At 38.1% G+C, this 128,101-nt stretch overlaps 7 protein-coding genes across 11 annotated transcripts; 4 read left to right on the forward strand and 3 right to left on the reverse strand.

Annotated features, from left to right (window-relative positions):
- The first annotated feature begins 12,294 nt into the window (after positions 1-12,294).
- Positions 12,295-39,445, forward strand: LOC149003022 (DEK domain-containing chromatin associated protein). Its single transcript, XM_089136462.1, has 13 exons — positions 12,295-12,521; positions 12,880-14,041; positions 14,135-14,168; positions 33,615-33,694; positions 34,453-34,512; positions 34,727-34,837; positions 35,399-35,479; positions 35,582-35,662; positions 36,479-36,926; positions 37,436-37,548; positions 38,040-38,070; positions 38,172-38,361; positions 38,461-39,445. Exons 2-12 carry the CDS (start codon positions 12,959-12,961, stop codon positions 38,336-38,338), a joined length of 2,289 nt encoding a protein of 762 aa, XP_088992588.1. The 5' UTR covers positions 12,295-12,521; positions 12,880-12,958; the 3' UTR covers positions 38,339-38,361; positions 38,461-39,445.
- Positions 39,446-44,987: 5,542 nt separating this feature from the next.
- Positions 44,988-47,033, forward strand: NF-YB3 (nuclear factor Y, subunit B3). The gene has a single exon (XM_089138463.1). It carries the CDS (start codon positions 45,463-45,465, stop codon positions 46,129-46,131), a length of 669 nt encoding a protein of 222 aa, XP_088994589.1. The 5' UTR covers positions 44,988-45,462; the 3' UTR covers positions 46,132-47,033.
- Positions 47,034-48,070: 1,037 nt separating this feature from the next.
- On the reverse strand, positions 48,071-61,650 carry LOC149003024 (RNA-binding (RRM/RBD/RNP motifs) family protein). Its single transcript, XM_089137830.1, has 4 exons — positions 61,327-61,650; positions 60,580-61,225; positions 58,904-60,549; positions 48,071-48,768 (listed from the first exon to the last, which is right to left on the reverse strand). The coding sequence occupies exons 2-3, from the start codon at positions 61,208-61,210 to the stop codon at positions 59,102-59,104; spliced, it is 2,079 nt and encodes a 692-aa protein (XP_088993956.1). The 5' UTR covers positions 61,211-61,225; positions 61,327-61,650; the 3' UTR covers positions 48,071-48,768; positions 58,904-59,101.
- Positions 61,651-73,463: 11,813 nt separating this feature from the next.
- BAM4 (beta-amylase 4) lies at positions 73,464-103,413 on the forward strand. Its single transcript, XM_089138066.1, has 10 exons — positions 73,464-73,878; positions 82,040-82,168; positions 84,815-85,064; positions 92,366-92,586; positions 92,686-92,763; positions 92,849-93,008; positions 97,268-97,521; positions 98,426-98,495; positions 101,872-101,940; positions 102,735-103,413. The coding sequence occupies exons 1-10, from the start codon at positions 73,652-73,654 to the stop codon at positions 102,885-102,887; spliced, it is 1,611 nt and encodes a 536-aa protein (XP_088994192.1). The 5' UTR covers positions 73,464-73,651; the 3' UTR covers positions 102,888-103,413.
- Positions 103,414-103,798: 385 nt separating this feature from the next.
- On the reverse strand, positions 103,799-106,478 carry LOC149003026 (Pectin lyase-like superfamily protein). Of its 2 annotated transcripts, none has more exons than XM_089138069.1 (4): positions 106,335-106,478; positions 105,322-106,065; positions 104,217-104,355; positions 103,799-104,022 (listed from the first exon to the last, which is right to left on the reverse strand). In XM_089138069.1, exons 1-4 carry the CDS (start codon positions 106,460-106,462, stop codon positions 103,801-103,803), a joined length of 1,233 nt encoding a protein of 410 aa, XP_088994195.1. In that variant the 5' UTR covers positions 106,463-106,478; the 3' UTR covers positions 103,799-103,800. The 2 variants fall into 2 exon arrangements, with proteins under 2 accessions (XP_088994195.1, XP_088994194.1); XM_089138068.1 differs by having other exon boundaries at positions 105,322-106,071.
- A 1,050-nt stretch (positions 106,479-107,528) lies between these two features.
- Positions 107,529-108,729, forward strand: TIC20-V (TIC 20-v-like protein). Its single transcript, XM_089138070.1, has one exon. It carries the CDS (start codon positions 107,770-107,772, stop codon positions 108,418-108,420), a length of 651 nt encoding a protein of 216 aa, XP_088994196.1. The 5' UTR covers positions 107,529-107,769; the 3' UTR covers positions 108,421-108,729.
- Positions 108,730-112,760: 4,031 nt separating this feature from the next.
- LOC149003028 (nudix hydrolase 2-like) lies at positions 112,761-123,473 on the reverse strand. 4 transcript variants are annotated; one of them, XM_089136740.1, is made up of 11 exons: positions 123,283-123,473; positions 122,955-123,148; positions 122,712-122,876; positions 119,799-120,028; positions 117,103-117,168; positions 116,668-116,805; positions 116,052-116,129; positions 115,616-115,666; positions 115,469-115,503; positions 113,917-114,025; positions 112,761-113,184 (listed from the first exon to the last, which is right to left on the reverse strand). In XM_089136740.1, exons 3-11 carry the CDS (start codon positions 122,869-122,871, stop codon positions 112,984-112,986), a joined length of 1,068 nt encoding a protein of 355 aa, XP_088992866.1. In that variant the 5' UTR covers positions 122,872-122,876; positions 122,955-123,148; positions 123,283-123,473; the 3' UTR covers positions 112,761-112,983. The 4 variants fall into 4 exon arrangements, with proteins under 4 accessions (XP_088992866.1, XP_088992867.1, XP_088992865.1 ...); XM_089136741.1 differs by having other exon boundaries at positions 122,712-122,843; positions 122,955-123,473; XM_089136739.1 differs by having other exon boundaries at positions 122,955-123,473.
- Positions 123,474-128,101: the final 4,628 nt, after the last annotated feature.

The following is a 128,101-nucleotide window of genomic DNA, read 5'->3' on the forward strand; positions in this document are numbered from 1 at the left end:
TATGTATTTTGAATGGGATCATCTCTGACTCAGAGTCTGAATCACCTTCCCATCATCAGGATAGAATTACCTGGCGGTTTAACCACACAATAAAACGTGGGACCCACCTGTAAATATTTAGAAAAAAACCCTCGGTGCGTCTCATGTGAGCCCCATCCCCTTACAGTGTGGTTCAAAACCATCATGAAAGCATCTTGTTCTCCCGTGGTGAGGAATTGATCAGGACTCCTTTGGCTCATCTTGTTAGTATTCGAACGTGAATCCCCATTTTAAATTTGTGATAAAGAAATGTAAAGAATTTCAATTCAATTACCATGTACATGCTTTGAATCAATTTTCAGGCATGAAGCTTTCGTATAACTAATTCAAATCTTGTTATCTTTAATTAAATTCTTTAGTTTTAAATATAATCAACTACTTTTATCCAATTAAGGATATGTTATACTTATCTAATTATATGCAAAGTACATGCAAATAGATTGAGAACTTCTTATTGGTTGATTAGAATGAGTTTAGTGCTTGTGTGCACATTTGAATCTCAATAAACTAAATAAAAAATATTAGTTTTGTGATAGGTTTCTTAATTGCATTAATATTATATAAAATCATTTGTATTTTAATGAGACTGTATGATTGTTTATTTGGATTTTTATGACATGGACAGATTAAAGCGTTTGGATATCAAGTCCGAAAAAAAGAAAGGTTTAAAACTACAGTGCCACATTTTCAAATTAAATCAAAGAACTAGGCCCAAGTTAAAATGGAGGATTTGATTAAAATGTTTCAATTTAACAAACAAATATTTCGTTCCCTCTTGCGATGGAACATCTAAGGAATAAGCTGAATTAAAAAGTAACTAAATTGTAAACCATTGGATTGGCAATAAGGATAATGGAAACAATCAAATAAACAATGAGGAATAATGAAAATCATTGAATAAGCAAAGAAGAATAAATGAAACAACTGAATTGAAAAGAATTGCATTACAAAAGAGAATAATAGAAATGACAAAATTGGAAATGATGTAAAATTAACAAGAAACATATGTATGAAATAAAGCATTTTCAAAGATCAGACATCACACACCACAACAAGAGTAAGTCATAGTTCTAAGGAAGAAGGCACGATATTTTCTTTTTTCATTTCTTTATTCTTCTTTCTCATTTGATTTTCGACAATTGTGACTTCGAGTAATTAATTTTCTTTAATTCTTGGGTATTTATACATTTTTCATGTTTATTATATTATTGGATAATACTTAGATAATAGGCTTATTGTTTGATGATCAATTCAATAGTTAATCAATTTAAATAATTATTTATTAATTATTTTAATATAAATGATAAATGTCATCATTGAATGGATAATCAATGCCCTAAAGAGTTTACTATGAAGATGTATGTTATAGTTTAAATAAACAAGGTTTCTCGGGTTTATTGGCTAGGGATTGGGTATTTAGTACTTTTTTTTTTTTTTGTAAGTGGGTATTTAGTACTTGATGCAATTAATAGGTATAACTCAAAGTACAGATCCGAAGATTATATTTATTGATTAGGGAAATAACTCAAAAGATGCATCTAAAAATTATCAAGAAATTATGAAAAGATTGATTGTTAAATGATTAATTCTCAATGACCATAATCAATCTATTGAAATTAAAATCTTTGTTTTTGAATCATTGATCAATTGAGATAGGGGTGTCAATTTATACCTAAACCGTTAAAACCGATATGCACCGGCCCGAAAGCAAACCTTAATAGGCCGTAAATGGGTTGAGGGTTGTGGAGCCCGCACCAACCCGAAACCGAACCGCAACCCGTTATAACCCGTTTGTAATTTTACATTAAATAGTATTTGAATAATTATATTACCATTAGGTAGTTGGTATATATAATTAAAAGAGTAAGCATGAATTCAAAGATCAAATAGTCATTTTACTACTTAATATCTAGGTTCTTGATTTCTATAGAATGTGTGGGTTTTTTTTAATGAAAATAGACCAATAGCAACTTTGCTTTCCATATAATTTTCGCTTTTGTTGTAGGATGCTCGATTGTTTATTCTTGTTTTTTTTCTTACACACTATAAACCATTAGTCAATCAGAATATAAACCGTTAGCCCAAACCCAAACTCAAACCGGCTCGAAACCGTTATTTTGTTAATGGACTAGGTGTTTTTAAGCCCGAAACCGCACCATTGACACCCCTAAATTGAGATAATCAATATTGAAACTAAATCTTAATTAAAAGTTTTTGTTATTCTGATTTTTTTTTTTGTTAATTATTGCATCTTTGTTTGTTTTACTTATTCTTTAATTTCTTGATTCAAGACCTCCTTATTTTTATCAAAGAATAAATCTTTTTCAATCTCTATGGTTTCAATCTTACTCACTGGTCACTGCTATTACAGATTCAGTTGAGAGAATGAATAATTTTGATAGATTCGACACCCATCACTAATTACAAAGAAATTGTTATCTTCTTAATGGTTGATTAGAATGAGTTTAGTGCATTAAATCCCTATAAACTAATCATAATTAATCCAAAAACAAATACTAGTGCTAGTTACAATTTTCAGGGAAAATTCAAAAATGGTTTTTATTAATTGACACTACAATAGTTTCAAATTTTTTTGCTACATTGGAATTTAAGCCATTGCATCGATGAACGTAAATTATGAGATTACCATATAATTACCATGGCTATATTTAAAGTCCAATTTTTTGTAAATTCGTAAATCGATTTCAGATTGATTTTATGAAATAGTTACAAAAATGCGTATGAAAAATTCTCTATAGATTAAACACGAAAATCACTTGTGCATAAAATTAACCATATGCTTATAAAAGGGCAGGAGTAAAATCGAAAAACAGAAAATTCGAAATAGTTGTTTAATTATATCAAAAGCTAAGACAAGTTGCAAAATCAAACCAAAACAATTTCCAAAATAGAAAGCACATTATAAAACTAAAATAGGAATCTAGCAAATCAAGCCTATAGTTGGAAAACCAGGGGTTCTTGCTTGACTTGGTTTTCCAAAGAAAAATCTTTAGTCACTTGGTCTTGTCATACTTGGTCAAAGTAAGCCTAAAATAACTTATTTTTTTATTTTAATAATTAAATATAAATTAATATAAAAATTAAATAAAAATTCATGTTACCAACTCATTGTATGCCCAACTTCTAGGTAAGTTAAGGAATCCCTTCACCTATCTTCGATCTTACACCTTGCTGGAAATCCCACCACCGCCTGTGATCACCACCACCATTTCCCCTACCGGCAACCACCACCCCACCACCCTCTCATCCTAGTTCTTCCTTTACACACACAAAAGGGGTGTTTAAACTCTACAATTGCTATGGTACATTTGTTGATCATCGGCCTCTTCCATATCTTCAATTGTGATCTCCATTGGCTTCTTCATTGCTTGAAACCTGATAATATCTAATTCAAACCCTTTTAATGTCCCAGCTTCAAAACCTGGGTATTCTTCAAATCTGAAGAGACTTGACTTATTCTTCAAAACGAGAGAATGAACACGAGCAGTTTACTTTGACAATAGTCCCCAACAAGGGTCTCCCAAGGCACTAATTTCAAAGTAAACTGCTAGTGTCCATTCTCTCGTTTTCTCTCCATTAGCGTGTTCTTTGTTCCTCTCTGGTTGTGTTGATTGTCATTAAGTGACTAGTTTTTTGGTGTTAGTGAAAGTTTGACAACTTGAGTTCACAACAGGTCTGTTGTGTGTGGCTAAAATAAATGCAACGTTTTGTTTCATGTCTCTTCTATTTAGTCCTTTTATCTAATTTCTACTTGGGGTCTTGTTGACCCTGTAATGATCTTTCTTTCCTTTTCAACTCTCTTTTCATTATTTATTCTTGCTGACTTGTTTCATGGACTTTCATTATTCTTTCTTTTTATCTTCGCTATTTGCATTTTCTTTTCTTTTCTCCTGTGATTAGTTGTTGTCTCTTGTTGGCTTACTATTTATCTCTTTCGTTTCTCTATTGTTTTCTTTTCGGCCTTGTTGGTCTTCTTTTGGTGTTTTTTCTTCTCTGTTTTTGTTAGTCATGCATGGTTGCTATGCTGCATCCTCTTTTTGTGGGCCCTAGACACTGAAGAATGGTTTTGGTTTTAGAAATCTAGGTCTACATACATCATGGAAGGATATCGTAATACAAGGTACTACCACCTTACTACTAAGATTCACTATCACTTTAGTAGAATTTATTCCATAGTGATGAATGGGGTCTCTTTAGGCTTTTCATCATATACACAAAATCTTTTTGTCTCTTCAGGCCCTTTAGATCTATCCTTCATTGAACCTTTTTTTCCCTCTTGAAAATGGTTATATTTTAGATGGTATCTCTACAACACCTAAGGGTGGTGTTTTCTTTTGACCCTTATAAGGCGCCAGGTATGGATGGTTTTCATGTGGTTTACTTTCAAAAACACTTGCAGTTGATTCATAGGGATCTAGTGGACTTTGTGGTCTATTTCTTTAGGGATATGTTTTTGCCATAGGGGGTTAACCATACCCCTCTATGTTTTATCCCTAAAAAGGATAATGCAATATATGTGACTAATTTTAGATCACTAAGTCTTTGCAATGTGATTTATAAAGTTTTGGCCAAGATCTTTGCTTGTCGGCTTAAACCCATTTTGGGAGAATTCATCTCTTCTATCTAGGGAGCGTTTGTACCTTAAAGACAAATTACTGAAAATATATTTATTACCTACGAAATTTTTCTTTTTATGAAGACGGCTAGAAGGAAGCAAGTTTTGTTGCTCTAAAGCTGGATATGTCCAAAGACGGTAGAAGGTCATTTCAAGCATATTTTATTTTTTGGGTTTTGATTAACATTTGTGTAACTTGGTGTTTAAGCTTATTAGCTCTGCCACATTTTCAATAAAAATGAATGATTGCCCTTTAGAATGGTTCTCGACATCACAAGAGCTTCAACAAGGCTACATTTTGAGCCCATACCTATTTCTTCTAATAATGGAGGTTTTATCCAAACTTCTCAGGGAATAAAAATTTGAACCTTTTATGGTTTTTCTTCCTTTTGAAGGGGAAGGCTAGTGGTTGTTAGCGGTGGTGGGATTTCCGACAAGGTGTAGGAAGACGATGGTAGGGTTGGGTATACAGTGAGTGAGAGGGGCATTCTGGTCACTCACATGGGTGAGGGGTATTCTTGTCCATCAACAATTAAGATGATGAGGGTATTTATGTCTTAACACATTTCAAAATTTGAAAACTTAACAATAAATGGTCAAAAAGTAATGTTGGTTTTTTATAACAAGTTCATTAGTGTGGGCAACACGTAATATTGGCCACATAAGTGGGCAACCCAGAGTTTGGATCCAACTTAAATCAACAACATGAAGAAAAAAAAAAGGTGAATGAATCACAAATTTATTTGAATATATTATATCATTAAAAAAAAACAATTGAATAATATTTCATAAGTCTTAAATTACTCTTAAATGTCTTGTGACTTTCTAGTGTCGCCTTAGTAAAACATAATTCAGAATTTAATTTGTTTTTTTTTTTCCCCTTCCTCCGTGAGTTTATTCTTTTTTTGTCCAATTGTCATTTTGTATTACAAGATAATAAGATATAGAGTATATAACTAAGGATATATATATTTTGTGCTTTATTTTGTTGTGTCCCAATATTCAATTATGACGTATTAAAAAAAAAGAGAAGTAGACTTTCTTGATACACAATTGGTTTGCTTATAACATATATATTAAAGTTCACTCATACCTGTTTTGACTAAAATATCCCAATCCCGGTTCAGGCCGGTTCATTTCGATCTAATCACAATTCGGTTGGTTTTGATTAATCAAGTAAAGCAATCTATGGTTGCCCATCCAATCTTATGTTATAATCCGACGGTCACAGTTAAAGGCAAGACAGGATATATAAAAGGGATGATGAACTCGTCAAGGGTAAGTCTCTTGGATCAACCTAAACACCAGTACTTTTATGATTCTACGCCATTAGAACACTTCAGGAGCTCTTTCGAGCTCTGAAGCTTTATCTTCATTTCGACTGGGAGCGGGGGAGGGGGACGCCGATCAAGATGATCCGCTCTGTTTCTCGTTGGTGTTTTATTTTTCAGAAACGAGAGATTAATTCACTGTTGAGCAAACCAAATTAATCCAGATCTGAGTGGCTTGGTGTGAAGATTACGGTTCAAAGCCTCCGACAATTTTAGCACCAACAATACCAAAAGGGGTTAGCCCAATTGGTAAAGACTGAAGCATCATAGTATGATATCAATAGACAATAAATTCAAATCTCCTTAGGGCTAGAAGCGAAGCCTTGCACATCTAATAATTGTCCCCCTCTCCCATATAAAAGCTAGTAATTCACTCAATTTTACCAAACAAATGAATTTTTGGTATTTGTTCTGCCTCTCCCTTCGGAGTTGTGGGTGATCCTACAAGTAAATTTATCCAATGTTTTTTGTGTGTGATTTTTCTTTTTCTTTGGCCTATGATTCCCATGTTCTTCTATATTTGACTATTATATCTCTATTTGACTTGCACTAAGGAAAAAGGGGCACTTTGATTTTAAAAACGTAAAATGAGAAACCAAATGTTATCAATATAATAAATAAATATTTAGAAAAGTTATTATCGTATTTTAAAATTTTATTTATTATTATTATTATTTTTTAACGTTTTCTTGGGAGAGGGGACCGAGGTTCTCTTAGGCCAGTTTCATTTGACTACTGCTAAGAGTAGTTGTTATATACTTATATGTAAATTAAATATAAGGTATGACTTCACTACTAACCTCAAGAAAATTCAAACTCTAATCTTCTACATGGAGGCGTTAATCATTTGTCAACTGAGTAACCCCTAAAGATTTTTACTCTTTATTTTTTGGGTAATTTTCCTCTGGACCCCCTAAGGTTTGGTTATTGTCACTTTTAGTCCAAAAAACAGTTTCCTTGGGCATATGGCTCCCCTTAGGTTTCTAGAAACAACTAATTAAGGACAAATCATATTTTGAAGACCAAATAACCATGTGCAATGGCAAGATTAACCAGTATACCATTTGATCTAATGGTTATATTCAAAACACAAAAATTATGATTGCAATTTAATATTTTTATTTAATATTCAAGGTCTTAAGATTAAATTTACAAATATATTCTTAATTTACACAAGACAACCCCAAGCAGCCGAATTTACAAACCAAACCCAAAAGCCTAGAATACTAAGAAACGAAAACTCGACCGAAAAACCCTAGCAACCCCGTATGTGAGTCAACGATCCGGAAAGAGGGTCAATAAGATGGATGTAGAGCTGGTGGGAAGTGGGAGCATAGGGGAATCTATGCTAACCCTGGAGTCTTCAAGGCAACAACCAATGCTCACAAGGTCGGAGATAAATGTCCATATACAAACCGGATGGTTTGTTGATGAGGAATGATTGAAGGTGGTGATAATCTCAATGTGTTGGACAAAGCGGAGAGTGACAGTGAATTTGATAGTCTGTCCTTGATGGTGCAGGTCTGTTAAAACAAACAATGGAATGTGGGTGCCGGAGGTGGGCTCACCGTAGAAAAAAGGCGGGAGCAACGAGATGCACAAAAACGAAAAACGAGGCCCGAGCAACGGGCACGCGGAAACAAAAACCAATATTGAAAATGGGATGGGCGACCCACAGGTAACCCCAAACGAAGAAACCACCCGGACCCAAAGAAGCGCCTGGAAGAAGTAAGGCGAAGAGCAACAAGCCCGCAAATCTACCAAGACTCAAGAACGAATAGGGAGAGAAGCAAACCCCCAAGAGAAACAATACTACCACAAAGAAACCAGAGATGCGACCCCCCTCACAGAGCAGAATCAAGCAACGGGACGGAACCACCCGGCCCGATAAGCGTCTACGCCCCTCAAGAAGGGTAAAGTTTAAATTAAACCAACACCTTAATATAAAATAAAAATAAAATTACATTATAATTTGTCTTTTAAAAAACCGAACGATGTATACATGGTAATCACTACACCAAGGGTATTTTACATCAAAATATGTTTGTTAATTATCTTCTAAAACCACGGGGAGCCATATGCAAAGGGATTTTTCAGCTAAAGTGACATGGACCAAACCTTAGGGGGTCCAAGATTTTTACCCTTTATTTTTTTTATTTTTTTAATAATCTACACTTAATCTTTTGTCTTTTGTGATTTTTCGTACAACTAAAGTCTTATAAAGTATGCATGAACTCTAATGACAACTCGGAACACACAGCATTACCTCCTATGAACTTAAGGAAGCTCAGGCTTTTCATTTTTTAATCAATTATAGATAGTGAACCTTGGGTTTTTATTGTCAAAACCAATGAAGAACTTTTGAGAACTAGATAAAAACCTTGCCTCATTTAGTAGTTTCAACTTTGTTGGATCTAGCTCATATAATATATTAGTCTATTAACCAACCAACCACTTGTCTTACTTTAAAATGTTGTTTTAAGAACCTTAGCTCATATGGTTGATGGATGGAAAGAGCTTCATGATCTGATGTTAAGAGTTTGAATAATTTAATTTTTCTTAAAAACTCTCTCTCTCTCTCTTTCTCACTCACACACATACACACATTTTCCAACATTAGAATAAATTTACCTTTCTCCTTTCTCCTTTCTCCTTTCCCTCTCAACTGGTGTACCTCTCTTGAGTTTAGATCCTCCATTCACATGGATTTCCAATCCACACATTTGACTATGTGATGTGTTCAAATTGAAACATAGTCTTTATTTTCTTTGGTAATTAGTCTAAAACAGAGCCAACACAGGATTGTTCGATTAGTAAAATCACCACCTTTCAGTGAGGGTTGCTCTTGCTTCATGGAATATCTTGATCAACTTGCTGGAGGAAATTCTTGAGATGAGGAATCACTTTGTATAATGTACCTTTTTATCATGGGGTAAGGGAGATTAATTAAATGCTGCATGTATTATTTGATTAGGTTGCCAACTACGACTTCAAAGATTTTGCTTGATCCTCAAGCCCTACTGGACCAACTAGCAAAATCTCATTAGAGAGGAGCGATGTGGTTGTTAGCATTACAGATTATAACCTTGTAATATTATTTGTATTCTGTTAATATAAGTATCCTCTAAAAATAAAAAATTAAAAAAAAAATCTCAAAATTTGAAAAATTAAATGTTTTCTCTAAATTTTCATCATTTTTTTTTTTTTATCCCTAATGTCTAAACTCTTCCAATTCAACATTTCACTTAAGAAATAAAGGATTTAGATCTTAAGATCAACTGTAGGACTATAAGAACGAAGTCCTCACTCCTCCCTAGCTCCATTGTAAGTTATACAAGTACACGCCAGAGAGTGTGCAAGTGAGTCTTAGTTTACCGTTTTATCTTCATGATAAATTTATGACTAGACTCAATGGAGATATTTTAGGATTATATCAAATTTAGGAAACTGGCTTTAATTATATTAAATTTAGGAAATTAATGTAAAAAATAAATAAGAGTGAATGATGAAACTGCTAATTTTATGCAGTGTTTGTAGGAAAAGATAGAAAGAGTTTTTGTGGAGCAATTGACCCCACCGTTGGTCGGTTGGATAAAACTAATGTAGATGCATCATACGCAGATGGAGGGGCCTGTTGTGGCACTTGGGTGTATGTCTTATGGGTTGTTTCAGTTTGGTGATTGTGGGGGAAAACTCTGGCATTACGTAGGGCTATGCTTCATGCAATTTAGGAGGATATGCATTGTGTCATCTTCGAAACTGATGATTTGGAGCTCTTTCAATGTTGTTTGAAGATGACCTCTCCACCTCCCAAATGTATTGAGGTCATAGTTTGAAATGTTTTTCATTTATCTTTGGCTTTTGATGATTGTAAGTTTTCTTTTGTTACTAGGACACGCAATTCTATAGCGGATGCCCTAGTGAGGAAGGCTCGGTTGGTGGAGATTTATATTGTTTGATCACTTTCCACTCTTTGGCTCAGTGACCTCAGTTTCTCTTCAAATAAATTATTTTCTACAAAAAAATATCTCTCAAATTTAGAAAAATGAGTTGCTCTATTTCATTTTTCATTGTTTTTGTGAGCCCAAACATATGAACCCTTCAAATTCAACACTTCACTTACGAAATAGAAGATTTAGATCTTAAGATCAACTGTAGAACTATAAGAAGAGAGTCCTCACTCTTATCTACTTCATTGTAAGTTTTACAGTAGACGCCATGAGAGCGTGCAAGTGAGTCTCAGTTTACTATTTTATATTCATGATAAAGTTATGACCAGACTTAATGGAGAGATTTAGGATTATATCAGATTTATGAAATTCACTTTAATTATATTAAATTTAGAAAAGTTAATTTTAAAACTAAATAAGAGTGAATGTTGAATTTAAACTACTCTTTTTTTTGTTGGTAACATGAATTAAAACAAGATAGTATCGTAATTATAGACTATCGAGGATAAAATGGAGGATTATAAACCATGAGGATATAAGAAACCGAGGTTCGCAACAAAAAAAAAGAAGTTATAAAGCCATCTTGAAGATGTAGTTTAAGTATACAGTATACGTAAATTGAAAAATTAAATGCTCTCTCTCATTTTTTTCATTGTTTTTGTGATCCGTGATATCTGAACTCTTCCAATTCAACACTTCACTTAAGAAATACTGATGACTTTGATTTTAACGTCAACCATAGGATATAAGAAAAGAATTCACACTCTTCTCTCTCTAGCTCTCCTGGAACTTCTACAAGGTTTACTATTTTCCCCATGGTAAATTTATGACCAGATTTAATGGATAGATTTTAGGATTATATCAAATTTAGGAAATTGATTTTAATTATATTAAATTTAGGAAATTAATTTATAAATTAAATAGAAAATAATATTGAAATTAAATTAGTCTTTTTTGGTAACTTGAATTTAAACAAGTCACGCAAATCTCAATTCAATATCCCTACCTATATATATTTTGTTGTGTGAGTAATAAATTGGATTATCCAATTTTGATCATTGAATTATTATTGACTATAATAAATGAAAAAAAAAAAAAAAGACAAGATGTTACATCCCAAGAAATCTGCAACATGTAATTCTTGAACTTTATCCCAACAAAAATCACATCAACCCAATTTATTCTAATGTTCCTTTCATCACACATTCAGGATAAAAACTATCTCTCAACACTAATAAAAGTAAATTCCATTTAAATATAAGGTGACAAAATTAAGATAGTCTTCTGATAGAAAAACGGACTCCTGGTTGACATTATTATTTGGATTTACTAAATTTGTTATTAGACAGAAAGACCATGAAAAAACATCATCTGCCATGCACAATAGTGCACTTATATGACAAACAAGTGGTTGAGAAAAACTAAAAATTAAAAAATATTTATGATTTTTTTAATTCAAAATTAAACCTTTAATCATGACTTTTTGTTTGGAATATAAGTGCACTGTTGTGTACAATGGAAGATTTTTTTTTTTAAAGACCGTAACATCTGGAGTTGGGACCCTTTACTTGCGAGGGTACAAAATTTTGCTTCCCTCACACTCCCCCATATCACTAGGAGGAGGCCCCACTTTTAGACCACCTTGTCAATGCTTAGAAATAAGTTATTGTTTTAAGTATGAGGTAGAGGAATACAAAGAGAGTAGAGTCCTTTACTTCTGGGATAAATGATCCAAATTATGACATCTATGAGTGGAGGATCAGTGAATGTAACAAGAGCACAGTCCTATACTCCTGTGGATAATGGATCCAAAAAATCTGGTGGAAGATGTGAGGTCGTGCTTCAGTGTTGCGTAATTAATGCACAATACTGAGCTGCTACTGTTGAGATTTAAAGTGATGCTTGAGATCAACTTTTTTTTTTGGATTTCAGTGCTGTAGTTCAAAAAGCATAAAAAAAAAAGAAAGCCAAAACGGATGGTCGGGATTCACCAATATTGATCTTCACCATTCGCAGCTTAGTGCTGTGTATCAATTACACAACACTGAAGCCAAACGCAAGGATGAGTACCCATAAATCATATTTTTGGTGGTAACCTCAAGAAAAAAAATTTCAACTAGTAGAAAAAGTTTTTCTGCTACTGTAAAAAAAATTTGACTGGGGATTACCACAAAAAAAAGAAAAAAGATTGGGATTCTGGAATCGACATGAGAATAGCATTTAATATAAACTCTTCTAAGTTCTAACAACGCTACAGAATGCCAAATGGACACTCAACTCGATTCTAGTTTCCTGAGCGTTGCCCTTTTTTTTCGTCTCAACTATCCTACGTGGCTATTTAATTGCTTTTTAAATCCGGATTTCAAATCCGTAAAATTAGCCCGAACAAAACCTCTTCCTCAGGTCGGAGGAGGGAAAAGAAATTAAAAAACACAAAAACCCTTCTTTTCGAGACAGACAGGAGACCAGTAGTAGTAGTCGAGCAAATCGCTGAAGAAGAACAATTCAGTAGAATTTCCTCCAGAATCAGCTTCTCTTGAATCATTCCGCGCTCTTTAATCCTTCGTAAGTCTCTTTTTCTCAATCCATGTTTCTTAATCACTGACTTTTTTAAGTTCATGTTATCAATTGATGCTCTCGCAGCAGAATTTTTTAACCTTAGGGTTACGTGATTCATCACTGATTTTCGAGTTTTAGTTATGTTTTGTTATGTAATTCGTTACTTCTTCATGCTAGTTTCTCATCACAAATCTCTCCACCCTAAAGGAATAGCAGAAAGCAAGTTTTCTTTTATTGAGATGAATTTTTCTTTCTTTCGGCGTCAAAAACCGATTTTGAGGTGGCACTTACTCGTAGAACATACTTTAACTGCTTTAGTCTCTTCTCTTCTCGATTTTAACAAGGAGACCATTTATAATTTCAGTTGTGGATCATCTAGGCTTTCAAATTAAACAAACACTACTACTAGTTCTGGAGTTTTAGCTTTACATTGCGGGTTAGGCATGGCAGAGGCAGAGGCAGAGACGGAGACCAAAGTTGGTGAGGGTGCTGCTAACGGGACTTGTCCACCTAAGGGTGTTGACCCTCCTGAGGATACTCATGAAGCGGAAACTCTAAAGGGGGAGGAAGATGTAACTCTGAAGAAAGAGGACATCAATGGAGTTAAGGAGATGGAAGAAGATAATAAAGAAAATGTGAAGAATGAGGCTGTGGAAATGGATGAAGACGATCAGTTGAAGGAAGAAGAGACCAAGCATGAAATAGGAAGTGAAGAAAAAGAACCCGAAAATGTGAAGATGGAGGAAAAAGCTGAAACAAAGGAAGTGGAAGAGGGGAAGGAAATTGCCGGGAATGCTCAACAGAAGGGAGAAGACAGCAAGGAAAATGTTGAGACTGCTGAAGAGGAGAAGAGCAAGGAAAATGTTGAGACTGCTGAAGAGGAAAAGAGCAAGGAAAATATTGAGACTGCCGAAGACAAGGCGAGCAAGGAAAATATTGAGACTGCTGAAGACGAGGCGAGCAAGGAAAATATTGAGACTGCTGAAGAAGAGGAGAACAAGGAAAATATTGAGACTGCTGAAGAAGAGGACAAGGAAAATATTGAGACTGCTAAAGAGGAGGAGAGCAAGGAAATTATTGAGAAGACTGAAGAGGAGGAAGTCAAGGAAAATATTGAGGCTGCCGAAGAGGAGGGAAGCAAGGAAATTGTTGAGAATGCTGAAGAGAAGGGAGAGGAGGAGAGCAAGGAAAACATTGAGACTGGTGAAGAGGACGAGGAAGAGAATGAGAGCAAAGAAAACATTGAGAATGCGGAAGAGGAAGAGGAAGAGGAAGCAGAGGAGGAGGAGGAAACAGTAAAAGCAAAGGAGAGTAAAAGAGGGAAGGGATCAAAGAAGCGTACCAAGAGGCAGAAGATTGAGAGCAAGGACGTGGCTAAGCCAAAAAAGGTAGTTGGAAAAAATGCAAAAGAAACTAATACTCCCCTAGCCTTATCCATTGATCGACCTGTGCGTGAGAGGAAGTCTGTTGAGAGGTTGGTAGCTTCTATTGAGAAAGAACCAGCAAAGGGGTTTCACATTGAAAAGGTGTGGTTTTATTTATTTTTGTTTTCTGCTATTTTTTAACTTCTGCATGCCTGATAACCAGTGCCTTGTCTTGTTTGACCTTATAAATTACAGGGATGTGGTACTCCACTCAAGGAAATTCCAAATGGTATGGTAAATTTTATCATACCTTTTTTTTTCCCTCTCATTTTCTTTTTCTGTTGCAGTTGTCTTGATAATGATTCATTGATTCCTGAAGTAACCATTTATCTTAGTTCCTCTCGCTTTTTTCTTTTTTCCCCCTCCATTTTACAATTTAGGCTCCATTTGACAACAGTTCTAGTGTTTCTGCTTTAGAAAACTGCAAAAACACTCTTTTCATGTTTCTGCTGCATGAAAATAAAACCTGTTTTTGGAAACTCTAAAATGTTATTAGAATTATGAAATTCCCATGCGAGGGCTTTTAACCATTAAATCAAATCAAATATGTTTATCTGATCCGACCCTGATTCCTATTTATCTCCTACTCATAACGCAGTCACTCATAGGCATGAGCTGAAGCCTTTCTAGAGAGGCTAAATTTCTATCGAAGTTCCGATTGTCAATGTCCATCATTGAGTCAATCACTAAATAGTTTAAATGGCTAATATTACCCCTAGGATCACCCACAGTACCTATGTTGATCTGCTTTACATTATGATGGCATTATTTGTCTTTACTCTTTACCTACCTTGATATGTTTTACATTGTGACGGTATTATTTATTTTCTATTTCTTTAACCAGCATAAGAAGTATTAAAAATATGGAAATGGAAATAGCTACATGAATTTCAAGAATTTTTGGTTGAAATGCTAACTTTTTCTATTACAGTACAAGTGCATGGAACTAATTGTTCCCTGTTATGGAAGTGATCATAATGGTTCTTTCTGTCTTCCTCCACGTGTTGTGATTTGTTTGGTTGGACTTGATGGCTAAAGCTTGAAACTTGTTTTTGGCCCTGTATGTGTGCATGACTACATTCCAAATTTTATGCTTTTGATATCCCGACTGTTTTCTGATGTAGTTGGCATGCCAATGCACTTTTTGTTTTCCTAATGATTGGTATCTTAGGCTTCTTTGCTGCCTGTTATTGATATTTGAATATGCCCTCTTCGATCCCTTTGTTCAGTGCTCTGGTATTTAGTTTTGAAGATAAATTTACTTTAGAAGGCTGATTGATTAACATGCCATTGGGGCAATGAACATCAGGGATGGAGGTTATCCTTTTATTGTTCTATTTTTTTTTTTGGGAAGGGGGGGGGCGTGGGGTGGTATCCAAAGCGGCATTTAAATCATTGACATGGATGCCGTAAAAACTGCTCTGATGGACTGTAGTGCTGATTGCTAATAGATGAGTTTCTTAATACTGCCTCAGGATTTTTCAGCTTCAGCAAACATTTTATGGCATTTTGGATTTGACTTTTACTTGCCGAGTCCCTGAAGCCCTCTGGTTTTCTTGGGACTGAATTGAATGAGACACCTGCTGGGTGATAACAAGAGATTGACTCTATATTTATCATCTTTCAGGACCACTGTTTGCAAATGGAAAATGATGGCTATATATTCAAGCCTTACTTTTAAGATGCTTGAATCATCATTTCATGATAAAGCAATTTTTTTGTTGCGTGCAAATCCACTGTTTCTTTGAATTCAATTTTTTCCATGTTTTTTTTATCCTGCAAAATTTCATTGTAGCTATGGGAGCTTTTGAATTCTAAGAGGCGACACAAAGGGAAAAGTTGTCCTTACTATCGTGAGTTTTCGTTCTTTCAAATTAGGTGTTTTCCTATTTCAAAAATGCCGTAAGTAGTCAAGGGCAGTAGAGTCATATTTTAGAAAGGTTGTATTTCCTTCTATTATAGATAAAAGATAGACCTGCAATTAGGGATGCACAAGCCCTATCGCAGGATACATTCTCCACGGATGTTGCTACCTCTCTTCTACTTCACCTCTCCTTCTCTCTTCTTCTTCTTCAACTTCTGTGCTGTTTGCTGGTTATTAATTTCTGGTTTTAAACAGAAATGAATCTTTTTTTTTTGAAGTATTGAGAAGAGGAAACTTATCTTCAGATGGTTTTTGCAAAGTTGATGTTGTTTTAGATGTATCCATATTAGTTGATATTCAATAATATTTTAGCATGTAGGACTTCTTATGGAGTTCAGTCTCTGGCTTCCCATAGGTTTCTTCTTCCCATAGGTTTCTTGTATGCTAACATCTGTAATGGTGAGACATTGAGAGTATACATTTCATTTGTTTGTGTGTTTTTGAGAGAGCTTATATCCTCTAGCCAGGTTTTCAAGTAACGAATTGATTGAGTTTATCAGTTTGTTTTTGTGTGTGTCTGTGCTCTTGCATGCTTTAGGTGATATATTGCCATATATATAGTTAATTTTATTGTTGTGGCAAGGTTGGACTTGCAATGTTTATGGCCTTTGGCTTAAGCGTATGGTTTTTATGAACCATCCATCTGTGGAGATGGAAATTACAGTTTCCAGACCATCATTTTAGAACTACCGTCTGATAATGTGGTTGGTGGACAATCTTGTTTAATGGACCACTTGGATTGTCTCAGAGGATGACTTTCATATTTAATTATATTTATTCAAATGCTGCTTGAAAGATGCAATCAGGACCACTGTTGGATATTGACTGTTGTCGTGACTCCTGAATCCTGATTACCTGGCTTCTGATCCAATGTTGGAAACCCTGCCTGGATGTGTGGGCCTAAAGAAGGTTTGGACTTAAGCATCTGTATAGGCTCTATATTGGCCACATATGTAATCCATGATCGGTCTTTTTCCAATTGGATTCGTTTAGCCCTTCATGTACAGCATATAAATCTCATTATCTCTACCTTCCTTAGGCTCCGATAGCACTAGAACCTCAAAATATACATATTTATTTGTTTAGAGTTTGCCGTCTGGTAGATGTTGTGGATAATCTTGGCCATGTGCAGTTCAGAAGTTGCATAGTATAGATTAATTTCTATTTTCCTTCTTGTTTCATTGACAAGTTATCTCCCCAAGATAGTTTCCATCGTATTAGATTTGGGTTATCCTATGTAATCTATGCATGTTTATTTTTTCTTTTTGCTGTAATTTGGTTAGGGAAGTTTTCCTGAAATAAGAGTAGTTTGTCATCTATAAGTAAAGCATAATAGGGGAGAGTCTCATACGTGCGAGCTGTCTCCCGCTTTCTCCCTTCTGCCTTCTTCTTTGCAAATTTCCTTTCAGTCCCTAGGCTGAGCACAGGTACTGAAATCCTAACAGTAACTATACTTGGAACTGGTGCTTCCGTGCCATATATGGTTGATGATGTATGCCACTGCTCCAATAATGAATGTTGGTGTACTATAAGTGTCTTGAACACTTTATTCAAAGGTCCTTATGTCTCATCTATACTATCTTGGGACACACTGTGCACGTGCGTGGCAACTGATGGTGTGAATCTGTGACTTTGGCCTCTCTTATGGGCAATTCCACCATTCCTCATTGTGTGTGGCTGAGTGTACTGAGTCTCTTCTGTGAAATGTGTTGGCTTAGGTTTCTGGTAGTGATTTGTCTTGCATATACCTTCATAATAATCTCCATCAGTGTCATCACTACCATCACCATGATGATCATCACCGCTGGCAGTACCCCCACCTGAGAACTCAATGTTCTTCTCATCACCTTCACCAATCTAAGACTTGAAAGATCAGAGTGTTTGTGAATGCGTGCAATTCTCACTCTTTTTTTTTTTTTTTTTTTGGGGGGGTGTTGTGCGTGTGAAGCACACAATTCTCTCTTGGCAACATGGCCTCATCAATGTTGTTACCCATCTGAGCAACTATTTATGAGCCAGGCCTAAGCCCTGGATAATCCATGGTTTATTAATTGGCTTACCTTGATCTGTCACCCACCGGCATAGGGTTTCCTCTTAATCATTGGAACTGACCTTGGAAAGCGTGATTGGCATGTTTTAACCCTCCATTTGTCTGTGCAGCATCTTCAATCTTAGGTTGTAATTTACAAACAACCAATTCTCCAATCATTTATGACTCAGTTGGTTCTGCCTCTTTCTGTGGATGAGTGACAAAGCAGTCTAGTTGCGCTGTATCCAGAGGTTGAACAAGTTTGTGAGAGCACCTTGATTTCTATGCTTCTTAAGTGAGATGCATCTTTCCCATATGCAACCCACCATTACATTAGAAGTTTACACTATTAGGTTTATTTATGTGTACATGATTGGAATGTAGAGAAAGGACAAATAATGTGGTGGATTTGCCAGGGATTGCAGTTCGCTGACCAGCCACTGTGGCTAGTTGGCTACATGACCGAAACTACCGACTGCTTCCCTTAGACTGTTTGTCTATGTTGATTTCAAACATGCCTTGGATCAGTACACAATGTAGTACATTACTAACTACCAAGTGCCAACTCTCACCTCATTTTTGCATTTTACTTCTCACATGCTTTAGGATGAACTTTGCCACCGTTATTTCCGCTGCCTTGATCAGTGCATCAACCAGCCCCACGTTATGATTGTACTACTACCTTGGGTTGAGAGAGTATGCTGTAACTTCCATGAATAAGTTGCCAGTGTTTATGAATGCATAATAGTAAATCAGATGTATTATATATCTTGATAAATCAGATGTATTATATATCTTGGACTAAACATATAAAAGTATTAAACTCACCGGCTCTATGTAGTGGATGGGATAAGTGCTTCTCTTACTGGTCCTCAACAATATTAATTTATCCGCACCTCTAGGTATTGTTACACTTAACTCTTTCTTTGATTGGTTGCATGACAGCACTCATGCGGGAACTTTGGCTTCTTTTCTGTGCTTACCATCTTCCGGACCTTTGGTGCAGAACAATGGCTTGGACCGACCCAAACCAGTTGGGTTTCCGGGTGGAGATGAATCGGCTCCAGTTTGACTCATGGTCTAGTAGAATTTAGGAACTTATATTACCTGGGGGAATAATATCTATGTTTTAATCTATTCTGGAAGTTAGACGTGTAGGTTATCTGGTTTCTAGTTCTTTTAATGTCCTAGTTGGAGACTTCTAATTTTTTTTCCTTTCTTCTGATGTATGATGCAATATCCCAATCTTAGAATCATGTTGAATCAAATGAATTGTGGTTTGCCATGCATCAATGCCGTTGAGCATTCTGCTCCCCCCCCCCCCCCCTTTCTTTTTTTCTTCTTATGCATTCTTCTCCTTTCCTACAACTTTGAGTTTTTAGCTTCCCCAAAATTGATGTAGACACATCGTCTAGTACCAACCCATCTAGGTTTCTAGATAGAGACGAATCATGCTAGTCTGGTCATGGTTCTAGTAGATTTTTAGGGATTATGTTTTTTAGGAAGATAATGTCTTTGGCAAGGTTCAAGATCTCTTATCTCAAGGCTCATCTCACCAACTTGAAAAGCAAGTTGGCTCAAGATCTTGGGAGTTGGTGAAAGTTTTCTTCTCAACTTGAGACTCCAACTCAAGGGGTATTAGGGGTTATTTGGAGCTGAAACTCTCTGCCCAGCCTATTTCAGCACTAAACTAGTGACCTCAGATTTATGAAATGATATAGGGAAAATGTGAGTTCCACTTCGGACCCTAGGTTTGAAATTGCCTGCTGAAGCAAAGCCTTAAACGCATATTGTACACATCATATACTCATACATGGAAAAACATTTCGGCGAAATTCGCCATAAATATGGCAAATTTCACCTGGTTCGGCGAGGAGTGAAATAAAAATTGAGGTGAAAAATGATACCTACAGAAGTCACCAAAAAATTGCTGATTTTCCGGCGAAGTGGCGAAAAACAGGTGAACATCGCCGAAATTTTACAGTAGTCTCCAGAACCTTCGCCACTGGTAAGCCACCTCCTTCCTTTCTCTCGTCTTCACATTATTGATGGTATCGGAGCTTTCGACCTCCAAGGTGATGGTCTTTCCTGTTAGAGTTTAACAAAAATCTGCAAAACCAAGAACTCAATTAACTTAAAAGCATGATTAAATACCCTAACCATATGGCACACCAAGATGCACAAACAAAGCAACACCAATCTTGATCTATAGAAAGAATTTCTTGAGCCAGGAACCCAAAAATATACCCTGCTGTCGGTGCTGACCTGAAGGAGATGCATCAATATTCAACTGCGCGCCTAGAGGGTGGATAGGAAGCTTGCTTGGGATTTTCGGTGGTCTGAGAGAACGAGACCAAATTATCAGAGCATTTTTCGAACATTGGGTAGAGAGAGAAAAATTTGAACACGACTGCGAGCAAGGGTTTGTGAATACTGAGGATGACGAGCTTTTGGAGCCTTTAGTCGCCTGTCGCCCCCAACTAGCCAGCAATTGACAAGCGCCTGCGACGATCTGGCAGTGCATCTCAAATGAAAAGAGAGAGCGCTATCTCTACAAGAGCTTGGTTTGAATCATCAAAGCATGTCAAAACTCCACCTGAAGTGTTCGGCAAAAAATAGGTGAAATTCGCATGTTGCTCATATTCTGATGCTCAAAGGTTAAAGTTCAAACTAGTTTATTGCATTAAACATGTTCTTGTTTCAAATACAAAGTTCAAATGATAGTCCAATCTTCAAAGTTTTAGTTATAGAGTAACTCAAGAATCTATGTGCTAATCACATTGTCTTGATTCGCATGCCACGTCTTAAATGGAAAAAGCGAGATATCTGTGGTCTTTGCTTACTTTATTCAATTTTAGAAGATATTTGGTTTCTAATTCTTTTAGTTTCCTTATTTGTATTAATCCTCTATCATGAAAAACAGATTGACTAGAACGAATTGAGCTATGGTTTGAGATTTAGTTCTGGCTTTGTGTCTGACTTTCTGTGCACGCTTGTGCACCCTTCTTCACCCCCTGACCCCCTCCCCTCTATTTATTTCTTTCTTTTGTATTCTTCTCGTCCCTTGCAACTTTGAATTGTTAGGCTTCCCCTTCTCTCTACAGACCAAGGCTATTACCCACACCACTAGATCCGATATTTGAATGACCAGGATTTGTCTCTGGGGAATTTTGTTACTGCTGCTCTACCTTATGGTAAACTCGACTATCTCCAAGTAAACTGCGTCCTGCTAGCAAACATAGATCATAGGCTACCCAGCTTATCCTGAAGTTTTTTTTGTAGTCACATTTCTCCCTCAGTAATTGTAAAGAAGATCCTTATTTATACACAGATGTGGTCCCTTGCCTTGCTCACCGGACCCTTTCTCACACATCTTTTTAAGCATGAGGTCAATTCAGCGAGTTGCACATGAACTTTAGAGAAGATGTATCGTTTTGCCTTGTCTTTTCGTTGGGTTGCTTTCCTGCCTTCTTATATTTATTCCCATTGTCTGTTACCATATAGACAATGCTTGTCGCCCTACCGAACCCCCATGGAATGATCTCCTTTACTCCCGGGCCAGTCCTCGCAGTGGTGCCAATCATAACATGGTGATATGGCCCTCTGAGCAGCATTTGCTGGGATGCTATTTATAGAAGAATCACATTACCAATTTTCTTTTCTGGCCACTGTATTTTATCTGATAGTTCTTCATTTTTGTGTGCTCATTGTATGCAAGGGATCCTTGAAAGAATCTCAATGGGATCATTAAGATTGAAAAGAAAAAGGGGGGGGGGTTGCGGGTGGAAGGTGCAGCTCCTGGTTTTAGGTCTCCTTTTTGCCCCTAGTTTTGCTGAACCATGAAACTCAGTTATGGTGAGAGCTGGACAAGTTCACATGTTGACTTCATGGTGGGTCCTGGTGGCCGTCTGACAAAAAAATGTCCTAAAAGCTGAAAACAACCTTAATTTGGGCCTTCCAAACTCAATGGAAACAATAATTTGAGTCCCAAAATGGTATGTTCTTGGTTGTCTACAGTGTGGTATGATGCAACCAGGATTGGCAACCATAGGCCCCTTCATATATTAGGCCCAAATTCAGTCCACAATAATGCGACACCAAGAGTAGTCCAAATTACCCGACAGTTATTTTGGTCACTTCCCCACCTCCTTTAGGCTCCAAAGGCTCAGGGAGAATCCAGAAATATTTTAGGTGTGAGGATCTACTCTTTGTTTTTTGTTTGGACAAGTGGTGAGAGTCCTAGTCTGGTTAGGATACCCAGTTAGAGAAGGGATCTGCCTAATTGTACTCCATTTCCCACAAGGAGTCTAGATCTACTTTGTTTTGAGTCCTTGGTTAACAAGTTGTTGAAGATTGTCTAAGTTGGAGTTCCACTTAGAATCCAATTTACAAGTAGGATTCCTTCCAGAAGTTGGCTGCTTATTTTTGCAAATTACTTTTGATTTAAGATCTCTGGAAGACTCCTTTCTAGTTGTTTTATTTACGTTGTTGAGTTGTATAGGGAATCCCAATCCAAATTGGATTCCCTAGTTTGAGTCCAATTAAGTTTCAAGGTCGAGTCTTGGTCTGTTTTCCTCAAGTGCAAGGCTATATAATGCCACACTTCATTGTAAGCAAATCAGTTGAGACTTCATAAGAAAACAGAGACTTGGAGTCGTGGGAACTCGGAAGCTAGCCCATGAGCTGGGTTGATGGATTGAGAGAGTTTTGATAAAATTCTCTAAGTGTTCTTCTTCGACATCTCCTTCATTCCTGTGGCAGCCTCGAAGTTTCATCAAGACCAGCAACAACACCTCCAGCCCCTTCTCCTCAAAGTAGGTAAACCCCTACCCTATTGCTTACCTAATTCTCCTCTCCTAACCCCCTTGCAAAGCCTCACCCTTCCCCTTTCTTTCCCTGCAGCAGCAGCCCCCCTCCCCTACATAAAACCCTAATAAACCCCATCCCTTTCCCTGTTCAATCCCTCCCTAGAATTGCACCCTTCTTCTTCCCCTCTCCCTACTTCTAAACATTAACTATAACAGCTCTTTGAAGTTGCAGAATTTTCATGCACTTCATCTTCTTTATTGGAACTCTAAAACCCTAATTCCATTAGAAACCCTGTTTCTCCTCAACCCTTAATCTGAAACCTAACCATTTTAGGACTAGCATCCCCACACCTTACCCCACCTTCGATCCAAACCCTAACCCTAACCAAGATTCCTATACACATTAGGAGACCTAAACTTACAAACCCTAACTTGGGGCTTCTCTGAAATTACAGTTTTAGTAAATCAAAATATTTCCCTTAAAATTCAGACTTCTTTCTAGCCTAACCGAACCCTAAATCCCTATCCCAAGCGACCCTAGATCTTTCTATACTGAGGTCCAAGGGTTGGGAACCTAGTCAGACCTAGCTGCAGGGATCCTTGAGTTTTTTGAGTACACTACAGCTTCTGTTCTTGAATTCCGGAATTGAGCAGCAGAGTTATAAGCCCTAAACTGCTGCTCTCCTTTATGGAATTAGCCTAAACAGCAATATTTTCAACCCTAAAGTGCCTTCTGCATTCTTAGTAAACATTTTGCTTCTGGCCGTGTAAACCAGGGTTACACCAAGGTGAGTTCTACCCTAAGCTGTTGTGCACAATATTAAACAGTGAGATCAAAGTTAATATGTGAAGCAACTAATTAAGCATTAGGAATTTAAAACAAAATTGAACATTGACCATTCAATTATAAGGCATCATATTCATAACCGTACATGATAGTGGTTTAACATTCTGTTAATAATTGTTGGAACTTGGAAAGCGTGGTATATTAAACAAATTAAGTAAAAAGTTTGTTACAAGTCTGACCATTGGATAGTTGAGAGTAGTGAGTACTAGAATGATGTTTGGGCCAAAACAACTCTTGAATTTCCAAGCTTTATCTTCAGTTGATTTGATTTGCCAATGAAATGCATCAAAACCACCATGTGGAGTTCTTTTTTTCTTCCTCCTCTCACAGCATGGCGAGAGAGGCAAGATTTTAACTTGAGGTTGATGTCTCGATGAGACAGTGCCTTTTATTGTTTTGGTTTGTTCCAAGTTTGAGGTGAGATATAATCCAAGAGTCCCAATGAGATAAAGATCTTGTGCTATGTTTGATTGGTAAATTCCCATGCCTTTGCCTTATTTTAAACCTTGGCCAATTTCAGTGTTTGAACCATCGTGGAATGAAATGTCATTAGTAGAAAATAGAATGCTTCGACAAAATTTCGTCGGTTTTCTTTAAAAATCTTGCATTTTGGTCCAAGAAATGCAATATGTTTTAATTTTTTGTTATTTTTTCCATTTGCACCCTTAAATTAAGGAAGCTTGTCTCCAACTTTCCCACCCCCATCAACCAAACTAACCACACTTTTGGGATTTAATGGAAAAATTTGCTTTTTCAAAATTTTTCCCACCCCACCTTTATTCCAACAAACAAATGCAGCCTTAGGGATTTTGGTAGTTTTGACCAATATTTTGGAAATTTCAGTAGTTTTGGCCAATAAATGCCAAGTTATGACCAATTTCAATCAACCCAATTTCAGCAGTTTCAACAAGTTTTACCCCTAAAATCCTTGTTTTTGACCAATCTCGGCCATATCTTGGTTTCTGACTGCTCAAAACAGCCTCGTAACCGAGATCTTGATGCATGTTTATGATAGGAACCCATGAATTGAATACTTGAAATAAGAAGATTTAATTACTATGAACACTTGTTAGGAAATAAGAAAGATAACACTGGTTTTGATGGTGCCAGTCACCCTGGACACCCTATGGTGCCCTCAGCCTAAGGCTGCCTCACATAAAACATCTCATACCCTCTCCCCAAACCTTCCCTCTATTTATAACCCACAATAACGCACTCTCTCCTCCACATGGCCTAATCCCACAGCCCTAACAGGTTACATCTTTGTTTTCTTGTTATTCGAGCATATTTTAAATTGTGGAATAGTTTGGCCAAGCTGAGACAAGATGCTCTGCCAAGATGAAAAATGCAATGTTTGAAAATTTTGGTCTAAAAAATTCAATATTTGTCTGGCTTTTTTGGCATTTTATACCCAATGGCCAAACATTACTCAAAAGAAAAAGGAAAAAAATCAGCAAAAGTTTGTTAGCTAAAATGGCCTTCGGAGATGAGATTTAGTGCATTTGACATTGGATCTTCCTGCTATTTCTCAAGCTCCACCTGCTATTCTCTGGTGGTTTAGAATGTTGGCACTCAACAAATGCATGCATTATTAGCTATTCAACATCATTTCAAAGTCCTAAGTTAGTCATATAGCTCTTTCATTTTTTCCAACCTCTTGTTTTTTTCTTTTTCTCAATTAAAAATAATTTCTATAACTTCTTCTGTAAATACTCATACCATAAGTAATACAATGCATTACTTCTTATTTGGTTTGTTGTTAAGAGGTTGCAATGACATTACTTCTTATTTGGTTTGTTTTTATGAGGTTATCTCATAAGAGATATTTTAGGCCTATGTGTTAGCCCAGTCTCCCTTCATGCTCCCTCTTTTATCTTATTGATTTTTTAAGAATTAATTTCTAGATTTACCCCCCTTTGGCCTTATTGTCACATATTATAGTGTCTTACGATCTTTTTTCTTCTTCTTTTCACTTCACTTTTTTATCCTTATTACTTTGTCCACTTTACTTAATGTCAGTTCCTTATTTGCTCTTATTAGATGATGGAACCTTTTTGTGTCCTTCTACCTTCCCTAATGTTCCTTGCTCATACTGGTTATTTGACTGCACAGTGATCTAATTATGACTTTATGAGTTTGCCGCTATCATTTACTGACTGGGTGGGCTCATTTGTGGACCAAGCTAGGTTTTGAAATCCAGGTTGCATCAGTTTGGATTTTAGTTGCTATTGTGAAGGGTGCTTATTTTATTGGCAATTATATGTGGTTTCTGTTGAATGATGATCAATTTATTGGGACTCATTTCCTGGTTTTGTTATAGGATATGTTGAGATGCTTGTCGTTTGTGAGATGTTGATTATTGGTCATTATTTGTTAATGTGTAATGTTACACATGGGAGATTGAAGATGTCTACTACAAGCAAATTTAATCTAAGAATCTGATCTCGGGGTTGAGTCTGATTGTGGTTGAAATGCCTTCTTTTAGATATTATTTTGTGTAGACATTAGAGCCGTACTTCTATGGTATTTTGTGTAGTAGTTAACTTACGGGTTTTGGGGATCCATTGAAGCTGCACTTTATGGGTTTTGGCATAGCCACTGGTGCTGTACTTTTATGGACTTGTGTTTGGCCACTGGAGTTGCATGATGCAGCTTTAGCTGCTTTGGTATAGCTGTTGGGTGCATTTTGTTGTCTACCACGGAGAACTTTTTGTGTTGGTGTGTTGCTATTGCTGCTCCTGATTCAATTTGTTTGGGTGGCTATTGCTGTTGATTGATTTATGATTTTTTATTGGGGTACTACATTGAGCTTTCTATATCTATGTAATGTGATCAGTATCTAGGGTTTAATTGATTATGCAAGCCCTAGGTCTAGGTCCACCTCAGGATCCTCTTCAAGTGAATCAGCAGTCAATCGGGGTTTAGAATACCCTACGGTTGACGGAAATAATCTGGTCAAGGGGTTCTAGGGATGGGAAAGGGGTAGGGTTAGGTTCGGGTAGGGTTTTGAATTTCCAATGTTATTCCTTGCTGTAATTTTATTTTCAGCCTGGAATTTAAAGCTAGGGTTTTGGAAATTAGGTTTTTTTTTTTAAGAATCTAGGGTTTGGATTAGGGATAGGGTTGAGGGTCTTTTATGGTTGAGTGAAAGTTGATAATTCTAGAAGGGCTTAGGATTTGTGAATATCTCAGGAGAATTAGGAATTTGAAATTCTCTACGTTTTAGATAAAGGAAATGGATGGGGTTTGGGATCGAGTAGTAAATACTGGGATGGGATTTAGGAGACATGGGTGAATTAGGGTTGGGAAAAATTTCTGCGTGTGTTCAGACTATTCTGGGTTTTTTCCCCCTTTTTTTCCCCTGGCGGGGGGGGGGGTTGTGTGGGGAGTGCGAATCTGAGGTTCATCTGGGCTGACTTTTTTGGTTTTCCTAGGCTGCTGCAGGTTAGAAGGATAAAGAAGAAGAATAGAAAGTAGGAAGAGAGGGGTTGGAAGGTTGGGGAATGGAGGGGTTTCGGGATGAGGGTTGAGGGAGGGGAATAGGGGCTGCTTACTCCCTTTAGGGTTTGGGGATGGGGAAGAAGCTTGCAGATGAGAGAGCAAGAAGAGGGAAGGCTAGGGTTGGGTTGGGCTTAACGTACTTGTGGAAGAAGATGGAAGCTGGAATTTCTATAATTCTGCAGAAAACTCCATCAAACAGTAGCTGCAAGTGCCCCTCTAGGGAACCCACGACTCCAACTTGATGCTCCTTCAATTCTCAATCAATTTCATTAACCATAAACTGACTTTTACTAGCTAGATAGGCTTATTTGTAGCCTTTAAGAAGGAACTCACATTGGGACTCAACTTTAGGAAAAAATCTAGCTAGGACTCCTTTTGACTAGAGAGTCATAGTCATATAAGGACTCTATCATATCTTACTCTTTAAGGATCCAAATTGAAAAATTATAGTTGATATGGAATCCTTGTAGGAAGTAGACTAGGGGAATCTCTTACGATCCAACTAGGACGACTCAATAACTTGATAAATAAGGACTCAAATTCAAAAATAAAAGTAGGTGTAGGATCCCACATATATACTTGATCCAACTAAAGGAATCCTTCTCTAATTAGGACTCCTAACTAGACTATGACTCTTTCATAACTTAACAACCAAGGACTCAAATTAAAAAATAAAGGTAGATTTAAACTCCTAACGAGACTCTGAATTAGACTAGGTTAAATTGGGTTTGACTAGGGTCCCCAAAATGACCAAATTACCCCTATGCTGGCTGAAATTCCTTGAGGTGCTGGTAGAGCTGCAGGGTACTGATTACTGATAACCTCGCTGGGCCCTCTTTGGTTGGTCCTAGATCCATAGTTGTCACGGCGACGAGGCGATGCGAGGCGGTTTTAGCTAGTTGAGTCGACGAGGCGCCCTCCGAGGCGCTTTTGAGGCGGTCGAGGCGTTTTAAGTGAAATATTTACTTTTTAGTGTACATCTCATACACTACTTCATTATAAACCTATCTTATATATAATAAAAAAACTAATATTAGCCATTTAGCCTACCTCAAGTCATCCAACATACTACAAACCACACATAGTAGGTCCTAAATAAATTCCAAGTATCATACTATCATTAACAAGAATCAAGATACGATAAAATGTAACTAAATAGTAAACACATAGATGCATGAGCAAAACAAATACACACTAGACAAATAGAACTTGGTCAATGGAATAGATGAGCAAACAGTTATGGTTGAATGCCATTCTATCATTCTATGAGAATACAATCACTGCTGAAACCTCACCTAGATCCAGCAATCAATCAAGCATTTGTATAAGCATAGTCCAATAAAAAAACAGCAATCCAGATTCACTTGCAGTAAAAATATGAAGAGAATAAGAGGAATTTGTATTGAATTACATATTCTTCCAAATTAGTAGTACTCATGACAAAGAAGACATAATGGCTGCAACATCCTCCATACTAACACTGAAAAGCAGAAAGAAACACTTAACCAAAGACTGCCCAAATTACTTTAAGCCTAAACAATAACAAAAACGGGAAACAGCCAATGCAAACTTAAACCAAGAGGAAATTAAAACCAAAATTCCAGAATAACAGAGGAGTAAGTCAAATAGAGCACACCCGACATGTAACTATCTAATTAGTTAACAATCTCCAAACAGATATTAAAAGTAGCAACTCATAACATTGTCACAACGCAGAAAAAAGAAAAAAGAAAAAAAAAGAGCATTCCGGCAACATACCGTCGACATACCGTCACCTGAGATGGTGACCAGAGTTACCGGAAGCCATTGCAACTTGGTTGCTGCAGGCTCTGCAGCTACGGTGGCTTTCATATGAGCCTACGAGGGAAAAAAAAAAGAAAAAAGAAGCAGAAGTAAGAGAGTAGCAGCAGGCGTCGATCAATTTTGGACCTTCCAAATTGAAAAAGAGATTACAGTGGTGTCACCGGAGTCGCCGGATTTCGCCGGAGATCTAGTGGAACTTTGGAAGATAGTAGTAGGCATCGATAGAAGAAATGAAAAACTCAAAGAGAGTAACAGCGTCTCTGGCTATCACTGGAGATGTTTTTGGCTGTCGTCGGAGTCGCTAGATGTCGCCGTCAATCGAGTGGAACTCTGAAGATAGTAGCAGGCGTCGATAGAAGAAATGAAAAGCTGAAAGAGAGTAACAGCGTCTTTGGCTGTCGCTGGAGATGTTTTTGGCTGTCGCCGGAGTTGTTGATTTCATCGTCGATTAAGTGGAAGGTGAAGAGTAGCAGAGGGAGAGGGCCGAGAGGCAGAGACGATGAGAAATTAGGACTTAGGGCTTGCAAGAGTGAAGAGCGTCGAGTGAAATTATCGGGTTTTCATCTTTTTGTTTTTGTTTTTGTTTTGTTTTTTTTTTTTTTTTAAATGATTTCATGTTAGAATGATCCCATGTATCTCATGTAAAACTTATATAAGCACTCAACCATTAGATGATTCCCAATTGGAATCTAATTTCTTTTGGCTTTTGATTTGGAATTAATATAGGTGGTTTTTAAAATCCACAAAGGCGATCGCCTAGGGGTCAGAGGCAACGCATAGGCGACGCCTCAGAGCGCGAGGCGACCGCCTTATGGACTCCACCTAAGGCGCTTCTCGCCTCATCCCCTCAAACCCCGCCAGGACGCCTAGGCGACGCCTTGACAACTATGCCTAGATCTGGTTCATATCACTAACAATTGCATGTCCTCAGACTTGTGTTGCCTTTTCATGTCTTTTTTGTTTGTCCTAGCTAGAGCTTTCTTTTGGTTTGCGTATGCTCTAGCTTGAGTAGGATCGTTAAGATACATGATGTAACATAATAGGAGTAGTATCTCTGTTGTGGTTTGCTTATCACTTTATATGTTTACTTGTTAGTTTCATGACCATGTAAGTTTGCTTATTCCTAATTAGGTAAAATTTATATTCTTTTTGTAATTTTGATTTGACTTGATATAAATATCTCTTGGCTGGTTGCGGTAGAACAGATATTCTGTTGCGCAGCCCTTTCTCTTATTGTTATCTTTCCTTTCTTCCTTTCCCTAATCTTTGCCAAGCACTTGTATAGGGTTGGGGTTTATATACAGGATGAACCAAGTATCTTCATTTTCTATATTTAATTGATTAAGAATATTATCATGAATTTGAGCAAATTGCAGTGACAGCCTAGAATAGAACCCTTAACTTGCTGACATGCCATTTTATGTTTCATAAGCACAGTCACACCAGCGTTGGACTTGTGTTGGACACATTAGTCCATTCTGTCACTGATTTCTGTTAAACCATCGTCCCCCCTCCCTTAAATTTCAGAGCTATCCTTTGGATGCATGGAGATTACCTGAATACCCTTCTGTATCTAGCATCATCTTTGCCATCTGCTCATCCTTATTCCTCCATGGTCAGCGAGACGGAGGTAGCAGAGGGTGAAGAAAGAAGGGAAATAGCCAGATGAGACGGGAGAGGAGCAACCTCAGGCTGCAGTGTTGCTGCATGGCCGCAGTCAACGGCTGAGAGGTTTTGACAGTAACCTTGGGAAAGAATTATCTGCAGATCGTTCGACTTGGGGGGGGGGGAGATCCATTTGGGCAATGGGATCCCAAGTTGGTGTACTAGACTACTAGTTATAAGACTGGCCCAACTGGGAAGAAGGAGCATCGGTATTCGATTACTGTTATACCGAGCAATTAAGCGAGCAGGAGAGAAGATGGTTGAAGAAAGAACGGGAGTAAGCAGCTTCATATGGTGTCCTACCAACTGTGGTGTTTGGGGGTTGTGGTAGGGCTAGGTATTACATTCATAGTTGGGGAGTGGGGAGAAGCCATAACTCGGATGATCTTGGAGCTGATAGTCCCATGGGTATCCTAATTGTCCTAATTGCGGTAGGGCTTGGTATTCCATTCATAGTTGGGGAGTGGGGAGAAACCATAACTTGGATGATCTTGGAGCTGATGGTCCCATGGGTATCCTAATTGTCCTTATCAGACTCCTGGCGGCAACAGAGTTCCTGTTGTCGTATTGAGGATCTTTTATCATCAACCCAATTCTATTGCAGCCTCAGTGGATCTCCAGTGGGTTTAGGCTCTTCCTCATCCTCATCTTCCTCCTCTACTACTGTGTCTCCATATTCAGATCCTCCAATGATTCTGATGAATAAGAAACTGAGGCAGATTTGCCAAGGGCTGAAATTAAACCCCTCTTTTTTGTGAAGACTCACTTTATTCCTTTTGTTTTCACTTTCTAAAACTTCCCTTGAACAATTTAATTGACAAAAGGTCAAACCTGTGACTGAAGTCATTGAACCTTGTTGTGTCATAGAATGAAGAGATTCACATTTATGTTTTGAACACCATGGTTCTTAGGTTTAGATCACTGGAGAAGAAGAGAATAAGGGTATAATTTTCTTTTTTACTTTAAGTCAAACTTTTGTGGTAGGGTATAATAGTCACTTTATCTCTGATACTAACATTTCTAACAGAAAAGGGGACACACGTTCTTGGAACTTAAAATGGGGTGTCAGCAAGTAAATGATGCTTTTTCAGTGTGTCTGCTATTTGCTCCATTAATAGTAGTTTTCAAAACAAAACAGATAATTTCTCTATTTTTTGGTTTTTCTGTACTTTTTTGAACATATGTTTAAATTTCAGAAGTTAAAACAAGGAACTTGCTGACTGAAAAGCAAAAAAGCAACACCATGAGGTTATACATTGGCCAATGGTTTCCAACATATATTAAACTGAAGCCCAAGCAATCGGTATATACCATATCTTTAGGGCTAGAAAACCAATTTTATTTTACAGAAAAGGAAATTAAATAATTTAAAAATAGAAAATTATTTTTGTCTCCACTAATTCCTAGATTGGAGGACATTATCTCACATATAATAACTATATTATCAAGAAACATGCATTGTTCATGTTTCTATGACCCAACAAATTTTTTTTCCTTACTTGTAAGTGTTGTTGAGATGCAATGCAACTCCCTCTCTTGGTGTTGAAGCACCAGTGTTGAATTTACAAGCTTTAATCCTTAGTTGGAGAACAGATGTGCCCAATAAAAAAAAGCATCAAATATTTGTTTTCCCTCACAGCTGGCAAAGAGAGGCGAGAACAGATGTCTTAATGACTTAAGGTTTGTCTGGTTCAACTAACTGAGGCAGAGATCTTGACTGGAATATTTACCATTGTTCTGTATCACTAACATTCTAATCTTGAGTCTTAGCAAACTGGGAAAATTTTGCGATCTCTCCAAGATCTTATTCTGTGTTTGTATCATCCAATACAGAATGATCCTAAGAGGTATTGCCTTGATGAATTCAATATGTGACACTGACCACTAATTCATTTGCTAGCTGTAGAGGTGATCTTCATCAACTCATGCAGTGCAGTACTGGACCTTCAAAGCCCCTTGATGTGTGCTTTGTTTTTATAATTAATTATTGGTATTTATTAAACTTATTGTATGTAGAATATGGTGTTCTTGGAGAAAATAAAATTTCATGTTACAGTTGAGCTGCAGCAATGAATTTTGTTCATGCAACCATCGTTCAAAATCTCAGCCATCTCGACCTTGGCGAGACGAGACATGGTCTGAAATTGACTGAATCTCGACGAAATCTTGCCAAGATCTCGCGGAAATTTCAATCTAGGAAATTCCGGTGAAATTTCTTTGAAATCTTGAAAATTTCGGTCCAATCTTGAAAACTTCAAGGGGTTGTATAATATAAATTGTGGTTTGTAATTTTGAATTATAGTTGAGATTTAACTACTTCTCAGTATTTGTTCTTGGATTTTAATGAATGTTCTTTGCATATCCATGTTTAGCTTTTTGAAAATGCATGATCCAGTTTTGCCCCTATACAATCGGGCATATGTGAATCAAGACCAATTTGTGTTATGCCTTAGTCAAAAATAACATTGTTATTGTATTTATCAGCTTCAAATTAGGCTGTACCATGTGTACTGAGATTTCTATCTCGGCCTTGTTGAGACCCTGAGACGTGATGAGATTTTGAATATTCATGCCACTTGGAATTGGGATGCAAGTTCATGGACTTAGCAACTTGTTGAGGTGGAATCTTATTATAGCTACCAACATTTATAGTTTCATTAAATCAAAAACACAAATGGTGCATGTAGGTAATATTGATAGTTTGTTACCATTTGCTATCAGCTTTATACCTACTGCCTACTGGGCCATTGATACTTAGCAGGTGTGTTTGAAGTTTCTAATTTATCCTAGTAGTGGTTCTACGTTTACACTTGATTTCTATCTAATGTAAGTTCTTAACCATTTTTCCCCTTAAAAGACAAAATATTGACTCTCAATATCCACAGTTTCATTTATTAGATTACTGCAGTGCTAATCTTACACTAAGAAAAATTTGTTTGTGGTATGCTCATGTATTTCCTTAGATTGGTGGGGAATTATTATTCTCATATTGTATGTTGATTCATCTTAGTTATTTACGTCTCAGTAGACTAGCAGAGTTGTTGAGATCTGTTCTTCACATTGTGACTTTTCTGCTTTTTGCCTTGGCATTCTTTCAGTGGCATACAAGTTATCAAAGAAGAAGACAGATGAAACATTCAAGTCACTTTACATGATCGTTTTTGGAAGGAGGGGAAAGGTAATCTAAAAATTGTTTCAAATACATTTAGTGTCCACATCCTATTCACAAAGTCATATCCCTATCACAGTTCACAAGGAGGGGAAAGGTTATCTGAAAATTGTTACACAGTTCAAATTTTTGGAAGGAGGGGAAAGGTAATCTGAAAATTGTTTCAAATACATTTAGTGTCCACATCCTATTCACAAAGTCATATCCCTATCACAGTTAACAAAGGAGGGGAAAGGTTATCTGAAAAATGTATTTAGTCTCCAAATCCTATTCCCAAAGTCACATCCCTATCACAGTTCACAGCCCTACAAAACCCTATACAAGCCTTGACAAGCCTACTTATAGAGGTTGACTTTTTCTTGGCTTGGCACTGGTTCACTATAGATCATGGCGGCATTGACCCTTACACCTAGGATTCCAGGGTTGGATTTTAAGTAACAACAGTTCTGCCCGGGGTTGTCTTTTATGAACTGTTAAGTTATCCTATTGCAACCTTGGTGCAGCAGTAAGGGCAAAGTTGCAACTTGTTGGTTGTGGATTTGAGACTGTGAGACAGTCCTATGAAGCAGGCAGTAGGGATGCACACATTTGTTTTCTGGACCCAACAAAGTAAACTCAGTTCCCCCCCCCCCTTTCTTGGTTTCCGGATCAGTTTAGTCCCATTCTTCTTCCATCTTCATGAAATATCTTTGACTTGGTTTTCTGAGTGATTTTATCATGTAATTCAATTTGCTGCTTATTCAGGCTTCTGTTTTTGACATATGCAGGCATCTGATGTCAAGAAGAATATTTCACAGTTTTCTGGCTTTGTGTGGCATGAGAATGAGGTAAAGAAATTTGCTGGAGGGTTCAATTTTAAACTTTGTTTTTGTCTTTCTATTGGTATTTTTATATTGTCGAGGGCTTAGAAATAGAGAATCTCTGTTGGGCAACTAGTACTTTGATACGATTATAGGCTCATCTCTTGGATTACCAATTTTGAAGCTCAAGTCATATGCATGTGTCTGGTTTTCTGATCATTTGCTTTTGGATGAAGCGCAGGAAAAGCAAAGGATGAAATTAAAAGAAAAATTTGATAAGTGTTTTAAGGAGAAGTTGCTGGAATTCTGTGATGTACTTGACATACCTGTGGCAAAGGCAACAACAAGGAAGGTACATCATTGTATTACCATGTAACTTTGTATTCTGGACAGTTTTCTGTATAGAAGATGCAAGTTTTGGGCCCTTGCAGCTAGACTGTTTGGAAAGTTGAGGTTGAAAGGACACACTTAAGTTATCTATTATTCATAAACCCTGTCCAAATGATTGTACTTTTTCAATTGTCGAAAGTCAACATTTCATGCTGATAGTCCATAGATTTGGAAGTTTCAGAAACTTTACTGATTGGAATGTTGCCAAAGAACAATAACCCTCATGGCAAGGCCAGGCATGTGGCCAAGTTGTTGTTATTGGTTTTTTTTTTTTTGGGTGGGGGGGTGGGGGAGGATCCCATATGCCTAGGCAACAACTAGGACAGGCAAGACAAAGTTGTCCTACAAGGGGATCCTGGAATCCTTGGCACTGCTGAGGTTGCTTCGGCAACTATGGGTGTAATTAACATGTGGAAGAATTTCTGCAGACGTATGGACGTAGACACACATTTTACCCTGTATGCAAATTGAAATGAAGCCAGAATCTTGGTCTTATTTTCTTAGTGATGATATTCATGTGCAGGAAGATATTATTGTGAAGTTAATAGACTTCTTGGCATCTCCACGTGCGATGACTGATGTTTTACTTGCCGAGAAGGAGCAGGTTTCTTTAACCCAGCTAGAGTTTTTCATTTGGATGTCATCATCTTTTGGAAAGTAGCATTTCTGATCTTGGTTTTTTTTCCTTCTCTTCATTGTTGTACAGCCAAGTAAAGCTAGAAAACGCAAAAGGTCAGTCAAGGGATCTGCATCGAAGTCCAGTGGTTCTGTAAAAGACTCTTCACAGGTTTCCATCTTTCTTTTTGAACCCTATAGGATCTGTGTTGGCATAATGCAAATTTTGTAGCTGATAAAAAATTGTTTTACAGTGTTTTTTTGTGATATCTATTGATTAAAAAAAAAACGTAGGTTGATGAGCTTATTAAAGCGGAATCTAGTATCCATAGGAGCCCTTCTTTATTTTATCATCTCTATAGGTGGATCCAAAGGGTTAGATTTGCTGGGCAAGTTACGGGCAGATGAAAGGTGATATTTGAATGTTGTGTACTTTGGTCAACAATAAACATATGCACGTACTGTGAACATGATATGTGGGAGTGTGGCACAACACCCACTTTTTATCATGAGCCTCCTTCAGTGGATTTATGGTCATTTTGACACCAAAAGTAATTATTGTATAAATGATAGGGATTGTGCATCTCTAGTTCTTCTGGGTTTGGTGGGAAATTTTTTATAGATGAGAGCTATTGCCATCTGAGGATGCATTTCATACTATGGAAATCTATTGCAGAATTCATCACACTTCTTTTTCTCTCTAGTGTCTCATTATTGGTAATTTTAGATCTAAATAGATGTTTAGTTTACTCTCGGGAATGACATATTTGCATTTTGAAAGATTTCTGTTAGAAAGAGTGTCAGATTATATGGAAAATAGAAGTTTATGTTGTGGCATTTGAAGATAAAACCTTTACTGAGAGAGCCAGAGGCATGCACTTCATTTTGGATTTGAATTTGAGATATGGTAATATGCATTCTGATTGATTGGAAGTTGCAACCTATTTATTTTGCTTTCTTATATTTTTCCTGATTTAAATGTTCACAGAAGCGAAGGAAGTCTGGAGACGCACTAAAAGGAAAAGATAAAAAGAGTTCTGTTGACTCTGGAGATGAGTCTGAAGAGGATGATGAAGATAACGATGATTGCATTCCAGATGCACCTCAGGAAGTCATTGACCATTCTGAAGATGAGGATAAAGAAGATGAATCTGTGGAGGAGTCCGAAGAAGAAACAAAAAAACGTAAACGTGGTTCAATGAAATCATCATCTGAGAAGGATTCTGTGAAAATTGATGTGAAGAAATGCACAACCTCCACGAAAGCTACTCCAACTGCACCGCCTAAGAAAACTCCGAGCAAATCATCATCTAAGCAGGCTAAGGTTGATGAAAGTGTTGATAAAAGTCCAAAGGTGTTCTCAAGAAAGAAGAAAAATGAGGAGACAAAGAAACGGGCCTCAACCCCAGCAAAATCTGCCACCAAAGAGAAAGCTGGTACTACTTGCTAACACCCCCACCCTGCCCCTCCCACCCAAAAAAAAAAATAATAATAATAATAATAAATTGGGGAAAATGATTGCCCCTACTGTTGAGAGAGAGAGAGAGAGAGAGAGAGAGAGAGAGAGAGAGAGAGAGAGAGAAGGTTTATTATTACCTGTTGGAGATCTTTCTGGACAGTGAATTGAATCTTTCAATAGAACTGGGAGGTAACCCCTATTACTTAGCATTTTTCCTTTATAGGAGTTCTATTATCTTGTTCCTGCTTCTGTCCCAAAGAAAATCTTTGTACTGTGCTTGTTTTCTTTCTGATGAACCATTATTTTGTCAGATAATCTATACTAAGTGTTCCCTTTTAGTTTTCCAGTATTTCATTCTGAGGAATCAAGTCAATCTAGTTGGCTTGTGATTTTTGGATGGTAACATGGTGATGATTATGATTATATCTTGAACCTTTGTATTCTTCTCGAGAACAATTTACCAAAACTGGCTGTAATTTTGTGAAGGTTCAAAGTCGGTGAAAGGGAAGGATAAATCTAGAGAAGGAGAACCTGTACCGAGTGAAGATGAACTACGGAGTGCAATCTGCGAAATTCTGAAGGAAGTCGACTTCAACACGGTAGGCTGCTTTAACCTCCTCTGTGGACCATATGGAGTAGAAAGCTCTTAAGTTTGGGCACAGACCTTTCTTTCTCATGATATCCATGGGTTAAAAAGCATTTCTGCTGCCTGCAATTTGATGATTTTACCCATCTTGTTAGCGCTGCCTCACCACCTCTTATTTCCTCTTTTAATAAATTGATTCCCTCTACCCTTGCCCGTTAGGAAGGAAGAGGGCGTGGGTGATAATTGCAGTTGCTGAGACAGTTTCTTGCTTCCATATCTAGTATTAGCTTAAGTTGTATATCTAGGGATATTTATCCTCAATTCATTATTACCCCCTGTGCCCCACTCTGTAAAGATTGTTAAAAATATAATAAAAGTAAATAAATAAGAAGAAGAAGAAGAAGAGAGAAGGGATTTAAATGGTTATTAGGATTTTATATTTAAAAAAACTTGTGATCTGCAGCTAATGTTTCTTTCCCCTGTTTTGTTGCTCACTGTTTTCAGGCAACATTCACAGACATTCTTAAGCTGCTTGGTATGTACTGTTGGTTTTTATATCAGTTGATTGATGATGCTTTGTTTAAATGGTAATATTGATGGCATTAATTGAGGAACAAAAAAACTGTCTTACTTCAGCTCGGCGGTTCAAAATGGATCTCACATCAAGAAAGTCATCCATAAAGCTTCTGATCCAAGAGGAGCTTACAAAACTAGCTGATGAGGCGGAAGATAATGAGGATGACGATGGGGAAGGTGATGAAAAAGAAGGTCAGTCGACTGCAGGTCAAGAGGTAGAGGCATGATGGTTCACATGAAACATACATAGGTGAGAAATGGTATGCTTTCAGATTTCTCTCCCTTTTTTTTATTCCAGTTTCTGGTCTCTGAATTTTTATTTTGTTTTGTGATGGTTGAGCTTTTACAGATGTAATTTATTCTTGATCACATATTTGCTGGCAACAGAAGAGGTACTTCCAAGCCAAAGAGTGGTGGTGAGGGTGACTTATTATGAGTACCATGATCAGAGATTCAGAAATTCGTGGTCATTTTGTTTATAAACTAACCCTCATGGATACAGAGCAAGGCAGGTAACTTATGTTTTGTCTTTCAGATTGAAGCCTTAAAAATGAGGTTTTGTCCCCCAACCATGATCACCGAACAGTGCCCTAGAAATTCCGTAAATGTTGTCACATTATGGGATTAATGTATGTCGTAATCTACCCTAACCTATCTCTAGGCATGCACACCTACTCGACATGTTAATTGTCCAAACGAACACTCTTTGGCAGCTCATGGTGTTTTGAATAATTAGATCTGGTTGTAGTTCGATCCCATTTCTGGTGGATGCAGATCTTATACTGAAACATAGGTTTTAACATGGTTTATTTTGTCGATTTGCACTTTTTCTGACTTGTTCATATTCTCTCTGTAGTCCATACCTTTTTTTGTTTTTTCAAGAGTACACTGGAGGTGCTTTTCATGTCCAGTGTCTTTGAATACTTTCCTGCTCTTGGGGCAAAAAAAGGTATTCAAGTTGTTTCACACCCCCATTTGAAAACCTGAGTCTAGATCCTCTGTTCGTCAAGGAGATTTGTGCTTCCCACCAACCTCGAGTCTGGATCACTTCCCCATTATGGTATAGGTATGTGTTTCCCTGATACTTCTCTACCACATAGGGCGGTGGTTTATGTGGGACTGTTTCGGGGTCCTATTTCCTCTAATTCATTTCATCAATATTCAGCGGTGGACTTCATCTCTATTGTGTGGTGGAGAGGCATTAGGGGAGCACATGCCTCTCCCCAAATGGGGAGGTGATTCAGACTTTTCATAGATCCCTATATCGTATTAAGAGGGAGATCTACAGTTAGAGGAGGGATTTCAGTGGATTTCCCAAGGGCCTTCTTGATATGTGGTGGAGAGGTGTGGTGGGGAGGGGGGAAGCACAGACCTCGACTCGACTGTGACAGGTAGTGGATCTGGACTGGGATTAATGAAAGGAAAGTGACTGCGACATCACAAGTAGGCAAAAAGGTGCCTTTCTAACAATTTGGCCCATGTCGTCCGTATTCCCTTTACATTGGAAGGTAATGGCTCTTCACATGCTTTATTCATCCAAAAACATGTCTTCACATGCCTTTTTTGATCTACTTTTTTGTTGGATAAGGTTCTTTGATGATATGGTGGTTCCTGTGGATATAAATTGGAAGGCATCGTTTTCCTTTCTGGCCTAGGTGTCCTTGTCATTTTCTTCTTTCCTTTTCCTGGTTTAGGGGGTGTTGATATCCAATTGCTTTCTTGATTTTGATGGCAGTGCATTTTTCAGTAGCCCATTTCTGGTTGTTTTGAGGATTAGAAATGGTCTTTTGTCTAGGATTTTGGAGAACTTGGATATTATTATATCTGTTTTTTACTTTCTTGGAGTCGTTTTTTTCTTCTATCTATCGCGTTCATCTGAATCCAACAGCAAAAATTTGCCATTTTAAGCTGATGTGAGGTTGAATGCTTCCCAGATTCCCCAAGAAATTTTTGTCTTTGTCTTCTGATCATAAAGAGTCTGTAATGATGGAAATTCTAGATCACAATGCCTATTAGAATTAACTGATACCTTACCTTTTTCATAACCATAATTGGCGGCATTTCTTTAGGCCCTTGTGTGGTTCTGATAGTCGAATTGGATAAATCTCCAACTTTTAGTTGTTTGATTTATATTATTTTCAGACAATCTTTATTGGTGAAAAGGAAATTTTTAGTTTTTTTGGGGTAAAAAAAAAGCAAAAATTTAAGTTGGGTCGAAGAAAATTGGTTGAGTTTGATTTCTAAAGTTCTCTTTAATTGCTCATCACAAATTACAATTTTTGTTTCTCTTATATTATTGGAGAACTCTTCTCATCCCAAGACGTTGAAAGTTTCTTTTTGTTCCCTTGGTCTTTTTGGGTTCCGAAGAGCCCATTGGACCAATCAATCTGACTGTTACAATAGACAAGAGGACATTGGACCCCTCACCTACTTCATCCAAGTAGAAAACAAAAGCTTGAATTTTTAGGTGGTTCTCCAAGTCTCAACTTGTTTCATTTTCATCCCATTTTCTCACACAAGCTACCCATCTTACCCAATCTAAGTCAATACGTAGTAACCCTTGTGTGGTTGGAGGGGATTGTGAGACAAAGAGTTGAAGAAGAGGGAATTTAATAATTTCTTTCCTGCAATTATTGGGTAACAGTTGTTTACCATTGAAAACGGTTGATTTTGGTAGGACCTAACGGGTTTAAAAGAGCCATAACTATCTTTGCTGATCCACTATCATGAAATTGATATTTATACCCCCAAAAAACAAGTGCAAATCCAAAAATTTTATTAATTGAAATATTTAATGTTTGGGCAAGGAAAAACATCATTTGTTGTGCACAGCAATGCACATATATGCCAAATAATTGGTTGAGAAATGTTCATATTAACCATCCAATTTTCCTTTAGGCTAGGGTGAAATCCAATTTTGCTAAAGGTAGGGTGAAAAAGAGGGTAGGAAAAAAACATGTGGATTCCATATGTAGTGGAGTCAGGAGAGGGAAGGAAAGTGTAGAAAAATGATAATTGCAAGTTTCATATTTTATTTTTTTCACACTTTTCCACAAAGTCCCACATATCTTGTGGGATTTTGAAAAAGTTTGGGGAAGGAAAATTGGATTGTCAGACAAGTTTCTTTAATTTAAGAAAATTTGTCTCTTAACTTTCTCACTAAGCAACTAAACAATACTACACTTTTAGGATTTAAAAGAAATGTAGAAAGTTTGCTTTTTTCAAGAATTTTACCACTCTACCTTTATTCCAGCAAATAAATACAGCCTTACAGCATTTGCCTAAATGCCAACAATTTTTTTTTCAATTTTACATCAGAACAATTTAAAACAAACAAACAAAATTTAAAAAAAAAAATCCTTTCAGACCTAAGCCCCGTGCCTCTAGCTTACTTGTAACATTATTTCTTAATTGGTGATGATTAATCTTCTATGATAAAGCTCCTCATATATTACACCCTAAAGGACAAAATGCTCCACTCATCTAGTGGAACACTAGAAGAGGTGAAAATTTCCCAAAACCAACACAAGGGTCAAGAATGCAATTATAATTTAAGAGAAAGGTAGATTAAACAATCGCAGTAAGTGACCAGGTGTTAACTGCATAGATGACTTAAGACCCATTATATCCTAAGCTCTGGGCCACTGGCAGCAGTTCATCTGGCAAGCCCTAGAGGGCCCAACTTTTTTAAAAACACAATCACTGCGTCATCATTTTAGGTTTCTTTTGGGTGTGATGTGAAGCTAATGCATCTCCACTGATCATGGGTAAGACCAAACAAGCCTTAAAATTTGACATTTGGTTTGTTTGGAAAGAGAGAGAAGAAAAAGAGAGGTTTTGTGTTTGGTGTATGATAAAAATTTTGAAATATTTTACCTTCTAATGGGGTCCACTTTACTGTAAATATAGCTATAAGATTGTGAGTTTAGAATAAGATTGGCAAGGCTTGACTTAACTTGCTTCATTAGCTTTTGATGCATTAGTCAAATACGCAACATTTAGGATCAAAGCTGACATTATGTTGAGGGTTTGGATCGGTTTGGATTCTAAAAAAGCTATCTGAAGTAGAGTGAACGCTACAAAGATAAGATTACCTGCTTAGAAAAAGCTACCTACCACAAAGTGTCGTATGTTATATACTTACTGGGGACAAATATAGTGTATACTACAATGGATAAGTGTAATATGAGATAGGTTAAAGAGCATGATCTAACTCATTTCATCAGCTTTGAAACTTTTTATCCATCTGGCCCCCTTAGACGAAAGAACTGCCTAAAGTCTGAAAAATAGAAAGATAAAATAATTCAAACTTGAGATGACCACGTCACCACACACTATAATTAGAAAGATCCATATACAATTTTAAAGTCATATGTTCTTACTTCGCCTTTTGTGACTCATGGAAATCTGGATCGCATCCTAGTATGAAAATAGTTCTTTAACGTCATTAATTTTACGGACACATGGAATCCACTCATTCTTATGGATTGTGACTTCCTTTGTACAAACCCAAAAACATTCGATAATATATTTTAAACAAAAAACAAAAGAAGGAAAAGAAAATTCCACTTATTGCTTGATTATGATTGAAACCTATAGAATAAAATGGCCTTAGAATCCTTAAATTCTAAACATGGACTAAATAAAGTAACAATGAAATGTATATAAATGGAGTGAAAAAAAAGAAAGTATTATATTAAGCAAAACTCTATATAAAGAAATTTTCCAACTGATGTTAAAAAAGACTAAAGTTTGGAGAAGTGGTCCACTTGAAAGGAATCTTATAAGAATATGTTATTATTATTATTATTATTATTATTATTTTATAGAAGAATATATTGTCATATATATGTAATGTTAAAAAAAGTGGGTTTGGGGGTCTGGGTCTTGGCTTTTCTTGTGAAGATAGAAAGTTTCGTGTCTTTTGACCATCTATCTATACACTAGTGTAGTCCAATTGTAATTTCAAATTAAGGTGGTAGGTAGGGTGCGTAGTTTAGTTCATGTTATATAGTAGCAGGGTGTAGGTTTGGCTCTCACAATTTGAATCTATTATCATTAAAGAGTTGGTCACAATGACCAACATGTCTAAGTGAAAAGGTCAGGATTTGATTCTTCCTAAGGGTATATGTAGCATCTCATCCTCAATATATATAAAATCGCTTAATCTTTGTAACTCGAATAAAATTTGTACTGAATATTTCAACTTTTAATGTGGGTTAGGGTTGGCAATTATAAGCTTTGATCTTTCTTTTTTTTCTTTTTTTTTTTTGAAAGGTGGGGGGAGGGGCCGGGGGTTGTTAACAATTATAGGCTTTGAATTGGTGGTAAGCTAGGTTAGGAATTAGGCTTCAAGCTTAACCTAGCACTATCCGAGTCCAGATTCCCTACGCATGAGGGTAGAAGATAGTGTTCCTCTCATGCTACTCCACTTATTTAAGATATAGGTCCGACCTATAGACTTGGTAGAGGATCCCAACTTGCCCTACCTAGAGTATGACATATACAATTTATATTTTATTTTTTTAGAACAAATTACATGTACACCCCCCAAAAAGTCGGCACACTGTTTTATTTACATATGTTGAAATTTATTGTATTATGTTTTTGCACCTCTTGTGTTTTAAATTATATATCAAAGCATTCCTACTATTAGTAGAGTCGAGAGTGTAGACTCTGTCTTTACCCATATGTTTTTGTCTTTTATCTGTTTAGAACAAGGGGTAAATGTGTCTTTTTATATGAAGAAAAGAAGCACCAGGGTAAAACATATCGACGAAAATTGGTGAAATTTGGCCGATTTTCGGTAGTTTCGCTGACCAACGAAATAAAAAATTGATTCAAAACGAAAATGTTTAAATGTCGCCGAACGAATTAGCGAAAATTATTGGAAAATCGACGATTTTTCGGCGAATCAAACGAAAATCATTGAAGGAGAAGAAAGAGAGAGAAAGAAACAGAAAAGAAGCAGGAGTAGCGGCAATGCTAAAACAACACCACCACAGTTGGAAGAGGAAGAAACATAAGAGAAGCAATAGCAACGGCGGTGCTAAAAAAGCACCGCCCCAGTTGGAAGAGAAAGAAACAGAAGAGAACCAGGAGGGCGTGAACTCCATCGAACTACACAGCAGAAGAAAAACGATAAAATAAAGAAAAACTGAAATGGAAAGGGTGTGAACTCTGTCGTCCAGCACTCTCTCGAAACATCGATATTTCAGGCAAACTTCGGTGAGATTTTGCCTCTTCGCCCGGTAGCAAACCGGCGATCTCTCCCGAAATTTCATACCTTGAGAAGCACACATGTTTGGCATTTAGGGTACAAGCATAAGCACAGACATTCAGACTCTCTCACTCTATTCAGACACTCTTTACAAAGGTTCTTTATTATCACCTTTTTCTTATGGTTAAAGCTTGGAGATCAGAGAAGCTTGACTTTGAGCCTTGTTAAGAGCCTTAAGACCCTTTGTTACTTCTTCGAGTTATTAAATTTAGTATAATATTTTTAAAATTTTAATCATGTTTTATTTTATTTGCCGCAATTTTTTATTTTTTTTAAAGAATCAAGGGAAGGAATACAAGTATTCAAATCTTTTTACATAATAAGGCTTTGTAAAATTGGAATAATTTGGTTCAAGAGGAAGCGGTCGAATCAGGTCCACCCGCTGAAGGCCTCTCGAACCAGATTCCAGATGATCCGGTTCACTGACACTCACGCACTTACCGACCACGACCACGTGCGAAAGGGACTGTCAATGGTCCAGATCATTCGACCTCTCCAGTGATCAAACGACAAGGGCCCATCCACGTCACGCATACTTATCGATAAATAAACGGTCCTCCACTATCCACGTGTCGAACACGATGCGATATTAGACCACAGATCCAACGGATCCGGCATTCGCTCCGCAACTCCCTCTTTGCAGAAAAAAAGATCCAATTTTTCTCTCCGTCTCCGTTCAAGCTTTTCCGGCGTCTCGTTCCTCTCTCCGACTCCGTTCAACCCTCATCATCTCTTCCACTTCTACTCAATTCTACTTCGACCCACTAAATCCTCATCAGGGTTGGTCTCTCTCTTCTTCCCCAAATTCAAACTAAATTTTCATTTTTATTCTTCACTCTGCTCTTTAGCCGGTAAAAAAACAGTTCGAAATTCCTGGGTTTTGTCTTCTTCTAATTCGGCTTCTGAGCTGATGATTCTTCTTTTTGGAGAGTTTGGGAGATGGGTATCCTTGTTTTATGATTCTTCTCTTCATCGCTTTTTGTAATTGTTGAACTTAACTAAAATCTCTGCAACTGGGAAGGCAAAAGAAACAGAGTAAGCAATCTACTGATCTCTTGGGGGTCGGAAACGATGGCGGATTCCGACAACGAATCCGGCGGTCATAATAACAGCAACGCCAACAGTGAATTCTCGCCGAGAGAACAAGACAGGTTTCTTCCCATCGCCAATGTGAGCAGGATCATGAAGAAAGCTCTCCCTGCAAACGCGAAGATATCCAAGGACGCTAAAGAGACGGTTCAAGAGTGTGTTTCGGAGTTCATAAGCTTCATCACTGGTGAAGCATCAGATAAGTGCCAGAGGGAAAAGCGGAAGACGATCAACGGCGATGATCTATTGTGGGCAATGACCACTTTGGGATTCGAGGAGTATGTGGAGCCCTTGAAGATTTATCTCCAGAAGTTTCGGGAGATGGAAGGAGAGAAAACCACCATGGGACGCCCAGGTGAAAAAGATGGGTCTGGTGGCTCTGGTGCCGGAGGATCTGCAGGTGGTGGCAATGGCGGTTTAGTGAGCCCAGGTAGTGGCTTCAATGGAAGTGGTATGTATGGTGGTATGCAGCCGGCGATGATGATGATGGGTCATCACCAAGGCCAGATGTATAGCTCTGGCCCTTATCACCAAATGACCATGGGAACTGCTGCAAGTGGTGGTGGTGGTGGTGCAATAAAGGGCACTTCCGTCGGCTCCGTCGGTGGTAGTGGCGCCGGAGTTGGAACCACCACTGGGAGGCCAAGGTAGTTCCTGAATTGTTTCACTGGATCAGATTTCCTCGAGTTGTCTTCTTGGTCCCCCCTTTTTTTTTTTTTTTCTTTTTTCTCCTTATTATCTTATGTGAATTTTTCAGAACTTCAGTAATTAAGTGGTTAACTGTGATTAGTGAGACTTAACTAGGGATTTAGAATCTTAAATTTTTGTGGGGTTGAAGGGGAGGGGTTCTGTTTGTCAGTATTTTGTAACTTGGGTCATTAGTAATACATAACAGCAACAGTGAAAGAAAAGAGACTTTGTAACATAAAAATTAAAACCTCCTGAGGTCTGATGATGGCTTACTTTTTGCTTTTGACTGCGGATTACATTTTCTCGCTATAATAGAATAAATTTGAGTGAGCATAAATGTAATAGTTTGCAAATTCAAGGGGGTGTATATGTATCTTATTCTTGCCAGTTTCAATGGAATCATATTAATTTTACGAATCTCGTCTCTGCTTCCTGATTTTGGGATAGGATATGAGCATCAGAAGGGGAAAAAGGAATGAATGTCAAGAGCTAGCTACTGTTGCTTATTAATATCTCCATATTTAGTGAGGTACGAGGCAGAGATGAAATGGGAAAATCCTTTAGGACTTGCTATATCTTCTTGTCTCCACTTTTAGTGATGTGTGTGGAAGAATGGGAAAAAAGCAAAAACCTATTATCATGTGGTGTGGGACTAGAAGCATATCTGCTTTCTTTGTCATTCTCGGCTAGTATGAAGTGGACAAAAGTTACAGAACCTCACTGTACATGGATGGAGAAGTAATGGTCGATTCCTTTCTCATCTCTGTTTTTCTTTTTTCTGACTGTAAGTCATCTTGTCTGGGGTGAAAGTTTGTAACTGGGTTTATCATAACTCAGAATTTTATTCAAGGCATATCCATTTACAAGCCCAAATTTCAGGGTGTGTGTACACCATGGTCAGTAAATTAAATCACAGTTGTAGTCCATAGTCTCAGCAAAATTTATTGAAGATAAGAGAATATCTAGAAAAAATATACTCTGAATTCTAATTGTGTGGAAACCTATAAGACCGAAATCCAACTCATGATAGAGAAGGTTTTAAATATTCCCCAAAAAAACAAAAAGGAATTAATGAGATTTTTTTTTTTTTTTTTGTCAACCCTGGTTGCCAAGGCTTTACCTTGACTAATCCGGTGTTCAACCCGGATCACACGCCTAGCTGTAGTGGGTGAGTCTCCCAGCGGGGATTAATGAGATTTAAACGTTGAGAATGAATCATACCTGTTGGGGAAGGTTTAGGGCTGCATGGTTGGACAGCTACATTGATAGTTAAGAAATTCAAGTTCAGTTCGCATTAAAATCCATTAAAAGATCCATAATGGGATAGTTGATGCGAATTCCTTATAAGTATGGAATCAGTCTCGGTTAGGGTTTAAAAGTAGATTGAACTGCCCAATTCGACCTGATTTGGATCAAAATTGGTTGTAGTTGATTCCGGGCCTGAAAATTTTGAAGCAATTAACCTTGGCCTTTTTTAGAAGTCGTCTTCCAGGTTTTCAGCAACCGTTCTGGAATTTCTGGGACCATTTTGACCTAAAATTCTTGGTCTCATTGATTATAATTCGTTGACCAAAAATGTAAGACAGAAATGACCATCTTCCATTAAAAACTGAGTTATACCATAGAGAATGAGAGCAGAAGTCTATCCCTGAATATGTTCAACTTGATTTGATTTGTTTTTCAGAGCAGATTTTCATCCACAAACATGCAACTCAGAATAAAGGAACTTTGGTCAACTCAACCCCATTATTCTCATCCACAAGCATCCTTCATGACCGTGCATGGATCATGCAGAGGACCTTTTCATATTATAACATATTCTAGTGAACATGATAACTGAGGTTGACATGCAAGGCCCACCCTACCAGGAGGTCTTGAATGCAAACCCTAAGGTTTTTGTCTTCCCTTCCAAACCAACCAACCCTACCCCCTGCAGAGTAAGTAACTGAAAGCAAAATCCTTTTGGGGTTTACAATCATGACATGGAAAATCCATAGATGGTGATTCACTGATGTTTCTACCCATATCCATGGGAATGCATTATGACATGGATGGCAAATCACAGTTCTATGGCACTAATGAAGGAACCTGTTTCATTTTGCATGAAAATAATACAAATAAATAGACGAACTACTCCACTCCAATACAAGAAAAACTGTAAGCAAATGAATGATGCAGCAGCAGCAAGAATTATCAGAATTATCATAAGATACAACATAAAGAAAATAATTCTCTGAAAAGGGGAACAGAGAAGATAATAAACATATGATCACAAGTTACAAAAAAAAAAAACCACATAAAAAACAATCCTTGATCCTACATCTCAATTCACATCCAAACAGCCACAGTCTTTTAACAAACACCTGTTAATTGGTTCCATATAAACCATCAAGAAAAGGAAACATCAAAGAAGGTAACTAGGTAAGGCCTACTATGATAATGGTGGTTAAGTGGAATCTCATGTCTCTTTCTCCATCTCCGTCTCCTCCCTAGTAGGTTGGTTTCTTCATTCTTGCCTATCTCCATTACAGATCAGATCTGTCCATTGATGACAAGGACAGAACACCATCACTTTCCGGATTTCATACACCCTCCAAACTGCAAAGAGAAGATAATTGTCAAGAGAGTTTAGCAGCTGCAGCAGAAAGTAATATCAGGATCAACAATGAAGTACAAGACCATAAGCCTCCTTAATTTTTTCCAATTCTTTTTTTTTTTTTTTTTTTTTTTTTGGTGGGGCAGGGGGGGGGGTTTGGCGGGGAGGAGGGTGGTGATTGTGGTTGGAGGATGGGGTGAGCAGAAGAAAGAGATTCCAAAAGTCACTTCATGTGCAGTATGCGATATGATTCTGTCTATTGGCACTGCAACCACCAAGATGCTGCTGAAACAAGAAAAACCTCAAACTCAAATACATGGAACTGGTGGGACACCTAACTCTTAAGTTCTTAGCCAGCGCAGCATAACTGCTAGTCTTCAACAGGCATTGATGTGGAATATGAAGGGAACATGTCTGAGCACACCCAGAAAAAAATTCTAGAAATTTACTTTGGTTATCTTTTGCAATTACCAAAACAATTATTTGATTTCTGTGCTCCCCCAACAGAACCCCCTAATACACGTGCACACACACAAAAGAAAAAAGAAGAAACAAAACAAAGAAGCTAATTCTTGGGGCAGCAGCACCTACATCAATACTGAATGACTCCACTGGAACGCATTAACAATCAACTGGCAAATTAGCACATATACACACAGGCAAAAACTTCTAGTCTATTACATGTAGGCAACAATCTCACAGATGGATACATTGGGTGTGGCACAAAAGCTTGTCATACACATAAGCTGGACTGTTTTTGAAGAGAGAGTATCTATGTTTAGAAAGGAGCATCGACATAGTTTTTCCATCAAATTAATTTCTTAAACCAAAATAACCATCATTTAATAGAAGACCATTGTCTCTCTCTCTCTCTCACTCTGAGAGGCACAAAGGAACAAGAGAATCCCAGCAAACTACTGAGAACACGAAGGATTACTATAGAATATAGAAGATTTAACCTCTTGCTGGTAGAAATCCAGCTTGTGATGTCATTCACTAAGATAATGCCTGGAGGAGAATAACTTGCCAGGCGCCATTGATATTTTTCCAAGGAATAACACAACACGAACATAGCATGTGCTCCTGCTTTATGTCATAAACCATCACTTGACATGAACAAGCATAAGAATGAAGGACTAGCACTCTAAACAGGAAGGGATTTGGAAATAAAGCAAGAAATTCGATGAAGGGTCATTAGGTCAGATTGGTGGTGATAAACAGTTCGAAGTTCAAGAAGGATTCCTCAAGTGAAACAAAAACTCATCTTGTGCATCAACATGGAGCAGTTGCTGTTGTAGCAAACCTGTTTACCACAGTGAACCTTGGATTATTTTGGGGCGGGGAACTGAAATCTAGTTAGCGAACCTAGGAGTTGTATTCTTTTGCTTTATCAGGGACAATCCAGGAAACAAACTACCCATCACAAAATGGATGTCAAATAGAGAAAGACCCTAGCAGTCCGATTTGATAGTCATCATACACCTTCTGGGTTGATGTGGATTTTGCAAAACATAGGTTGGAAGTAGGGGGGAAAGAAAGGAAATCTTGGAATATTTAACTGAACTAACAAAAGATGGCAAGTACGGTAAAAGATAGAAGGCTAAGACTACCACTAGGAGAGGTAATTGTGTAGCATGTGCGCCTCGAATATAGAAACAATCTACAAGAATGGCTCTGCTTTAACAATTCTTCCCCTAAAAGAAGACAAATAAATAAAATAGCCTCTTTCAACCATACAGTTAAACAGACTTAGCCAGAGGGAAGGAGAACCAATGAGCAAGGACAAGCCCCTTGCATAAGTCATAACAAAGTCAAACCAACTCAAAACATGAGTCAGCTGCTATGGTAGGCAACTCCCATCATATCTTCCTGAACTACGCCTTCCAATCCCATAATTGTCAAGGTGTCACCTAGGCAACGCCTTGGTGGGCTGGCACTTTTTTGGGTCAAGGCGACCTGGTGTCGCTTTTTCCCCTAGGCGACGCCTTGGTGCCACCTTGGTTTTCGTTTTCCTCTATCGCCTTGCCTCACCCTGTTGCCTTAACAACTATGTCCAATCCTGAACTCCATAGCTTCTACAATTAGCTCAGTACTCCCAATATTCAACCCAGCCATAAGATCGGCAACTCTGTCCTCCTCTCTCCAAACATGAATTACTTCCCCTTGGAAAGTCCAACCAAGGTCTCATTATCTTCTGAATGAGCATTTCAAACACTATCAAAGAGTCTGATCTGATTGAAATCTGAATCAGATCTCTTGTTACACAGATAAATTCCCCTCCTAAGTCCTAATTGCTTCCATCTCCAAGTGCAGCACTAATCAGACATCCTCGTCCTCAGCAAACGCAGAAAATCCTCCTCCATTCTCATTCCTCACTACACCCCCATATGCAGCAATCTCATCCAATAGAAAACCATCATAATGCAAGGCGACCATCCCTCTTGGAGTGCACCTCCAGAAGCAAGCTCCTAGGTTCAGCTTGTGCAACTTACAATTACTCCCTAGCCATCCACGAACATCTTCACTTTCTCATTTAGATATATTTTGATGTTCAAACTGAACCCTTCTGTCACCACTCCAAATTTAATCTTATTAAAAATTTGCCTCGTGGCTCTATTAAAACTAATCAAAATCTTCTTATTCCTCTCTCGCCATTTATGGTAATGCAAAAAGCAAGTATTACAAGCTTTACCAGCATCCCTAACTGCCCAGGTTTATTTAACATTTTAACTAAGCTTCCACCAGCGAGAGGAAATTCAAAATAGTATCCAAAAACTGAACAGTTCTGTCACCAGTCCAAATTTAATCATATTAAGAATTTGCCTCGTAGTTCTATTAAAACTACTCAAAATCCTCTTATTCCACTCTCGCCATATGTGGTAAATGCAAAGTGCAAGTATTACTAGCTTTACTAGCATCCCTAAGGACCCTAACTGCACAGGTTTATGAAACTAAGCTTTCACCAGCACGACGACATTCAAAATAGTATCCAACTGAACTCAATCCGGATTAAGCATTTTCAAAAATTCTTTACAGGTTAAATGGAGAAAGGGCATTTAAAAATTAAATGGTCTCTACCCTCTTCACGAGCACAACAAAGAACACAACTAGGACTCACCTAGATATTCCTTCAAATTCAATGATCCATGCATGCCTGAATATCCTCTAGTGGACCACAGAACCGAATGTTAATCCACCTTCTCTGCATCAATACCAACAGCTCTGAAGTTGAATTTGTTGAGTTATATAGCTTTCCAAACAATAATATCCCCTGCAAGTGATTCAGTCACTGAACTGAAGGAAGCACCCTCGAAGCAGTAGCCAAATCTAAAGAAATCTTACTAACCATTTATATTCGCACTCTAGGTGAACATAGACAAGCAATTGAGAAAATCATCTACCAATAGATCCAGCACCCACCAAAGACTTCAAATCCCACAAAACTTGATCACCTTTCACAACCCCTTACCCTCTTACTTTCATCTAACGGTAGACCCAGCCAGAAGCGGTCCAAGACAGGAAAGAACTGCTACTGCATCTAGCACAAGGATGGGAACCAAATTCCAAAGCTGATAAAGTGACACATAACAATCTTCTCCAAACAGAGTGTTTAATGTCAACAGCAAAGAAAAGGAAGAACAGCAATTATCGAATTTAAAAATAAAAAATAAAAGAGAGAGAGAGAGAGAGAGAGAGAGGGAGGGAGAAGAAGAAGATTAAAACCAACAGAATATCCAGGAGGAGAAAATAGACATATGAATGAAAAAAAGGGACCTGTCTAGGAAGGAGCCAATTCAAGGGAGAGAAGAGAATGATAGAGGGACCAACCAGCAATCTTTAGTCACACACAGGTAAATAGAAATGCTTTACATAAAATCCTATCTACATATCGCAATATTTATAATTAAAGAGTGATAACAAAAAGTAGACACACCAAACTCAATAATTGGAAGTAGAGTTCAAATCAAAATCCACAATCCTATCTCACTATCTGAAACGACTCACTCTTAAACGTTCCTACTTAAGATAGGGTTCCCAAAAATCCTGATATCAATGTAAGATTCATATGGGGCAGGATGATAGACTAACAGTTCAAAAGGCAAAAATAAAGGTAACAGCAAAAGATCATTGAAGAACTAATTTATGCCCACAGAAATTAGTCAATAATCACAGTAGAAAAATAAGGGATTAAACAGGTCAAACAATAGGAGTTCAAACTTTGAACTCAAGACTCGAGGCCTAAAACCATAAGGCAGATCAAAATAGCCTTAGGATACTAAAATACGGATTTTACTCTCAATTGTGAAAGTTCAAGAACTAAGGAGTTCAAGATTTATGGGACTCAACGCAACTGACTTTTGATCTGAAAAATGAGAACATTGGGTAACGTTAAATTGGCCAACCGTTTCTGAATCAAATAACTTGAAAGAGTTCAAAATTTTGGAATGCTGTAATGCAGAAACAAACTGTACTTACTAGAAGAATAATGGAGAAGATAAAATGAAGAAAACGATACAAGAACAGTATCCTAAGAACTTGTCAAAATCCCACTTACTAAACCTTAGAAGCCCATCATAGCTAAAGCCTATATCTTACAGACCAAGGCAAAGGCCACACAGAACATTAAAAGATCATTACTTACATGCTCTTGAATACAAAAACCAAAATTGTAACTTCAGTCCTAGGAATTAACTCCAGCCAACAAAGACTCTCCTAAAGGAATTAAAAATAGTCTAAGAAAGAAAAGAAAACATCTCCCACTTATGCTGTTAAGAACATTCCCAACTCGACCACTTACACAACAGATAAGAAAGAATGGTAACCAAATGGAACCTAAAACAACTAATACCCCACAGTTCTGGAACGTAATACTGAATTTGACGGACTCAAAACAGTAGCCAAAGACAATATCTTAAATCAAAGAACAATTTTAGATTATAGGGAGTATCCCGGTAGATCTAGAAGGATATTAGATAATAAATCAGCAAATAAGAATAGAAAACAGATCACACAATTCACTGTGAAAATCAATATATTGAATTAAAAGAAAGACAGAGAGAGAGAGAGAGAGCAAACAAACAAAGAGTAACCAAAGTAGGGACAAAACAACAATATACAGAGGAAGTCCAACTTGTAATGGCCAATTGATTAATCAGCATACCGCATTAGCAGTGGCTTAAATCTCAGAACAATAGAGTCAAAAAATTAACCATAATGAAGCATAGAGATACCTCAAAATCTAATTGCCAGAATTTAAGTCAAACATGAATTGAACTCATCACTAGGGTAAATGAAGAAGGGATTCAAATATTGAGATGACCTAATGGCTGGTCTGTTTAATCTTGAAATAGGTTTTGCAAATGAAATTTTAGAATGTTTTCTGGCCGCACAAAACTTCAAAGGAAAACATACCTGCCAATGGATAAGATCTGAGAACAAGATCAATAAAACAATAACCAGTCGTAGTCGATTTAAGGATATGATTGATAAATAAGTAACCATTAGTAGTAGTGGAGCAAGAAAACACATAGGTCCATCCAAACTGCTCACTGCAAGAAGTTGATTGGATCGAACACTAACCTACCTTATCACATAGGAGGGGTTCCTTGACCATACACAAGGAATCTTTAATAGAGAAGAAGAGAAGCAAAAACAACTGCTTTTATGTACTTAATTCACGCATAATGTTGACCTCTACAAGCTTATATATGGAAGGCTCAAAACAGACTCAAAACACTTGAAAGGAAACATTCAACCCAATCATAAATTAAAAAGGTAGCCTACATTTACTAGGAAAATGAAACAGTAAAGGGAACAGCCTCAAAACAGGAGTGGACTGGTGAAGCCTGAAGATGCCAGACCAGCATTTCCACTCGGGCAACTTCTAGTGAGATATTTAGGTATTAGCCCTCATTCCTGCAACACTTTCAGTTCACCACCGCCTCTACCCTTGAGCATCTTCACAAAAGCTTCAACAAAGGAAACAAAATCCCCTAGTTTATGTTGGTCATTTGGAGCCGATTTAACCGGTCATGGATATCCGTGTGTCCTTATATCCTCATTCCTGCAATGCTTTCAGCTCACTGCTGCACCCCTTCCCTTTAACTTCTTCACAAAAAGCTTTAACTATGGAAAGGGAAGCCCTTACTTTACACTGCCCATTTAGAGCTGATTCAATTGGTTATGGATCTTTAAACATCTACTAATTTGGCATCTTATTGCTTCCTAGTCTACCATCAATAAAATAGAATCACTAACGTGTGCCTATCTCTAGCAAACTGAATCCACTTGATTCCTTTGTCCTATCAGCTGGTCCACTGTTTGCCTTCCCAAAAAGGATGGAGTTATTTGTATAAAAATTAAAAGGAAACAATGAGGTCAGCAAGAAAGGGAATCTCAAACCCATTTGAAAAGACTACCAAGCATAACAGTATTTGGGTTGAGTGGATCTATTGAGGGCTCCTTCAAAGAGACTCAATCTGAACTGTTACCCCATATATGGATACTTTTTCGGCCCAGAAAATATTCTCAAGTTTAGACATTTAGACCTTAGGTCTATTGTCAATGGTGACTCCTCCAGGCTTTGGCTAGATCATTAACACCACCCCTTCGGCATCCTCCCCCCCCCCCCCAAAAAAAAAAAAAAGTGAGCTTTAAAAGCATCTGCCTTCACTTTCAGAACACAGGCCCTGCTTCCTTCTCACCATGAAGTAATTACATGGAATGCCATTCTTCCTACCACCACAAGGCTTCTTGGATCAGTGGATGTTGTTTCCTGGACTCTATCATCTTCCAGAATCTTCAGCTCCAAGGCAGCTGGGAATTTTCCTAAGATCTAGAAGTCCTCACTTCTCTGCTTGGCACAAAACCTTTTGATTCAAGGGATACATTCCAAGACATAGGCTTTTGTGTTTGGCAGGCTCTCTCAAACTACCTTAGCCTTGTCTTCCTCACTGATCACCATCTCAGTCTCTCAAGCATACACCATTTTTTGGAACATCTCCGAGAGCATTAAACACTAATTCTTCAACTATGCATTCTCCTCTACTATCTTGTCAATGGCACCCTTCAAATGTTGGCCAGAAAAAGAAGAATTGTGTCTTTTGAGGAAGAGCCAAACTTTATCATCAAAAATTTCAGGTTTCTTCCATGTGATTTTTTTGGCTCCAATCTTTTGCATATTTGGATGGAGCAATATTAGGATATGCATTACCAACTCACAATTGTTTATATTTATCCAGAAAAAAACTCAATCTTTTAGGAACACTTCAAAATCCATTCTCCTTGGATTTGTTAGCTTCAGAACTTCTTCGTCATCTCCCTCTTGTATATACCCAACACAGAACAAGCACATTGTTGCTTCTTAGGGTCTCCCCATCCCCACCTGCCTCCCCCCCGCCCCCCCCCCCAAAAAAAAATCTACTGGGCGTGCTTGCCCATTTCCTTTTGGTGGGTGGTAACCCCCATGTGCTATAGGATGTTATTGTTTTTCATGCCCTTGGAGATGAATTTTTATTCACCCAGAGAAACATAACCACTTGTGTAACAATTTCTGGCAGCTTAAATTGAACTATAGAATCTGTTCAATTGAACTAACCCAAAATAACTTCAACATAAACTAGGTCTTAACAACAGACCCTCTTTAGCCATAATAATCATAGAATAAGCCTATACAAGTACGCTATTGGATTAAGACCCCATAAACCAAAGACCCAATACAAAATTAGAAATCAATCCTAGACTTTCTAGAATAAAACAAGCCCATTTTGGTGGTGACCCCATCACACTAACTGTTGGTTGAGCAAACCAGAAACTGAAGAAATACTGGCCTAAATCAATTCTTCAACTATGCATTCTCCAATCTGAAGTCATCCTTTGCTGATAATCTGAGAAATGACATAAGAAGTCGGACCTTCTCAGCTTCAGTTTGTACGTTTGAACCCATACATGAATACTTACACCAATTTATTCTGCATTTTTAACCACATTCATAATTCCTCTCAAGTTTCAATACATTTTTCTGATCGTGTTTCTGAATGCCCAGATGCTGAAGAATAATCTCACTCCAACTTCTCTTCTATTTACTCTATCTAACCTGTTTTATTTAGCTCTTAAGTTAAGAATGCCAGACATTGAAACGCTAGGCTACAGTATTAACTCCATCTGAACTGGATCAGTTTTCATAAACTCATTAGTTGTTGCCCATACACAGCATCTAAATTAGGTAGTACATTCACTATTCATCGGATAAAATTCGGCAACAAGGGATAGAAAATAAATTAATTGAGAAGGGCCTAAAATTTAAGGGGAAGTTTTGAAAGATTTGTTACTAAAGCAATAAAAATATTAAAATGAAGCAAAGAAGCATCGGCAAAAAGAAATAGGAAGACAAGATAAGAAGTAATGGGCAGAATCTGACTTTAGGGGCACCCAGTACAGTAAATCCACCAAGTCACCAAGGGAAAAAAAATTTTGAAAACACAATAAGATAATTTAGAGCTTGCTGCTTAGCATATATGATCACCTCAGAGCACCAAGAATATAGAAGGGAAGGGGGGGATAACAGATAACAGCACCTAGTCAAAATTTTCTCCTTTATTTATCAACAATAAGGTTACAGTACATGCAGAAAGGGGCAACCCCCATGTACAAAAGTTGAAATTATACATAAGGAACTGCAAAAGAACTTCAACTATGCAACGAGAAGATGATAGAACATCCAAGTCATATTCCTCCTTCAATGCCGAATAATACAATTGTATAGCTCTAGGAAGGGGCAAACTTCTTATACAAATGCCCAAATTAAACAAGGAACAGCAAAAGAACTACATCCAGACTTTACAATGATGGACCAAAAACAAAATCCTAACAATACAATAATGGACAAAAAATTATACATCCCGATCTCCACAATTAGATGGAATACCAAAATTACGAGGTTGCGATTGCTCTCCACTGCATCAACTGATAAGATCTTTACTTCAGACATGCAGTTGTTCATCTTCTTCGACATCATTCCATCATACAACAATTTTATGACAATACAATTAATGTATAGTGCTAGAAAGGAGCAATTCCTTATACAAAGGCTTGAACTACACATAAAAGACAAAAAGATCTCCATCCAGGCTTTACAATGATGGAACAAATATCCTAAAAATACAATGATGAACAAAAAATTCCTAACATTCTCCATACAGTGGTTTACATTCCATTTTCCAGTCAGATGAAAGGTGACATCCCATAAATTCTTTTAACATTGGAAACTAGAAACCACAATTACAAGGTTGCTAATCATTCTTCGCCACATCAACTTATAACACCTGTACTTCAGGCATGCAGTTGTTGCGCTTCTTCCAAAGCATTCCATCATATAGCAAAAGAGATCAACAACGCAAAGAATCTCCCATATTTACAAAAGCTTCAACTCGTGAAGTGGCTTTAGTCCTTCAAACAAGCGAGACAAGTCCATTCACACCCAAAATAAACAGACAAAGATATACAGCTAGAGTAATGTTACACAGAAAATGTAACTTCGATTCTCACCAAAATTTTCTAGTTCATCATAGGTATAACTAGGCTCATCATATAGATCCACACTTATTAAAAATAAGCATGAATTACATTCAACAGCAACATGGTCTTTCAAGAGAAAAAGTTCTATCATTCAATTTATTCATATCAATGGGCCTAAAATCAGCTTAGTAACTGAAAATTGAATATTTTTAACTGTCTGTGTACATCAAATCTAACACATACACAACACACACAAAAGTTAGAAATCAATCCCAGTTCTCAAGAACCCCCCCCCCACCCAAAAAAAATGATGACAAAGGCAACTATTTACGTGACTTTGTAGGCACAAAAGAAACATTGGAACCTCTAAATAAAGATGGCAGCCACCAAGGTTTGCATGCTAAGCTGTAGTCGCTTCAAATATTAACAAATGGACAATCGATAATTAAAAAATAAATAAATGAATAAAAACACATGCACAACATACATAGCTTTCATTTTAGATTGTTTTCTTAAGGAGGCTTGGAGAACAAAAACTTTGTCATGGCTACTGTATAAGATTACGGAACAGGCCAATCATAGGAAAAATATATTTGCACCGCATCCAGGTAGGAAACTTACTTGTAATGACTATAAGAACGAACCCACACTCCTGCAGGTATTGACTTCAGCAAAAGAACTTGGGCAATGAATTCCGTACTGGTAGCAATGAAGACAGCACTCTCAATAAACCTCCTCAAAATAATTTAAATGTGAATGAGCATGAAGAATCCACAGAATCCAGATTTCATTAGCTGGCTCTAGATTCAGAGTATTCAGTTACTCTGAGGGCAGCCTACGTCTCTTTCCATATTCAGCATCCCTTGACCTTGAGCGTTGATCTTCCTCATGTGACAATCGTGACTTACTGTGGGTCACTGATCTCCCTCTGTCCCACTCATCATCGTGTTCAACTTCGCGGTCCTTGTATCTGTGATGATCTACGTATCTCTCTCGGCCATCTCTGCGATCCCGCTCTCTATCGCGGTCCCGTTCTCGGCCACGGTCTCGTGACCGTTCACGTTCACGATCATGTTCCCTGTCCCTTTCCCTTTCCCGGTCCCGGTCACGATCTCGACCAGTTTCTCGATCCTCCCGTTGTCTTCTTTCTGACCAATCATCATGACCCATGTCTTTCTCCCTTGGCATATCTCGATCTGGTACTGGTTCCCTATCATCACGATACCTTCTGTCAGAAGCTCCAGACCAGTCACGCTCAGAAACCCTCTCCTTCTCCTTCATTGCATTAGGCCACCCCCCTCTCTCATGACTTCCGTCTCCATACTGATGATCTGATGCAGCATCATCCCCGTAACTGGACTCTCCTGCCCTTCCACCACCATGCTCATCACCAACCCATCCAGCTGCATTAGGGTCTGTCCACATTCCCATCCCATGTCCCTCAACACCAGCAGGAGGCATCATCCCCATACCATTTGCTGGCATGCCCCTCCCAAAAAATGCTGGATTAACATGAGGAGCCACACCTGCCAAACCAACACCACCAACTGGAGGGAACGATGACAATAACCCTTGAAAAGGAGCAGTTGGGGCAGCTGGGAAACCTCCATAACCACCCATCCTCCCCATGTGTGCTCCATAAGCTGGATCAAACCCCTGATTCATCATTGTTTGGGGATGCATTAAAGGTGGGTTTGCTGCTAGCCCCTGTCCAAATCCATTGCCACCATTGCCCATTATACCACGCCCCCCCATCCCACCCATTCTGTTTCGCATTGGGCCAACTTGCCCTCTATTTCCCATTCCCTGCGCACCACCTCTTCCCCAATTGCCCCTACCATAATTTCTACCACCATCTCCACCTTGATAATTCCCTCCAGTCGCAATAGCATTCCCACCACTTCTACCTGCATTGTCCGCAGCTCCTCTCCTCCCTGGAGGAACAGCCCCTTGGGTTACCTGTTGGTTCTTGTTTACCTGAGCCTCTCCCATTCTCCTAACACTGTAAGGTGAAGCAAATGCAACAACACACGGCCTCCCATTAAAGACATGTCCATTCATCCCATCCTTACATGCTGATGCTGCACCAGAATCATAGAATTCAACCTGACAATAGCCTTTCGATTTACCACTCGCCTTTTCATCAAAAAATTTCACCTCCTTCACAGTTCCGTACTTGCTGAGCTCGGCCTCAAGCTCAGCATCAGTTGTCCACCAGTGCAGATCACCCACAAAAAGAATGGTCCCACCACCACCGCCACCTCCACCTCCACCTCCACCTCCACCTCCACCACCACTTCCAACCCCACCATTGGCATTAGGGTTTCCTCCCGTTCCCCCTCCACCTCCCTGGTGCCTCGGATAATTATCATTGGCTACGTTCCCAAAGCCCACGATCTGAGATTGCTGAGTCATCCCCATAGAAGGCATAGGATTATTAAGTTGCTGTCCCTCAGTTTCCCCTATTTTACTCGATGAAGGACCCAACTCAACCCTCATACCACCCCCGCCAGCCAATACAGGGACTGACCCTTTCATAGTCAACTCATTACCTCTAAACCCTGAAGAATCTTGAAAGCTCTCTAATCTAGCACTAGCAGAACCCCTGGAAGCAATTCCGGAAACGGCCGCATCTTGCTCTAACTTAGCTTCTCCAACGCCAACAGCAACCCCGCCGCCGCCGCCACTGGTCCCCCCAACTCCAGGGATTGAAACCCCCCTGGACTCAGCGGCCAACTCGATCTTCTTGTCCTCTTCCGAGTTTCTTATTCCGACGTCATCATTTCTACGAAGAGTCTGAAGAAACCCTTCACCTACGTTAACATCGTTGTAAAGATCTTCATAGTCATCATCTTCTTCCCCCAGGAAAACTTCATCAGCTACGGCGGAGATCGCTTCGTTTCGATCTCCTCCGTCACCCTCTTCCATGACTTTCTCTCCCAACTGTTTGCAGATGTGACTCGTTTAGGGTTTGAAACATATAAAGATCAAGAGCATCCTACCATCTCCAAATAAAAAATGATGTGTAAGTTTAAACTACATACCTGAAAATCTTCAGCTGAAATAGTGTAATATAGATAGACGAAAACCTAATCCGGAACCTCGGAGAGAGAACGATCGAAAGAGAGATTGTTCTGGTAAACTGGAGAGAATGGGAGATACGTGTCTAAGCTTCAAAATGACATTTTCATTCACTAACATTACATGAGATACCCTTAACACGGCACTCTGCAATTAGGGTATCTTGGGATTTCAAAAAGCCCTTTCGCCTTGCAAGTGCGATTGCGTTTGTATGTATCGAAACAGCGGAACCAAACCCTAGTGAGGCCCTACAGATTTCTGTTTAGTTCATTGATCCAGATGGGTCGCGCTTGGTCTTCGGACACACGTAATAAAAATTGGACCGAAAACATCAACCCGTAGGAATGGGGATTTTTATTTGTAACAGCAGGCAATGGCTAGGATTTGGCACGAAATCGTGCGGGTATATATATATATATATGTAATTATAAAAATTGTTCTTGCATCTTAAGGTTTAAAAGTTTTGAAATTTACAATATTAAGTCACCAACTCTACCAACCCAATTCCTATTCTCAAACCCTCTGTGCTCCTCCACTCCACCTTCTGCAAACCTTTCCTAGAGGTGTTTGCAGGTTTTAGGGCAATGTTTCTATTGAAGATGAATCTCTTTACATGAAAATCCATGTGATTTAAATTTTTTAGTGCAATAGTAAGAACCTCATTAACAATTATCATGCTGAAGCAGAAATCATTGTTGTTTTGTTTTTCTCTGTAAATTATAAGAATTACAACACACACAAAGATTTATTTATTTTCTCCCAGATCATTGTTCTTGCTGTTTAAACTTAAATTTATAATGTGAAACAGTTCACCTTCATCACGATGTACATTTTGATGGAGTTTGAGACGAAGAAGCAAAATCTAAAGAGGTCATTTATTCACAAACTTTATTGATTTGGGTCTTCGACACATTTTAAATTGAGCCGACTGGTACTCTTTCAAATCCAAAATTTATTATAAAATATAAGATTTTAAGGATATAATTGGCAATCAAGATAGCTTCTATAAATGAGGGCAATATCATCTTTTTGACTTTTGAATTTTAATGAAAGGTAAAAAGACATTATATATTCAATGTTAGCTGTCACTTAACACCGTTAGAAGTGAGGGGGCAATAGTAATTATATGTTTTAATTTTTAATAGTAAGAGGTCATATGTAATTAATTTTTTTCAGGGGTGGTAGATGTAATTAGTTTACAAACACAAGGGTTTATATGTAATTTGTATAAACCCCCTGTGTTTGGAATCAATTACATATGCCCTCTTACTACTTCAGTAGAGCTGCCCATTCATAGCTTTTGATTCTTAACTGTAGGGGGCATCTATAATTAATTTTTTTTAGGGGTGGTAGATGTAATTGATTACAAACATAGGGGGCCTATAATGTAATTTATATAGTTTGCAATTAATTACATCTATTATCCCTGGGGAAAAAATCACTTTAGGACGCCCCATTACTGCTTCAGTAGAGCTGCCCATTCATAACTTTTAATTCTTAACAGTAGAGGGGCATCTATAATTGATTTTTATTTTTTTTTATGAGTGGTAGATGTTACTGATTACAAACACAAGGGGTCTATATATATTTGCCCAATTTTATATATTGATTTTTTACAGGGAAAAATAATCTACATACCAGGTGGCAACCTCCTTTGTAAATGCTGTAAGTCTAAAGAGGTCATAGGTTTGAACCTCCGCTCCAACCACACATTCTCCATCCCCATGCTCCCCTTTGGGTGTGTGGGCCCCAAGTTATCCCCTCAAAAAAAAAAAAGATAAGAGTTTATTATCGTCAGCACAGGGTTGCCAATTAATGAGATCAACACCTCTCATTGAAAAGGCCATTGATTCGACTCTTGCAGATGAACTTTCACAACTCAAGCCCCTTGTATCCTCCTTTTTGGCAGACAAGTTGCAATAGTAGGGATACTCAAGGTGTGCAGCAGTTTTTCCACTCTAAATTACCTAAGGTTGGCATGATCATTGTTGCAACTTGGCATGCTAGAAATAGGTGTGCAATAATTTTTTGCAACAAGCATCAAGGGAAAATACTCTGGTAAGTTTGTAGTTGGATTTGAATCATGATGAGAGTTTGAACAATGGGGTGAGGGAGAGATTGCTATTTCTATCTCTTCCCTTCTTTCGTTCAGTCTTTGGTAGAAGGTGTCTTCTTATCTAAGAGTAAAGTATACACACGATTCATGTATGAGTTGCATGCGAATCCAACCAATTGAGAACCCCAACTAAATGCTTGTTGTCCCCGATGACAATTATGGCAGATCTTTTATACAATCTCCAACTATAGGGCATTCTTTTTGCCACGGCTAAATATATGGAATGGTTTTTTTGCTCCCCATGATAGACTGAGAAACATGTACCAAGCAAAAATTTGTTCACCACGCTCCCTAACTTTATTTGCTTAAGTCACTACTCCTACTCCTCGCACAAAGTTCACTCGCTTGCTTCTATTCATTCCTTCCACATCATGTCAATTGTGTTCCATTTCATCTATTCTAATAGTGAGAGCTCTAAAATTGAAAATTCTTACTTGAAAGCAATAAAACATGTGTTTTCTCAGAGAATATTCCTATGTAGCTCCACCTTGGAGATTTTTGTTGAAATTGCCGAAAACATTTCATAGTAGAACCAATGGTCTTGCAACATTCTCTTGTCACAGGAACATAGTTCTTTGATTGATACTTTACAGGTTTGTATTCTAAAATAGATCAATGTCTTTTGCAATTTCTTGTCTTGTTGTTTTATTTCTTTTCACTTGACGATTGATCAATAATTAATCCGAAGGTCGAAAAGGTTGATTAGAACACGGTAACTCATTATTCAAGCTACAGATCGTTGTTCTTTCCCCAACTTTTTGAATGAGATTGGTTCTATGGAACATTATAACAAAAGCATGATGAGAAGAGCCACTAGCATTAAAACTGCTAGATATGTTGATATCATTTGAAGGCAAGAAAAATATATGTTATTCATGGACAGGGAGAAATATGTTTGCAACAAGCTATATGTCAAAGTTACAAAGTGTGCCAAAGTCTGGTGATCTGGAATGGTTTTGCAATAGGAAATAGATGTGTTTTCAAGGGAGGACTTACTAGGGTTTCTAGGACCAACTTTACTTTGGACACTGACAGTGGTTGTGATGCAAAGTCCTCCTTAGTGGTAATAATGGCAACGGAAAAACTCCGTCAGAGACAAAGAATAAATGCTCTCACTCCCTCTTTTTTTTTTTTTTTTTTTTTTTCTCCTCTCTCTCTCTCTCTCTCTCTCTCTCTCTCTCCCCCCCCCCCTTTATCCTAAAAGCTCCCCCCTTTATCCTAAAAGAAGAAAATGCATTACTTGAGGATAGTTTGAAAGGTTACCACTTGGCATCCAGATAGAGCCAGTGCTAGGATTAGTGGAGGTAGATACTAGACTATTATTGTATATGTCCGTAGTTAGAGTTTGTAAGATGTTGGGGGGTTATAAGTTACACAACAAAGCACAATTTGCTTCCAGTAGAATTTTCACCAAGACTGGTGTATACATAAGAGGCCACGTGGAGTGATCCGGTTTGGAGTAGGCTCACTAATGTAGGTTGATTGCACCATATTTCTTTGATGCTGGTTAGTAGTTTGTTTGCTTGCTGCAAGCTATACCAAATTGCCATGTGTATTGCCTCTATTTCATCACCATCCCTTGTCTTCCATCACCTTATTTTATGAGATCAACTTCTGTAGCAATCCCCACACTCCAGACAGCTTTTTCTAGAGATTGGTGATATACCCAAGGTACATTATGTCACCGAAATATCGCAACATATTCAGCCAAAAATCGGCACATTGCTCAAGGGTGACACGAAACCAAGCATCAAAACGACAACAACCAAAAATCGCTGGAAAATTGCGGAAATTGACGAACCGGCGAAATATCGGCAAAAAATTGAAAGTTTCATTGTCGGCTCTTCACCTTCTCTGACTCCAATGACTGAAAAACCTTACAGCCCTCACCTCTGCAGCATCGCGGGTCTGCAAGTACATTTGCAACCTATTTTCTCTGGTCTCTCTCTATCTCTCTTTCGCACTTTGCCGTCTTTGCGATATCTATCTTGAGTCTTCTTGGGTCTCTTTCTCTCTCTAGTTTCAGGGTGAATCGAAAGCTAGCAATGAGATTTCCCACAATTTTATGGAGTTCTGTCTCCAATCTCTCTCTGTCTCTCTAGTTTCAGGTGAAGCAGCGGGCTAGCAGCAGATTTCCGGTGATCTTATGGAGCAGCGGGCTAGTAGCAGATTTTCGGCGATTTTATGGAGTTCCCAATCTATCTCTCTCTCTTTAGTTTCAGGTGAAGCAGTGGCCGCTAATCTCTCTCTCTCTCTCTCTCTCTCTCTCTCTCTCTCTCTCTCTCTCTTGTTTCAGGTGAAGCAACAAGGCTAGAGAGAGATTTTCGGCAATAGTTCCATCACTTGAAATATCGGCAAAATGTCGCCGTGTTGGTGGTGTCGCCAGCCACCGACATGTGAGTTTTGGCCGACATTTCGAACCTTGCACACAATAAAGTTGTTAACATTGCAAGTCACATTTAAATCTTTTTTTTTTTTTTTGGTAAACAAGTCACATTTAAATCATTACTACTATTTTGATAAAATGAAGAGTGTTTATGATTTGTTTCTTCTACCATTTATAACAACCCATTTTCAAACTTCAAACTATCTATCCATGTGTTAATATTGTTGAGAACCTTGTAGGGGTTTGGTGATTGTTTTTTGAAGGCTGAATTGTTCATTTTTACCCAAATAAAATAGTAAGTAATGATGAAAATGGAAAGACACCACTACTTTCTTTTGTATTCTAACTATGCATTGTTTAGGACCGTATTGCACCACTGGGTGAGTGAACTTTGTGCTAATGATTCTATTATGAGTCCCAGCCTCCTTACCGCCCAAATCCTTTTGGTCCACTCGCAATAAATAAATACATGCCATGTGGTTTCTTTTGAGTTTCCACATAGATTGGAGGTTGGGTTCAATGTCATCCATTGTGATAAGACAACTTTAACTAGTATTCATGCATTCAGTAGATGCCAAAAAAAGGATTTAAATTTTGGGTGAATTGGTAATTTTCAAAAGAATTTCCACCATGTTGAGAAGTCCGTTAGCATGGATTGTTTTTGTTTCATCAAAGGTTTGCCTGCCAATTTGGCGGAGAAATTGCTTATTAAAGAGATCGTTGATAGTTGATACCCATTTGTCATCTGTTTTGAAAGGGTGAGGTTATTGAAAATTGAATTATAATTGTGGAGAGAGGAGAGAGATACTCCCTATTTGTCTAGACATTTTGTAGCATTTGTGCAATATTAACCTTAGTATCCCATATTTCCTCTTTAAGATTTTGGTTTGCAATGGTGGTGGACGGTTGTGGCCATGGATCATACCAAAATGATATATTATTATCATTTCCAATTTGTTGCCTTACCATCTATTGCGGAGGTGGGAGGATATTGCAGATGCTCTTCCAGGACCATGATCCTCCCTTTTTCCTAACATTAGGTGAAAGATACTTGTGTTAGAGAAGTATCTAGCTTCCAGTGCTGTAGACTTGTAGCCCATAGAGAGTGTGGTTCAGATAATAGTCTCCATCATTGTTTCAGTAGTAGTGCACACAGTGCACTATAATGCTCTCACTCTTGGTGACAACATAATCCTCTAATTTCTAATACATATTTTGAAGGGAATTTTCTTTCTTTCTTTCTCTCCAATACCTACTCTCTATTTACTCTTACTCTCCTCCCAAAAGTTTTTAACTTTGATTTTCCCAAAAAAAAGTGAACCATTGCATTTCCTTCTTCCTTGATATTTTGAAATGACTAATTTACCCTTTTGTTTTCACCTCTTTGATCTACTAAAGCGTTTTTTTTTTGTCTCCTTTTTTATAGTAACCTATCATACGTGATTAGGTGTTTTTTTAATCTTTTATTTTTCCCATCTCTTATATGAAACTTTTTATTTTTAGAATTCTATTTATATTTTTGTTCCTTTGGTGGAATTTTCCAAAAGAAGGAGAAATAAAATAAAAATCTAATCATGTTCAATGGATTCTAATGAGAGAGGGAGGAAAAAACAAATAAAAAATACACCTAGCTAGTCAATGATATATAAGAGAGAGAGACAAAGATGAAAATATATATATCAATGAAAAACACAAATGATCATCATCAAAGGTCAACTCCCCACTACACCTCCCATTGTGGAGGTTATGGTTCGATCCTTCCTGTTTATGAGGTTTCTTATTTCGAAAAACATAAAAATTGAAGGACAATTGTTTGTTTCTACTTTCTAGTGATTTTAAGAAACACTTTTGACGCATTTTCTTCAAAGAAAAAGTTGGGTGCGAGCAGGATTCTTTTTTGTTCCCCTTTTGTTGGTTAAAGTGAATTTCTATTACAAGGAAGTGCAAGAAAGATCCAAAACATCTTGATTGCACAATTCGAGAAGTCGAGGAGAAGAGAGGGTCAGCAGGTTTGGCTTGCCACAGACCGAGCATCCTAGCTAGAGAGTGATCCACGTTATTTACACCTTTAGAACAAAAACCTACATATATGCAGGAGGAGAAGAGAGATGACAAATGTCTTCCACTACAAATGCTACTTCAATAAACACAATTTCTTCACCATTAACCAAGTGTACCGAATTCTAGCATTTAGACTACACAATCAGATTAGTGAAGCCTTGTGATAGAAGTAGAACTCTAGGGGAGCTCGTGAAATTTAGCATCCAAAACATAAGAACCTTGTTAAATCGTGGTAGAACTCACCCATTCATTGCTTATTCAACTCTAGTGATAGCATTCGGTTTGGCCAAAAAAGATAGCATTTGGTTTTTCATCCACTTTATTTCCAATGGCTAAATTTCCTCTTCATCTTTTCTTTATCCAATGAAACCCTAACTCTTGTCTTTATGAAAGAAGATCCTAATCTTGCATAGGGGGGCTGGGTCCTTATCTTCGCATCCCCTAATTGTTGATAAAAAAAAATGAAACCCTAACTCTTGTATTTATGAAAGAATAACCTAATCTTCATTTTCCTTATCGAAATGCCGTTAAAGTTACAAAAAAGAAAATGCAAAGCAAAAGAAAAATAAAAAAAGGGGATGTAGAAAGACTCAAAACTACTTTGTGTGTGTGTTGCCAAAGGATCATTAATCTTTATACCCTCTTTATTTGTTTTGGTGAGGGTGGAGGGTGTTATTTGAAAATCACATTTTTGCCCATATGGGCTCAATTGCAATTTACACCTTTGGGCTTTGTGGAGCAATTTTGCACGGTCAGCAGTTATTATCCGTTGTAGATAAGTACAGCCTCCTAGGAACATTTTGTTTCTTTCCATTGGCTCTTTATAAATGGAGAACAAATTAGATTTTTTTTTTGGATCAATACAAACAAACAAATTAGATTCGATAGTGAAAGATATTTTCATTACGACATTATACGCACTATCTACCATTGAATCAGAACATTTTATGTGCAAGTGTGTTGATATTTTGGGATTATTATTATTATTTTGGAGCTGGCGAGATGATATTATGGGGGGTACTCCTAATGGAGTCTTGGATTGTTAACAGCTCAACTAAATTACCATTGGCATTTTTGGTCCTGTTAACTGTTCAACTAGGGACGTGTACCATTGGCATTTGTACTCATATTTTCTTAGTTTACCAAAAATGCCCCCGATAACCTCTATTAAGATTTTTCGGTTTCTTTGTAAATTGTAACCGAATGAATGAAGCAAGCGTGTACGGTCCTTTTTATTGGGTAAGTGGATCATCTCTTTTGACGAAGAGCACTCTCAATCTGTGCTCCCTTAATGGACTTATAACCACAAATTATGTAAGGTCCACCATCACCTCATCCTATATCTGTGGGGCCTCCTGTAATTTGTGTTCAATAGCCGTCACATAACACTTTGTGCACCTTGTTGTGGGAGACAATCTAGACTCAACAATGTGTACCGGTTAAATCGTTCATGATTTAACGGTTTCAATACTCCTCAAAATGATAACCAATGTATGTAATAAATGATTTCAGTATTTGACTTCCCAAAACTATAAATGCATTTGCAAATGATTTTTCTATTTTCATTTACAAGTTTTTCTTTTAATAAACAAAAAAAAAATTCAATTTAAAGAGGAGATAGTGAAACGATGGTTGGTAGATCATAGTTAGAGCTAATGTCAAGATATTATAATTTTTTTTTTTGGTAAACATAATCTGAGATTAATGGCATGTTTGGTTATATGAATTTGAAATATCTTAATTCTCAAATCGGAGATTTATACCCATTTTGATTCTTGAAATCTAAATATTCACATTTTTACAATAAAACGTGAATCTGTAGATTTATGGGTATAAGATGCACTCCTACTATTATAAAAACACCAAACATTTAAATTTTAAACCATGACTCCATTGATTTTTTTTAAGATGAATCTACATATTTCATTCCAAATATTTAGGCTAACCAATCAATTAATTTTATGAACCATAATTTTAAAATTTCTATATTTTTTTAAGATCCTGTTTGGTTACATGAGTCTGAAGATTTCAAATATCTAGAGATTTCAAATCTATGGAGTCATAATTTATAAAATTAAATGTTTGCCTTGTGAAATGAAATACGTGGATTTCATCCCAACCAAAATTTAATTAATTTGATCCATAGATGTGATTTTTGTGAATGTGCCCCAAATTTGAAATTTTTAGCATTTTTGAAAAAATTTTAAATGGATTTCACCCCTTACCCATTTGAAATCTAACTAGTCTTCTTCTTTAACTTTTTAACCTTAACGTGTCAAAAAGGCCTACTTAATCTCTATGATTTCATAAATCTAGAGATTTTTACCAAACAAAATGGGTAGTAATGCCCCATGAGTTCATGAATCGGTGGAGACTTTCGAAGATGCCTTACACCCAAGATTCATGTAACTAAACAAGCCCTAAATCAACTCAAGTAACCAAACATGCCCTAAAAAATTACCCAAAACTTTGCTAAAGCCTTTGATTCTAGGTTCACAGTCAAAATGGTGAAACACAATGGACTACAGTTGCCGTTTCATCGTTGGATTTTTGAGATCTAACTTGTCTTCTTCTTATATCCTACGTGACTTGAGCGTTAACTTCACCATATCAAAAAGGATGTCGGTCCAAAAATGGTCACGGGCCCCGCGGGGCGCGGGCTGGCGAAGGGCAAAAAAAACCACCCAGGGGGTCGTTTGGGGGGGTTGGGGTAAGGCACCAACCCCCCCCACCCCCAACAAAACCAAAAAAAACAACCCCCCCCCCCCCCCAAAAAAAAAAAAAAAAAAAAAAAAAAAAAAGGAAGGAGGTTTAAAAAAAAAAACCCCGCCCCCAACAAAAAAAAAAAGAGGGGGGGGGAAGAAAAAAACCACCAAACCCACTCAAAAAATAAGAGAAAAAAAGGGAGAAAAAAAAAGAAAAATATTTAAAAAAAAAATAAAAATCTTTTTTTTTTTTTTTAAAAAAAAAAAAAAAAAAAAAAAAAAAAAAAAAAAAAAAAAAAAATTTTTTTTTTTTTTTTTTTGGGTGTGGGTTGTTTGGGTGTTAAATAAAAAAAGGAAAAGGGAGGGGGGATTATCAAGTTGTTCGCTTACAAAATCCAGCTTGACAACTAACAGTTACGTTGATATTTCTATGATGTGATGTACTTATAAATGCTTAGGTGTATGATAAACAGCCAAGCTGTGGAAGTAGATAACCTTAATTGATAGTCTTGACCATGCAGATTTGAGCCAATACCAAGGTTTCTCCAAGATGAGGGGAACACTACAAACCCATTTAATAGGCCACCTAAAACACTAAAAATAGTTTCGATCGTTTTCGGAAGTAAAAACATTTTTTGGGTGCTTTGATAAAACTTGATTCTGGAAGCAAAAATATTATCATAAGGGTTTTAGCACAACTTTGTATCTTTAAAATGTAAAATTTCACGAATACCCGTCTCTAAACTCTTTCACTAAATCGTAGCCGGATCGTCTGCGGGACATTTGCGAAAACAAACACAATAACAAATAGTGTTAAAACGGTGTATTAAAGTAGATATTTTCCTAAGTTTCACAGCACAATCTGCTTCATACATCACATGATACAAAACAGTTTTCTTTTTTTGGGTGAAAATATAAAAATAATTATATCAAATGAATTATGGCTAATTTTTTTTGTTTTTTGCAATAAGTGACACTAGAAACTGTTTTTTTTTTCAGTGGTTAACTGGTTATCAAAGAGTTTGGATCATCTCCCTTGATAGGGAGCACCCCTGACCACATTACAACCACAAATTATATGGGACTCACAAGTAAAAAATAAAAAAATATAAAAAAAAAAAATAAAAATCTTAATACCCTAATCCTGTGAGACCCTTGTAATTCGTGGTCAACAGCCATTAGCAAAGCACTCTGTGCTCCCCGTCGTGGGAGACGATCCGGACTCGTTATCAAATAGGTCTTATGACCTTAAGTGAGGCAGTGTAGCTTATGAGTATTAGGCCAATGGAAACAAACTAGATGTGTGATTTATGCAACAACATAGAATGATTGACTTGGCATATCTTCATCTCATATGATTGGATAAAAAAAATATGGGCAACAAGAGCTTTGGGGGCTAAGAACAGAATTCATTAGCAATAATTCATTTTTTTAACTTATTCATTTCTTTTACAAATGAGCATTACCTATACAAACATACTAAAATCTAGTTTTTTTATTTTCTTTCTAATTTTATAATTACATGCTATTTTATATGGTTATAAATAAATGCAAAAATATATAATAATAAAAACCCTAATCCATCTCAATTACTAAATAATGTAAATAGATGGACCAGGGACTTAAAAATCTTCACAAAAAACACTAAAACAACAAATAATGGAATAACATTGTCGACTAATTGTATCAAATGCTTGCATTTATAAAACATTTTTGGAAACTCATAAACGCTCATGTGTAAAGGGGTATCTATTGAACCAATTGGAAATAGGTTGAGCGTAGGACTGTTTTGAAATGGAATCATCAAGGACTTACAACAAGGAAGGGCCTCAATAGGATAACTTTTGAAGCACTTATTAGACACCACTTGGGCAGTGATACAAAGCGCCCAAAAAAATGATGCACATCTACAGTACATTTGGTGTAACCAAACACTAAGAAAATATCTAACCATAGGCAAAGAGATAAACCAACTCTCTCCTACCCCTTTTCCTACTTTGGCGATGATGATACCAATCACATCCAAGCTATAAGTTTGTAATTTAAAACAGGATACAACAAAAGAATGGTTACTTAGTTTGACAACTGGACATATAGGGTCCACTTGTAATGAGACTATGTCGTACACTGGTTGTAGTTTGACATGTAAATGGATCTAATTCGGCTCAGATACACTAGTATTCAAATCCAATTAGCAAAACCATTATTTGAATCCGAATAGGTAGAAATTTAAATAAAGCATCCGAATTCGAATCTGAAACTTTATTGTATATTCAATAATGATCCGATCCGATAAACTATATGACTATTGATTGGTGATTGTCATTTTTTATTTATTTTGATTTATGCTTTCCAATTTCCGGTTACTAATTACCGGTTTCCGAATCCGACTATTAGCCATTTTTTAGAGAGAAGTGTTTAATACTTTACTCTAACCGGATAATTTATGATTTCCGATTATACGGTTATCGATTATTGGTTTCCGAATCCAAATTCAATTGTTTAGTGGACTGATACGGATATTTTTCGGTAAAAGAAATTTCGGATACGGATACCCTTAAACAAATTTGAATGTAAATTTGAAGGTGAATTTCAGCTATCCATTTACAGGCTCTAAATAAAAGTTTCGGATACGGAAACTCTTAAACAAATTCGAATGTAAATTCAAAGGCGAATTTCAGCTATCCATTTACAGCTCTAGTTGTAGTTACTGCTTATAATTCTCATCAAATTTCTCTTTATATTTAAAAAAAAAAAAAAAAAAAAAAACCAACATAATGGTCGGACCGGACGGTCTACAGTTATGGTGTCATCCTCAGGGGCAAACTGGAGTTGCCAATCAGACTCCAAGGGCTGTACACCTGCAACGTTGCTTCGAACTTCGAGGTAATTCTCGTTTATGTCAGAAAGAGAAAGAGAAGGAAATCTAAATCGAACTTGAACTTCGACATGGGAACGGCAGGAATCACCTGGTTGTGGTTCTGAAACGGAAACCTATATTTATCTAGCTAATTGTTTCGATGCTCGAGCTTGTGCGACAGAACGATCAACCGATCAAGATGGCTCAGAATGGTGGAGTCGCGGCAATTTCCTACAAATGCTCTGAGAGGAGAATATACAGTTTCAGAAAAGTTATATTCGACAAGAGAAAAGTTAGAAAGAATCTCAAAACTATTTCTGTTATACCTCTGTTCAAGAAGGGTCTGCATAAATGTGGATCTGCTGTTGGAAATTGCTTCATTTTGGGGTGAGTTCGAACTTTCTACTTATTATTTTTCCCCCCAAAGCTGTTCTATTGAATTTTTATTTATTTCCTGAGATATTCGTGGTAAAGGATTTGTCAGCTGAAAATTTGTTAAACGATTATAGTATTAGTTTATTAAATTAGCCAAATAAAATGGAAAAGGGAAAGCAGAGAGAGGCTTCAATGTGACAGTATCACTTTTCTTTTGTAGTTGTTGTGTCCTGTGTCAAAACTACTGAAACCTTAGAGATATATCGACTTTTTTTTAGTCTATTAGCTACGATATGTCAAATTGGGAAGAGAAAACGTGGAATTAGACTGGATCGATAATGCAGAGAAATGCTTCTGGTTTGCTACTGTGCTTGGCGATCAGTGTTTACTTTTGAATATTTGGTGGTACAAGATAGTTGTTGTCTAATCATGCCTAATCGAGTAGATTGCTGTGCAATGAAGGGACGGTGCATACATAGCATGCTTCTGAAGTTTTCAGAGTGCTTATAACTGGGATTCCACTCCCCCTCCCCCCCACCCCCAAAAAAAGAAAAAAGATTTTTTTTTTGGACTAGCATATAATTTCTCTGACTAATCAATGAGTACCTGGGATTCATATGGCCTTGGTTGCTTTTGAAGGGAAGAAGCTACCTCATCTTTCAGGTAAATTTTCTTTTTGGATCCTCTGGTAGGATCAAATGATCCTTGGCCCTGAGTCTTCCTTCCTATAGCTATCTTTATTCTCTCTAATTGCAGACTCTGAGAAACAGAGCTCTCTAAAGTGAAACAGAAGAAAATATCCTATTCATTTTCCCTTCATTTTATACAATTCTGAGTTGTAAACCATCCTACCATCGTCCCGTACTCCACCTTTTAAATTATCCATTCTTGATGCACTGCAATGTCAGCAAACATTAAGCTTTGTGTTTATATAGGAGCCTACCACATATACTACCATTCTAATGGATTTTTATAGCCAATTTGAGATGTGACTGTGAGACATACTTACACAAACTCTGTTCAACAACAACAACTCAGTCAGATTATTTTATTTGCTAGTTAGGAGCTCTATTCCCATCAACACTCTAGGACTTCCGTTGTAAATAGCCTATCCTATTTGATGGAAGGCTACCATTCAGATTATTAGTAAATTCACTGTCAATTTCAAGCCCCTTTGTGAGTGTTGCCCATTTTGGTAGGTCCAAGATTGAGGAAACCTTAACCCCCCCCCCCCCCCCCCCAACAAAAAAAGAAGAAGAAGGGGATTGAAGAAACAATAAGGCCAAAGATGATATTAAGCTTTGTCCCTTGCTATGTCTAAAAGGACAGCCTTCTATAACTCCATCTTCACTTTATCTAAGCATCCACAAGGCCCCCATGTAGGTGTCTGGCAGCTTGCACTCGATTCCTGTTTTGTATCACATTATTTCTATTTTTCTTGAATTTTCTTTAATTATAGTACTCCATAGAACCCCAAAAACAAGAACCCTTGTATCTTCCAATTTAGCCATCACCTTACCAAAGTTGGAGGATCATATCCCTATACCATTTCCTACATCCATTCCAAGTTCCAGCTTATTCTAATGCTTAAGCTGCCATTTCTCATTTCAAGGAATTTATCCCATATCTTCTCCCATGAGCCAAATATACTTGAAACCCTTTTAAACCTACCCTTTTCTCCTTAAACCAAACCATCCCAATTGAGATTAATGGAAATTTTCATGTAGATGATAAAACAATGACATCCTTTACTATCAATTTCATCTCATTGCAGTCCATATCGAAAAAACCCCCCATAGCCCGCAACCAAAATTTCAAGAGAACTATTCCTGGCCCCATTTGAGTTTGTTCTTATAAAAGATCTTGGAAGAACTGACCCTCATTCAATTGAGCCTGCATCACCTGAACTAGTTCTAAATTTTCATTCCTTGTTTTTTCTTTCTTTCTTTGTGTCCTTGTTTCAGCCACAATAAGTTTTTCTTGTATGTTGTTTTTTCAATCTCAGCATTTGGCTCAATACATCATCACCGTTTGTTTAGTTGGCTAAAACATTTTCTTTTTGAGTAGTAAAGGACTGATGACTCACACAACCCTTTGGGTGCACCTTGTACTTGATCCACTTTACACTATGATCGAACTAAGCACATAAAGTTTTCACTTTGAGATATCTCTTCACAGTCGATTGTCAAAAAACAATGCACAGCTTTATCCCTACTAAATGGGTCCTTTCAAGCATAGAAAAAAATTCGAGGAAAACTCAAGTTTTAACCAAGTGAAAATGGGAAACCTAGGTGGGAAACTGGAAAATTTCGAGGAAACTTAGGATTTTTTCATACAAGTTTCGACAGGTTTTAGGAAGTATTTTAAGGTGGGACTCTACATTTAAGCTAATTAAAGCATAAAGAATACATTGGTTGTATTTTGCTAAAAAAATCAATGTAGATATGTCATTCAATGTACATAACATCAATGTAGAGTTGTTCGAGAATTACACTACAAAACTTAACTACTTAAGTACATAACATTCAATATATAATTTCTAACTTCAAAGCATCAAATACAAAGTAACTAACAGTAAAAGGAAAGTACAACTTAGTGCTAAGAGGACTACCAAGAGTGAAACCATCCTGTGAGCTAAGTACTAATGCCTGTATCATCCTCTCCTCCAACCAACAAACATAGATATCCCATGACATTTTATGCCTATAGTTGTCAAGGTAATCGACAACTGTAACTTTATAAGTTTGGTCATCAACATGCCTAAGAAAACCAGTTTGAGGGAATATGCAATTTGGATAGGGAAGTCCTGATGGAGGGGGTATTTGGGGAAATATGAAAGAAACAAAAAAATTAAAAATTTTGGAAAGCTACAAAGCTTGCAGGAAAAAGTCCCAGGTTTCCATGAAATTTCTCAAGTTTTCACGAAACTTCCCATGTTTCCCACGAAATTTGGGAATTTTTTTTTCTCATGAACCAATTGGTCCAGCTGGGTTGAACAAAGTTTCGACAATTTTCGACTAAATTTCGACTATTGTGATCGAAACTTGGGATTTTTTTCAGTCCCCTAGTTTTTCGTTTCGAGGTTCCCAAACTGGGAAATCTCACAAGTTTCGACGGAATTTTGTTCTATGCTTTCAAGACAAAGCGAAATGATAAATAATAGATGAAGAAATGAGATACAACAAGTGGGAAATAGAAAATGAAAAATGAAAGTAAAGAGGAAATATAACACCCCCAAGAAATCAGCGAAATTTCAGCTACGTGGAGTCAATAATGTGGAGCCTTGCCCTTCAATAGGCTCGAATTGAGGTAATATTTGGCGAAAGACCTAGAGTATGCCTATCCTTCTTTACAAGCTCACCTGTGGCCATTTTAGGCTGCCATAGTTCTTTTTGCTTCTGCAACTTGAATCATATCAGTCCTCCTTATTGGCAGTCCGTCCCTAGGCCTCCATTTCACATGGCAAAACCACCTTAGATGATTCTCAAAGCTTGTTGCTGATTGGGGAAGCTCCCACATCAGCTTTAATACATTCATCCTCATTTTATGCTTCCAAGTTTTGCCATGCTATACAGCCTTCTTAACATCCTCATCTTTGCAACGCATTGCTATATGGTATTTCTTAACTGCCCAATATCCTACCCATACATCATAGCAGGTTAGACTATGATTCTATAGAACTTCCCTTTGAGCCTTAAAAGGAATGTGTTGGTCATGTAGGACTCCAGTTGCACCTCTCCATTTATTTGTCCCACTGCAGTTCTTCGGGAGACATCATGATTTTTGTCACCTTCTTTGTGTAATTGACACCAATATCTGGAATAGTTAAATGTTGGTATCTCTCTTCCCTCAATTCTCACCATGTCATCATCCATCTAGTATGACTTCAGTTACACGTCATATATTGGTTACTAATTTTAAAGCTTCTTGGTTTCAAGATTAATCTCGATATCTCTAACTTAGTGTTGATCCTTGTTTTTGTCTCGTCCATGAAAGGATACCATTGGCTAGAGCATGCACCATGATACTTCGTCTTCTATGGTCTTAGTCAACTCATCCATGATAAACCCAAGCAAATAAGGGCAGGGCTGATCCTTGATGTAACCAACCGTAATTGGTAGTTCCTCACCCTCTCCTATCATTCTCAAACTAGTCATGACATTGTCACACATGGCTTGGATTACCTCTACATAAGTACCGGACACACCTTTTTTGCAAAGACATGCTGGATTAACTCTATAGGGACTCGGTCGTAGGTTTTCTTCTGGTCAATATACACCATATGAGAATCCTATTTGCTAGCTCTATAGCCTTTGTTGAGTCTCCTCAGTAGGTAGATGGCTTCTTTCTTGAATCTACGTGCCATAAAACCTAATTAACTCTTCGTGACATGAATCTTTTTGCTTAGATGGGCTTCAGTAAACTTTTCCCAAAGTCTCATAGTGTGACTTATCAGTTTTATGCTTCTATAGTTATTATAGCTTTGGGCATCACCCTTATTTTTGTAAACTGGAACTAGAATGCTTCTCCTCCAATGATCACCCTTATTTCTTTGAATTTCTTCTCCTATCTGGCCCACAATTGACTTGGTATCAAAACTGGAACCAAGTTGATGGTTTGGGAACAAATTCAGAGTTGCAAGGGAGGAGAAGGAGCACATTAGAAGAGGGAAAGAAGAAGGGTGCTCTGAGGCTCACAGGCATGCATAACCAGTTGTGCTTTCAAACCATATCTCAATTTATGCTATTCATTCTGTTTATAACACTAGGGGTTACATCATATATAAAGAAAATCAAAAGACTCCGTCTAATTAAGATAAATTCAAATAAGGAAAAACTAAAAGAATTACAAACCAAATGTCCTATGCCTCTAACATCTAAAATAAACAGAATAAAATAAATTAAAAAGAATTATTTCCACAGGTGACATAAATTCTGAATATTCTACTAGACCCATGACTGAAACTGGACCAGGTTCATCTCTGTCTGGAATCCCAGTTGAGTTTGCGTTGGCACAAGGCAGCATATCTGTGTCAATCTGTCTGTCACCATCAATTTATGTTGATTGATTAAGCTTTCCTTTTGTTATTCCCAGATGGACACTGAGAGGGGGGGGGGTGAATCAGTGTCTTCAAAAATTCACTTCAATGTGAAGCTTCTTTAATCTCGAAACAAGATTAATTAGAACATTCTCGTAGCTATCAACTGCACAAGGACACGTCCACCAGACAATGTACCACCACTCTCAACTTGTGTAAGATGCATGGTAACAATACTTGTTTCTCTTGGGTTTTGGGCCCACCACGCTTCCGCTGCACTTTTCAGACAGGCTAACAACAACCCTTTATCTTTCTTGAAAGTAAGTAACTACAACCATGTTCCCTTCTTTTCTTTTGCTGCTTCTTCTTCCTTCTCTTTCACTTTCTTTCTTGTTCAGCAAAACAAAAGACTTCTTATTCCCAAGCTTCAGATCTCCAAAGCCAACCAACGTCTTCTGGTTCGACCTCCACGCTCTTCCCAAGCTCCTCAAAGCGTCCTCACTTTTGCTGGAGTTTGCTCTCCTTTTATAGATTAATTTAACTCAGAGTTTGAATCAAACTCAGAGTTCCTATCTGACTTAAACAATGAGTGTTTTAACGTACAAATCAGACTAACTTCGAGATCTCCAAGGAACAATCCCACCGTTGGATTTGAAGATCAAGACGTCGTGAAGCTCTCCTCCAAAAATCGGCTCAATCGGACACTGGATGACCATCCGATGAAGAGGTTGATCAAAATTGGACTCAGAGTTTGAATCAAACTCAGAGTTCCTATCTGACTTAAACAAGGAGTGTTTTGACGTACAAATCGGACTAACTTAGAGATCTCCAATGAACAATCCCACCGTTGGATTTGAAGATCAAGAAGTCGTGAAGCTCTCCTCCAAAAATCGGCTCAATCGGACAGTGGATGACCATCCGATGAAGAGGTTGATCAAAACTGGACAGAGACCCTCAAAACGGGATTCTTGAGTTTTCTTTATTTGAATTGGATTCTTTCTCTCGGAACCTTTTTGTGTGTTGCTGTACCATATCAAAGCCCACTTAAGTTGCCAACAATGACAACACCTTCATTTTAGGCCAATGGAACAACACCTTTGGTATAACCTTACAATCTTTACATGATGAACCTATCTACTTAGAAAGAAGTTTATCTGGTACTATTTTGCCCACTGAAAAAGTTATTAGTTATTTATCAATTCTTTTCAAAGTGTCTGTTTAGTATTGAGACGATAAGCTATGATAAAATCTTACTCATCCAAAAAACAACAAGAAGAAGCCTTGTGGCTACATGGATTCTTGCCTTCCAATCGGCTCTGCTTGAGGCCATGCTAGATTGGAGGCCTAAGCTATGCATATCCTTTTTCACACTTCTCTTAAGGTTACCATAGGTTTGCTCCTAGCTTACCTAAGTCCTTCGGTCTAGATTAAATCACTTCTCTGTATAGGGGCATTTACAGGCCTCTGTTGAACATGCCTTAATAAAATCTAAAACTGAAGCACCCTCAGTCCTATCTCTAGAGTCACGTTCTCTGTGAATTTTTTCATAACCTCTACTGTTAGTTCCAACAGGTCCATTAATTTGTCTCTAAGGATTTTAGTGTTGGTATCGACTATTGTATCAGAGGTGTTATTTAAGAGTTGCATGGTATTAGAAAGACAGGATACAGATGGAAATGGTCAATAAATGGATGGATGTGGTTATGATACATATAAAATTCATTTATGAAGTATACTGTACCTTATTATGCAATAGGTAAATTGATATCCACTTGATGCAAGGATCTGAGTTGTTGATGGGGAAACAAATAATAAGAAGAAGATCTGAGCACCATTCCTCCCCATAAAAATTTTGAACACTATAAGCCCCCAAAACTTGATGAATAGTGAAGATTAGGGTCATTTTTTATATTATATGATTTCTTCCAATTCATATGAAAACCAAAACAAGTTCTCAAAGCCTTCTATTACTCTCAGTTTCATGTCTCAGCCATGAACTTCATTTGTAGGTTTCAGAGGGTCTGTATACCTGATTTGGGCCGTATGGATTGTATTTCGGATATGCACTCTCAAAAGTTAGATATAAACTAAGAAAAAGTTTCAGATGGATGCCTAAAGATACTGATACGACATGATACCTACCAATACTTAATACCCCAGATCTCCCTTATAATAACTTTTTCTGTTTGTTTAATTCCTTGAACTACTCTAGCCATATGTTCCACAAATTGTTTCTTGATGCTTTCATAACTCCTAATTGGGTTGTGTAAGCACTAACTGTATTAATTGTATCTCCTACTACCAAATCTTCTAGCATCTACAACATCATTTGTAAATCTTTGTCTACTATTACTTTCACATCACTTCTATTATTATATTCCACAACATAACATCTAATTCCTTAGCTCTTTTACCCTTTCACTGGTCTGTTGTATACATGTTATGTTAATTCATCATTTTATTACCTTTATTAATTCCAAATTCCTTCCCATTAAATTTTTATGTTCCATGGTGCCAATCTAATTTTATGTTTTTGGACTTGCTTCTTTACCGGCACTCGTCCATGATGTGAGAAGACTTGTGTACTTGTCGTTGCAACTAGTACTAAACTGGTGCATCAATTTCAGGGGATGCTTCAGATAACCTTGCCACTTTCTGCCACACCCTTCCTGTTGTGCAGTGTGTTACTTCTAGGGAATGCCGTAACATGAGGTTGAGATATATACTTCTAGTATCTGTGCAAAAGGGTTTGGCTAAAATTGTTTGACTGCTGTCTACTGACATCACGGACCAACCCTCTTTCTTTATCTGGGATTAGGACTGAGGCATAAATTGCTGGCGGGTTACTTATATAAGCTCCCCCCCCCCCCCCCACCCCCCAAAAAAAAGGGGAGAATCTGTGTTACCATATTTATAGAAATTCACTCATTTGGAATTTTCATTACTACCTCAAACTATCGGTTTTTAGTGATTTGGAAATTTAATGATATGCATACAATCTTTATATCTATGAATTTAGGTGGCTTTGTAGGTGTTCTCTGAGGTGCACATTCTGTTAGTTTCCAAGTTTGCAATTTTCTGAAGTTTTATCATTGTGGAGTTTTAACCGTATGTTTGTATCTGTATAATATGCAGCATGGCTTACAGAGAGAAATCCAGATCCACAATATTGGAGTCCACAAAACATAAGAGGGTTCCTATTTTTGTCATGATGCCTGTTGATGCATTTTGTGTCGATACTTCTGGGATTCCAAGGATTCGAAAGTATGTTACTTTTTGTTGGATTGGCTCATGCTAAATTCTTGTCATTAAGTATAAAAATATGCCTTAGATCAAGGTTTGAAATTTGATATCAATAGTAAATAATCTTGTAGACAGGAATTTTGAGTGTTTTGAACAAATTCTCGGTGATAAAAATAAGTGAGGCTATATAATAAGACACTATAAAAATATGTTAATTCTAGTCAAGGTCAAGTAGAAAACCTCCAAAGAACTAGAATTAGAACAATTGGATACCAAAAATAACAATGGGATCTCAGATTGGTCAAAGAAGAATGACAAGCCGACAAAAGAAAACCAACAAAAATTATCTTGGAGTTAATAACCTGTTGAAGCTGCAGTTGGAGTCAAATGATCTTCTTGTTGTAGAATGGAGCCTCAAATCAGAAAATTATGATCAGCAGAAACAAAAGAGAACGGTTCCGCACTTTAGGGTTTGAAACCCAATATTCCTTCCAAGAATCGTGATGGATGGGGAGGATCCCCGCAGTGTTGATAGATCTTGAACTTGGCAGCAACAGGAAAACCCAAAAGATCGATGTGAACTGTTTGCAGAGAAGCTTCCAGCAATGTTGAACAGCTTTTTGAGATTGACTAGGGAAGAATTAGGGTTTGATGATGAAAATAATCGAAAATGAAAAAATGGGATGGGGAATGAATTTCGGCATCTCACCCTATGCTTTTCTTCTATCCTGTCTCAAAATTTTACATTGAATGAGCAACTTTTCTTTTCATTATAGAAGACTCAAAAACAGACCTAGAGACTGCAAATGAAAGGCCTAGCTCAATCTTTAACTAATGAGGTATCCTAAATCACTAGGAAAGTGGAATGTGGATGAAAACAGACACAAAAATAGGATTCCTAATTAAACTAATGAAGTAAAATCCGGATTTTCCACTTTCTACCAATATTTTAGGCTTAACAGATAGGTAAATTACAAAGTAAATACAGAGAATCAAAGGCGCAACAAATACATAACCCATCTCAGGCTTATTTCTGCTGAAATAAGCCATCTGAATCACTTGTCCACACTTTACATAACCCATCTCAGGCTATTTCTACTGAAATAAGCCATCTGAATCACTTGTCCACACTTTGTTTAGTATTTTGCTTTCAATGAATAGATTATTAGAAACCAAGACAAAAAAAATGATAAGATTCCTGCATCCATGGTCCTTGATACATATGAGGATCCAGCCATCTCAAACTCATAATTTCTGTTCTAAACAGGGCAGTCCTTTTACTGCTACACTTGTTATCAATTACAACTTACAACTTCCTACGTTTTATATCAGCCTATATATATATATATATTTTTATTTATTTATTTTGATGAAAAGAAAAAAGTACATAACACAAAAGGTGGGTGAGTTTGGTTACAAAATTAACATAACTAACAAATAACACTGAAGAAAGAAGGTAGGTAATAGTAAGCAAAAGAGGATCAGAATAAAAAGGCCACGCCTTAGTAGGTGTGGTCAGCAATTTGTCCCATTCAGTGAATTCCAAGAAAACTGAGTCTACTCGCAGATGCAGAGAGGACACTGGTGGTAAGCCATAGTATATGGCCAAAACCAAAACATGGGTCCCATGACGACGATCCGTTGTCTCTTGTTGAATTGAACAGCAGGTCCCTCTTTTTACAAGAGCAAAAATCCTCTTGTTCGGGTGTGGTGGGATGTCTACTATTCCTGCAATAACAAGTGAAGTGTTAGTGAAATGCGCCCATTTGTAAAAGGGGTTAATTGGGCACGTGGGGTGGTGGATGGGTAGGGGGTTTGGTGGTGAAAGGGTGGATTCCAAGGTCTGCATCAACCTGGGAAAATTTTCCTCCTGATCTGATGAATAAGAATGTTTGGAGAGACATTCATATTGCAGAATGGGAGTTGCTACGAGCTTGCCAAACCATATAACAAGTGTTAAGAACAGCATTAAACAGACCTGTGAGGATTTTTTTTTTATCCCAGCGATAGGAAGTACAAAAGTGCACACATTACTCCAAGGCTGTATATGGGTTAAGTGAGTCACACCTAATCACTAATGGGCTGGCAAACCAAATAATGCTGCCTCCAATTACACCCAAAAAACATGTAAAATGGTTTCATCACATTGTTTGCAGACAATACACTTGGCGTTAACTATCAACCACTTAGAGAGGAGAAAGTTTACCAGTAATCCATAATTGACTCCAAAAAAATAATTTGTATTTTGGTACACCCTTGAAAAGCTTGAATTTTCAAAAACAAATTCCACCAGTGAAGTATGTATATCAGCCTATTGTGAAATTCTGTAAAACATCAGTAAATTTGACTTTGCTAGTTTGTTAGGATTTTTGAAATTCGACAGATAATTCAAATCATATATGTGAAAGTAGCAAAATATAGGCAATTTTTAAATTTCTGTTGAATATTTGAACCATTGTTAGCGTCTCCCTCTCTCTCTTTCTCTCTCTCTCTCTTTTATATGGCAATATCCACTTAGAACACTTATGATGGCTGCACCATTTATAAGTATTGGATTGCATTTTGTTATATAAATTACATTCTTTATTTCAGTTTTTCTTTTTGATTCTTAATTTTCTTTAATGGTGACATAGAAACCTTGTATATGTTGCTTCTTTGGTGTTTCAGAGTCAAGGCCTTAACTATGTCTCTAAAAGCGCTCAAGTTGGCAGGTGTTCATGGAATTGCAGTAGAGGTTTGGTGGGGCATTGTAGAGCGTCATTCTCCTCTTTCCTATAACTGGTCTCTATATGAAGAGCTCTTCAAACTAATCTCTCAGTCTGGGCTGAAGTTACAGGTTGCATTGTGTTTTCATTCTAATGTGCATTTGTCTTCTAAGGGAAAAGGGGCCGTCAGTCTTCCACTGTGGATTATGGAGGTAAGCATATTAGAGTTTATTCATTTTGGATGCATTACCCACATGGTTTAAAAATATGGAATAAGATTGGCTATTCAGGTCAGATAGGAATTGTCTGATTCATATTTATTTCCGATGTTTTGGCCAATTCCTGATTGATTCCTGCTTGTAACTGAATCAGAATTGAAATTCATGGAGGCTAATTCCACTTAAAATCATCTGAACTCTTAAAACATTCCTAGTTATTGAGCAATCCTACTGAACTGGCAGTTTTGAGTAGCAATCCAGAACTGCAGAATCAATGGCAGGCTTTAGGGTTCTATGTTGGAAACCAATAAATGTACTGATATCAAGGGTTGATCATTAAACAGAATTCCAAATCAGAAATAGGAAATCCAGAATTTGAAGTTGGTGTAGGAGTTCTGAAATTGATGAAAATATGTCTTTTTCAAAAGCATGAACTGATCTATAAATAGAGTAATAAAAGTTGATGTTGAGACTATCGATTATGGTAGAACGGCTTGAATTGATCAGTGTGATCTCAAGCCCTCTATTTATAATAAAGTGGAAAGAACACTATTATGTAAATACCCTTACTTGGGTATCAAGAAATAGAAAATTATTTGAACAAAAACTTTAATAGAGTTGAACTTCTAGTAGAACTCAACCAACACTCCCCCTCAAGTTGAGGCATAGATATTAGTTATGCCCAACTTGCCTAAGAAGGAAATCTCCTTCCTTCAATCCCTTAGTGAGAATATCTACCACTTGGTCTCTAGACCTCTTAAAAGACATGCAGATGAGACCTTGTTCTAGCTTTCCTTTGACAAAATACTTGTCAATTTCAATGTGTTTAGTTCGATCATGTTGCACATGATTATTGAATGGTAGCCTTGTTGTCACATTATAGCATCATAGACTCCAATATCTTCTAGCAAGCCTTTCAACATGATAGCTCACAAACTCCACGAACCATAGCTTTATATTCAACTTTGTTTCTTACTTCTCCAAGTAACTAAATTACCTATAACAAAGGTACAGTAACCTGAAATTGACTTCTTGTCAGGAGATCTAGCCCATTCTGCATCAATTTATGCTTCTACTCTTAGATTATCAGTGGGTGACAAAAGTATTCCTTTTCCAGGAGTTCCCTTCAAATACTGTAGTCTTCTAGTGACAACCTTCATATGAGCTAAATATGGATCATGCATGAACTAGCTCACTATCCTATAGCATAAGAGATGTTTGGCCTGGTGTGGGATAGTAAATAAGCTTCCCTACTAGCCTTTGGTATCTTCCTTTGTCCACTGGTTCTCCCCGTTTTTCCTTAATTTTAGCTCATGCTTCAATAGGAAGATCAACTGCTTTACACCCCAACATTCCCACTTATGATAATAAATCTAGGACATACTTTCTTTGGGATATATACCCTTCTTTGATCGAGCCATCTCAATCCCTAAGAAGTATTGTAACTTCCTTAGATCTTTAATCTCAAACTCTTTGCCAAGTGAATTTCCTCACCATCATTCCATGTGATGACAATATCCTCCATATAAACAATGAGAAGTGTGATATTAGTACATGACTTCTTGACAAACAGTACATGATTAGCATTGCTTTGCTTGTACCCAATAGAAGTCATTGCCTTCAGGAGGCGTCCAAACCAGCATCTAGGAGATTGTTTTAACCCATAAATTGACCTCTTCAACCGACAAACTTTCCTTACAGTATTGTCATCGGAGAAACCATATGAGTTTTAACATATAAACTTCTTCCTCTAACTCCGCATGTGAGAAGGCATTCTTTATGTCTAGTTGGTGCCAGTTCCAGTCTTTGTTCATAGATACAGAAAACAGAATTCTGACAGTGTTCAATTTCACAACAGGCACAAAAGTCTCTTGTTAATTAATACCATAGGTTTGGGTAAACCCCTTTGCAACTAGTTTGGCCTTCAACTTGTTGATTGATCCATCTATATCTTGTTTAACCACAAACATCCATTTGCAGCCAACGGGTTTTTTTCCTGGAGGAAGTGTAACCAGCTCCCAAATATCATTTTTCTTCATTGCTTGCATTTCCTCTACCGTAGTTGTTTTTCATCTCTTATCAGTATAGGCTTCCTACCAACTTATAGGAATAGATATAGACGATGGAGAGGATATAAAAGCACGATAAGAGTCAGTCAAAGAGTCATAAGAAACATATTTAGCTATGAGATTCTGGAGTACAAGATCGACTCCTTTTCTAACAACAATAAGAAGATCAGAATTAGATACCTCAGGGGGAACAGTAGAATTTGATTATGGACCAGGAGACTGAAGTGGTAACGTGTCACCTTTCTCCACCTGCTTTGGCCGGTTGTAATTCTTCCCTGAAAAATCTGCACCACTTTATTCTGGTCAATCATGTTTTGAAAGACCTCAATAGTTTGCCTCACAGGAGTAGTCTCCCCCTGACCAGGTTCTTCACATGGTTCTAAATGAAAGGGGAGAATTAGAGTCCTCAGGTATATTGGCCGAAGTCTCCCTTTGGTTAGGAAACTCTTCTTGAACTCCTAAGTTGTGTTGTGGTGGTAAGTGGGAGTCTTTATGTGTGATTTTTGGTCTAGAGTTGGAAAGAACACCTTTCCTCTGGGACTCTCCCCCTGGAGAGGTGTATAGTAAGGGTAAGACTCATTAAAAGTTATATCCATGGATACAATGGTTTTCCTGGAAGGAGGATGATAACATTTGTACCCTTTTTGAGTAGCGAATACCCAGAAATATGCAACGTAGGCCGTGGGGAGCTAGTTTACTCTAGTGGGTTGTGATTCTGGCATAACATGCACATCCAAAGACCTTTGGGGGAATAACAAAAGAAGAGGCTCCCTGGAGAATCTCATTAGGACATTCAAAACCAAGTATCCTATTGGGCATCTTATTCATAAGGTAAGAGGCAATGAATATAGCATCATTCCAATATTGGTTAGAGACATTCATAACAATCATAATTGAACGGGCTATCTCTAAAAGATGCCGATTCTTCCTTTCGACAACCCCATTTTGGGCAGTGGTATCAACTCAACCGGTCTGGTGTATTATGCCAGAGTCAGAGAGATATCTCTGAAATTCACCATCAATATACTAAGTGCCATTATCATTGCGAAGGATCTTCACAGTGGCATTGAACTAAGTTTTAATCATATTATGAAAAATCACGCAAACATCGAAAAACCTCATGTTTTTGTTTTAAAAGGTAAATTCATGTAGAACGAGAGTGACAATCAATAAAAATAACAAAGTGCATATGGCCAGTAATAGACACACGTCGGAGGGCCCCCCAGTTATCAGTATGAATTACTACAAAAGGAATATATTTTCTATTATGAAGAGAAGGTAAATAAGTAAAACGAGTTTGCTTCGCAAAAATGCAGGCTTCACAAAACAATTCATCCTTTTTACAAGAAGAAACTAAATCAGGAAATACTTTCTTAAGAGTTCCTAAAGGGGATGACCTAGCCTACGGTGCCACTGATGAAGGTCTGATATTGCCAAATGGACCTGATTAGAAGATGTAGTTAAAACTCGATTAGGAAAGAAAAAGAGAAGAGAGAGAAGAAAATATGGGGGAAGAACTTTGCTGCAACTACACCACCATCGCCTCCTCCATCGAACCATCGCCTCCATCGTCTGCAATCTGAGCCTTCCTCTTCCATCGCCTTCTTCTGTGTCTTTCAAATTGTCGAACCCACCTAAGAAAACCCCATCTGCTTCCTCTTCCATCGTGTTCTTTTGTCTCTCGAACGATCGAACCGACCTATTAAAAAGCCCCCCCATCGAACCGACCCAATTGACCCCTATTGACCCAATGAACCAAACCCAATGAATAACCTTCTTTAGAACGGCTTGAATTGATCAGTGTGATCTCAAACCCTCTATTTATAATAAAGTGAAAATAACACTATTACATAAATACCCTTACTTAGGTAACAAGAAATAGAAAATTACATGAACAAAAACTCTAATAGGGTTGAACTCCTAGTAGAACTCAACCAACAGTTGAGAACCGAAGAAATCTATCTAGCGGAATCGTATATCATCAAATCATAACAAAACTAGCTGCAAGGAATGAGAAGTTCAGAAACTTTTGTGGAAATTTATCAACTTGATTGTAGGCTTGGAATTCTATCAAAGCCTAACCTCAAATCTAGCAGGCTTTCATTTCTAAATCCAACTTGAAATCCCCAAAACAAGAAGAAATAGCCTTTTCTTTCATAAAATCATGGATTTAGGCAGCAGCCCATACACGTTATTTGTAGAATTGGTTAAAACCCTCTCAGACTCAGTACAGAAAAAGAAGCAATTCAAAATAGACTAAAGCACCTCCCAGTAGATGGCCGTATTGGGTGTCTGAAACTAGGACTCATAAAATAAAGGAACTAGCCAGGAAACTGGACTGGTTTTTGGTAATTTAATCCACCTTGAGAAACTATAATTGAAATTTGAATAAAAATGAAACAATGAAAATAAGACTCCAAATAAATTCTACAATTCTTGTTCAAAGGAGAAACCGAAAACTGAAAACCGAAGAGCCAATAAATAGATAAAATGCTAGAAAACCTGGCCATGATTGAACCACAGGCTATTTTACCTTGACCATCTTCTTCCTTCAACTGTACTGCAACTTGTACTTGTATTAAGCATCAAGCCTCTTGTTTCAACATTTTTCTCTCTACGAGAAATGTTAGGTTCAATAGAATAAACGAAGCAATCGAAAACTTTCAGTGTGGCTTTTGTAGGTAGGTTTATAGCATGAGGATTCTACTCCTTGATATGCACCAATTCCCATTGTGGCATTTGTAAGTTGTGGTTATGTATTCTTGACTAGTAGCTTAGATTTCACCTACATGCTTTTGATAAGTATCTCGTGCCTTTACTAGTAGCGGTGGATTATCGAATCCTCTTGCTGGGATGGCTGAGGCCAAGACCCTTACCTTTGTTGGGAGTTGACCTTTGCCGGAGAAGTTCCTTACTTTGCCTTACCTTCTGTCACCATGGTGAGCCCTTCTGCTTCTCTGCTCCCTCCCTCCTCCTCCTTTGCAAACCCTTCTGATTCGGATTACCCCATTAACCCTCCTTCCCAACCTTCCTTGCCTCCATCGCAAACTTGGAGCTCTCTTTTCTCCAAGCCCTCAGTTCCCTCTTCCTCAACCGACTGCTCCCTCTCTTTCATCCCACCATTGAGTTCGACTCCCCATCCCCTTGTCCATTGTCCTTCCTCTGCAACCTGTCCTAGCACCCTCCCTTGGAAATTGGCTGTTAAGGGCCAATTTCTTGGTCCGTGTCCCCCCATCAATGTTATCAAAGCTTCCCTCTCTAAGCAATGGTATGCTCAAGCCTCTCTGGAAATCTTTACCATTGACTCCGGTATTTTTTTGTTTAAACTCCCCTCTCCTTCCTGCAAAGCCAAAGCCCTCGAAGGCTCTCCCTGGTTTGTTGGTAAGACCCCTGTCTTCACCAAGGCTTGGGAACCCTCAATGCCTTTTTGCTGGGATTTTTTTCGCTCCCTCCCTTTGTGGATTAACCTCCCTGGTCTTCCCCTTGAATTCTGGAGTCTTGACTACCTCAGCCTTATTGGCTATGCTCTTGGTCGCCCTCTTCGTGTTGACCCTAAGACTCTCAATCTACAACGACTGTCTTATGCTCGAATTTGTGTGGATGTCTTTGCCGATAAGCCCCTAGGCCCTACCCCCTTGCATAGCAATTGAAGATGACTTTGGTCTTCACTACGATCAAGTTATCGCTTATGACTGGATCCCCATTAGATGCTTCGTTTGTGCTTCATTTGGTCGTGATGATATGCTCTGCCCTGCTGTCTCGAAATCTCCGGCAAACCCTTGGCCGAAGTCGCCTCCTCCCCTGTCGTTGCTTGAAGACCATGTGCCCTCTGAGCAGTTGGGCTCTTCTCTTGCTCGTATGCCTCCACTGAATGATGACATGATGCCGCCCCTTGCAAATGTTCCTGCTTCCCCCATTCTAATCATCGACAGATTGGCGAAATGCTCCATTGATGCTACTAAAGTGGCCAACACCTCTGCCGGGGGTCCAACAATTTCTTGCTCTGCTGCTGCCCTCGCTTCTGAAGTCGGTGCCGCTGCTGCAAATCCCCCTTTCTCCACCATCGGAGTCCCATTTTCTGCCCTTTCTTTGACCGACTTGCTTTCACACCCTCTAAATCCTTCTCCCACATCTTCTGCCAACCAATTTACCGCCGGAATCCATCATTCTGCTCCATCTTCCACGGCGCCGGTAGCTTGCACTTACCGGAGGCGTCGATCCAAGCAAAATCCTGCCCAATCAACGAATATCTGCCATCTCATAGCCACCGATGTCACTGCTGTCTCTGCCCTAACCTGTGACCCTGCATCTTCCACCTACAACCCTTCATCTTCCACCGAAACTATGAGCCCTTCTCCCAACCTCCCTGTGACGCTACCTTTCTCGCTTGATCCTCATATTGCCGACTTCCCCTTTCATGAAAACTCCTCCTCTGGAATCCCTGATCAACCGTCACCGCCTCTGCCCCTTTTCATTTCAATGAATGGTCTTCTGGGAAATGCTTCCCAAGATAACCCTTTCAACCCTCTCTCATCCCACGATCTTGACATTCGGACCACCTTAACCCCCACCAATTCTTTGTTGGGCCCCTTGCCTCTTGGGCCCATGTCCTTCAAGCCCAGCTCTCCCCAAAATCTGCCTCTAGCCTCCTCACTATACACCTTGGCCCATGGGCCTCTTCAATCCAACCCTAGTTCCTCTCTGATCTCGTCCATCTCCCCTACTCGGAATTACCAAGCCCACTCCCCTAAATTTGCTTGCTCGGCCATCCCTCAAGCATGCAACTCGACCCTTCCCGATCTCGATTTGGATCCTCCCCTCTCTCCCCCATTGCTTGTCCCTGACCAACCTGACTGTCGTAGGAGCAGTCGCCCTGCTAAAGTGCACAACCCTTTTGGAGATGACTTCTTGGTGGATCTTAGGTCATCAAAAAAGAAGAAGAAGAACAAGAAGAAATCTGCAATATAGTTGTTTCGGCCATGTTCGGTTTTCCCAATTCGCTCTGATTTTTTGGTTTGTTAGTGGTCTTTTGCCTTTTTCCTTTGTTTGCGATGTTGTAAGTGCGATGTTGTAAATGCATTGTTGTTTTTAATATAATTATTTATTCACCCAACAAAAAAGTATCTCGTGCCTTTATCAAGGAAGGGGGGAAAACTTTTTTTTTGTTTGAATTTAAAAAACATGAAGTGAAAGCACAAGAACTAATGTGTTGCATTTCCTTTTCAGATTGGATATTTGAATAGGGATATCTATTATCGAGACCAAAAAGGGTCTTCAAATGAGGATTATCTTACATTAGGAGTGGACCACATACCTTTATTTTGTGGTCGAACTGCCCTCCAGTGCTATGAAGATTTTATGTTCAGTTTTTTGGAAAAATTTAGGTCACTTATGGGAAATGTAATTGAAGAAGTAAGCGTTGGACTTGGCCCTTCTGGGGAGCTGAGGTGATTGTCTTTCTTTGTGATTTTCTTTTTTTGGGTTTCATGTATTTTTTTAATCAAATTTGAAGCCTGTGCAAAATTTTCTGACAATGTAGCCTCTAGGTACCCAGCCCATCCTTTTGAAGATGGTAGATGGAGATTTCCTGGAATTGGTGAGTTCCAGTGTTATGACAAGTACATGTAAGTCCTAATAAACTTTCAGCTTTATGTACTTGGTCATTTTTGAGTTTATTGTTTTTTGCCAAAACCAAGCATTCTTTGTCAGGATGGAGGACTTGAAGAGAGCTGCATGTGAGGCAGGAAGACCGCAGTGGGGAGATGAGGGCCCACAGAATGCTGGCCGTTATAACAGTTTTCCATTTGGAATACCATTCTTTGAAGAGGGAGGAGAAAGCTTTCTTTCTGATTATGGTCGCTTTTTTCTTGTATGTATTTAAACTTGCCTCATTTGTCTTTTCAGTATCAGCCCCATAGTCAGACCACAGAAACATGGTGCAAAGCGCATTTACTGATCAGTACTGAAACATCATCTGTTAAAATATATAGATCAATACCTAAGGCTTTACCAGGTAGAGTTGAGTGGGTAGTCTGTTTTGTCTAAAAATGATAGTAGTAAGAGGGAATGCTACTTTTTATTTGCTTCTATGATTTATGATAAACTGATGAAAATCATTGGGAAAACTATGGCTGGTGTCAGTGTGAGCACACATATTTGAACACAAGCATATATGGTCAGTACTTTTTTGTGCTGACGCAGCATGAAATTAATATCTTCAGCGCCAGATAATTAAAAGAGAAAATAAGAAAAAAAGGCAGGAGAATAGAAAAGAATTAAGAGACAACTAACACAAGAAAATCTACTAATAGAGTAGCATGTGAAGTCAAATTTACCATAATGATCAAGTGCTAACTGAGAAACAGTACCTAAGAGAAAAAGAACTAGGGGAACTCTTAGTGCCATGACAGGATTCAGAATTGTCTCTGTCGTGGTCTGGATCCAATACTTCTAATGTATTGAGGAGTAGTATTAAAAGTTCAATACAATTACTGATGTAGATTCAGCACCAAATTGGGCCATGATCCCTTGGCATCAACACAGGGCTGATAGATATAGGAGCTGGGCTTGTGTCCCATAGGTTTACATGGTCATGTGCCTATTCTCTGGGCTTAAAATCAAATATATAGGCTAAGTACAAATATAGCTAATTAATTATTTCAATTTTGTTTTGGAGGTTAGTAACCACCTAAAAGTTATATGACTTAATTAGAATTCTAGGTCCAATTTCAGTTCATTATGGGTAGATTAACTATTGGAATTTATGTTTCTTTTCAGGATGGAATTGGTCCATTTCAAGTGTGAATAGGACTCAAGTTTGTAATGTTGATTAGCCCTATTTATACCTCACTTGATTGGAGAATAGATCATGCAAGTTTTAATGCAATTTGTGCCTGAGAAAAGTTTCTCTGATGTCTTCCTTTGGGAGTTTCAGATATAGTATTTCAAGTCTAGATCAGGGTTCCCTGGTTTAAATTTGCCTGGGATACTAAGTGCTTAAGTCTAAGATTCTTTTGAGGAATTCAGTGCTTGAAGTCCGGATCACCTCTCGTGACTTTGGATTTAGTCTTCCTCATTGAAGATCAATCATTTACTTTGAAATTGCTCCCAAGGTCCCATTGAACCAGTAAGTTCCACCGCAGAATTCTCGCCAAGCTCCAAACCCTAAGCCCCTCTTTTGTCCCCATTCAATCAGCCTCATCCCCTGCTCCATTCTCACCATTCGAAATCACTACAACGGTAAAACCTCCATCCAAAGCTCAAATACCATTAAAATACTGTCTGCAACTTTTCTGCAGATTTTCCTTGCATTTTGTGACATTTCAACACAGACCAATCTGACCGTCAGATCGTCTGCTCCATTTTTTATCCAACTTTCAGTCCCATCCACACCCCAGATCGCTAGCTATAGGGTTTCCCAAAATCCTAAATCTGATCCCATCTTCCTTCCCTATTTGATCCTTCTCATCCACACCCTACTGACAAGCCATTCATATCTGGATCCAATCGGACCAGCCGATTTCCTGAAATTAACCTTTCCCATCCACACCCTGAAACCCTGGTTCTAGCAAAACCCTAAACTGCCCTACGAATTTCAAGACCGACTCTGTATCCATCAGAATCTGCTCTTTTTTTACTTGAAGCTTGTTGTTAATTGCTTAACTACTCAAACAGTCTTAACCTTACATGACCCCTAATTCCCATGACATAGAAAACTGTGAAAACCCAACCTCAACCCTTTTTGAGCCTGGTTCTGGTTTTAGACCCTACACCGGGTCTCAGTCAAATTGAGGCTACATCAATTACAGCCAAAGACTAAGTAAATAGAAATGACAAAAATAACTCAATATATACTAAGATACTAAATAGTAAATATAGACCACTCTGACAGTAGATTATTTTACACTTTATGTACAGTCTTGAACATATATAGCACTTCTAGCTGCCTGTGGTTAGCAATACTATCACAAGTCACACTAATCCTTGGCATCAATAGTGGAGAAACAGCTAGACAAAAGGAACAACATTAGTGGTAGAGAATACCAACCTTAATCCAAAGTATCATAGCAACATGAAGTCAAGGGCAACACCATCAGCTCTTCTCAAGGAAGATACATAGTAATCTTTACAAAGAAGGCAGATAAAAGAACATCATGGTAGTGAGCTTCACCAAAAAGACAGATAGAAGTGCAGCATAGGTTGCTGCAAACCATGGATTAGCAGTATATATTGCTGTTAACCACGTATAAAGAGTGACATAAGTTGATGCAAACAACAGATAACATAAGCTACTAGGAAGTAGGAACCACAATAACGTAAGGTAGTTGCAAATCACAGTAGAATAAATAAGGTTCCTGGAATTTACAAGTAACAGCATAAGTTTGCTGTAAACCATAAGATACCAACATAAGGTTGCTGGGAACCACAAGTAACAATCTTGTTGGCTGTAACTGCCTTACTTCACATGACAAGTAAACATCCACATAAGAATTTGTTGCTGATGACGAGCAGATGACACGATGCATACCACAAACATCTTCATAAGAAAATCATTGCTGATGACAAGAGCTGATAACACTATGCTGATGACCTGAACAGGTAAGCAGATGACAGCATGTTGATGATATGATAATGAATCTCCAAGTAGGTAATAGTAACCACTCTTCCCCTCACATGTAGCAGTACATGTGCACGAACGACGTGGAGGATGATAATGATAATCTCCAAGTAGATTATAATAATAATTCTCTCCCTTTCACGTAGCAGTATATGTAGACAAAATGCCAGATCTGATATATAATATGATTTTACTTTAGCAGAATAACCATTAGCTGCATTTTTGAGAGTCAACTAGCACCCAGAACCACCAATTAGCAGACTCTATTTGACACAGACAAGGAAGATGAGTGATAAATTAATTATTCAAAACAAGGGAGCTTGATGTCTCCCAGATTCTGACCAAATGTTCCTTGTATAAAATAGCCGCAATCCCCAAAATACTGGGTTGCAGCAGCCAACAAGTGGTTTGCATCCATGTCATCCACAAGCCATAAAAGCCTTAAAATTATCAGAGAGCAGGCTGACAATATTGCAATAGTCTAAAAGGATTATCATAGTAGCGAGAGTTGCTCTGGGCCCCACCTGAATGTGAAAAGGTCAATGATCAAGATGTAATGGCAGTGACATAATTCTGTTCAAAAGCTGATAAGAAATTGGGAAGGATGCTAATGGAATCTAAATTATGGAAATGGCATATAATCAAGGAGACCAGAAGATCACAAAGCAGCATATAAATGAACCTTACAGGAGCAGAATAGGAAACATGCTAGGTAGTGCAGATCAGACGGCTTCATCAACCAAACAGAGGGCAGCAGTGGAAGAAACAATATCTGATGGTTTTTTCTTCCTTGCTCTCTTCATCTCTCCGATACCATGTCTTCAGGACCAAAGAAGAAAAAGAAAAGGAAACAAGAAGAAGACAGGAAGAAGGAGAGGAGAAGAGAACCAAGAGACATTGAACTGTGGGAATCCTAGCAGAACCAAGAGACATTGAACTGGGGGAATCCTAGCGTCAGGATAGGATTCACAATTGTATCTGTTGTGGCCTTGGTCCATAAAACATGTAACGTATTAAAGACTCCAAGAATTTGTATTTTAATTGCCAAAGACAGAAATTATGTAAAATACTAACATAAAGTATCATTAGTAACTAATGACACTCCCCCTAACATTTAGAGTATTTAAAAGGTACCTTGTAAGTAAAAGTGTACTTGGACTCTGTCAGTGGTGGTGATTTTCTCTTGCCAAGTGATTCTTTAATCACTAATTCACTGTTGACAGTTGACAACACAAATTGGAGTTATGACTTATTCATTAAAAAGGAATAAATAGAGAAATAGAAGTGATTATAGAGTAAGGTATATTACAGATTTGTACATATAATCTAATTTATGTCTAGGCTTGTAGGTGACAGATTTGCCATATGATTACTTGTTCTCAACCCAATGTTTACCAATCTTGTCATTTCAGCTTATCTAAAAATGTAGAAGTATACTAGAACTTGGGTCTTGTGGTATTTTTCCTTTAAGAAGGTTAACTTTGTAATAGTGTGATTTATCTTTCTTATAGGAGTGGTACAGTGGGAAGCTGATTTGTCATGCAGATACTATTCTAGAAATGGCTTCAAAATTGTTGAATACAGCTCAAGATACTGGAGCAAATCCAGTCTTATTGGTGGCCAAAATTGGAGGAATATATTGGTGGTACCAAACAGATTCACATCCTGCAGAACTAACAGCTGGTTACTACAACACGGCTCTAAGGGATGGGTACGATCCATTGGTTTCTGTGGTTTCTCGTCATGGAGCTGCTTTGCATGTCTCGTGAGTTCCAGAATTAACTTGATGTTTTTTCCTCCTGTGTGTTTTGAGCATATTGATGAATTGACTTATCTTTTGATCCACTGTGATCTAGCATCTGATATGTGTTTTATTTCTTTGAAGTGACTTGAATTTGTTTGCTGTAATTGTTCTGCATCTGGTTGACTTGAAGTGTATTTATTGATACACAAAAAACTTATGTTTCTGGAATAGCATAGGAAAAGTAGATTGCTTTGACATAATACCATTCAGGGAACTAAAAATTGCTTGTTTTTTATTTTAATCAGCTAGACTATATGCGACATACTAAAATAGTTGTACTTGATGGGGAATATATGTTTGTAGTCCAAAACAGGCTTTATATGCAATGATAAGGTAATAACAGAACTTCTGTCTAGCAGCTTAGTTGGTAATCCAGGGGTGCTTTATATGTTGGCCATGACATTTCACTGAGATGGTAAATTTCAGCCAAATAAACAATCCATGTGCTAAACTGTCTTTTCCTGTCCGATTTTGGTCAAATATGACTTCTTGACGACTGAAATTGCAAAGGAGGTCGGGGCCCGGGGGTGCCTAGACATGGTGGGACTATAAAGTTTTGATAGATCATGGAACTCAAAGATGTGACCATGTTTTTGATGGGATTCGTACAACTTTGTTAATCAACAGTTTTGTGCGCTGAAATTATAGACACGGGTCTTAGAAGGTGCTCTGAAAGGTGTTTTATGTTACCTCGTCCTCTTCGAGTGTGCTGTGTGGTAAAATGATCTGATTGGTTGAATTCATCATTGCATTTCTTCCTATGGTCTCCCTCAGATATCAATAGTTCGTGATGATCTTTTCAGATACCAGTAAATCTCCCAACTTTCCCAAGATGCTGATTTTATTGAATTTTGCTTGTTTGTAGCTGCTTAGAAATGATTGACAGTGAGACTCCATCTACCTATCTTTGCAGCCCTGAAGGTCTACTCCAACAGGTAAGATTGGAGATTTTATATTTGATTGTAATCCATTAGTAGTCTTTTGATGATCTGCGTAGCTACTTGTTAACTACTTTTTAGTGGAATTTTGCTACTGTTGACCCTTTTTGCTTTGAGGAACTCTTGCTACATTCTCAGATTGAATTTGGTCCTATGTAGTTCTTTTGCTGCTCACCTGGAGGCTTCTTTGTGTTGTCCAAATATCTGCAATTTGATAGTGTCTTTGGTACCAAATTGTGGACAAGTAGACCCTCATGTCACGGCCTTAGTTATTGACTAAGCCAACCGTGCCGGCACTAGCACTTCGCACAAGTCAGCCTAAACCCAGCGAGAGAGTAGAAGAAAGCTTAGAGCTCAAAGAGAACCTTGAGAGAACTTGTATTGCTCACTTGTTTTTATGCTTTGTACAAATGAATCCCTCCCCTATTTATAGGTGAGGTAGGATACAATGAATGGTTGTGATTTGTACAAGTGTCTAGAATCTAATGGTTAGGAATATTCTAGTGGGTCTAGATATTTCTAGGGACATTTCTAGAGACAAGATATTTTCCAGATATAGATTCCTCTAGAATCTCTCCCCTTTCTAGAATGTGGGCTAAGTGTAGCCCATTAGTATTCTTTCTAAGTTGGGCTGGACCAGGTGTGGCCCATTAGTAACTTTAGCTAAGTTGGGCTAAACCATGTATGGTTCATTAATATTATTCTATTGGGCCTACGATAAATTGGGCCGTGTCATTCTCCCCCACCTAATCCGTCGACGTCCTCGTCGTGTTTTCATCATGGAACTTCCTATATATTCTTGGAACGCCACAATGCGTTTCTTGTTCCCAACTGCTTCGCCTCGGGCAATCCCTTCCACTTCACCAAATACTCTCGACTCGGAGGCACCCCGCGTTTGCGTATTACTCGGTCCGCCATTATATAATCTGCCTCCTTGTCATAGGATGTCGTTACGCTCGTAGATGCCCTTGTAGAAGTCCCATGACTAGGATACAGGATGGATCTTGAGCTTTGGTGGGAGGTCTAGTTGGTAAGAAACCTTACCCGCCTTCTTCATGATCTTGAGCAGGCCTTCATACCGACGAACCAGTCCTTTGTGCACCTTTCGCAAGGACTTGAATTGTTGGGGTAGTAACTTCACCATGACCATATCCCCGTTTGAAGTTTGTGGGTCGTCATCCTTGTCGGCCCACTTCTTCATCTTCTTTGTGGCTTTGTCTAAGTATGACTTAGCCACGTCCAACCTTCGCCTTGGTTGTAGGCCGGGCAACCGGGGGCATCACGCCTTGAACTCCTCTAGAGTTCTCTTGACCTCCTTGGTCGGCTGCCTGGGAACATCCTCCTTGTCTTCCAAGAGTGCGCCAAATGTGTGACGCCCCTCTTCGGCTCCCTTCTTCAATGCATGGCGAAAGAAGCCGGCCCTCCTTAGTCCCTTGTATCGTTGGGACCATACAAGGTGCTCCTTCCTCCATAATGCACACCTTGTTTAAGAATGGCATAGGTACGACCTGACCGTGCAAGAATCCAGCCAAGCACCAAGCGAAGCGCCAGCACGACGACAAGTCCACGGCCCCAAGCCCCAAGACTCGACCCCGGCAACCCCCGAAGGGGGCCCGAGGACGCAAGGCCCCCCCGAGCCCCAAAGCCCCCCGGAGACAAAGTGGGGCCCCGATCAACCAGGCCCGCCAGCGGAAGCACCCACGACATCAACCCGGAGAGGGGCGCCGCCGAAGCACCAAGCGGCAAGACCCAGGCACCCCTACCGGTCTCGAGGAGGCACAGGGCCTCCGGGGCAACCCAGCCCAAGGGTCCACACAAAGGAAGCAGTCTGGGTGAAACCGCGCCACCCTCCGTCGAAGAGAACGGACCCCGGGGGGCCGACCCCCCCCACCCCAACCCGCCAGACGCCCAAACCAAAGGACCCCCCGCAAGCCGAGCAAGACACACCCGACGGAGCCGCGAGGCCCAAGAGCCCACCATGAAGTCGAAGAGAAGCCGGCAACGGACCCCAACAGAGTGGAGAACCCTCACGAGTCCGAACGACCCCGGGAGCCCGATGCGCCAAGAATGCAGCACTCCGGATAAAAGCAAGCCCGAAGCCCCAGCAGGGCACGACCCGCAGGGACCCCCCACCAAGAGCCGGCCGGAGGAGAGGACGGCGACGAGACGCTCCACGACGAGCCAAAACCGCCCAGCCAAGGAAGGCAACCCCGAGCACCCCAAGCCAGGCGGCACCCCACCCGGGCCACGCCACACACCCCACCAACGGGCCCAGGACCACTCAACAGCACACAGCCCACCGCGGCGACCCACACGGGCGAAGGGCCCAACGGGGGCCCAGGGAGAGCACCCAAAGGAACCCGAGCCCACCGGCCAGAGCTCACGGCCGCCCCCAACGCAAGGCGCCCCCCCACGCCAACCCACCCGCAGACGGCCCAAGGCACAACCAAAACCTCGCCCGCCACCGGGGAGCCCCCCAGGAGCCCCGGCACCAGAACGCGGACCGCGTCACGGCCCACACGCGCACACCCAACCAAGCACGAACCACAAAGCACGCCAGAGACAAGCCAACGCGGCACAGCACCGCACTAAGTCAGCCAAAACCCACAGAGAGAGAGAAGAAAGCAGAGCCAAAGAGAACCGAGAGAACGAGCCACGATGCGACAAATGAACCCCCCAAAGGTGAGGAGGATACAATGAATGGGGAGACAAGGCAGAATCAAGGAGGAATACAGGGCAGAACAGGGACACAGAGACAAGATATCAGAAAGACCCAGAACCCCCCAGAATGGGCTAAGGAGCCCAAGATCAAGTTGGGGACCAGGTGTGGCCCATATTTTAGCTAAGTTGGGCTAAACCATGTATGGTTCATTAATATTATTCTATTGGGCCTACGATAAATTGGGCCGTGTCACTCAGGTCCCCTACCCCACCTGTCAAGTCTCAGCTAATTTTAGTTGGCCAGTCAAAATAAGGCATTGTTTAATCTGGGATTAATATAAGGACATATTCCAATACAACGTACATGAATACCTGAAAAATAATAGGATGCATGGACATACATGGAATATTTTCTCCAATTTCAGTCTGAAATTGGAGACTTGGCAAAAATCAGTCCTTCACCTAGGTATAGCAACAGAATTCCTCTACTTTCATGTGTCATTAATGTGGTCTGCCATCAAGGCATGCCTCTCTTGGTGGGCTGCTAAGATCATTTTTTCAGTCATCTATTTCACAAACAATTTTTTTTGTATACAAACTCCAGTATGTAGGTTTCTTTTGATTATGGGAGATTTTTTCTCAACTTATAACAGTTGTGTGCTTCTTCTATTGCTTGTATTTCTTCAACCTTCATAATCAACTTTTCCCACAGATCCGTTCATTATCAGACAAAAGGGTAATACAACTCACTGGGAGAAATGCTAATGAAAGATTTGATAAGGTAACATTGTTTCATTTCCATCAACTATTTTCAATTTCTTTTTCTCCTAAAAGTAGGCAATGCATAGTTTAACTTTTTACTGGCCTGACATGGATTAACTGATTGGAAGTCTAGATATTGAAATATGGATATTAACGACAAGAGTTTGACCACTAGAGGGTTGACCCATTGGTAATGACCAACACCTCTTAATGAAGAGGTCAAGGTTCGTTCTCCTTGGTGGTGTATGTAATAGCCCTCAACCTCAATATATATAAAATCGCCAGTCCACTCCCCCCCCCCCCCCCCCAACAAAACACACACACACACACACACACGTGCACGTGAGTTGAAGCTTTATAATGGGTCATAAGTCACCTTGTATATTAATATTAATAGTAATAGAACCTTCATTTAGTGGGTTGAAAATGGTTAAAATGAATCCAATGCAATCTTTGTTGGAAGAGGTTTCTCTGTCCATTCTTTCAACATAAAAAAAGGTGAGTGCTAAAGGTTTCCACACAAGCAGAGTCCAGGGAGCAATTTTCCTGCAGTCTTACCCTGCAGTCTTTGCTGCGAGGCTGTTTGGGTGTCTTGACCTTAAGACTACAACTGTGGTCCACCAATCATTGTGCCAAGGCTTGCCCTTCCATTCTTTCAACATTAACCATATAAAATCTATGGAAGGTATGACAGTGGACCTTCATTTGATTCTTTCAGTTAGGGATAGTGGATCCCATCTTGATTGTGGTTGGCTTTTTTTTTTCATCCTTGTCAATCTTTTCCCTTACATCCTATTTGTATTCCGCTTGCAGGCTGGACTGTGGCAAATAATTGCTAACTGTTACCATCCACAGTCAGAGGCTGTACGGTCATTTACTTATTTCCGGATGAATGATAAGATTTTCAGGGTTGAGAATTGGAACAACTTTGTCCCATTTGTGAGAAAAATGAACACAGCAATGTAAAGTACAGTAAAAATCAATTTAATATTAAACCCTATTTTTTCAGTAATAAAGATTTCCTCATCCTGCAAAGTTGAAAGCGGTCATGGAACTACTTAACTAAGAAGTGGTAACTGGATGATGGAAGGTCAAGGAACTTGAAGTGATGAGAAAAGGAGTGGTTGTGCGTGAGTTGGTGGAGAAAAAAGGCATATGAAGTGCACAAGGCTCTGCCCCTTCAGGGTCTAGGGAGGGGCAAGTAGAACAAAGACACTATCCTACATTTGGTGAAATGGGATTCATGTGTAGCCCTAAGTATTTGTTCAAGGGTTCCTTGGCTAGCAGATCTCCAGAGCAAATTAACAATTTTTTTTTCTCCCTCCATTTTTAGAGGAAGATGGTTGCTTCCAAAGTTCATGTCTTTACCTTCTAAGAGATGTATTTGTGTATTTTTATATTGCCTACTGAAGCTACATTAGATGTATGGGTTGAATGAAGATAGATTTTGGCCAGAAACGTATATATTTGATCCTTGATGTGCAGGTCTCATGATAACTGTTGTGAATTATGTTTTTGAATAGGAAAAAGAAAAAAAGAGAGAAAGTTATCATGATTCTGTTACTGCTTAATTTCTTGTCTGTGTGTGATAATTATTACTTTAGATGAAATTTTCATTTTTTTTATATTAAACTGATTTATTAAGTAAAAGAAAGTTCAATTACTAGACTTGAAATGTTCCTCTTCTTCTTCTTCTTCCTTTTTTTCCCCCCAAATTGGTTGCACAGTTGTGATAATCACAGAAACTTCCACTTTTGGAAAGAATACATATTAAGAAAGCACTGGTTGAAAGAGCAGATGTAGCCCATCTGGCCGTTGAGAGCTCCTACTGATGCACTCAAGTGTGGCAACTGGAAAGCCATCTCTGCTGTTGGGAACTTCAGCAAATCTGTCCCATTTGACAACTGAGAGCACCTGCAGTCACATTTAGGGTGGTTAGAAATGAAGCTGGCCTCGCAAACATGCTTGAAGCCTTTACATAGTTCTGTGAATTGTTGTTCCCAGAAGGAGTAAAGAATGCGCCATTCACTGTCATATCCCCGGTTGATCTCCAGTTCCATGCCTTCCATTCCACCTCTGCTGAATATATTCTTCTAGTTACCTGTAAGGTAAGACACATGAGATTATATATCGGTAAGAGATATGTATCGATGTTCTTAATTCGTATGTGTATCTGTGGTGATTGTTAGCAAAATCTGTTCTATATAGTTAACAGGTGTGGTATGGATTTGGATTTCTTTTTGCAGATCATCTGATTTCAACACTGCTACATATCAGTAAAAAAGAGAGACTTACCTCCTTCAAGGAATTATCTTGAGGTGCAACGAAGACATTCCCTTGACTATTGATCGTTGGATTGGCACTCCCACCGATCGCATACAGCTCCCAACCGGTATATAAATTATTCACAATATGAAAATATCCATGCCTACACCTGCTAGAGCTCCAGATTAAGCAATTAATGGAAATCTATCTTCATTACAAAGTTGCCACACAGAACAGTCAGTTAAGGGCTTTAGTTGGTTGTTCAGGTATTAGGAATCAAATCCTGCCATTCTGGGGTCAAACCAACCTGGAAAGTTTTAATTGTTATTCGGCAAAGAGTTCTCTATTTTTTTATTTTTTCCATTTTTTTTGGGTTCAACAGTACGTTCATTTCATTAAGCAAAACTCTCCAAACCAAGCGGCCTGGTCTCTATTCCGAAGCATGGAAGAAGCCTTGAATCAGTCTAATTCCTGGCATTGGTGTTTTTGGTACAAAGGTGTTTTTTATATATAGGGGATGGAGATATTACATACACTATCAGTGAGAGTTGAACCTACAAAGTCTTCATTAAGAGGTGTTAGTCATTATTGAGTAACCATGCGATGGTCCCGAAACTGGTGTTTTCCATACAGGATTCATAAGTACCGAAATGAAGATGACACATGGAGTAGACAGCTGAAGAACAACTGCATAGATACTTGGTAATGACATGACTGGAGAACCTTTCAGAATGTGCCCATATTATGAACTAGATTGACTCAAATGCCAAGACTTGATCAAAATAGATCCAAATCCTCTTCACCCAACCTGTTTGTGCCCCATCCTCCCGCTCTCATGGGCTGACACAGGTAGGCCCCTGTGTCTGGCCTTATGTGAGAGGGGAAGGATGCAGGCACAGGCAGGTTTAGTAGGGAGGATCTCTACTCAATCAAACTTTCTTGAAATCTTGATGGTGAAGACTGAAGAAGTCCTTTACCATGTGTTGCCCACGAGAAACTAGGTCCATCTCTTAATGGGTTCTCAATCATTTAATAGTCTATCCTGGTGAAGACACATAATGGACCCATTGGGTGTTGCAGAAATACTTCTCCTTAAATGTAAGTGACATTAAAATCGATGTAGGTGTTATCATACCTTGGAATTCTTTGAACTAGGCCTTCTCCAAAGTAATTGAAGGCAATGGTAACCTGCATGTTCTTATCAGGAAGAAAATCATCACTATGACCCATAAGCATAACTTCATCATGGTAAGCCATACGATTGTTGGAGATGGTAATGGAAGTGGATCCATAGGTGACATCAATGAGTCCATCATGGCAGTAAGAGAGAGTGCAGTGATCAATCCACACATGAGCAGAGTTGAAGACAGAAATCCCATCTCCATCAGAGATATCTCTCCAACCATAATGACTGGGTGAGTCTCTAACCATGGTTTTCCCTCCTGGCTTACAGTGATGAATCTGGATACCATGTATGATAATGTTGGTCACATTAGATAGTGTAATACAAGGTCCGTCTGCAATTTCCACATTAGCTCCTCTTCCATCTATTGTCTTGAATGAGTTAACAAGGAGTTCATCTTTTAGTTCAATGATCATATCACCTTCAAAGATGATCCATAAGGGTTCTTCTTGGATGACTGCATACCGTAATGTGCCCTGAATTGGGTTCATTGGGTCATCATTTTCTGGGTCTGTCACAACATAAAACTCGCCATCACGGCCACCGGTGGCGTCACGGCCAAACCCCACAGCACAATCTGCAAGCATTTTCCGGTTGGCATAGTTATGCCACTCAGGGTCACACCTCCAACAGTCATCCATGGGGTTGCCTGTCTTGCATGCCTCTGTGTTCTTTGGTTGTCCTCTTGGTGAGCTCCTGCTCCTGGGTTTTAGTATTGTTAGTTTTTTCCTTTGTCTTAAAAGTGAAAAAAATAAAATCTAGGCAACCCATCAACAAAATTCTTAGAATTAAGCTAGAGAAGTGTCCAATGAGCATCACAAATGCTCAGCCACAAAAAAAGTGAGGAAGAGATGTATAATCCAAGTGTAAGAATCATGGAGTTCAGCATTTCTGTCTAAGAAGAAAAGAAAATGAAAGATCTTCTAGGAGAGGATATAAACAAGCTAAAGTATATGAGCTCATACCATTTGTTTGCTTCAGGACTTGGACTTGGGGCTTCAACATTTGAGGTGAGAGTGAAGGAAGATGCACATGGGAAGAAGAAGAAGAAGAAGAAGAAGATGATAAGAAAGAAGAGGGAGAAAGGTAGCATTTTAAGTAACTAAGAGAAATAGAGATTAGTGTTTCAGAATTGCAGTCGATCATTGTTCTTATAGAGCATTCCCATGGTAAGAGAAACGAGCAAACACAATAGATATTAAAGGGGTGCCGTAAAAACCAGTAAATCTACTACTCTATAGCTAGTGGGTCTGCTCTCTTTATTATTTGGCTGTAGAAACATAAAAATTAAATATAGCTACTAATGCTTGAAAATTTTGGTTTCTGCTTCAAGTTCTGTGTCTAACTTTGATGCTTGAGAGGGTACAGGGTTATATGTTGGGTTCTCTATTGATCCAAGTTCTAAGCTTGGAGAGTCCAGGCTATCATCATTGTACTTGTTCCTTTGGTTTGGCTATTTCATCTCAATTTGTTTAAAGACAGGGTGGTCTACTTTCACCCATACACCATGAATTTTTAGTGAGGAAATTGCTTCCATCAAGGTTGTGACCAAATTAACCTCAAGGCTAACACAAGGATGTGGATTGATATTAAATTACAATGGATGAGAATGCAGGATGTTAGGTGCTTAATCAGTGCGTCAAAAAATTTTAATTCGCCTATACATCAAATTGGATCTCATTAGGCGCATAATATATTCCTATATTTCCGCAATTGTCATCTTCAACAGCTCTCCCTCTAAGCAACTTTAACTTTAACAGTAGATAACCTTCTTTTTAGGCACCAGGTAGCACTTTCCTGGATTCAAATACTTGATGTGATGCTATACCGAACGTTAGATACTTGATCAGTTGATGTGATGCTATACCGAACGTTAGATACTTGATCAGTGCGCCAAAAACTTCAAAACTAATAGAACGAACTAATCAAGCTCTTTAATCTATCGTATACCAGCTTAGGTTTTTTTTTAGTAACCTAGCTTAGGTTGACTTAAACTAGCAGTTATACATCAAATTGAATCCCATTAAGTAGGTTACACTAGAAGCTTAGGACAAGAAATGCCATTTTAAGTTTCATGGGGACTGAGTGAGACTTTTGACACCCGGGGACTGGGTGTCTGAGAATTCTGAGGAGAGCTGCCCTTACTGTAATGAAGTTGCTGCCTTGCTGGGCAGTTCGAAAATGGATAATCGGTGACAGAAGCTGTCAGTGCTGATCTGAATCAGCATGTTAGAAATCCTGGAATCGGTATGTTCAAAAAATAAAATTTGGAATCGGTTGACTGCTCATTCCGATCCTGTTAGCCGATTCTTCAAACACTGATATCAACCGATCAGAGCAACCTCATCTATATAGTTTCAGAATTGCATTTCGATTCTAGGGACTCTCAGTGTTCGAAAAATGGCCAACGCAACCCTTTTATCCCTTTCAGTTGGCCGTCATACCTTCTGTTCCAATTCCCAATCGCCTTCTTCAATTTCTTCTCTCAAACACTCCTGCATACTCACTCTCGTCAACAATAAGAGGAAACCCAGATGCTCAAATGGGCACCGGAAGCCTATCTCCGCCCAGTCCAATGACAACAATTCTGCTGATGGTCAGGATCGGATAATCTCGGCAGTCTGCTACTTCTACCCGTTCTTTGATGGAATCCAATACGGGAAGTATGTTATTACCCAGTTTTCTCCTATTCAGGTCATCATTCAACCTTTGGTTCCTGCGATTCGGGTCTTTAAGAGCTTCCCCTTTAATGGGTTTTTGGTGTTCTTGACGCTTTACTTTGTGGTGGTTAGAAACCCTAACTTTAGTAGATACGTTAGATTTAATACCATGCAAGCTATAGTGCTTGATGTGCTGTTGATTTTCCCTGATCTTTTGGAAAGGAGCTTTAATCCAAGGGAGGGTTTTGGTTTGGATTTGCTGATGAGCTTGGATAGCACTGTGTTCTTGTATCTTCTGGTATGTTTGATTTATGGGTCGACTTCCTGCTTGTTGGGTCAGGTGCCCAGGCTACCCATTGTTGCAGAAGCAGCTGAGAGGCAAGTTCCTTGAACTCTCATTTTATTTGTTTCCCAGTTCACCTCGACTCAAATTCTATAGATTTGTATTCTACAAGGAAACAAAATCTAAAGGACTTTATATGTTCAGCAATTGGGTTACCTATTACCTTTTCTTCTCACCCCTTGTTCTATTATCAGAAGGGGGGCAATGACATTGTAACTCTTTTAAGGGCTGGTAGGTTCAGCAAATAGAGGTTCTGTACTAAGTATTTCAGTTCGGCTGATTCAAGAAGTTCCTGTTGTAGATTTTTGTTTTTATCTTGTTATCTATTTCAATATTTATCATTTCAGTTTCCTGTAATGTATTTGCGTGCTGAGAGATTTGGTTATCTTTCGTTTCCATAAGTAGGTATTCAAGTACTTGTTTGATTGCTAACCTGGACAAAGTATTTCATTCTTTCAATTGTCTTTTGTTGGCAATTCTATGCTGTGATTGCTAGGATTTCCTCCATTGCAATTTCATGTAACAGTAGGACAGTTAGGGAGAGACCGGTTAGTGGAAGAGAACAAATTAAGTTGAAAACTTAGATGCTTCAGATGATGCATTAGTGCACCTAAGCCCATGCCTGACAAGGAATCAAGATCCCAGCTGTTAGCTTCCCTCCTTTACCAATTAAAAAACATTAAGCTAAAGGTTGGATCCTTCAGAGCCTGAGAATTGCTCAAATATGAAGGCATATGTGGTGAAGAGGTATTTTACTGCTTCTCAAGGTAAAAGAAGATGAAGGAAACCAACATAGCATCAGAGTTGAAAAAACCCCGGGATGTGTACTGATAGTCTAGCCCACTACCTGTGTGAAAGTAATCTCAATTACATTCCAGCAGCAGATCAGCTTTGTCAATTGGATAATGACATTCTTGAGTGTGCATTACAATAGCAACTCTGTCTTATCCCAACTCAATGAAGGTCATATACATGAATCTGACCAAAACAGCATAGGGTGAACTGGTATCTAAATAAAAAGGAGAATAAAGAGACGAGAAATTCAAATTCAAATGGAAGTAAGAGGAAAGAGGCAATCTATGAACCCATTAGAAAGTTGATTGCTGGTCCATTCCAAATCATAGAGCTTATCAGCCAGTGGCCTATAAATTGGATCTACTTGAGACTTCATGTATCCACTGTGTATCTCTTGAAGAAATGCCTTGGCAATCCGGTGGAATATCCAAGTTTCATGCAATTATTCCTACAGCCCAACAGCAACCTCCCAAGCCATTGGCCATTCTTGGGTATACATTGTGTCTGAAAAATTCTACACACATATGAAAGCAGAGGCTAGATCTTTTTATTTTGATCATTGTAAATCCTGCAGGTCCCTGTCCAAGCAGATTAAATCAAGAGGGGACGTGTCATCCATGTACCAGTTAGAGTACATGCTGAGTTACTAAATTTAACATTAACCTAGCCAATGGGTCTGATTTAAGCACTTTATAGTTCCACAAACAAGTGCAGGAAGGAACTGCAGAGTCAGCCTAATAGAATTCTGAAGAAGTTGATCAGATTAAGTTGCCAAGCTCTTCCATCATATCTCCACTGATTAGAACACTTTACTGGACCAGTTAATTCTAGTTGGACATTCACTATAGCACATTCTGCATAATCCTTCCCATATACTATCGAGTTCACTTGGGGAATTCAACGCTTGATTTTGGCTAAGACTGGCCTTAATCTTTTAGATAGATGGAACTGGCATAATTTCTGTTTTGAGGATCTAATGGAAGTGAACTGATTTGGTTTCCTGCGGCAGTAATAGTCATCTCAATCCAGCTGAAGGCAGTGCATGAACAGGCTATGGTGTTAGGATATGCATCCTACAACAGAATGTGGGGTAACTGCTAGAAGACTAAGGTGAGCTTTTTGCTGATTGATTCTGCATTCCTACCTCTGGACAGTTTCCCACATTGTGTACTATAAATTCTTATTACTGGGTTTGCTTTCATTATCTGGTCTACAGATGAAACATGAACTTAATTAGAGGAGAAAAGATTCTATTTCAAATCATCTGGTGCAGAGACTTGTAGAGGAGTGGTGTAGGGTCAAGGTAGTGGCTGTAAGATGGACATGGGCTGCTTGAGGACGGGAGAATAGGGGATCAAGGGTAGTTGAAGAATTTTGATTACCAGCAGACAGAGATGAAAGGTTGGTTTATAGATGGAACCAAAAAATAAAATTTGAAGTTGAAGGGAATTTTAGTAAATACAGGACTAGTATGGAGAGCTGCTCCCAAGCCTGAAGTGTCCTGGTGGATGGAATAAACTAGGTTTGGGACATGCCTTCTGAAGTGAATGATTCATTAATAGAATTAAGGAGATGACCATTAAATACCTTTAATTAAGCAGGTACATTTGCACTGGAAGTACTGTTGCAAGCCCATAGGGAGGGAACCTAGCTGCCTCATCTGCCCTACCTATTCATGAAAAAAAAGCATCCAAGGACATGCCTTATAATGGTGTCCTATCCACCCAAAATATAGTCATTAAACGCATGTATATGACTTAATTCCCCTCATTGATATGGTCGGCTCACCGGATTTTCATTTGCTGCAGCTACTGCAGGAAGTAGCCAACGGTTCAGATTGTGTCATGTATTCAGCAGGAAATCCAACGGTGTAAAATCAAATTGCGGGGGATTTAGTTGTAAATACCTTCTCTCTTTTTTTTAACATTCAAGGGTTTTATATTTTACAAATTTACAAAACAAAAAACCCCCTGACCATTCTTAATTCTAATCCCTCATCTCGCAAGCCCTAGATAGCATTTTTCGAGTTTGATTCTCCCATTTATATAGAAAGAGAAAGAGAAGGAAAGAGAGAGGAGGGATGAGGGTGGAGGCTCCAAAGTTCAAATCCTCGCTTACTGGGCTTACCATGGAAACGCTGCTATGATTTCTTGTAGATTATGAAGCGTTGGATTTATCTTCTTCAAGAGGTTGTATCTACAATGTGAAAATTGGCTCCGCGACCTGCTCACAGCGCCGCATGGGTGGCCCAAAAAATTAAAAAACCAAATTGTGAGCATCAGGAAGTAACGATCACCTTATTTTCCCCCGGAAATGAGATCATTAATCGATAATTAATGAATGGACAGTTTTGAGTCTAAAATCATGCTGCACTCGAAGCTCAACCTGTTAATGCCCTAAATCGAATTGAATGTTAACAGTCATTGAGAATGCTTGCAGCTCATTAAACGAGCATGAACTTGTTTAGCCACGTTTGCACATGAATTGCGATTCCAAGAACAAATTAAGAAGACTATTGCAAACACTGTCCATCTTCAAATCTCCATTTTAAGTTGAGGGCGATTTCAGCAAAACAACTATCTCGATGAACATTCTACCAACAAAAAAAAAAGTCTCTCCATGAACAATGCCTCGTGAAGAACGAAAAAGACAATTTCTTTTCTTTGGTCAAGAAAGAAGACACCTTTTGCATTATTATTTTTTTTGGTGAATAAATAATTGAATTAACAGGTAAAGAAACCAAAGAGAATTACAAAAAAGATACAGAGAGAAGGGGGGGCAGCTACCAACCAAGAGGAAGACTGGAAAGAAGAGGCGAGACTTCAAAAACTAACAATCAACCTATTCCTTGGAGAGTCAACAACTAAGGGATGGGGGAAAGAGAAGAGCCTAAATGAAACATCAAAATAAATGGTATTCCAAATCACATTTCGAGAACGAGATTTGAAAATCCATCTCCTTAAGTTGTACTCCCACCACAAGTGGTGGAAGGTGGTAGCAAAGACAAGCTTACCAATTTGATCGTAAATAGTGGCACCAGAAAAGCTTCTTAGAATCCAATTCCAATCTTGGGGTGAAACCAAAAGAATGTCTCGATCAAGGCCAAATAGAAGCAAGGGCTAAGGTCCAAATAGAACGGAGAGGGGACAAGAGAATAGAAGGTTGTCTAGATCCTCTGAACCATTCCAACATAGGACATGTATCATAGACAGCAAAAATGCTATTTCCCTCTCATCCTTTATTTCTAATGGCTCTTGGTCCCCCTCTCCCCACCCTATTCTCGCACAATTTTGAAACTCCCTTCCCCACCTCTTGACCTTTACTTTTGACCTCACCGTTTAGCTTCTTATCATTGAAATTAGTCTTAATCCTTCTAGTATTTTCACTTCAAAAGAATTTAACATGTCAGATAATGTCCCAATGTTTGATATTTTGTTAAAAGAAAACAATGAAACCTTTCAATATCAAAAGTTTTAGACGAACAGCTTTGTTTGATGACAGTAGGATAGAGGGAAAGGAAGCAAAACTTTCATACTAAACTTCTATAATCATCACTCAATGTGACTAATATGACTGAATAATATCAAGAAGAATCAACAATGAATAATTATTCTCAATTGTAATCATGCGACTCCAAATCAAGAATCGACAATGAAGAATAACAGTGTATCTAGCAGAAGAGCAATTTCTGCACCTTGTCCAGCAACATAGATTGAGTAAACTAGGGAAATTTTTCCCCATTCCCTTGAAGGATAATGCAAGTAGACAAATTATTCAATATTAGATTGTAATTATGCTGCTTTCAAGTAATGCTCATTAGGAGCTCGGGCCTAGGTTCAGGTCATGGGTGTTCAAGTACAAATCAAATGGGGTTTCTCCAAAAGGTGAATCTGTAAGCACTGGAGAAAACCCTTTATACCCTTTATCAGTCTTTGCAACGCAAATATCAATCAAGTATTTTGCCATCTGATGTTTCTGGACAAATGGTTGTGCTGCATATTCCTCAATTGGCATCCACTGGAAGAACAAAAAACAGAAGAGACATTCTTAGAAGACTTCTAGAGGTAAATGTCTCTAGTGTTTCTACCATTACTGAATAATATCTTGAGAATGTGTGAGGGGAATAAACTGTCCTCAATGCTACACATGGTAAATGAAGGATCATTACAATCATGCTACTATTATAAAAGCACAAATGAAAAGACATGGCTATATTTCTCTTTCCCAAAATACCCTTGCCTATTCAATCTCATTAGATGTTTAAATTATTTAAGAAAGATGTCCAAATTTGTAATTATCATTCATAAACACAATATTAATATTAATTAATAATATAATATAATAATCATCATTAATTGAGCATGAACTCAAAGGACATGGTTACATTTCTCTTTTCCAATATAGTCTTGCCTATTCAATTCATTAGATTTTTAAATCATTTAAGAATAATGTCCAAATTTGTAATTACAACTCATAAACACAATATTAATTAATAGAATTATATAATAATTATCATCTAAAAATCAATTCAAAGAAAAAACATACGAATTAAAAAAAAAAATCATAAAAAAAAAAATTATATTCGAAAACACATAACACATGCTTTTGCACGTGCATTGTCACTAGTTAGTCCAAATAAGATAACACATTGATTGATGCAATTTCGAAAAATAGTTTGTATTTCCACATGGTTTGAGGCTTAGTCTCTCTGTACTGTACATATGTAAAACATTGTAAACTATAAATTACCTTTGCTGCCTCAATTTCAACTTCTTGCTTCTGGATATCATAGGAGAGGGGCCGCATCATGCAAACAAAGAACAAATCTGACTTTCCAAAATATGCCTGGTGACTTTGCCTGTAGGTGGAAAAATAATGTCAAAGCACTAATCAAGAGTGAGAAAGATGCGAATGTAGTAATCCCCTTAAAAACTCTACTCTCTGCCCCCCCCCCTTCTTTCTTTTTTTCTCACACACAAAAAAGAAGAGAGGTTTGTGCATGTGAGTGTATGTTGGTGTGGGTGAGTTTATGCAATGTTACCGTGTATTCCTTTCATCTCTTGGGATATATTAGATAGCAGTCATTTCTCATCCCCCTCAATTTGGTTTCCAGAACCAAAGATGAAAACATCATCCTACCATATGAGTGTTTTGTGCAGAGACAGAAATGTCTCTTCCACATAATGAATACATTTTCCCCCTTTCAGAAGGGCACATAACACCCCCCCCCCTAAAAAACAAATCAATGAAAGATGGAGATTTGAATGAGAAATTCAAATTAAAACTGATGGCTGCTACGAGTTCTGTGTGCCTTTCCCTCCTCTGATTTTTCTCTTAATTCTTCTCTTCCAGTTCTTCAAATTTCTATTTTCTTCTCTCATAACCTGCTCTGGTGATAAAGCCTACAACATCAGAATAATGAGGAAGCCTTTGCTTTTTCTTTTTTCCCTTTTCCTTCGAAACCTTTACTGATAGGATCTAAATTTGGATTGAAGGAAGTCTACTCACAGGTGAATATAGTCCCAGCGTATTGGTCCCATATATTTCTCCCTTGGAAAGCTTCGTAGTTGGATTCAGACCTGGTTTTTATCCTACCACCAGCAGTATTTTCAGAGCCTGAGTCGACGGCTGCCTTCTACTGAGAGCTGGGTTGCTCGAGGTCTTTCTGGTTTTTAGGTTTTGTAAGCTGTTTGTCTCAGGTAAAAGAAGACAAAGGTCTTTTGAATTACAAGGACAAGTGATGTTATTTGCACAAAACCCAGTGTTTTCTGATGTTATTCTGTACATCCCCCTTCTAAATGATCTAATTCCAATATTACCCTCCAATTTAACATGTTATGATCCTTGCTTCTTTGGGAGTTTAGGCATTTTACGACTCAGCTTTACAACTTCGTAATAAACTAATAATCACCATTTGCCATCCTACTATAAACTTCTGTTTATTTACAGTTATGCCTCTGGTTAATTCGAAATTTCACTGACACTGAGTTAGTTAATGTTTGAGTGGGCCTGTTAGACTACTGACCCTATAAAGGTCAACCCAACTCAAATTGCATCAGATGTACTCTACATGTGGCCCCACCATCTGAAACTACACAGTAATACCAGTAAAATAGTCCATCAAATTGGGACCCCAAGATATGCTTCAAAAGGACAGAGAAATTGAGGGCCAAGATATTAAACATGAGGCACTTTGCGAATACAACTATTGCTGAACTGTAGGAAAAGAGATATAGCTAAACTTCTTAATGAGAATAACAACAGTCTATTCAAGTATATATATGAGATCAATCCATTCTACCTGAATGCTAGTACTTCAACAAACTCTGCATCAATCTGCAACATGAAGGAAGAGTTTCAGCAGGATATAATCCTACGATGTATGTTGAAATAACTGAAATTCAATATTTATTCAAAAAGCTTGAAATAACAGTTTTTTATTACTTACTCCTGTCTCTTCTTTAACTTCCCTCACAGCTGCCTTACAGATATCCTCGGCCTGATGAATGAATCCAGTTACTAGTGAAAAATATAGCATACACCTTAAGGCTCTCTCTGGTTGCAACTCAAGGCAAATTAAGGAATGTGAAATTAACTAAAGAACTGAAACAGCCATCATGATTTCATTACTTTGAAAATATGATAATGAAGGTTTTCAACTTTCAAGTCAATTCTTATTTTCTAAAACCCAAGGAGTTTGGCTGAACAGTGAAGTAAAAGAAAAAAGTACCATATTTAGAAAGATTCTGGGTGAGTTGCACACCAACCTTTTGTACTGATAAAATAAAGAGTTTCCATTTGATTATTGTTCAGATGCATTTCCCTCATTCCATATTTAACCAGAGAACCAAAAAGAAGAAGTTTATCAAATCCAAAGAACATACCTCATCAACAACCCCAGTTGGGAACTTCCAAACACCAGTTCCCCCAAGCTTGCCACTTTTCTCCTGTAATACCAGGATCTACCATTTTGTAGATCCAAAATAATGAGGCCATCATAAGGAAATCATAAAAAACAATATACTCGGACCTTATCTTATCTATATACACTACACTAATTAAAATAGTACAACCTAGTGAGTATATGAAATGTAAGACAGTCAAGAACAGACAGGTCTTTGTGCACAATAACCACAAAGTGGGATATCCAAAATCAGGTTAGATGGGAAGTAAGGATTTGTACACTTCTCTTGACCAGATAAAATCATATTTTAGGGAGACAGCCAACACCAAAGAAGAATAATTTTTAGATTAGTTATATGGATTAAATGGATGTAACCATACCCATCAGGGTTATGGTATCTATCTGTGCCTTCCACTTAGCTGCTTCACAAAACATGAAATACAACAGATTGGATGGTTCCAATAATCCAATTAGCTGTTTCACAGGATTCAGCATATATTGGCTCTTAATCTCGAGTAAAAATGAAGCAGAGAGCCATTTTGAGTTCTGTGTTGATTTGTCCAGACACTATGAGACTGTAACAGTAGATGGAGTACCTCTCTTTTATCATTCATCACAAAAGCACCAACACCAACTCGGTGTGAAGCATTTACAGGTATAGTATGAGGAGTATCAGGGATCCAAGAAACAAGCATCAAGTAGGTTGGCTCAGCATGGTGGTACCAGAAGCCCTCCTGCAAAATTTAAATTGAAGAGATATATATAAGATCTGATGAAATTCGCATGTAACTTTTGGAAAAAAAAACAACATAACTGATAGTAGTTATTTAGCAGCAGAAATGAAAATATCCGAGATGAAACATGACATATATTGAGACTAAAGGACCAAATATAGCCCAAAGAGAATGACAACAATGAGAACTTGCATTTAAAGTTACTCATCTGCATAGTAAGCAACATAAAAAGACAAATAGTTAATACAGCTTCAAGATGATTTTAATAAGGATGAAAAGAGACCTCTGTCGAGATACCTTAACAGCAGCTTCAACAAGATTAACGAGTTGAATTGGCAGTTTAATCCAAACACCTTTCTTACCCTGCAAAAGGGTATCAGCAGTTACTCAATAGTAACAACAGAAATGAAACTTGAGTAACTTATACAATCCATGTCTTTAAAGGACAAATAGGAGAAATTCAAGCAACAGAAATAAGCAAATTTTCAGGTTTCAAAATCACTAATCCAAAGGAGTAATGCATGTCTCATGACTTTATCAAACCCATGAGAAACTTAATAAAGATGACCAAGAATCTGCTTTTGGAACAGGTTTCATGCCTTTCAGGACAGGGACCAGTATCTAATGAAGCCAACCTGTAACCAGGCATCAAGATGGTAAATCCATGGCTACCTTAAAAATCTTCCAATATCTATATGCATGTTGTCCAATACCATATAACCCAAGGCCACTACTGAATGCCACCTAGATGCATCTAGGTTTACAAACTTTCAGAATTGAGTTACCAGATTCTAGTAAAACTGAATCCTGGAAAAACCATAAGCTGATGACTTAAATAAGATATTAGGAAGAGAAGACTATGGTACAGAGAAAGAGAAGCTTGAACAAGATACAGTAGACAAAGCATATCAGTTTCAAACAACATATGATTGACAAAAAGGAAATCAATAAGCCTTTGCTCGGTTGTTAAACGGAATCATATGCTTTCCACTTCCAGTACATGAGGCAGTTGGTGGTAGGACCAACTCATCTTCCATCACTGACACATTTCTAATTATTGTACAGACATAGAACAACCTTGTTTGTACTTGGAAGAATTTAGAGAAGATTAAGATAGAGTAATAGCTTGTTAGAGTGAGACATTTATTTTATTATTTATAGAGGGAAAGAAGCACTACAGATAAGGTATGCTATGATGTTGTCTTAGATTGATAGGAGCATCAACTAGGAGACAATAACCAGAATCCAACCTTGAACAGGTGGTTAGAAAGGTCACAGGTTTCAGATCAAAATTAGGGCTAGGGTTTAATATGTCGGTTATGATAAGTTGATGTTGGGGAATCTACAGTGAAGATTTAGAATTTCATCGCTGATTTTAAACTGTTGGAATTTAGGTTTCAGCAACTTTAGGTTGGGATTTCAGGTTTTGGAGAAGTGATTAAGGGAGGAATCTAGGTTTACAACTGGATTAAAGCTGGAAGTATCCATTGAGTTTTACCAGGTTGGTGATGCAAATTGAATGCAGGTATGTAAGGTTTGGCTGGCTGAACTGAGCTGGGTGAATTTTCGGCCTTCATCGGAGAGGTCTGAAACAGAGTCGTCCGTCAGGTTTTAGTGATTGGATGGGGCAACAACTAGACTTGCGTATCCCTTATGAGGCAGTGGGTAATTTGGTTGGAAATTGAGAGGGTTTTCATGGTTGGTTTAAGACTATGGAAGATTTAGGATTTGGGGGGAATTGAAAATTGAAGGGATAAAACTAGGGTTTGGGAGTATTGGAAGATTATAAGAAGAATTAAGGGGTTGCGGATTAACAATAACTTACAGTTGTACGTGGGAATCCTTGGCAGCTGCTTGTTACATCAAGAACTTGAACAACAAGTTGATCTTGGGAGAATTTGGGAAAGATCTTTAAAACAATTTAAAGTAGAGCTTTGATTTGAACCTCTTGGACCTCACACCACAAAGATCGCATACCAGTCCCATCAACCTAGATCAAACACGATATTCAATCTTCGATGGAGAACACAAGGTGGCAGTAGCTTGCAAAGCAACTTTTGAAAATCTTAAGGTGTCCTCTCGCCTTCCAAGATTCCCTTTATTTGCAATACAGCCCAAGGGCCTGCAGCCTTGTAATTAGAATCCTAGCCTAAGGCTGAAAAAAAAAACACATCTCCTTTGAGAAACATGGAAGGTGGGATTACAGAGGCAGCAGATCATGTGACTCATTAGTGAGTCACATGATTAATTAAACTAATTGAAAGACATGTTAAGTTGAACCATTGGTTCACCAGCAACTGCTACTAACAAGACAGTCAGGCTGCTTCTTCTTGTTCTTCTTCTTGTGGGGTCCAGGTCTTTAAATCTACTTCATGCTAGGTAAGGCTGCTTCATAGGTTATATCTAGCATGCAGATAAAATAAGCCTGGACAACAACCCCCCTCAAGTTGGTGCATGGATGTTTACAGGCCCAACTTGGAAACAATTAGACGGAAACACTTAATAGGTAGGCTTTTAGTAAAAACATCTGCCAATCGGTTCTCAGTGATAATGGGGTGTAGTCTAAGAGCATCTTTCAATTTTTCCTTTGATGAAATGCCTATCAATCACAACAGTCTTGCTCCTATCACGCAGGACTGGACCTCATAAGTCACCCATGAGCTACTCTTAGATAATTAAGAAGCATATTTATCCAGATAAGTTCACGTACTCCTTGGATCATTGCCCTGTATTTGGCCTCAAAGCTTCACCAGGTAACTAGATATAACCCAACAAAGGTACAATAACATAAGCTGGAGTGACAGTCATCAGTAGGGCCAGCCCACTCTCCATCAGTAAAGGATTCTAAGTTCAGTTCTATTTTTCAAGAACAAGTTACAGTTTCCTGAAGCATACTTTAAAAACTGTGAAATTTACCATTAATAAAATAGGAAACACTTAAACCTTTCCTACCAATACATAGATAAAAAGAACAGGAATTGATGGAATAACACCTGTTGCCTCCATTTTGATATTGAAGCTCTAAGAGAAGCAATGAAAGACTCTGAATCCATGGGGTCCTTCATGTCCACAATGACACCTCCGAAGTCATCCTCAACTCCATGAAGTAGTTCAACTGGTTGTGCTCCATTTTCAGATACAACATGCTCCATGGCTGAAGACAAACTTACTGGGAGTCTGATGTGTCTGTGTTTCAGGGGATTCACAGATTTAACCTTGACACCTGAAGTTAAATCCAAAAGTTATTAAAGGAATAAAAAGTAATAATAATGAACTATGACACTACAGTACATCTTATGATAAATATAATGCTTCTTTTTCTGTAATCATATTTGGATTTACACTAATTAGGCACTAAATAATATTCATGCTTAACTACTGAAAGAGAGTCTTAATATGGACCCTACACTGGAATAACTAGCAAGGTTCTACCTACAGGTCCTACAGGACTTCAGGCATTTTAACATTTAGGAGCGGATTTTATGCAGAAAGAACAGAAACCTAAAAGCACACTTTTGCTAAAGAAAAGCATCATGCGACATTATTTTGAAACATGCCACAGAAAGCAAGTCATTTATAACTGAACGTCTTTTCTTTTAGCAGTACAATGGGCAGAAAAGCATAAGGTTGATATAATAATGTGAAATGGAAATCAAGAACCCAAAACATGATAAAAGTACAATATCAGTGGAAAACCATGACCAGAAAGCAATTATGGAATTGAGGTACATCTGACAATAAGCAAAAATGAGAAGAATCATTTCCTGTCCTAAGCAAGATGGAGAAATTCTGCTGCATGAAAATCAAGATCCAATCATATGAAGAAGTATAACAAAAACCCAAAAGTTCTGATAAAAAATTTTAGATGTTAGACACCACAAACCGAACTAAAGCCTCATGGTGTCAAAAAAATTTTCTGTTAATATAATTCTTCTAGTTTTATGAATTCCAAAAATTGGATTCCCTGCAACAAAATTATGAAGAAAACTATGGTTAATATCAACTGGATGGGCTCCACTTATACATGCTGGACACTACCAGCTCAAAAAGTCGGACTGTTTCTTCCCACAGAACTTGATAGAGTCAATGGCAGAATATAGACTAGATGACTAGACCATTAGGTTAATCATGCCCTAATTGTTTATCCTAATGTTCCTCCCAGAAACTGGAGTAATGCTGTTCTTACACTGCCTATCTAATCAACCATCTACCAACCTGTGTTCCAGATTTTTGTGCTGTGGTCAATGTTCCCCAGAGTTCATCCTCCTTTAATGTTCCCCAAAATGTCTCTGGTTGTGTCTACCATGCTTGCAATCATCATTCCCATGGGAAGCTTGATCCTCATGAGGTATGGTGGTACCTTACTGTGATTCTGCTACCTATAAAGGTTACAAGCATATCATCCTCAAACCAGGCATATTCTAGTTACTAGGGATGTAACCTTCCATGAGGCCTTGGCATACTATTCATAATCAACTCTTCAGGACGTGACTAGTGAAGACGTGCAAATTATTGTTGCATCTTTACTGCAGCTCCTCCATATTATGTGTTGCCTCTTCTTCCAATATTCTACTTCAAGGGTAGCTTGTTCAACGTCAAAAAGAGCAGGATTTGGATAAACTCCCTGGGAATCTTAATGCCACACTTCAGCGGTGTAACTCTTGGTTTGTTAAACAACAGGTTAAGAAAATTTATAGTGGTCTTGACCAGTCAAACCTTTATGTCTTCACTTGAACTCCTAAGAAGCACTGCAATCTATTGGGAACCAAACACTTCCTGTCTATGTGTGAATCAAAGACAATATACAAAGAAATTGCAATATGGAAGCAAAGCACAACCACACGAACACCAGCAATTTTTAACGTGGAAAACCCTTCAATATGAACGTAAAAACCATAGCGCCTAGCCCAGCGAAAACTTCCCCTATACGATGAATAATGGGATTACAAAGTAACAAACTTCTCAAGCTTTGAACCAAGTTAAGGATATTACTAACATAAACAAAAATGCAACCAGGTTCTTTCTCACCTCAATAATGCCCAAATAAAACTTTCAACAGTTTAGATATTACTTCCAAGCTGTTGGCAACAAGAGAACATGAGAGATTGCAAGAAACGGCGCCACATGACCAACAAAGAGAAGAAAATGCTTGCTGTAATTTTCTATACTTCTTCTCCAAGAGAAGCTCCAAACCTTATTAACGGCTTCAGTCAAAAGCCTCTCCAAAAGTCAAGTTAGAAATTTTTTTCCAAGACCACTACTCTCTCTCGTAGAAAGAGTAACCATCAAACTCCACTACCTCATTTTCATTCCCAAAAGGAGAGTAAATTCACATCCACTTTACAAGAAAGTGAGTACATCCCAAATGGTCACCTCATCATGGCTGGACCCAACACAATCCACTACCACTACGACACTTTAACCCATCCCATTGCCATCCTTTGACCAAAATCCTATTACTCTGGCCAGTAAGAATTATTCTCCTCTTGAATCACCTAAGATGCGTCTATACTCTAGAGTAGCTGTAGAAGAACTCAGCCAGACTTTTCTTTTAAGTTAGTGATTGTTCGTGAAATATTACAATACTGAAATAATTCCACATTGATAACAAGCCGACCAGAGATGTCGCTAATGTTCTCATTATTATATTCACAACAATGTCAAACACCCGCCAACCTCATTTAGGGGGGTCTTTCACTTTACCAAAAAATGAGCGATTGGAAGAAGAAAATCAAGACATAAGGCATGTCAATGGCACAAAATCCAAAAGTAGTACATAAAGAGGATGATCCAAACAAAAAGCGAGACTGCGTGACCGAAGAAAAGGAGAATGAGTTGCGTAAAAATCTGCGACAAATTAAATGAAAATAAAGTGAAATGGAGAAAGCATACAGCTCAATACATACCTTCGGAAAGACCAAAGTGAAATCTGATTCTGCTGAAACTAATTTCCCTTCGAAGCAGAGGTTTCGTCAGAAGAGACGGTAAGCAATTGAGATTTCCGGAAACGCAGAGATTTCTGGACTTCAAACAGGTCACTGAAAGTGCAGAAAAATACCTGAACATAATTTCTTCAAATAGAAATAATCAGAGAAACTTAAACACCTAGAATTTAAACCTCAACAACTGGAATTCATCGTATCTGTTACCTTTATTATTAAATCCTTCTTGTGCTCTTTTTATGATAAACCTCAGAACATTGAAGAATGAAATTTGAAACAAGAAATTTCCTTAATTCTCTCCGCAGCGGGATTACACAATGCGTAAATTAAGAATACCCAGTTAACAGTCGTTGATCCGCTTTAAGATAATGTCTTCATGTAGCTCCGTTTGTTCTTCACTTCTAATAAAAAAATCAACATCGAAATTGTCAAAAAAATGTTCCAATGTTGAAAGAAAACATCAAAGAACTTCGGAGTATCAACATTGAAAACATCATTTGTAAGAAAGTTTGAAGTGTGACGCAGGAATTTTCACTTGATATGGTGTGCAGCAGGCAGGAATCAAGCGAACCCAGAAATTGTCCCAACGTCGGTTGGGATCCTAAAACTAATATCCACCACATCTTTCTCGTGTAGTCGTGTTACGTCTTACGTGGGGGCACAGCCGCACAAGAGCATTGGACCAGTGGTGCCCGTACCCGGCATGCACCTTTACGGCGGGCGAAGATGGCATGTTCATCGAGTAAAAGGGGAAAGAGAAAAATAAATGCATTTGGAGGAGAGATTTGTCAATTCAAAGATTCTGGATCCTCTAAACTTATTTGTGCTCAAAATTTAATCCGAACCGATCCTTATAGCCTAAACCGATCTGAACCGAAACTTAATGGAATGTGTTTGGGCTGAACAACCTTAGCTCGAACCGGTTCTAGCTCAGGCCAGCCCGTTGAATCCATTATAAATAAATAAATTTAAATTTAAATGTAAAAGAAAAGAAAAACCCCAAGTATCCCTTGTTTGCAAAGGTGGGGTGGGAGGAAAAAAAAACATGTGGACCTATGTGTAGTGAAGTGAAAAAGAATGAAAGGAAATGAAAGGATTTTGTGGAAGAATATTAATTGTAGGGTCTCACTTTTTACTTTTTTACATTTTTTCACAAAATCCCACACATTTTATAGGGTTTTGAAATGGCTTGGATTGGGAACGTGGGTTTGCCACCTCATGTAACTAAACAAATTACACTTTTAGGATTTAAAAGAAAAGTAAGAAATGTTTGTTTTTTTCATTAATTTTTCCCCCCTTTTTTTTTTTCACCCCACATTTATTCCAATAAACAAATGCAGCATAATTGTGTTGCTTTGGAATATGCAAACAGCAAGCCTATCAAAGCCTTCACCATTTGGAAGATAGGCTTAGTAAATATTTAACAAATGTATTATCATTTAAAAATCTTTTAATGCTTTATTTTAATCCATCTTTACAAGTGCCAGGAGGGGGAGGAGAATAAGTAGAGACAACCCACTAAAATTCATCAAAATGTCAGATTTCTTTTGTATATTAGTTATATAATTTTTTACTTTATTGTGAGAATAAAGTTTTTGGTTTTGAACACACAACACAAGTGTGCTCCATGGACAGCACTTTGTCTTCCCTGACATCAAGCCAAAAAAAAAACCCCCCCCCCCCCCCCCAACATTTCGGGGATTTTACGGCCGATAAAACTACAAATTATATGGGCCCATAAGGAAAAATAATGAAATATTAAAAAACATCCCATCACCTTAACCCTGTGGCCCCCTATAATTCGTGGTCAATAGCCGTCAGGGGAGCATAGCATCAGGGGAGACGATCTAGACTCCTCCTTCACCGCACAATAAAGTGGGACCCAATTGCAATGATGACCAAATGAATTAGAGATAGGATCCTCAAGCACCGTTTATTTGCTGGAATGAAGGTGGGGGTGGGAAAAAGTTTGAAAAAACAACTTTTTTTTTCACAAAATTCCAAAAGTTTGTGATTTGTTTGGTTCATGGGGTGGAAAAGCTGGTAGACAAGCCTTTTAATACATAATATCTTGTTTGGTGAAGTGGCATGCTAATTTTCCACTCCATGTCTTTTCAAAACCCCACGAAATATGTGGAATTTTATGAAAAAAGTGAAAGACAACAAAGTGAGATTCCATTTAATAATTTTCCACAAAATCCCTTCATATTCTTATCTTCTACCTCACCTCATTACATACTAAAGTCTACATTTTTTTTTTTTTCGTTTTTTTTTTTTACCCAACCTTTGCAAACAAATGGTGCCTTAGTGAAATTTACTCCTATTATATGATAGATAAATGTTTGAAAAACACATAACCCAATCTTGACGGATATAAAATTGGGACTCAAAGAAAATGACTCTCATCCATTTGAAGGTAAGGGTATCAATTGCGTAGCTAAACTGTTTAACCGAACCAAACCATGCCGTCTCAAACTACACCGTACCGCACCATTCAAAATTCGGCACAGTTCTAGTTTCAAGTACTCATATCATTGGTATGTACCGAAACTGTACCAAATTGGTATTGTACCATATTAAAGAATATAAATATAATTTTACAATAAAAACACTTTACCTTTACCCTATATCTAATTTCATGTTTAACTTTTTCGTTTCGTCTTTCACTCCTCATCTTAGACTTACTTGCTTTGTTTCTATTAATTGGATTTACTTGCTTTGTCTCTGTTAATATTAGACTTTATTGATTGTTTGATTGCAATTACATTAGGATCATAATGAACTAATAACAAAAGTGGCATGAGTTCATTCGTACAAAAATTGTACCGCACTAGATACCGTGTTTAAACCATTTTCCTTAATACCAAACCGTTTTTGTAAATACCTAAACAATACCGTGTAAATTCGGTATGATATGGTTTTGGTTTTCGATATTCAAATGTAGTATCATACCAAATTACCAAAACTGTACCGATTGACATCCTTAATTTGAAGCATGGATCTTCAATGGGAATGCAGATCCATTATTATTCACACATGATGAGTGGGAATTTTCTAACAGGGCGCCATATGTTGAGTTGGCATCCTTTATTTACATAGAGGTTGTGATTCCGTGTGACCCGAAAGAAAAGAAAAAAGGAGGTTGTGCTTCTTTGATATCTCTCTATCACATATTTAAGATGATGACATACCTCTAGTCTATCTTGAGAGTCTAAAGAATAGACCTCCTCCTAAATACATTATCAAATAATGTGAAGAGAATATAATCCTCCACTTTTGCATGTAAAAAATCTCAAATTATCAACTTTCTAAAAGAAAATGACCCCTATGATTTTTTTTTTTAAAAGACCAAATACCAATATGAATTATTAATTAGGCATTGCATGGGCCACGCGATTAGTGAAGCATGACCCTTAGCTTACCTCGATGAAAATGGTTGTCACATACCCACAAGGTAATGAAAATGATATTAAAAATCTTAACTTACAATAACCATATCATTAAAGTTAAAAAGGGCATGACTCGACATTAATGTGACAAATATGCATCACAACCAAGTCTACCATACAAACAAAAAACCTATCACTAGAAAGCCACTTTGCTTAAAAAAAAAAAAAGAAAAAAGAAAGCCACTTTGCAGTTATTAAACTTTGTAGGTCTTTTTGGAATCTTGTACGTTTGTGTTTTCTCAATAAGGTTAGATAAATTTTCTCCTCCTTTTATGTGGTATTTTATGGTTTATGCATATAATAGAATGGTCATTGGTGTTATTATTGTATTAGTGTATACCAAGAATTTGAAGGTCAAAATTTTATTTTTGGTGAAAAGAAAATTTATTGAATAATAGAACTAGTAAAAAATAAAAACTCACTAGAGATGGGTAACTACAGTTGGAAAATCGTTTTTCTTTTTTTACTTGATTTAATTTAATATAAAAAATGGATTAGTCGGCTTTTTATTGTGATAAATATGAAAAAAGATAGCGACACAGTGAGAATTGGATCCACATCCTCTATAATTCCCTTCCCTACAATTCCTTGCAATTTCCTCATAGGATTGTGCTATGTGGCATTTAAGTAATCCAAAGGTTATCCAACAAACTAGAATTTAAATAAAATTCAAATTTATGGGTGGGTTTAAATAAGATTTAAATTTACTTTAAATTGGATAACATTTGGATTACTTGAATTCCCTGGCACAATCCAGACAATTATGAGAGTGAGGACGTGGATCCGTGAGAATTGGTTAGCAGTATATGTATGAAAAACGGATTCACATCCTCTGTAATTCCCTTCTCTACAATTCCCTGTAATTCCCTCATAAAATTGTGCCATGTGGCATTTAAGTAATCCAATGGTTATCCAATTTAAACTAAATTGAATTTTATTTAAACCCACCTATAAATTTGAATTTTATTTAAACTCTAGTTTGTTGGATAACCTTGGATTATTAAATGCACAAGGAATAAAGAGGATGTGAATCCATGAAAAACAACTATTCATATTAGAGCTTGAAGACAATGACGGAGATTTCAGTAAATCCTTTTCAACGATCAACGATCAAACAATCAAACAATGAACGAGGAAAGCCATGGAATATCGGTATTCTTTGTCTTTAAGCTTCAAGGACATCCCAAATAAGTATAAAGAATGAATGACTAGAGATATAAGATCATAGACAATATGCCACAATAAAATGTAGAAAAATCATAATATGTAATTGACCTGAGACCTGAGTGAGAACAAGATGAAGGTGTAGAAAAAGAAGAAGAAAAATAGAGAATAAGAAGAGAGAAAATCCTCCAAATAGAAGTAAGAAGAGAGAAGATCCAATGGTTATGAATAAATCTATTAAAATCAACGGTTGAAGTTTCAAATGTTTTGCTAGTAGGTTAACACAGTTGTCTCCTTCAATAGTTATGATCTTTGCTCTTGCTCTACCAGATGAGGCCTTGTCCATTTACCACATTCTGAAGGAGGACGAATTTTTGTTGGGACAGCAGCTCAACCTTGGGAAATCTAGTATTGTGTACAGTCCAGGAACTCTAGAGCAATCAAGACACTCCGTCTCCTTCATCCTTTAGGTGAAAGAAGTATCTTTGCATGTCTATATTGGGTGTCTTCCTCCTTTGGTCGATTCAAGAGACAGGTTCTCGTTTACATCACTGATTGTATGAAGGACAAGCTTTCAAGATGACATGAAAAACTCTTATCACCGGCAAGTAATGAAGAACTTATAAAGGCAGTTATACTTCGAGCCTCCCTACTTATACTATTTTTGTCTTCCTCAACGGTATCATCTTTGAACCCCGTGACCTAGTTGTGAAAATCAAGTTCAATCATCAGTTGTGGAAT

Source organism: Hakea prostrata, chromosome 10 (genome assembly GCF_041222555.1).
Source record: "Hakea prostrata isolate BN-2017 chromosome 10, UWA_Hpros_2, whole genome shotgun sequence".
NCBI classification, from domain to species: Eukaryota; Viridiplantae; Streptophyta; class Magnoliopsida; order Proteales; family Proteaceae; genus Hakea; species Hakea prostrata.

What these genes read in the sequence shown, in the direction of transcription:
- LOC149003022 (XM_089136462.1), top strand. Translation starts at nt 12,959, where the DNA reads ATGGCAGAGGCAGAGGCAGAGACGGAGACCAAAGTTGGTGAGGGTGCT. An exon ending in AGGGGTTTCACATTGAAAAG is followed by an intron (nt 14,042 to 14,134) that starts GTGTGGTTTTAT and finishes TATAAATTACAG; the next exon opens with GGATGTGGTACTCCACTCAA. An exon ending in ACTCAAGGAAATTCCAAATG is followed by an intron (nt 14,169 to 33,614) that starts GTATGGTAAATT and finishes GCATTCTTTCAG; the next exon opens with TGGCATACAAGTTATCAAAG.
- NF-YB3 (XM_089138463.1), top strand. Translation starts at nt 45,463, where the DNA reads ATGGCGGATTCCGACAACGAATCCGGCGGTCATAATAACAGCAACGCC.
- LOC149003024 (XM_089137830.1), bottom strand. Translation starts at nt 61,210, where the DNA reads ATGGAAGAGGGTGACGGAGGAGATCGAAACGAAGCGATCTCCGCCGTA. An exon ending in TGCCAATGGTGGGGTTGGAA is followed by an intron (nt 60,550 to 60,579) that starts GTGGTGGTGGAG and finishes GTGGAGGTGGAG; the next exon opens with GTGGAGGTGGCGGTGGTGGT.
- BAM4 (XM_089138066.1), top strand. Translation starts at nt 73,652, where the DNA reads ATGCTCGAGCTTGTGCGACAGAACGATCAACCGATCAAGATGGCTCAG. An exon ending in TTCCACTGTGGATTATGGAG is followed by an intron (nt 85,065 to 92,365) that starts GTAAGCATATTA and finishes TTTCCTTTTCAG; the next exon opens with ATTGGATATTTGAATAGGGA. An exon ending in ATTATGGTCGCTTTTTTCTT is followed by an intron (nt 93,009 to 97,267) that starts GTATGTATTTAA and finishes TCTTTCTTATAG; the next exon opens with GAGTGGTACAGTGGGAAGCT.
- LOC149003026 (XM_089138068.1), bottom strand. Translation starts at nt 106,462, where the DNA reads ATGCTACCTTTCTCCCTCTTCTTTCTTATCATCTTCTTCTTCTTCTTC. An exon ending in AGTCCTGAAGCAAACAAATG is followed by an intron (nt 106,072 to 106,334) that starts GTATGAGCTCAT and finishes ACTAAAACCCAG; the next exon opens with GAGCAGGAGCTCACCAAGAG. An exon ending in AAGATAATTCCTTGAAGGAG is followed by an intron (nt 104,023 to 104,216) that starts GTAAGTCTCTCT and finishes CTTACCTTACAG; the next exon opens with GTAACTAGAAGAATATATTC.
- TIC20-V (XM_089138070.1), top strand. Translation starts at nt 107,770, where the DNA reads ATGGCCAACGCAACCCTTTTATCCCTTTCAGTTGGCCGTCATACCTTC.
- LOC149003028 (XM_089136740.1), bottom strand. Translation starts at nt 122,871, where the DNA reads ATGTTCAGGTATTTTTCTGCACTTTCAGTGACCTGTTTGAAGTCCAGA. An exon ending in TCACTTTGGTCTTTCCGAAG is followed by an intron (nt 120,029 to 122,711) that starts GTATGTATTGAG and finishes ATTTAACTTCAG; the next exon opens with GTGTCAAGGTTAAATCTGTG. An exon ending in TGATGAATGATAAAAGAGAG is followed by an intron (nt 116,130 to 116,667) that starts GTACTCCATCTA and finishes ACAAAATGGTAG; the next exon opens with ATCCTGGTATTACAGGAGAA.